Here is a 130,797-nt window from a genome sequence, read left to right as displayed (position 1 = left end):
GATGCAACATGGGGGCTTAAGTGGGTAGGAGAAGAATCAATGAAACAAGATGGGATTGGGAGGGAGACAAACCATAAGTGACTCTTAATCTCACAAAACAAACTGAGGGTTGCTGGGGGGAGGGGGTTTGGGAGAAGGGGGTGGGGTTATGGACATTGGGGAGGGTATGTGCTTTGGTGAGTGCTGTGAAGTGTGTAAACCTGGTGATTCACAGACCTGTACCCCTGGGGATAAAAATATATGTTTATAAAATAAAATAACATAAAATAAAACAAAACAATGTTACCGAAGTGGGTACTTTATCCACCTAATATTGTAATTTATTGTGGAAACTAGAAAATGTTCCCTGGGTCACAAACATGAAAAATATTAAGGATAAAAGTTATAAAACATACTACATTTGGGGGACACCTGGGTGACTCGTTCAGTTAAGCCACTGCCTTCGGCTCAGGTCATGATCCCAGAGTCATGGGATCGAGTCCCACACCGGGCTCCTTGTTCAACGGGGATCCTGCTTCTCTCTCTCTGCCTCGGCCTGCCACTCTGACTGTTTGTGCTCTTTGTCTGAAAAATAAATAAGTAAAACCTTTTTTTAAAAATTATATATATATGTATATGTATACATATATATACACACACATACACATACTACATTTTGGAGGACTTTGTTATTTAAGGAAAACAGAACTTGTTGCAGTGCCATTAATTTTTTTAATTAACTACCACATAACAGCAATATTACCACATTCAAATACCAGTTCTTAAATCATTGGAATTTATTGGCTTATATAAGAAAAAGTAGGAAAGATAAAGCACCATAAATTAGTAATAATTCTGCTTCCTTTTGTTGAAATTATGGCGGCTCTATTTTCACCTTATTAAAATTTGTATACTTCTAAGCATTCCTTAAAAAACTTAAAATATACATTTCTAAAATAATGTAGAAAAATTATTAAGAAGTGTGGTGTTTAGGGAGCCTGGGTTGCTCAGTGGGTTAAGGCTCTCTCTCTGCTTGCTTCTCTGCGTACTTGTGATCTCTCTCTCTGTCAAGTAAATAAATAAAATCTTAAAAAAAAAAAAAGTGTAATGTTTAGGAGCACTGGGGTGGCTCAGTCAGTTAAGCACCTGACTCTCTGTTTTGGCTCAGGTCATGATCTTGGGGTCCTGAGATAGAGCCCTATGTTTGGCTCCACACTCGGTGGGGAGCCTAGGATTCTGTTTCCTCTCCCTCTGCTCCTCCCACTTATGCTCTCTCTCTCAAATACATAGATAAATCTTAAAAAAAAAAAAAAAAGTATGACCTTCAACTTTATATGTCAATGTCAATGTGTCTGGGCTAAGAGATGCCGGATAGTTAATATAACATTTCTGAGATCTCTTGGGTGGCTCAGTTGGTTAAACACCACTTCATGATTTCAGCTTTAGGATCTCATGGGTCGTGAGAAAAAGAGTCCCAAGTACGGCTCCAAGCTCAGTACAAAGTCAGCTTGAACCTCTCCCTCTGCTCCTCTCCCTACTTGCATGCTCTCTCCCTCTCCCAAATAAATAAGTAAAATCTTAAAAAAATATATTTCTGGCATGTCTGTGAGGGTAAACTTGGAAGACACTCAAGATAAATATCAGACAAAGGAAGAAAAATGTGCAAAAGAGGCATTAAAGAATATAACACACTCCCTGAATAAGGTTATACTCACCAAGACCAAGGAAGATCTTAAGCTTGAATAGAGGCAGAAAATAAAGCCAGATTAAATTAGATAAATTAGAGCCACACCTCTGTCAAATATAAAGAATTGAAATCACATAGTTCATGTTCTCTAACCATAATGGGATCAAACTGTAAGGCAATAACAGAGAGAACAGAAAAATCTCTAAGCTTTGAAATTAAACAACACACTTCTAAGTAAACCATGGGTCCAAGAGGAGGTCATCTAAGAAATTTTTTAAAAACATAGAAATGAATGGAAATTAAAATATAAACTATCAAAATTTGTGGAATATTACTAAAGCAGGGTTAAGAGGGGCTATTTTTTGTATTTTTATTCAGATATAATTGACATATGTTTACTCTCTTAACACTCAAATATACAATACAGGTGTGTAAACTATAGTCACCCTGCTGTACATTACATCCCCAAGAATTATTTATTTTAGAACTGGAAGTTTGTCACTTTTAACCACCTTCACCCATTTCACCCATCCCCTACTCCCCATCTCTGACAACCATGAATCTGTTCTCTGTATCTGTGAGTTCAGTTTTATCGTTTTGTTTTGTTTCAGACTCCACATATCAGTAAGATCACAAGGTATTTGTCTTTCTCTGTCTGACTTATTTCACTTAGCTTAATGCCCTCAAGGTTTATCCATGCTGTCACAAATGGCAGGATTTCCTTCTTTTTGCACTGAATATTATTCCAGTGTGTGTGTGTGTGTGTGTGTGTGTGTGTGTGTGTGTGTATCACATTTTCAATCCATTCATCCACCAACAGAGTGAGAGGGACTTCTATAGCATCAAATGCCTACCTTTAAAAGAAAATCTCAGATCAAGAATCTAAGTTTCTATCTCAAGAAACTAGAGGAGGAAAAGGAAAATTAACCCAAGGCAAATGGAATGAAGAAAATAGCTAAGTTTATTATTTTTTTTAAGATTTTATTTATTTAGAGAGGGAGAGAGCGAGCACAGGCAGACAGAATGGCAGACAGAGGCAGAGGGAGAAGCAGGCTCCCTGCTGAGCAAGGAGCCCGATGTGGGACTCGATCCCAGGACGCTGGGATCATGACCTGAGCCGAAGGCAGCGGCTTAACCAACTGAGCCACCCAGGCGTCCCGAAAATAACTAAGTTTAGAGCAGAAATTAATTTAATGGAAAATGAGAAAAACGGGAAAACCAAGGAAATTAAAAGCTGGTTCTTCAAAAACATTCAATAGAATCAATAATTTCTAGCAAAATAGACAAAGATAAAAACTGACAATATACAAGTCACTAGTATCAGGAATGAAATGAAGAATATGTCATTATAAATTCTATTATTACTACAGATAATAAAGAAATACTATATAACAACCTTATGCTCATAAATTTGATAACGTACAAGAAACTGAACAATTCCTCTATAACTCTTTTTAAAATTGAATTTTTAAATTTTTATTTAAATTTTAGTTGGCAAACATACAGTGTTATATTGGTTTCAGGAGTAGAATTCAGTGATTCATCACTTACATACAACACCCAGTGCTCAACAAGACAAGTGCCTTCCTTAATGTCCATCACCCATCCAGCCCAGGAGAGGGGGGAAAAAAAAAGAGAACGAGGGAAGCAAACCATAAGAGACCCCTAATGATAGAAAAAATTTATTTTTTAATTAAAAATCTTTTGAAAAAGAAATCTTCAGGCCCAGATGGTTTCACTGCAAAGTTCTACCAACTTTAAAAAAGAATTAACACTAATGTTTACACAGTCCTTCCCAGAAAATAAAGGAGAGGACACTTCCCTACCCATTGTAAGGACAGTTTTACTCTGAATCAAAGACAGATGAAGATAGTGGAGAAAAGAAGATTACAGATTGGTATCTCTTAAAATTCCTCAACAAAATACTAGCAAATCAAATCCAATAATCTATTTTAAAAGTCATACACCATAACCAAGTAACATTTTTTTCCAGCTATACAAGGTTAGTTCAACATGCAATGATCATTCAGTCTAATTCATCAAATCAACAGGCTAAAGAAAAAAAATCAAATAATTATATTAACCGACGTAGGAAAAAGCACTTGGCAAAGTCAATATCCATTCACTATTAAAAACTTTCAGCAATTTAGGAATAAATAGAGGGGATCAGCCTCAACTAAATAAAGGATATCCAGGGATGCCTGGGTGGCTCAGTTGTTTAAGTGTCTGCGTTTGGCCCAGGTCATTATCCCCGGGTCCTGGGATAGAATCTTGCATCAGACTCCTTGCTCAGCAAGGAGCCTGCTTCTCCCTTTGTCTGCCGCTCCCCCTGCTTGTGCTCTCTCTCACCTTCTCTGACAGAAAAATAAATAAAATCTTTAAAAAATGAAAAATAAAAAAATAAAGGATATCTACAAAAACTGACAACTAACATCATATCAGTGATAAAGACTGAACGCTTGTCCTGTAGGTCAGGAATATGGCAAAGATATCCACACTCACCAATTTTCTTTACCCTATACTTGAAGTTCCAGCCACTGTAATAAGACCAAAATAATAATAATTAATAATAATAACAACAATAATAATAATCCAGATGAGAAAGAAAGAAATAAAACCATCCCTATTTGCAGATGGCATTTATTGTACACATACAAAATCCCAAGGAATCTGCAAAAATATGTAAACTCCTAGAATAATAAGTGAATTCAACAAAGTTTTAAAATACAGTATCAACACACAAAAATCAATCACATTATCCTAACAAAAAACATGTGAAAACCAAAATTAAAGATAAAATACCACTGAGATGCTAGAATAGCAGATTTCAACCCTCAAACCCCCATAAAAACACCAATTTTAACATCCACCCATAGATAAAAATACCTTTGTAGGAGTCCAGGAATCCAGCTGAAAGGTTCCAGTACCCTGCTGGAGCAAAACAAAAAGAGAAAGAATAAAGCCATTAAAGAGGGTAAGAAGAGGGGTGCCTGGGTGGCTCAGTGGGTTAAAGCCTTTGCCTTCAGCTCAGGTCGTGATCCCAGAGTCCTGGAATCGAGTCCCGCATCAGGCTTTCTGCTCTACAGCAAGCCTGCTTCCTCCTCTCTCTCTGCCTGCCTCCCTGCCTACGTGTGATCTCTGTCTGTCAAATAAATAAATAAAATCTTAAAAAAAAAAAAATAAGAGGGTAAGAAGAATAGTTTCACTTTAACTACATCACTCCTTCCCCCAGACAGTACAGCTCAGTGCCAAAAGAGACCCCCTCAGTTCACAATCTCTCCCACAATAAAAGAGAGAGTTGAGGTTAGCACCCAGTTTCCCTAGCCTGGTAGGACACCGCCCAAGACGTCCACTTCTGCCTTGCTCCACCCAGAACATAAGGAGATCAGCTTTGATGAATAGTCTGGGGACAGCTATGAGCAGGGGAAAGGGAAAGGAACTCTTTTAATCACCAATGCAAAAATCTCAGCCAAAATTCCTACTAACCAGCTTGCAGTCTCCACCAATAGCCCATCCATGAATGCTAAAGGACATGTCACCTGTGGACACCCCTACAGTAGCCAGCGTATGCCCCAGCATTTCACGAGTCCCCCCATTGCCAACACCCTGCACTCTTCTGCATCTGGTATGTATGAGCCTCCACAGACAGCACACAGATATAAGCAGTCAACAAGAGTCTCCTGGCATGGAAGAAGGTACACAATACTTCAGGATACCACCCTAAGAAAAGTAAATGGGAGACTCTCAGCAGCCAGCCTGGCTTGGCAGGATCAAAAGAAGACACACAACCCTAAGGATTTTTCCTCAAGAGAAAACAAGAAAAATGGAGCAGACACGTCCTTAGAAAAGTTCTTAGAGAGCTTTAAAATCTCCAGCCAGGCCTACTGGTGAAGATTTTCTCTCCTGGAAGCCAGTCAAAAGCCAGGCAGCAAAAAACTGAGGGAGGTGACTGCTTCTTCAAATATGAAGATAGAAAGTCAAGACTTAGGACAAATTAGATGAAAACACAACATAGCAATCTTTATGGGATGCAGCAAGAAGAGTTCTAAGAGGGAATTTTATAGCAATAAACCCTTACATCAAGAAAAAAATCTCAACCTAAATTTATACCTCAAAGAACTAGAAAAAGAACTAAGTCCAAAGTTAGCAGAAATAATAAAGATTAGAGCAAAAATTAATAAAAAAAGACCAGAAAACCTATAAAAAATCAACAAAACTAAAAGTTTATCTTTTGAAAAGATGAACAAAACTGACAAACCCTTAGGTACATTAAGAAAAAAAAGAGAGAGAAAATGCAATAATAAAGTCATAAATGAAAGATGAACCTACAAAATAAGGAAAAGAAGAGGATCTATTACAACTGATACCACAGAAATACAAAGGGTGATGAATATTATATGAATATTACATGAATATTACAACAAATTGAATAACCTACAAGAAATGGATAAATTCCTAAAAACACTCAACCTACCAAGATTGAATCATGAAGAAATAGAAAATCTGAACAGACCAATGATGATTAAGGAGGTTAAAATAGTAATCAAAAATTTCCTAACCCCTCCTACACTGTTGGTGGGAATGCAAGCTGGTGCAGCCACTCTGGAAAACAGCATGGAGGTTCCTCAAAATGTTGAAAATAGAACTGCCCTATGACCCAGCAATTGCACTATTGGGTATTTACCCTAAAGATACAAATGTAGTGATCCAAAGGGACACATGCACCCGAATGTTTATAGCAGCAATGTCCACAATAGCCAAACTATGGAAAGAACCTAGATGTCCATCGACAGATGAATGGATCAAGAAGATGTGGTATATATACACAATGGAATACTATGCAGCCATCAAAAGAAATGAAATCTTGCCATTTGCGACAACATGGATGGAACTAGAGCGTATCATGCTTAGCGAAATAAGTCAAGCAGAGAAAGACAACTATCATATGATCTCCCTGATATGAGGAAGTGGTGATGCAACATGGAGGCTTAAGTGGGTAGAAGAAGAATAAATGAAACAAGATGGGATTGGGAGGGAGACAAACCATAAGTGACTCTTAATCTCACAAAACAAACTGAGGGTTGCCGGGGGGAGGGGGTTTGGGAGAAGGGAGTGGGATTATGGACTTTGGGGAGGGTATGTGATTTGGTGAGTGCTGTGAAGTGTGTAAACCTGGTGATTCACAGACCTGTACCCCTGGGGATAAAAATATATGTTTATAAAAAAAAAATAAAAAAAATAAAAAAAAAAATTTCCTAACAAAGAAAAGCCCAGGATTGGATAGCTTCATGGGTGAATTCTACCAAACATTTATAGAAGAATACCAATCTTCTCAAACTCTTCCAAAAAACTGAAGAGAATGGAATACTTCCAAACTCATTTATAAGCCTAGCATTATCCTTACACCAAAACCAGATATGGACATTATAAGAAAAAAGTACAGGCCAATATCCCTGATGAAGATAGATACCAAAACTCCTCAACAAAATATTAGCAAACTGAATTCAACAGCACATTAAAAGAATAATACACAATGATGAAGTGGGATCTACTCCTAGGATGCAAGGATGTTTCAACATATGCAAATCAATAAATGTGATATACCACATGAACAGAATGAAAGATAAAAATCATGATCATCTCAATAAATGCAGAAAAACCATTTGACAAAATTCAACATCCATTCATGATTTCTTAAAATGTTTCAATAAATTACACATACAGATAGAATGTATCTCAACATAATAAAAGCCATATATGTTGGGCACAGGTAACATCATGCTCAACAGTGAAAAGCTGAAACAGGAAAAAGACAAGGTGAACACTGTGATCACTTCTAACCAACGTAGTACTAGAAATCCTCATGGGAGCAATCAAGCAGGAAAGATTAAAAGGCATCCAAATCAGAAAGGAAGAAGTAAAATGATCTGTTTGCAGAAGACATGATATTACAGATAAAAATTTTAAACACTCCACCAAAAATATAATATGATAAAAATGATATGATATGATAAAAATAATAAAGGGACTCAGTAAAGTTTCAGGATACAAAATCAACATACAAAAACCAGTTGCATTTGTATGTACTAATAGTGAACTATCCAGAAAAGAAACTAAGGAAAAAATACTATTTTATAGTTGCATCAAAAAGAATTAACTACTTAATAGTAAATTTAACTAAGGAGGTAAAAAAACTATACACTAAAAACCATTAAACACTGATTTTAAAAAATGAAGAAGATAAATAAATGGAAAGATATACCATCTTTATGGATTGAAAGAATTAATATTCTTAAATACCCATACTACCATAAAAAGCCAAAGCAATCCTGAGCAAGAACAATGCTGGAGGTATTCCAATTGTTTCAAATTATATTACAAAGCTATAATAATCAAACAGTATGGTACTGACATAAAAACAGACCCATATACCAATGGAACAGAATAGAGACCCTAGAAATAAGCCCATACGTATACAGTCAAGTAATCTACCACAAGGATGCCAAGAATCCAAATTGAGAAAAGAACTTCAGTGACTGGTATTGGGAAAACTGGATAGCCAGATGCAAAGAATGAACTTGGACTTTTTTATCTTACATATTACACAAAATCAAGTCAATGCAGATTAAAGATTTAAATGTAATACATGAAACCACAAGCTCCTAGAAGAAAATACAGGGAAAAATCTCCTTGATATTGGTCTTAGCAATGATTTTTTTGACATGACACCAAAAACACAGTCAATAAATGCAAAAAAAAAAAAAAACAATAAATTGGATTACATCAAACTTAAAAGCTTCTGTACATCAAAGGAAACAATCAAAACAATGGAAAAGCAATCTATGGAATGGGAGAAAATATTTGCAAACCATATAACTGATGAAAGGTTGATACTCAAAATATATAAGGAACGCGTACAGTCAACAGCAAGAAAAGAATCAGCTTAAATAACAAATGGGCAACGGACCTGAATAGACATGTCTCTAAAAAAGACACACACAGAGAAACCTGGGTGGCTCAGTCAGTTGAGTATCTGCCTTTAGGTCAGGTCATAATCTCTGGATTTTGGAATAGAGCCTCGCATCAGACTCCTTGCTCAGCAGGGCATCTGCTTCTCCAACCTCCCTGCCCCTCCCCTGCACTCCTGATCTCTCTCTCTCTCTCAGATAAATAAATAATAAAATCCTTAAAAAATATTACTTCACACCTGTTAAGATGGACAGCATTTAAAAAACAATAGATAACTAGTATGGCAATAATGTGAAGAGAATCATGGTACACTGTTGGTCAGAATATAAGTTGGTGTAACCATTATGAAAACTGTATGAAGGCTCCCAATAAAATAAAAAATAGAACTACCATGTGATCCAGGAATCCCACTTCTAGATACTTATCCAAACCAGAATCTTGAAGAGATAGCTATACTCCCATATTTGTTACGGTATCATTCACAATAGCCAAGAAATGGATATAACCTAAATGTTCATCCATGGATGAATGGATAAAGAAAATGTAGTATAAATATACAGTAGAATACTATTCAGCCTTATAAAAGGAAGGAAATCCTGCTTTTGCAACAACATGAATGGACATTATACTATGAGAAATAAGCCAGATACAGAAAGACAATCACTGTACACTGTCACTTATATGTGGAATCTTGAGTAGTCAAACTCATAGATTCAGTGTATAAAATGGTGGTTGCAAAGGCTGGGGAGAGGGAAATGGGGAGGTAATGGTCAAAGAGTACAAAGTTTCAGTCATGCTGATAAATAATTTCTATATATTTACCATTCAGCATAGTGCCCATAGCTAATAATTCTGTCCTATGTACCTCAAATTTGCTAAGAGTGTAAATCTTATGTTAAGTATTATTCACACACACACACACACACACACACACACATACACAAAAATAATAATAATAAAAGGGACAAGAGAACACTATGGAAGGAAACTGATATTTCTATAATCTTGATGGTGGTGACGGCTTCATGGGTGTATACTTATACCCAAACTCATCAAGTTGTATACATTAAATATGTACCACTTTTTATATGTCAACCATACCTCAAAAAATCAATTTAAAAAAATACAGGGGCGCCTGGGTGGCTCAGTGGGTTAAGCCTCTGTCTTCGGCTCAGGTCGTGATCCCATGGTCCCGGGATGGAACCCCACGTCGGGCTCTCTGCTCAGCAGGGAGCCTGCTTCCTCCTCTCTCTACCTGCCTCTCTGCCTACTTGTGATCTCTCTCTGTCAAGTACATAAAATATTTTAAATAAATAAATAAAAATTTAAAAATACAATTTACAATCACTCCAAAGAAAATGAAATAGTAAACTTAAAGCATGTATAAGATCTATATGCAGAATATTACAAAATACTTTTAAAAAAAGAAGAAGAATATGTAAATAAATGGAGATACACACTGTGTTCATGGATTGGAAGATACATTAAAGCTGACAATTCTCCCCAGATTGGTCTATAAATTTTAATGAAATTCCTATCAAAATCTTATCCAGGATTTCTTTGTAAACATAAAAAATTATTCTAAATTTACACAGAAAGATACAGAATCTAGAATAGTTAAAACAGTCTTGACAAAAAGGAGAAATAAAGTAGGAAAAATTACTCTAGCTATTATTAAGGTCTACTATAATATAGTAGTAATCAAACAGGGTAGTAACTGGCAGAGGAATAGATACACAGATCAAAAGACCAGAAGAATGAACCCAGAAACAGACCCACACAAATATACCCAACTGTGTTTTCACAAAAGTGAAAAAGCAATTCAGTAGAATAGCCTTTTACCCAAATGATGCTGGAGCAAATATATATCCATATGCAAAAAAAGAAAAAAAAGTAACTCCACCTAAATTTCATACCTTATACAAAATTTAACTCAAAATGAATCATAGTCAAGTAAAAAAAATATTAAAAAAATAACAACTTCTAGGGGAAAACATGGGGGGAAATCTTAGGGATCTAGATCCAGGCAGAGTCCTTAGAGCTGACATCAAAAGCTCAGTCCATAAAGGGGAAAAGCAAGTTGGCCTTTGTCAAAAATTTAAAATTTGCTCTTCAAAAGACCATATGAAAAGAGATGAAAAGACAGGCTACAGACTGGGAGAAAAATATCTGCAAACACATGTTTAACAAAAGACTGGTATCTAGAATATATGAAGAACTCTCAAAACTCAACAGTAAAAATAACAATCCAATTCAAAATTGGCAAAAGACAGGAAGAGACATTTCACTGAAAAGGATATACAGATGGCACACAAGCACAAAAAACGTGTCTAACATCAGTAGCCACGAAGGAAATACAAATTAAGACCGTGATGAGATATTCAATACCCACCTCTTAGAACAGCTAAAAATACAAAATAGTGACAACACCAAATGCTGACAAAAATGAGAAAAACTGAATCACTCGTGTATTGTTGGTAGGAATATAAATGGAACATCCTCTCTGGAAAACAGTCTGGCAGTTTCTTATAGAATTATCCAGTTACCATATGACCCAGCAATTGAACTCTTGGGCATTATCCCAGAAAAATAAAAATTTATGTTTACACAAAAACTCATACATGATTGTTCATAGAAAACCTTATCAGTAATGGCCAAAAACTGGAAACCTCCCAGATGTCCTTCAACAATGACTGGTTCAACAAACATTGGTACATCCATACCATGAAGTATCATTCAGCAAAAAACAGGAATGGACTACTGATTCATACAACAATATCAAGGGAATTATGCTAAGTCAAAAATCAATCCCAAAAGATTATATATTGTAGGATGCCATTTATATAACGTTGTTTAGATGACAAAGCATAGAAATGGAGATGAGGTAATCAGTTGCTAGGAGTTATAGAAGGGGATGTAGGAAGGGGATGTATAGAAGGGAGGAAGTAGGTGTGATTGTAAAAGGGCAAAAAAAGGGATCTTCGTGGTAATGAAACTGTTATGTATCTTGACTGTATTATTGTCAACTTCCTTATTGTGATATTGCATTATAGTTTTGCAATTTGTTGCTACTGAGGGAAACTGAATAAATGTTACACAGGATTTCTCAGTATAGTTTCTTACACCTGCATATGAATGCGTAATTATCTGAAAATAAAAAATGTATTCTGTGTTTGTCTATGTGCATTTACAGCTTTTAAAAGGATACATTAGTGCTATACATATTGACCTGAAAAACATACAATATTTTACTACTAATAATAACATAGCAATAAAAATATTACTATTAATAGTACCTAAAGATAGTACTTGATAGAAGTAAATGTTCCAACAAACATCTGTCAAATGAACAAAAGAAAATTATACAAAATATACATATTTGTATATTATAAAAAATACAATAAATAAAACATACATAAAGTATACTATTTGATCTGAAAATTATAAAAATTAAAAACTAAAAATCTGTTTATTTAATCTGAAAATTATAAAAATTAAAAACTAAAAATCTAAATGTTTATTTAAGTACCTATGCATGGAGAAAACTATAAAAGAATGCAGAATGTTAAAAAAATTATTTAGGAGTAGATCGGGTTGGAAAGAGGATAAGATGAAGAGAGATTATTTAATGTTTTCTTTATACATCTTCATAATTCTGGTTACAGTAAGCACCTGTGAAATTTGAGGATAATAAAGAGACAATTAAGAAAAGGTATTTTTTAAATATTTTTAGATTTTTGGAAAAAGGCAAACCCAATACAATGAAAGTCAAAGCTATGAATGTGTGAGTATGACGGTAGGATGCTTTTAGCCCACTGATATTCAAATGGTAAGTTTGCAAAATGAGACAAATGCACCTCTTATGTGCAAGGAAGTGGTGGCAAAATCCAAAGGTGAGAAGAAAGCTGGGGGTTCAGTGATGACAGACTAAGCACAAGAAGCAATGAGAATGAAGAAGAGAACTCTGTGACAACATATTCACCAGACTCAAGAGACAGTCCATACGCAGACTCCCTAGACTACAAGACAAGTCTATGGCATTTCTCCCTCCACACAGAAAGGGAGAAAGATGGGCTAGGAACACAAACACAAAGTGACATACAGAAAGTGGCACTAGTACTGTTCACACAGAGGAGGCAGATTTGAGTGATGTGAAAACTGAGACAAAACTGACATTTGCAATGAATCCTCAGCCCAGGCCAGTGACACATTGCAGTGTAGCAACTTCTACAGGGTGTTTTACACGCTTTCAGTGCACAAGGGAAGGAAGACAAGAAGGGATGCTGGCCAGGGAGTTAGGGAACATTGAGTGCGTCTTTAGAGAAGCTGGAGGGTCCAGCCTCAGAACTTTGGGGAAAGAACTGTGTGACATAAAATGCACAATGGCAACTATAGAGGAGGGGCAGAAAGAGCATGCACAGAAGCTGTAATGAAGAAAAGAGGGCACTGATTTGGGTGGATGCAACAAGATTCAAGTAAACTTAGAGGTTAGGAGAAAAGTTCTCTTCTTTACCGACAGATTTTAGGCAAAGCAAGGTGGCTGGTCCTTCAACTTGAACTGGTGCATTGGTCTAGGCAAGGAAGGAGGAATGCAGGCTAAGGAGAAATGAAATTACCTATTGTAAAAAGATGGAAGCCAGCCTGATGTAGTTGTATGAAGCCAACATAACCCTGATGCTATACATTCACTAAAGGAATCCATTTTGGACTCACACTGAGCTGGATCCAAATCCAGACTCGTATGATGTTTTGTGATCAGAAGTCAACTATCCACATCTCAGTTAGTTCATTTGTTAAATGGAAATAATGATAGTACCTACCTCTAAGGGACATTATATTGAGTGAGATGATACCTGCAGAGTGCTCAGCCCAGTGCCTGACTCACACTAAGTGTTCAATAAGTCACAGCTTGGGAGACAATACTAAAAGTTGGCAAGGGTGTAGAATAACTAGAAATCTCGTACAAGGTTGTTGGGAGTGCAAAATGGTACAACTACTTTGGAAAATCATTTCTTAGCTTCTTATAAAGTTAAACATAGACTTATCACATGATGAATCAATACCATTCCTAAGGGTTTACCCAAGAGAAATGAAAATATTTCTACACAAAGATTTGTAGGCAAATGTTCACTATATTATATTGTTATTATCATTTTATCATTATCTCAATAACGGTTAAAAATGAAGACAATTGAAATGTCTGTCAAAGGAATAATGGTTAAATAATTATGGAATATTCATAGAACTATTCACCTATAAAAGGAATTCACCTATTCACCTATTCGCCTATAAAAAGAAATGAGCTAATGATAACTGCAACAAAATAGATGACTCCCAGGAACCATATGAAAAGTAGTATATACTATATAATTCCATTTATATAAAAGTAAAATTAAATTATAAGAACAGAAAGTTAGCTGCCTGAGGCTGGGGCTGGGCCCAGGGGTATAGGGAATCAACTGCAAAGAGTAGCAAGGGAACATTTGGGGATGATAAAACTGTTATATTTCTTGATTGGGATGGTGCTTATGTGAGTGTATACATTTGTCTAAACTCATCAAGTTAAACACTTAATATGGGTGCATTTATCCCAATAAATTGGTTTTTAAAACTATAAGAAACAGAATAAATTTTCAAAGATATGCATTATTATAATGGAAAAAATCTTTAAATTTAACTGAATAAAATAAAAGGAGATTTGAATAAATAATAAGATATAATATATTATGAATGAAAATATTCCATATTGGAAGGATATTAATGTTCCTAAATTAATCTATAAGCTAAATTCATTCCCAATTAAGATCCCATAGGATTTTTCATGGAACTCAGGAAGTTATTCTAATAATCAGGTAAAAGAATAAAGACACAAAAAAGGCCAAGATGTTCCTGGAAACACACACACAGAGAAAAACAAGAAAGAGTGACTTGTCTGACAGATATAAAGATAATTATAGTAGTTAATATTGGTGAGGAATTAGCAAATAACATTAATGGATTAAAGACCTAGCCTAGATCAAATCTATTATATATAGGAATTTAGTGTGTAATAATTGTATATCATTGCAGAAAAGTACTGGAAGAACCAAGTTTCCTTTTAAGAAAAACAAAGAAATAAAACTAGATCCTGGTCTCATGTCATACACACAAAAATAAATTTCAGATGGATTAAAAGAACTAAACATTAAAAATCTAAACACCATAAAAGTTATATCTTTACAATCTCAGGGTAGGAAAGAACTTACTAAATAATACACAAAAGTACATGGCCTATATGTGCTTTTTATTAAAATTCAAATTTGGGGTGCCTGGGTGGCTCAGTGGGTTGGGCCTCTGCCTTCAGTTCAGGTCGTGATCTTGGGGTCCTAGGAGCAAGCCTTGCATTGGGCTCTCTGCTTGGCGGGAGCTTGCTGCCCCCCATCACCGCCTGCGGCTCTGCCTACTTGGGATCTCTCTCTCTCTGTCCAATGAATAAATAAAATCTTTTTAAAAAAATGAAATAAAATAATTCAAATTTTCTGTACAGAGAAGTGACAGCATAAACAAAATTAAAAGTTAATTAACAGACTAGAAGGTTATATTTCCAATGTAAAACAAAGGATTAATATCTAGAATATACAGAGAAAATGTACAAAATAATATAGGGGGGAGAGACAACTGAAGAGAAAAATGGGCAAAAGAAATAATCAGACAATTTATAGAAGAAGAAATACAAATGACCAATAAATATATTAAAAATATAAATTAAAATGATGAGATAAGATTTCTAATTAGCCAGATTCACAAAAAGGTAAGAGTCTGATAATATAAAATGTCAAAGATGTTAAAAAACAGGAACTTTCATAAACTGCTAGTGGGAATACAAGTTGGAACAACTATTTTGAAGAACAAATTGATAGAATCTGCTAAAGAGGAAAATATGCGTATCTCATGACCCAGAAATTCCACTTCTAGAAGTACAGTCTAGAGAAATTTTTATACATGTGAAGGAGGAGGCATGTACAAAAATATTAAATAGCAGTGTACATAGCAAAATACCCAGAAACAATAAGTCCACCGGTAAATAAATATTTGGCATAATCACAAGCTAAAAAACTATGTAGAAATGTAAAGGAATGATAAATATCTATATATCTGCATAAACAGAACTCAAAACATAATTTCCTCTATACAGTAGGAAATAATTTATGTAAAGGTCTAAAAGCACCAACTAGCAAAAGCAGTAAAAATTGAATTAGAAAAATACACAAAATTCATGATAATTACTGCCTCTAAGGTAGAATGAAACACTCTAGGAGATAAAAGAGACTTTAATTTTATCTTTAACTTCTATTGCCTTGATTAAAAAGGAACTGAGGGACGCCTGGGTGGCTCAGTGGGTTAAAGCCTCTGCCTTCAGCTCAGGACGTGATCCCAGGGTCCTGGAATCGAGCCCCACATCGAGGAGTCTGCTTCCCTTCTTCCTCTCTCTCTGCCTACCTGTGATCTATGTCAAATAAATAAATAAAATCTTTAAAAAAAGAAAAAGGAACTGAAAGCAAGTGGGTCAAAATGGTAATAATGATCAGTTCTGGATGTCTTGATAACATGTGCATTTGTTATTCTTTGTACTTTTATATATATATTACCCACTTTTCAAATAAAAGTGTAATGAAAAAAGAAAACACAATGAAGTTTCTTAGAAACAAGCACATCTGTTGTGAGACTGCTGCAATATTCTAGGATAAGTTTGTGGGGTATACAGTGGGACATAAGCCAATTAGGATGAAAGGAAACAGATACACAAGCTCTTAAGGAAGTGGGCCTCTGTGGCTGTGTGAACGTCATGATAAGAGAGGCTGTTTCCCCATTCATACTACTGTGTTTGGCATGTAATAAGTTCTTAATAATGTTTGCTGGATTGCATGGATGACATTAGTACTTTCTCGGTTGTAAGAGTTTCAGCCACGCAATATGAGCTTAGAGGAAAGGAGGTAATGGTGGAAAAGATAAAGGCGCTACCTATTACCTCAGAACAGAACTTTAGGGAATTAATTTCTTGAACGATGGCCCCAACAAACACAGTCAGTTCCAAAGTCCCCTTCTAAATGCTAGAGAACCTTTAGAGGGAACTACTCATCTTCTGCAAGGAAAGTCTTTGGAAGAATACCCAGCACTGTTCTCCTTAGCCAATACTGGTCAGAGAGACTTTTAAAATGCCTCTTTCATGCCTCATATTGAAGGCAAAGAATGACTGGACAAATTAAAGCATGGGGTAGGGGTGTTCAGCATCATAACCCAATTTTCCTGTCTTACAGTGTCACCTGGGAGACAAGGACAGGAACTGTGACCTCAGCATACAAGAGAACACTAGAGTCACCACTATCTATAGCCAAAGATAGATTTAATCCAAAGGACTGACCCCACTGCAGAGGAAGGGAAAATGGATAAGGACAGCAGACAATATTACAGGACAATTGATAAAAACTAGATCTGAGCTATTACATACCCCTACCAGAACCTGATTTCTACCAGATCTATTTATAATAGGGAGAACAGTTCCCTTCACAAGTTTACAATCTTAGTGCCAGAATATCCACTATCCTAGATATTGGGGTCCCCAAGTACCCCCAGAGCTTCATGGATTCTTAAAGATATTCTTACAGAAGGACTGGAGGAAGGAAGTGAAGCTAGAAGACCTAGAAAACAGAGTGGTGTGGTGGTTTTATGTCACCCACATCTCCACAGATATGGAGTGCCACCATCTTACCTTGGGCTTATAGAGTCTCTCTATCTCTCCAGAAACTGAGGGAAAGTGAAGCCTACACTATTGTGGTACTAGTGGTCAGAGAGGGGTCTCGTATTCACCAGGGAATTGAGACTTGACCAACTGAGAGTTTGCCTTAAGAGGTTTCTAGAAGAGGATCCAGTGTTGAGTGGCATCACTAGGCCCAAGATTTTCTGATCTGTAATCTATTGTATAAATGGGTAACTTACTGCTACATGTTGTTGCTCACTGGTCAGTCGTAAGCAGAAAATCAGAACAGGCCTATACAAGCTGATATCTGAAAACCCTCTTCTGTAGTAAATGTTGGTGGTAGTTGCATTAATCAAAGAAGTAAGAAATTCAGGGACAATTCCCAGAGCCCTTTTATCCTCTTATACCAGTCAACCGAGAGGCCCAATGAGCCCCTCCTCCTCCTCCCACTCTATCATTAACCCCCTACAGGGCTGGCATCCACCCCTGGGGAGCAGACTCAGGCATACAGCCCCATAAGGTCACAGGTGTAATGTCAGATCCACTCCAATGGCCAACATCTCAGGGAAAGACCAGCCAAGTGACCCCAACTGTAATCAGAAAGCTGCTCTAATGTTGGACTGGGGCCTAAGGGATCAACAAAGGAACTTTTCTAGAGACAAAATCAACGATATCCCCCAATACATCCTGGATTAATAGCTAGTGAACAACACAGAATACAGAAAATTTGTGGGAACTTAACAACTTCAATTGTGTTGGGCTTAAAGGAACTGTGATTTATCTTATGAACAATCTTTTGTACAGTTAGTGCCCAGGACAGGCATATGTCAGCCAAAAGTCCCATTAGTGTTCTCTTGAGTCTGAATGTAATGTCACTCAAGGGCATTATCCCCTTCACAGTTCTCCATCCACTGCCCTCAGCTCCCAAGTGCTCCTTTCCTTCTTCAGCAATCCTAGGACAACCTGAACTTCTCTTACCAGGTACAGATCCTTCTGGCCCAAATACCCTAGAAAACTCCTATTCATGTGCTAAATAAATCTCAGCAGAAATGTTTAAAGCAGTGGCTAAGAGCAAGAATGCTAGGGCCAGATCCACTTAGTATCTAACTGCTATTTACTATCTGACCTTGAACAAGTTTGTGCCTTAGTTCTTTGTCTGTAAAATGGGGGAAATCATGGTACCTACTGAAATGCATGTGGTAAAACAGGACTTAGAGCAATACCTGCATATGTAGCCATTACTACAATTCAGAGAATTCCCTGACACCCCAGGAAGAGGGAAACCTTTCTCTGTGCTCCCTCCATATTGGTACTAACCTGAATTAATGCAATTATTTAAGTAGCTTTCCAATAACTGTTTGCATCACTGTGTCCACTAGACAGTGAGCTCCTTGAGGGCAGCAGGGTCTTGTTTTTGCCATTGTGTCCGCACCATATGGTACAGGGCCAGGTACAACCAAGATTCAATTAGATCGCTATAAAGTTGGTTTTGAAAGACCAAATTTGTTCCAACGACCCACTGGAGTACTGAGTATAATGAGAATTTCATGTTCTCTTATGTACGATTATTCCCTCTGCCAGGAACTAGGTGAGTGCACAAAAGTGCATTCAAAACTGCTGAACACAGCAGCAAAGGATAATCCAACATGCATACACACCTGAAACATCACCACCCTTAGGTTATAAACCACATCATCCATACCTGGTTTACAACATTCCTCCCAACTTCAGATTACAGTAGTCCCCTGCTGTCTCCAAGTTATACATTCCAAGGCCCCAGTGGATGACTGAAACCTCGGATAGTACCAAACCCTAAGTACACAGCCACATCTCAGAGATACTGCCGATTCAGTTCCGGACCACTGCAATAATGCAAATAGAACAATAAAGCAAGTCAAATGAATTTTTGTTTCCCAGTGCATGTCAAGGTTATGTTTATACAAGACTGTAGCCTATTAACTGTGCAATGCCATTATGTCTAAAAAAGACATGTGAGGATTGTAATGTAAAAACTATTGCTGGTGGGGTGCCTGGGTGGCTCAGTCAGTTAAGCGGCTGCCTTTGGCTCAGGTCATGATCCCAGGGTCCTAGGATAGAGCCCTACATCAGGCTCCCTGCTCTGCAGAGAACCTGCTTCTCCCCTCTCCCCCTGCCTGCTGTTCTGCCTACTTGTGCTATCTGTCAAATAAATAAATAAATAAAATATTTAAAATATATATAAACAGTGAATCTTGGAACACTGAAAAAAATTAAATTTAATTTAAAAAAAAAGAAAGAAAGAAAAGTAGCTCAGCATTTCCTCAAAGGAACATAAAGTTTAACATACGACCTAGCAGTTCTACTCCGAAGTAGATACTCACAAGAACTGAAAACGAATGTCCACATAAAACCTTCTACACGAATGTTTAGCAATAGTGTTTATAATGGTCAAAAGAATGAAAACCATCCAAATGTCTATCAAATGATGAATGGATAAATCAAAGGTGGTATACCCATAAAGTGGGAGGGTATCCCATAGTAAAAAGTAATGAAGTACTGAGACATACCACATCATGGATGAACCTGAAAACACTATGCTAAATGAAAGAGACACAAAAGGTTATATATTGTATTATTCCATTTATATGAAGTGTATAAATGTAAATTTATACATAGAGGTAAATTTATAGAGAGAGAAAGTAGCTTAGTATCTTCCAGGGGCTGGGAGAAAGGGAGTGACTGCTGATAAATACAGGGCTTTATTTTGGACAGAGGGAGAGAGGGTTGAAGTAATGGAAATGTTCTAAAATTAGGACATGGTGATGGTTGTTCAACTCTACGGATATGCTAAAAACGCTGATTTGTATACATTGCCCAGGTGAAATTTGTGGTGTGTGAATTACATCTCAATAAATATGTTATAAATAAAAAATACATAAATAAATTCAATTTAATTAAGATAATAAAAATAAATAAATAAAAACTATTGCTAGGGACGCCTGGGTGCCTAAGTCAGTTATGCATCTGACTCTTGATTTGGGCTCAGGTCATGATCTCGGGGTCACAAGATCGAGCCCCCATGTCCAGCTCCGCATCCAGCAGGGAGTCTGCTTGAGATTCTCTCCCTCTCCCCACCAATCCCTCCCCTAGCTCAAGCCATCTCTCTCTAAAATAAATCAATCAATCTTTGAAAATCTGATTGCTAATGCTAACCATCACCTGAGCTTTCAGTGAGTTGTAATCACTGATCACAGAGCAACATAACAAATATAATAAAAATGAGAAGGTTTTAATTATGGCGAGATTTACCGAAATGGGACACAGACACGAGGTGAACAAGTGCTGTTGGGGAAATGGCAGCAATGGGCTTGCTAGAAGCAGGGTTGCCACAAATGTTCAATTTATAAAAAACGCATAATCTGTGAAACAGAGGTATGCCCATACTGTGTCTTCCTATACAGACATGCCTATGATAAAGTGTAATATATTAATTGGGTATAGCAAGAGTCTAACCGTAACTCGTAATAAGAATAATTGTAACAATATGCTGTAATAGAAGTTATGTGAACACGGTCTCTCTCTCAAAATACCTTACCGCATTGTACTCACCCTGCTTCTTGGGACGATAGGAGAGCGTAAAATGCCTACATGAGGACGCAGAGGGGAATGATGCAGCATTGTGATGTAGCATTAGGCTACGATTGACCTTCTGACGATTTGTCAGAAAGAGGATCATCTGCTTCCCCACAGTAGTTGAGGGCAGCGGGCGATTGGAACTGCAGAAGGGAAACTGCAGATAAGAGGGGACAGCCGTGGTCTCCCCTTCTATCGCTTTTCAATTATTCACCAGCTGCCTTTAACACTCCACAAGGAAAACGCCAAGTCTTTTTCAAGGTAACATGTCATATTTATTGGTGTATTTATGCACTATCTGACCAGTTAACGTATAAAACAGTGCCACCATTTTTATTGGGGTGCTATCCTTTTTTTTAAGTGTGTCACTGATGAAGTTTTTGAATGTCCCCTACTGCCACCTTTCCCACAAGCCGCATTTTTTTTACATTATCTTGCATGCTGTGGTGATTTTTAGGGTATGTGTCATTAGAGCAGAATCGTACCCAGTGGACCTGTGGTTGATGGTGAGTAACTTTCTTTCTCATCTCCATAGATACCTAAGGATCCTAAAACTGTTGGAGCCTCTGTTAGTCAGCAAATGCTGTCTGGCCAGCAGTACTGTCACACAATTAAAAGTAATAAGTAGTTACTCATAGACAAATACATGCCCGGCACTGTGATGAGCAGTGGAGATACTGGCTAATGAGAAGCACTGCTAGAGGTTGGGGGAGAGAGAGACAGAGAAAGCGAAGAGAGAGAAGTAATTACAATAGAGGGAACCGATGCTATTCAAGAGTATAGCAAGGTCTTCTCTCCAGACTTCAGGGGGTCTTTGCTGACTCCCTGTTCCTCTTTCCCAGGGATCTCTTCACTCCCATCCGACTCTCCTTGTCCCCCTCTCTGCCTCCTTACTCTGCTTCCTGAGTTACCAAGCTATCACACTGGGCAAGGAGGCGGCACAGGCAAGAGTTAATGTGGCACAGGTGGGGGGTGTATGGGCCCTGAGGGAACCAGGTAGAACAGCCTCATAAAGGGCCCCACAGGCATTCATCAAAGTGAAGAAAAGCTGCCAACACACAGCACTCGGGATCTTTCTTCAGTCAAGTCTTCTGCTGGTGCTTTCCTCATTCATTTATCCATTTAATGTTTATTTCTCTTCTGCTGTGAGCGAGATTCTGGGTAGAATCGGTTCTACTCACCCTACCTCCTCCAACATCAGAGATGTTTCTTCCACGTATGACTGGTACTCTGGGTTGCATACCCTTTCCTCCCCTTATGGCACCCCAGTATTAAGACTTTGGTGGGACTCCTTTCTGGATCATGAAGAAGGAAGGGAGACAGAAGTTCCCTTTTTTTGCTGCCATCTCTCTTTTTCTGTTCCTTCCCAGGCCCAACTTCAACTCTCCACCCGGTGTTCGAAACCCAGCAAGTTTTCTCCTGTCACATCAGGCTTCCAGCTTCACTGCAGGTCCAATCTTCCTCTTCCTGTTTCTCTTTTTCTCTCTACTCATCTTCTCTGAGGGTTGATGCCCGGAATGTTAAAGCTGGACAACACTATAATCACGTGTCCACCTCCAGTGTGGAGCTGAGGAAGCTGAGGCCCAGGAGCTCTGCCTAAGGATACACATTCGAGGACAGTGCAGCCTGGGGCCTGATGCCCAACAGGCTCTGGCTTTCCCCCACCTTACAGAGACTGAGACGGACTCTACTTTGGATCCTGAGAAAGAAGAACTTGCATCTCAGCCCCGGCTCTCAGGTGACCTCCAGCTATAGCAGCCCCTGCAACAGGGAGGCTCTCCTTTCTCAATACCAGTGTCTCCCCATTTCTCCCCCTACAACACTCATGGGCTTTCAGGCATGAAGGATTCTCCCATTCAAGCTGGGGTAGTGACCTTGATTATCCATCCAAAGACCTTAACCTAAGGTTATAACCCTGTGATCCGCAATGCTGCACTATCCCTACACGTACCCCATGGATGGGTCTGTGCCACTGTGACTCCCTCCAAAATCTCCCCATCTCTTCCCTATCAGGAGTCATGCCCCCATGAGCCCTAAAGCCTTGCCCCCCACAGGATGGCAGAAGGTCCACATCCCAACTCCACCTTCCCACGCCCAACCTTCTTCATACTGACTGGCATTCCAGGACTAGGGGGTGCCCAGGCCTGGTTGACACTGGTCTTTGGGCCCATGTATTTGCTGGCCCTGCTGGGCAACGGAACACTGCTGGCATTGGTGCAGATGGATTCCACACTGCAGCAGCCCATGTTTCTACTCCTGGCCACACTGGCAGCTACAGACCTGGGCTTAGCTACATCTATAGCCCCGGGGTTGCTTGCTGTGCTGTGGCTTGGGCCCCGGCCTGTGCCATACGGTGCCTGCCTGGCCCAGATGTTCTTTGTCCACGCATTGACTGCTGTGGAATCTGGTGTGCTGTTGGCCATGGCCTATGATCGTGCTGTGGCAGTAGGGCGTCCACTGCATTATCCTCTCCTAGTCACCAAAACCCGTGTAGGCTATGCAGCACTGGCACTGGCACTGAAAGCTGTGGCTATTGTTGTGCCTTTCCCTCTGCTTGTGGCACGATTTGAGCACTTCCGAGCTAAGACCATTGGCCATGCGTACTGTGCACACATGGCAGTGGTAGAGCTGGTGGTGGGCAACACGCGGGCCAACAATTTGTATGGGCTGGCACTTTCACTGGCCGTGTCAGGTATAGATATCCTGGGCATCACTGCCTCTTACGGGCTCATTGCCCACGCTGTACTGCGGCTGCCTACCCGGGAGGCCCGGGCCAAGGCCTTTGGCACATGTAGTTCCCACATCTGTGTCATTCTGGCCTTCTATGTACCTGGTCTCTTCTCTTACCTCACACATCGCTTTGGTCGTCACACTGTCCCAAAGCCTGTGCACATTCTTCTCTCTAACATCTATTTGCTGCTGCCACCTGCCCTCAACCCACTCATCTATGGGGTCCGCACCAAGCAAATCAGAGACCAGCTCCTGGAAATCTTCACCATCAGAAAAAGCCAGTTGTAAGAGAAAACAGTGGAGTCTTCTGGTGGAGAGGGGATATACAGAAGAGAGTCTAGGGCCTGGAGGTATGAATTATGTCAGCTTTGTCCCACAGTCTACATAGGACGGTGATAACCAGTGAACACATATTTGCCTTGAAGTCTCTACTATGCATAACCACTAGCATATGCAGGCTTTGGCCTATCCATATATCTTGCTTGGGAGGCAGGAGGCAGGGGGCTACATGTTACTATGCAGGAAAATAAGATCAGGAATTACCATGGTTCATAGTACACAAGATTTAACTTAATGAAAACTCTCCTCTCTGCTGTCATCATTTTTACCTAAGTCTCCCCATGTTTCCACACAAAATCTCCTCTACAGAGGCTAGACCTAGGTGTCTGGGAAGAGTGATGCTGCCTCAGGAGGCAAGTGTTTGGGTCCTTGCCTGGGATCACAGCCCTCTCCACTTCTGGATCCAGATTCTATTTTCAGCCTCTCCTTAGGGAAAGTTACAGGTTCATTCCCCACATTCTGAGAATCTGGATAATGTGCCCAGATTTGGGGGGGGGGGGGTCCCAAATTTGGCCAGCATATTGATCTTTACCATTGCCAGTCCAGAGAGTCCTCTTGGTCTCGCGTAATTACTATCCCCCCACTCTCCTGTCAATATCTCAAAACTTCTCTTCCTGGGCCTACATCTTAGGGGTCAGAGATCCAACTGAAAGAAATTTTGATATCCTAGGAAATAAGCACTTCACCTGATTGTCTGAAGTCCAGTTACTGTGGTCTCTTACCAGTTTGCTCTTCTCTGCATCCTCAGTCAAGAACACTGAATTCCTAAATAAAATCTACATTAGCACCCCCATTTGGCCTGGTCAGCATCACTAGATGTACATGGTGTTGGTGCAACATGATTAAATAGGAGTATTTTGTACCACTGTGGCTAGCAGAGAACAGAGGTATTACACAGGAAGTGTCATGGTATTGCCCAACAGGTGACTGACTTTCAGTTAAGATCTGCACTGGAAGGGACACTGCGCAAAAGATCTTTTACACCAGCCAAGAATGAATATAATCGCAGGCAAAAGGCAGGGATTCACCATTTTAAGGTTGGAGAAAGCTACAGGCTGCACAGGCAGACCCAAGCTCTCCGGGAAAACTATCATAACCACAGGTACTGGAGTCAGCCATGAAGACCTAAAGTCAAGTGCAGGGCTAACTGTTCAGCAGATAGCTGCACCAAACATCATGGAATACCACACAGCAGAGGAGGCTGCAGATCTGAAAAAGCAGGTGATATCCTCTCCAGGGCCACGTGATGTCTTACCAGGTCCTCATTAACAAGGAGCTGAAGAGATAGTGCAGAAGTTCTGCATGATTTTCAGAGGTGTTGCCACACTGAGGAGATGTACAGTTGTCCTTGAGTGTGGGCTCACTCATTCTCAAGAATAATCTTTTTCATGAGGTTGATTTATAAAAAACTCCTCAGGCAACAATTTTGTGGATAATTGTGACAAAATCCCAATCCTAATTGGTCATGAGTCTTTAAGATATCCATATTCTCTTAGATATTCCTCTTTAATAAATCTATCCTAACAAAATAATTAGAGATATAAACAAAGATGTATGCAGTAAGATATTTATTACAACATTATTATAAAGAAATGTATATGTGATGTCCTGTGTCACACATACACACACACACATTTTTTGCCTTTCCCCTCTAGTACATGAAAAGGGAAATCCTATGCAGTCAATGTTCATAAGCAATGAATTCTGTCACCTTCCCACCACAGGAAACCTCTTGTCTAAGGCACCTTCATTCCCTGGTTGTGCACAGCTCCCCGAGGCAGCTGAATTCCAAAGTTGTGCATTGCCCACTGCAAGAACCTTCTTTCTTCAAGCCAAATTCCACCCTCTTGGACATTAGTTATTTTGTTTTAGATTGAGATCACACACCTACCATGTGATGTGTTTAGAAGACTACCAGCGCTCCCTTACTCCTCACAACAACCTGAGAGTAATCCTATAATCCCTTATCCACAGTTCCAAAATAAAAAAATCTCTGAAGAAACAATATTTTTTGTTATAACTTTGGTCCAAAACCTAACCTGAAACATCACAATGGTATTTACAGTATTTATTTATCTCACTTGGTGTGAATATTCATACATTTAGGTTCAGAAATATTGATGTGTTCGATTATAGGGCACTGCCCTAAACCTCTCTGGGGTACTCCTTTATATAGGATAAAGGCACTATTTCCCTTCCTAAAATTCTGACATCCAAAACACATCTATCCCTAAAGGTTTCAAATAAGAGATTAGGGCCTTGTACAGTTATCCCTGTAGCCTAAGAGAAGTAAAGAGACTTGTTAGGGCTCTTTATCCCTCTAAAAGTTCTATCAACACTATTCTGTAGTACCCTGGAGGTTCTTGCAGAGAACCCCATGTTCCCTAAATAACAGCCCCTGCCTGTTTTATTCCTCTCATGTTCTTTAGTCCAGTCACCACTCAGATATGTTGCAGATGATCTGTCCACGGAAACCCCAGAATGTGCCACACTGGAGATAACCCAGTGAGCAGGCTATGGCCCAAACAGTCCAGCCCTTGGGCTCATCAACTCCATCCAGAACTCAGTTGTCATCTGTTTTCCTTCAGCAACTTTCAATCCTCAGACTCTATGAGCCAAAGGGAAAGACAGTCTCTTAATGTCAGGGTAGGGCAATGTGGAATGCAGGGAGCTTAAAGAATCATGATCGTCACCAAAAGAGATGATGGTATGGGCTTCCGCCTGAGAAGTTCATCTATATCCAATTTGCCTCTCTTAGCCTCCTCTATGAAAATCTGAAAAAGAGATCCTCTTCACATTTCACAAATAGCCCATCATCCCCGTCCCCACCCCATCCCATCCACCCTCTTCTCATTCTGGAATCCCCTTAGCATATGGATGTACATCATCCCCTGCCCATGTTTATCAGTAACTTTCATATCTGTACCTCTGCATTTCTGCCTCCTTGCACTGTCTGTTTTGCCCCATGTCTGTGTCCCTTGTCCTGGTGTCTGTCTCTCTGCTGTCTACCTCATTTAGGATTCCTTTCTGGAAGGAACAGAAGTGCCAACCATACTATATCAGATGACCTCTCCTGGTGTAGGGCTAGGAGGGCACTAGAGGAAGAAATTTGGGTTTGCCTGCCCTGACAAGAAGCTTGGGGTTTCTGGTTTGGCTATTGCAGCTCTCTTATGCTACCTGCTTCCTTTTCACTAAATGACTTTGCACATCCACCGAGCAGGCGCCCTCCCACCACACACTCAGGAGAACAGAAGGGATACAGTAATTTCTTCCTTTACCAAAAAGAACTACCATTCAAATTCTAGTTTAAAAAAGCTGGAATCAGGCCAACTTGGATTTGAATCCCAGACTGCCATTAACTCACTATATCCCTTGCACTAATCTACTTAACCTCTCTGAGCGTGTTAATTCACTTATAAAATGAGGAAATAATAGTATCTACTTCAAGAAGTTACTAAAAGGATTAACTAGGATAATGGATTCAAAGTGTTTGGCACAGCCCCTAGCACATAGGACTTCAACAAATATCTGATTTCAGTTCCTTTCCTGGAGCAATCCCACAGCCACTGTCAAATCTTTGCTTAAACACCCAGCACCCATACCATTAGCTCTGTCTAGAGAGACTTACCCTCCCCTGAGGCCAGTTACATCATGTAGGACCATTCCTTGTGCCTCATACTCATACCACCTCAGCCAGATCAGACGATGGCCAACTTCATGGGACAGCCCTACATGCTGGGCCAGGATAGGAAAGGATGCTCCCCATACAGAAGTGGGTCTTCCTAGGAACACAGGCGACTCTCCAGAGGACTCAAGAGAAGACTCTTTAGACAGATAAGAGGCAGAATGGAAGCTACTAGAAAGGCTCCACAGAGTGGCTCTTCCCCAAGGATAAACCACTGTTCTCCAGCAAACACCAGGTTGAAATCTCTGAACAGAGACACAAAGGGAAATCACACATAGTTTAGGGCTGCAGCAGGAGAGAGCCAGCTACACGCAGATCAGCCTAGGTCAGGGAATGATACATGAAAAAAAAATTCCTCAAATTTACCTGGGTAATTCTGGCTTCCTAAAAGTCCTCTCCAGTTACTAAGGCAACATTACCCGATTAGATTCTTATCCTCCACACTGCCACCACTCATATGGCACCCTCCTACACACACACCTGGTTTTCATTGCAATTGTAACCCACTCATTAATAATGTGTTTCAAGTTAGGCTGCACATCAGAACTGCCTGAGGAGCTTTTAGAAATCCTGATGCCTAGGCATACTCCAGACCAATTAAATCAGAATCCCTGGAGGTAGGATCCAGGTATCTATAGTTTTAAAAGCTCCCAGGTAATTCCAAAGTATGGCCAATGTTGAGAATTACTGTTTGTTTCTCAGTCTAAGTCCTGTTTTATACTTCTCCCATATCCTTCAGGACCCTTACCTAACCTCACAAAGAAGTCATCAGCAGCTGATAATACAGCACAGCAAATTGCTTCAGGAGGCTGCTGAAGGGGGAAGCCTGATTCTGTTTCCTTAAAGAACTCAGAGCAAGAAATATAAGCATACACACACACATGCACTCACACAAGCACACACGTATACAAATCCACCAAACACACCTGCGTTCTTCTCCCTTAAGGAAGAGAATGGGTAAGTCACTCAAGAGCCTGGACTCGGGCTGTGGGCATAGTGAGGCTAGTAGAGTGACTGTCCTCTCCCTACCCAAGTCCCCATTATCTACAGGACCTCTATGACCTCATGTTGTAGTAGGTCAAAGCCTAAGGCCTGGGGCCTCACCTCCCTGGGCAGCTTGGGGTTCCTGCAGCAGCCACTGCCCTGCCTAACCCCTCTCACACCCCACCATGTTGGTTGGTACCCCCCACCTGCTGACACTGGATGAAGCTGATGCCACCTGGACCCTCATCAAGGATAAAGTAAGAGGGCTAAAAAGAAAGTAAGAAAGTGTGACCTAGATGGGTCTGAGCAATTTATGAGTAGGAAGACAATTCCTTGAAAGGCAATAGGAATCGATGAGAACAAGTGCTAAGTCAGGGCAGGACTTAGGAGATCAGGAAGGCCTCCTGGAGAAAGTGACATTCTAGCTAGGCAAGTAGATATTATTCTCATGTAGAGGGAAAAGGAATGCCTGACTCATAAATGGTGCTTAATAAATACCTAAATGAGTTAATGAGCAGGTGGGTGGGTGGGTATGTGAACAGTGTCCTAATTAAAGGTACAGCATATGCAAAAGCCAAGAGGAAAAAGAAAAATGCATATTTGCAAACTGCAAATAGTCCTTTAGAGCAGAATTCAAATGAGTAGTAGTGAAAATGAGGTCAAAGACGTCCAAGGGCCGATCACGAAGGGCCCTTTAAACTTTCTAAAGGAACTTCAATCTCTTCACAGATACCTCCTACACCTTTAGCTTCTACAGAATGGGAAATTTGGGTTTTGAGCAAAATATGTAGATTTTCAGGAGCAGGCAGAGATCAGCTGTATCTAGCTGCAGGTACTCAACAAATCTCATCAAATCCAGATGGCTACAATTGCTGAATTTGGAGAATTTGGGGATCAGGTTCCAGTTAGATGATCTGGAGGACAGTGAATTTCAAGCACCCATAGAAGGCAGCCCACCAATTTTAAAACAACCATCTTAAAGTAGTGCCTGCCAGACTCAAAGCAGCCTTAATAGCATGGGGTTCCCATCTGAAATGGAGCAGGAGCTCACCACAAAGGTCAGCCTCCAGGGAAGTAGAAATAGGAGAGTCGAGGCCTTCTGAACTATATAGCTTCAGCAATGTAAAAGGTTGGTCTGGACAAGATCAGGCAGTTTATTAGAATGAAAGTAAATATGATCATCAACTAGAGTAAAGCTACACTATCTCTCAGCATCAGAAAATTTCCCTATTCAAATGGAAAATTGTCAGGAAAGGCAAGGTAATGATTCAGGATAAATCACCGGTGGTACGTGGAAAATTCAAGGAGCAGGACACCTCTGAGTGACCTGGTTTCCTCTCTCCAGAACTGCTGAGAGTTTATTGAGTACTTTGTAATACACAGAGATAACCAAAACATGGCTCAAAAGCTCCTCATTCAGCTCAAACCAGCCAAGGTAAATCCAGGAAGAGTCTTCCACCCTCACTTTCCCAAGCTGCCCCTGGGAGATCTAAATTTGCAGTGGTCTATATTCCACAGAACTTTTACCCCAAAACAAAGCTGCAATGGAAACAACAGGTAGTGGTCTCAAATGGTGACTCTACCAAGAATAGTCACCCTAGCATGGAAATTTTATTTTCCCTAACTACTGGGGGCCTGAAGGATAAGAAAGAGGGCCTGATAACCCACCCACCCCAAGGCAAATTCATGTCTATATTCTGGGAAAAAGTCTCCAGGTACATTAGTGAGTCACCTCTTAGCAGACACGTGGACCATAAGAACCAGGTATTTGTCAAAATCCCATTAGAGAGTTATCTCCTGGGGACACTCCTATTTGCCTTATTTGTATAGGAACCTAGGGAACAAAGGAGCAACGAGGGTAGGATTCTGAAGTTATACTTGGTTACTATGCTTTTTTCATCAGGGGACAGAGCATTCTATACAAAATGTCAACCCACCAGTGCTCTGCTGTCACCCCTGGGAAATCCAAAGGGACCTTCTTAGAGCCCTGTTCTTCAGCATGATTCCCCCACCAGAAGGAAAGTATTCCATGTCTCAATGAAGCACAGGAGAGGAAGATGGGAAATTCTTCCATGCACATTAAGAAAGAGCGCCATTTACTTCCTTGGCTAGGTGACAAGAGACAGTAGTCTTCAAGCTACTTCAGCTTGTTTTAAGTGCAGACACAACTCCATCAGTTAACGACCCCCCTCTTATGCTCTGCAGTCACACTTCTAAAACAGCTCTATGTAGCAAAAAAACCAGACTGGGCTTAAGGGATCACTGATGAATTCAACCAGGCCAGCAAGCTGGGCAATGCCAGCAACAGGGAGACAGATGTGTGGGAATTGAGGGCTGAGGAAGAGAAGTAGAACAAACAGGAAAGGGACCCAAAAAGGGAATTTTACATACTCCCTAGCAGAACACAGAGCCAGAAGTCTCAGCCAGCAATATCTTTGATGAGTCGAGATCATTCCTACATACAGTTATTAGAGAGGATTTTACAAGGTTTCCCAGGTAGTCATGAAGTTAAACTTCCCAGAACTGGATTGCCAAACCAAAAAAGGCAAGACAAGAAGAACAAAACCAAGAGGAATTAGAATCCCTAAAAGCATATTGGGGCCTGCATTACAAAGATGAGGCCTCAAATCCCTAAAAGAAGTACTCCCTGTAGCCAGGGCAGAAGATGTTGAAGAATAGTCATTCCAAACCTATCTCTGGGTGCCCATTGTAGTGAATGACATCAACTACCTAACCAATCATCTAAGACTAATCCCACACGACTCCTTTTCCCACACTCCTTAACTAAGTTCTACTAATTCTATAACCTAAAGATCTTCCCCCATTATTTTAGTTCCATTTATTTAGTTGAAATAAGGACACTGTTCACATACCCACCCACCTGAAAGCCTCACCATGTTTTGCCTGCAGTAATACAATACTCTTAACTGATATTTCTCTCTCCTTATTTTGTCTTGCTGTTCAAAATTAACTTTCTAAAGCACCTCTCTGATCCTGTCCCTCTCACCCAGAGCCCTTCAAATGGCTTTCCATTGCCCTCAGGATCAAATTTCTGTTACTTAGCACACTCAAGATCTTTCATAGTCTAGTTCCTGTGTGTCTGTCCCTCTTCAGACCTTATGTTTAAGTAGTGTGAAATACTGTGTTCCTGAATGTGCCCTTCTTAGTTTCTAAGTTCCAGTTTTTTAAATGGCTGTATCCTTTCCCTGGATTGACCATCCTCCTACCTAGCTAATTCCTTCAAAATTCAAGTATTACCACCTAGAAACTAGAAATCCTCTGATCCCTTTCTATCAAAGACAAAAGCTATTAAGTCACTTCTGGTCTCTTCCACACCTGGCTCTTTATTATTTTACTTAGCTGACTACCGTCTACATCTTCGTCTCCTCCATTAGACTCAGCTATGATAAGATGAGGTCGAAGTTTTATGCTTTTATGTATTCCCAGTACCCAGCAGGGTCTGGCAAATAGTACACAGAACTAGACAGAACTAAGAAATAAGGAGGAAGCACGTCGTGGAGATGTAATTGCACAGTGAACAATGGGAGGGTCAATCTAGAGTAGGCTACCAGGTAACTCCTGACCCTAACTCAGTCACTGACCTGTAAACTGGCCATCTGCAGGTCATCGAGGAGCGCTTTGGGCCCAATGTAGTGGCAGTACCTTTCCTGTCGGATGCAGCCTGCTATGACCTACTGGGTGTGCTAGTGAAGCAGTCCCGCCCAGCCCACACCCGCCTGGCTTTACCAGGTCGGCAGGGTAGGCGGGCACTACAACCAGTGGGGCCACTACCAAACCTCCTGGAGCAGGCAGGGTCCGAGGGTGCCTTTGCCCACTGCACTCGGGAATACTCACCAAATGGCCGAGCAGAGATAGCCTATGAAGAAATGCGACTTTTGGAAGGGCACCCCTGCCGGATCCGCCTGCACATGGGTGGACTGCGCAAGAAGGTGGCCTTCCTGCTGCTGCCACCAGGGCAGGTGAGCCTACAGCAAAATCTTCCCTGGCTCCGAAGCACCCACAGCATCTATGTCATCTACCAGGTCTTCTCCTGTTCCTGGCTGCAGCTGGGGCTGTTACCTACAGCCCGTGAGCCCCAGCTGCTCCGGTTACAACGGTCACTGCCTGTTGCCTTCTCCTGCCTCAAGTTTTCACTGCAGCCCAAAGGAGTGCTGGGACCACAGAAGCCTCTGACCAAAGATCCACTGCCCCATGGTGCCAACTGGGTCAGACCCAACCTCGGCATCATGCCACCTCTGGCCCTCACATCAGTCGCTGCCAATACCCCTGAAGCTGCTGATGTGCCCCCACCTGTCCCAGGCCCACCTACACCACCTCCTCAGGAAGGGCCGGAGGGCAGACCCACCAGATTCTCCTACAAGGGCCGAAACCCCTTCCGCAGGGGGCCCCAGATGTTGTCAGGTACTGCAAGGTGTTATGAAGCTGAAAAGGATGGGATTGGGTAAAGGGGGGAGGGCATGGGGAATATAGGAGTGTGTGCCCAGCAATGTGTGGGGAACCCTGAACTCCACACTGGATCCCAGTGACAGGGGATGGAGTGAGGGAGCCAGGGGCAATGAGGTGGAAGCATAGTCCTGGTGAGGGGGTGGGCACAGCATAGAGGGCCAGGGAGGGACCAGGGAGGCAGAAAAACCAGGGCATGAGTCAAGCTGTGACTATCCCCAACCCTGGCAGAGAACTGGCTCTTCAGCCCCCGCAGCCCCCCACCAGGAGTCCAGGGTGGGGGCCCCGGGGACCCCGACCGGCACTCCATGTCCCTGCCCCTGCTGCAGGGTCTGTCCTCAGAGTTCGACAGCGACGAATGAAGCTGAAGCGAGAAACACAGGGGGCAAGGCCCCCAAGATCTGGCATAGGGATACTGGCCCCCAATAAACATCAGCTGCTGCTGCCCAAAACCATCCTGGGCCCATGCTGCTTCTTCCTTCGGGGGTCGGAGGAGAGTCCCTACTTTTTCCCCTAGGCTCCATGACCCCCTCACCCATTAAGGGCAGCATAAGAAGCACCCTGAAACCTTGGCACCAATGTCCTCACAAGAGACAAAGTACCCCTGACCTCCCCATTTATGTACAACCTTCCTGGGGCCACAGCCCAGAAAAAAGGGTGGGAAAGAAGAATGAGCACAGAATAGAGATTTCCCTTTTATACATATTGCAACAAGTTCTCCATAAAACATTCATTGGAAATAAATTAAAAAGTCCTCTTGCCACTGCCTCCAAACATAAAAAGGAGCCTATAACCCGGCCCCAGCCCAGGCCATGTGAGGCCCTGATTGTCCATGGAAGAAAGTTAAGGATTGAGGGGCCCGAAGCCTGAGACAGGAGAGCCAGATCCCTCCTCTGAAGTATCCAACAAGAAAGGCGAGGTGACAGCATGGGCTTGGGAGATGGCAGCCAATTCCTTGAGAAACTCAGGGAAAATGACTGCACAGTAGACCGCATTCTTGACTCGCAGAGCCTCACCTTGGCGCTCAGGGGCCCCACCCCGAGGGGGCAAGACCGGAGTTGAAGCCCCAGGGGAGCCCCCACCTAGGCCAAGTCCTGCGCCGTCTCTCCCAGGCTGAAGAACCAACTGTGCCGCCTGCCGGGCCCTGGTTGGACTGTGTGCATGCCGCAGGAGCAACTCCCCCAAGGACGGCCTCCGGCTCTTCACTGGGAATAAATGGGTATTGGGGATTGTGAAGGTACTGGGGTCAGGCACACTCTCTCAGTCTGAGAGAGATGCCCCCCTCCCTGGGTTCACAAACATCTCAACTATGACTCTAAAACCAAAATGCTGCCTGCCCAGCCTTCTTCCCTCTATCCAGCCTCCCCACCCAGTCAACCATCACCCTCAGTCTTCTCAGTTAGTCAACACTTCAGCTACTTCATTCTCATCCAAGACCTTCTCCATGCCCTCTCACCCTGAGGGACTCTCTTACTCCTCCTCCCTTTCCAACTGTTATTCTACTACCACTAAGCTGTCTCCGCAGTCCTTAACATACCCTTACATTATGCTCCTACACTGGAGCCAACCACTTCCACCTTCCCTCTGCCTGTCTATAACACATGCCCACATCCCCTGCTCCTTCCACACCCACAGGGCCATATATGCAACAATTATTCATGGGCTTTACCACATGTCCCATACCCTACTACCCTTCAAAAATCTGTTCTCCCGTGCCACCACTCCACCTACCACCAGTCCCTCTCTTATATCCACCAAAGCCATCCTTTTACCTCACATCAGCTTAGACAACTTCACATGGCCAAATTTACCTCAGCTTAGACTCAAATGAACCATTTAAAATAGTGACCCCCTCTCTTCTAATTTTCTTCCTCGATTACTGGTTCTGGATCTTTGCACAATATTTAGGGCCTAGACTCTAGGGATCTAGAGTCTATATCATGTTATGGTTCTCATTCTCTATTTCAAACACTGGCTACAGAAATATGCTACACAGATTTACTAAATATGGCATTCAGAACCCTTCACAACCAGGCTCACATGCCCCTTCCAACCCTTTCTCCAAACTTTTTACACCCTCTCCTGCTTTTGTATCCACAACTATCTATTCTTCCTAAAAACTTCAACCCTCTTTTCATGCTTCTGTAGCCCTCTATGCCTTAATTTTACTCTCCCCACTGTTTTCATTAGCCCCTTGGCCTAATCTCATTATCCCCACCCCCTGAGAAACCACCTCTGATTTGCCCCCCACTGACTTCCCATTTCACCACCTTTATCACACTGTATTGTAATAATACTTGTGTTCATTGTCTTCCATCTCATAGAGAAATCTATGAGCTCAAGTGCTTAATCCCTTATTTACCTCCACAGTGAACACAGGACCACAACTATGGAAATAAGACACAGTCACAGTGCTGTACCATGAGGAAATCATGCTAAGGAACATCAACTGTAAAATAACCATTACGGTACTGTATTCCCAACTCCTATCTCTCAAGATCTTCCATCTCACCCTGCTCTCTTGCTTTTAGCACATTATTTTGTCTCCTACTTTGATTAGCAAATAAAGGACTTCAATTCCTGACCTTCCCCTCTACACCTCACAACTCCATGGATACGATCACTTCCTCCTAACTCTAAGATACATATCATTTGCCTTCGGAGGGCAGGGAACCTTTTCCCATCCAAAGTTAATTCTGACCTGGTACACTACATTCACCACCTTTGGGACTTTGCTTTTTCAGTAATGACACTTCTCTATTCACTCTCCAGACTGACTGTCAGCTCTTAGAAAGTAGTGGTCTCTTCTTATAACTCCCTGAGTCTCCTGTACCAAAGACAATGGCCAACACACAGAGCAAGTACACAGACACTTACTAATGGAAGCTCTAATTTAAAGCTGCATGGTCATATTTAACTCTACCTTCTTCCGTGCACCCCACAACCATTCACCAAAGTCTGCCAATACTTCCTTCCCATTTCTACCTTATCCAATTCCTCCTTTCGTTTTCCACTATTCTAATTCAAGCCTTGCTTGGCATAGCTATACTCCATTTGCTCCTGGCTCCAATTCACCTAGCACATGAACTAACATGCTTATCTCTCCGCTCTCATATCTAAGTACACCCAATGGGTTCTCAATGCCTGAAAGATCACAACTTCTACCCAGCCCAACTTCTCATCTGACCACCTACGGCTCTGGCCAAATCTTTCCAGCCTTATTAACAAACAATTTCACCACCTTCTAAATCCCCTGCTCCAACTTAATAGTTCGTGTGGTCCCCTAGACAAAAGAATAAAGCCATCCCACTCCTTGGCCTACGCAAGGACCACATCAAATATCTCTCAAGGACTATGTCAAATACCATGTCCTTTCCCAATACCTCAACCTAGAGACTACTCTGTCCCCTTGCCTATCCTCAACTCCTAGTTTTTGCTGGTGCTGCTGATTTGGCTCTGAGTGGACGTAACTGTATTTTATCCTCTGACTAGAGCCAGACAACAAACATCAAGACTCAATTTTCTGCAACTTCATGGCACAAGACTCCACCCTTAATAAGAGCTCAATTAACCTGGACTAATTAGCTATCTAGGGAAGACAGGGAAAGGGGTGGAGTGGTGGGGTAGTCCTCACCTAAGGGATCAGAGCGGCGGGGGGCAGGTCCTGCTGCAGGGCCTTCAGCCCAGTCCAACTTGCCACGGGCAATGAGGTACTTCTTGGCTTTGGATAGCAGTGCTGGGAAGTCCTCCTGGGAGGCCGCAAAGCTCTCAATTTTATTCTTCACAGAACCCAGCACCTATGAAGCACAACTTCATGACATTTCTGTGTGGCTCTAGACTGAGAGTCCTTCCTAGTCCCACTGCGCCTGTTCCCAGCCCCCCCAGGGCCACTCCAGCTGCGGGCCTGGCCCACCACGGAGCCTGGACGCACCCATGCATGCATGCATCGCACACCTGCAGCAGGGACTTGACACTGGGCTGGAAGACCATGTTGGTGTTGAGCAGGAAAGAGCGGAGCAGGGGCTGGGGGTGACAGGCCAGCTGGGCCACCAGCCCCGTCAGCAGGAAGTTGACATAGACGGAGTTCTGCAGCATGTTCTCGAGTTTGGCAAAGAGCACAGCCATGAAGGGGCCTGGGAGGGGTGGGTACAAGGATACAAGGCCTGAACACAATGCACATCGCACTCATTCCTCCCAAAACCAAGAGACACACCCCCCACCATGCCACTAGGTGAAAATTATTTGTATGTCAGTCTCCGGGTGTATGTGTAAGCACCCTGTGACCACCTACTCTGGAAGAGATGAAATGGCAGACACCAGATGGACCCACAGGAGTCCAGATGCCAGCTTTACACACACTCAAGATGAAGAGCCAGATCATAGGTTCTGGAGTCAGACTGACCTGGTTTTAAATTCCAGCTTTATCTTTTACTAGTTAAGTATTGGATCAACCAAAATTCTCCAAGCATAGTTATCTACTTGGCAAAATAAAATATACCCACCTCATAGGATTATTAAAAGGATCAAAAAGATACTATTAGAAAGCAGTCAGTCAAAGATCAAACAAATTATAAGTATTCAGTAATAACTATAAGCTACATAACATCTCTTGGTTTTTTAAAAAGCTTCATCCATGAGACACAAAAGAACAAGAAGCAAGAAGGTGATTGGGACCAAAAGAAGAATCAGGTTACACACAAAACAGAGGATAACACTACACCTGGGTCAGAAGAAACCAAGAATGAACTGTAGCAAAGACAAAGGTGCCTACACAGGCCAACTTCAAGATAGGAGAGAAATCTCTGGAAGCCAAAGAAGAAATCAGTTCTGTTCAGGAACCAGGAACCAAGAAGGCAGAAGAGAATTTACAGAAAAAAGAGATTAGTTCAGAGCCAGAGAAAATTGATTGAGGGCAGACTCTTTGCTGGATGAGAGGATAACAGAAAGGATGAAAACGATCTACCAGGAGAACTGGTCTCAACTGAGCCAGATCACCAAGCATGAGGCCTCTAGAACCACCACAGTCTATCTGACCAGGGGTCTGTGAGGGAAAGGGATTATACCTAAGAACTGCACTATGAACTAAGGAGAACAACGAAAGCAAAGAGGCAGTGAATTCTGAAAAACATTCTTTACTCCAGATGCACATGAGTAGCCTTAGCTCCATAAACCCTAGTTTAACAGGGTCCCTAAGATACCACATAACTTTGTCCTACTGTTTCTCTTATTTCCTGAGACTCTCTTGCAAGAGAAAATTCAAAAATCTCAGATGAGTTTACAGAGAAGAAAAGGGATACAGCTTCAATTAATGCTTCAAGAATGTGGTAAAACCTGCATACCACCTTCTAGTAGTATTGAGCAAGAAGGAGCAAAGCCTAAACAAATGGAAAGCCATTTTCTATAGTCTGCAAGTGGGAGCGATCAGGACTGTAGAGCAGAAGCCTTGGTGCTGTGCAAGCAGCATATCCCAGGCCAGTAAGGACATGGACTGATCAAGGCACGATAACCTGACTGCGAACACCCAAAAGATGGGCAGATACCTTGGTCAACTTTTATCTGCCATGCACCCAAGAGATGATGATCCTAGTAAAAAAGCTACAATGTGCTGAGTTCTCCCAATGCAGCAGCATCACAGTAAGTGGTTTAAATTCATCAGTGACATGAACAGACACTATTTCAAGGTGTGTCCAGTCCAAAGCACTACGCTGCTTCTCAGAGGTGGTTTTTTGCTCCTTAGAGGAAGGGAAGTAAGGATAAGAACCAGGATTGGCTTTGGTGAGTGCTGTGGGGTGTGTGGACCTGGCGATTCACGGACCTGTATTCCTGGGGATAAAAATATATGTTTATAAAAAATAAAAAATTAAAAAAAAAAAAAAAAAAAGAACCAGGATTGGCAGAGCTGGCTCTCAAACAAAAACCAAAGAGGACTTAACTGGTCAGGTCAGGTCTAGCTCCAGGGTCTTTGGAAAGACCAAAGAACTCAACTGGAGCACTCAGTTCCACACTTTTGTCATTTGTCCTCCAAGACATATTTCACGCTATCTGTTTTAGTCCTTACTACTAACCGTAAGACTTAAAGAAAGTCTTACTGGGTAGTCATAGCAACCAACAAGGCCCAAGAAGAGAGAACAAGAAAATCCTGAAATTGAGTCCTTCTCTGAGGAGACTGGGAGAAGAAAGAAGGCCATGGTAGAGTAAGGGAAGAACACAAGAAGGGCTGATCCTGGGCTACAGAAAAGTTGACAGGAGACCCAACACCCAGACAAATATACAGGTGGGAACAGCATGGCTTACAGGTGCCTCACATAGAGGATAGCAGGTATGCCCTCCATATATATTGTTCAGATATATTGCTGTGATTCACCAGGAAACACCAAACACAGAACACCCTGATCACAATCCCAGGAAAAGGCCAGACTAGGGAAAAGGAGGAACATGCACATAGGACAGACATACAAGGCTCAGACATAAATCAATACTCAAGTCAGCACAAGCATGGAAAATATATAGACAGACACAGAGACATTAAGTACAATATGATATGTGTCTGGAAGGGACCCAAGCAAAATGGAGGAGGAGCTGGGCAAGTACACAGAAATGACATGGCCAAGAAATCTCAGATATTAGCACAAACATGTCAAGTACATGCAAAGTGTACAAAAAGGAGAAGGCCTAGGCTAAGTAGCTTACCAGTGAAGGGCTGGCTTGGCAGCTGGTTGAGAGTCCGCAAAGGGCTGCTGAGGAAGGGGCCAGGGGGCTCAGGGGGACAGGTGAAGCTCTCATAGGCCTCCTCCTCCTCAAGAGGTAGTGGAGGCTCTAGCAGGGGTTCTGAGCCAGCCCCCCCATTGCTCAATGCCACTTCCAGTTCCCGGAGCTCCTGCCCAAAACCCTCTAGTCCTACCATGCCCTCGGAGGTGCTCTCTGGCAGTTCCCCAGCTCCCTCCTCAGGTACCCGACGAACCTTCTTGGCCCCCTCAGGCCATGGTCCTGGCACCCCATTGAGCTGGGGAGCGGGCAGGAGGCCAGGGCCCTCCCCTGAACCCCCAGCAAGCCCCCCACTCCCCAACTCTTCTTCCTCCCCTTCCCCCACAGTGTCCCTGTCCTCCTCAGGCAGTAGGCTGCGTTTCTTAGTCCGGGAGCCAACAGGACTAGGCTCAGGAGGGGGCCGCTCGCCATCATATGGGGCAGACCAGGTACGGCAGGCTCGGACACACCGGTCCACACCACGGCGTGCCTCACGCAGATACTCCAGGTAATTGTCTTCCAGCTCACCAGGCTCCTCCACAGGGCTGGGCCTTCGGCCAGGGCTGGAGGCTGGGGATGCAGCAAGCCCTGGTGAGCGAGGGGCTGGAACTGGGGATTCCGAGCCACCCAGACTCTGCTGTCGCAGGAACAGGGCCAGACGAGATGGTGTGGAGGGCCGGGGCACTGTCACCACAGAAGAGGAGTCAACACTCGGGCTTCCAGGGCCTACAGAGGGAAAAAACATAGGAGGGATCAAAGAGACGGGGCTAAGAGGAAGGATAAGACATCTATGGAGACTGATAGAGAAGACAAGCAACAAAGACATGTGATCTATTCAGACAGCTGATTCTCCACCCTCCTAATTAAGCTTTTCAGCATCCACCACCTTCTCTCACCACCCATAACACCAAAGAAACAATGGAAAATAGAAACAATACAGGATTGGGATGAAGAAGAACAACTTTGCTCAGAAGCTACATTTCTTTGGTGGAGTTAAGAATCCACCCTGCAAGACCCCTCATCATCGACCACCGCAAAGATGGAATGCCACTCATGGCCACCCTTCTCCGCACACCCTAGCCCCACCTTCTTGCTAGGCTTTCCAGAACCCAGGCCATACCCGTGGTGTCCTCCCTTCTCCCTGCCTCTCTGCTAGGCCCACCTCGTGCCCATGAGGCATGCTCTGGACGGGGTGGGCTAGGGGCATGATGCCGACAACAGCGGGGGATTAGGGAGAGAAACTTGTCTGCCGCTCGTCCATATAGGTCCACATCACGTACAGCTGGCTTCTGGCTCAGCATCACATGGTTACATGGGACAAGATACCTGGGAAAGACAGCAGAAAAAGGACACAGGATAGATCAGAAAGGACAGGACCTGGGAGAACATCAGGCCAATGAAACTATACGACTAAGCCAGGAAACACATGAGCAACCCCAATACAACCCATTGCCCAGCAGTGCACAAGGCCTGGAGGGTTCAGGATCAGCCATCCCTCAGCCCTGTCCCCACAGGTACCTGAGAACCAGCTGCAGCAGGACATCCTCACAACTGAGGTTCAGTAGGGTCCTGAAGAGACTCAGAGAGACCATGCAGAGCTGGGGAGTGGGGGAGGAGGGAGGGAGTCACCATAAGAGCTCTCTACCCTCCAAGATGTTTACCAAATGGGAACCCCCCCAAGCCCCAGGCCCAACCAACCACTCCTAGAGTAACAATGTGCACAGGGCCTGGCATATAATAATCATTCAATTATTAAATAAATGCTCATATGATCTTTATAGGCAAGACTTCACTGTTCACAGATAGTAATGAAATGTATGTCAGATTCTGTATTTCTACAGACCACACACATGTCAGCAGATTCTCTGGCTGTGGAATGAGTACCTATGAAGAGAGACCCCAAGAAATACTGGGACTGAGTGAATGACTACCAGGAGCCAACAGCAATATGATAACTGAGTAAATGCCTGTCAGTAGAGACCACAGCCGAGGCCAAGCAGAAGCCAGAGGGAACCTGGAAGAATCCCAGCCGCGAAGTAGGTGGGGCTGTGAACAAGGAATCTGAGTCACCTCTCCAATACTGGTGTATCTCTCAGAAGGTAGAAGAGAAACTCAAGCACAGGTGACAGGAAAAGGAAAAAATAGGTGGGTCCAGAATAGAGGGGACCATTTGTTTTAGAAAATAAGAAGGTGGTTCTCTGGCTAGGTGAAGAGAGGGGAAGAGTATAGATGTGTGTAAGCACTCCCTCGAAATCCTCCTCCAAATCCCCACAGCACTTTCTCTCTACTTCCCTCATGGCAAGTATACCTGGAGCTCCCTGAAGACCAACTACTGGGTCTTGGGCCAGGACACCGCTGCACAGTCTAGGAGCTCATCAGTTACTAAATGACTGTGGGAGCATTAAAAGTCAACTGCAGCAGGAAAGAGATGAGAGAGCAGTTCCCATTTTGGACAGCAAAAACGTTCAGATTTACCCTGACCATTTTAACTAGCAAAGGAAACATTCACACTCGTGGTAGGTAGAAAAACGGAAGATGCCTAGGTCCTAATCTCCAGAATCCGTATTTTTACCTTACATGACAAAAGGTACTTTGTAGATATGATTATGGTTAAGGAATCTGAGATGGGAACAGTAGCCTGGTTTATCCAAGTGGGCCCAATCAAATCACATGAGTCCTTAAAAACGGAGAACCTTTTCCAGCTGGGTCAGAAAGAAGGGAAAGAAATCTGAAGCACGAGAGAAACCTGATTCACCACTGATGGCTTTTGAGGATAGAAGGGGGCCATGAAACAAGGAATTTGGTTGGCCTCAGAATCTGGGAATGGTCCTCTGCTGACAGCTGACAAGAAAACAGGAATCTCAGTCCTAAAACTCCAAGGAAACAAATTTTACTAACAAGTAAACAGCAAGTAAACAGATCTACGCCTAGAGCCTCCAGAAAGGAACACAAGCCCAACAAACATTTTGATTAGCCTGATGAGATCCGTGTCATAGTATGATGTACAGAATCACAAGATAATAAATCCATGTTGTTTTAAGCCACTACGTTTGTGGTAATTTGTTATGACAGTAATAGGAAACTAAAACAGATAGCCAGGTACACAGACTGATAAGCTAGCATGATTCACTTTAAGCCACAAAAGACAAGCTTAAAGAAGTTCAAAGTCAGGGCAACTGATTCACGCCTTAAAAGGCCAAGCAACAGAAAGGAAAGCAATTACACAGTTAACACAGGCAAACTGAAATCAGAAGCATTTGGTTCCTCCAAGAAGCAGGAACCAGGAAGAAATAGCCCAAGAACCTGAAGGCCCTTGAGACCAGAGGACCAAACGCAAGACTAATAGAAACAAATGCTAGAGACGAAAGAAAATGAGAGAGAATCAAAGAAGTGAGGATAATACTAAGATGAAAGGAAGACAGATAGAGCCTAGCACAGGGGGAAAAAAAAAATCAACCTCAAGAAGAAAATTAATGGTCCCAAAACACGAACAGGACATCCCATTAGATTAAAGATTAAGACCATGGTTTAACTTTAGCATAACGAGAAATAAACCTTTTTTGGTATCTTTATAAAATTAAAGTTTTGACTCCTATCCTTTATTGATTTTTACCTTTTACTTAATCCATGCATGTATCATAATTACTTGATTCATATGCTCTGTGTATTATAATTCAAGAGAGCTAAGGCAGAGCCTAGAATATGTTATTGTTGTTGCCATTTTCAAATTCTGAAGTGTTCACCCGGTTCAGAAACACTGGTCTCATCTGAGTCAGTGTGAAATATCTTATCCATACCCTTAATTATTCAGATACCCTTCAGACACCCTTAGTTATTCTATACCCTTCAGTTATTCATAGCTCTTCCGAAACCTCACCTACCACAAGGCTGACTACAGATATCTCAAGGTATCTCAATTATCTTGAACAGTTTTCCATAACCTTTAGTAATCCAAGAACTTCTTTTTCAAACATATGGACCTAGGGAACTTCAGTTATTTATAATAAGAAGGAAACAAAAATGGTTGCGTAGCCAAATAAATGCCATAAAATCCATGACTAAACAAACAGCTTTCTTCCCCTAGAAAGACTTTGGGTCTTTACTACATAGAAACTACTTACTCCTATTTCATATATTGGTTAAAATCCAAACTTCTTACTATGGTCTACAAGGCCATGCATGATCTGAATCTTACCTACCTCTCAACTTTCATCTAATTTCCTTCTCCCTCTTGCTCACATCACCTCCATTCATACTGGTCTTTCACTTCCTCAAATACATTCAGCTCACCCCCATCTCATATCCTTTGCATGTTGCTCCCTCCGCCCAGACTCTCCTTCCACTTGTTCTTCAATAGGCAAACTCCCTCATGACATTTAGGTCTCAGCTCAATGTCACCTCCTCAGCGAGGTTTCTGAACACCCTAATAAGCACCCAGCTCGTGCTTATTTCCTAAGCACGCTGCTTAGTTTTTTTCATAACAATGACCACAATTTTCAGCTATTCTATTAATGGGTTTGTGGGTCTATAAAGGAAGCTCCATGAAGTCAGCAACCATGTCTATCCTGTTTACCATTTATCCTTAGTACGAGAAAACAGCAAGGCATGTAGCGAACATTCAGTATAAATGTTCAGAAAAAAGGAATGTTTAAGTCGGTAGGTGGACCAGAATGGGTGCTCTGACTTATAGCAGTTCAAATGAAGCAAATCCAAAGGGGAGAAAAGCTAAGTATACCAGTAGCAGCAGGATCACCTATCAAAGCAGATACAAAACATGAAGAAGTGATCTCAAGTTACCCACAGCAGGCCACAGAACAACACACAGCTAAAGAGAAGCTCACGCCAAAGCTACAAGTATAGCACAATGGCAAAACCTCTAGTCATGATGAGCAGCCAGTTATCCAGAAAAAGTAACCGTGTTCTAGATTCATGTATCACAAAACCAAGGCAGCAGATTAAAATCTACACCCAATATGGTAAAAAGTTTAATACTGGAAAGTAAATGCCACCTAACTTTGAAGTCATTGCTGGAGACAAAGGCCAAAAAAGGGCAGGCACACCCTCCCAGAACAAAGGTCAGAGAGAGAAGATGGCTCACCCAGGTAAGCCAGGACAGAGGTAGGGGCCATACCCGGGAGTTGCTGCCAATACGGGCAACGAGGGTGTCAAGGATGGTGTGGGTGTCATGCCGGTGTAACAGCAGGAACCGCAGGAAGGTACGGAGCAAAGCAGGCTCTGAGATACTCCGCAGGAAAAGTTCCAGATACGCGGTACTGGCAATCATCTCCTCCACAGAGGTCTGGACAAAGGGAAGGGAAAATTTGGAAATTTAGTGCTTTCCCTGAGTTCTACGGAGGAAGCAGGAACAAACATGGATAAAGAGAGGAGTACCCTGCCCACTGCCTCCCCTATTAGTTCTGGCATTTAGGTCACCACCCCTCAGCCTAATACCCTGATTTGCCTTGCCACCCATAACTCTCACCTTGTGCAAGGCAGGGCCCATGACAGGCACCAGAAACCCATTATGGATATAATCAACTAACTGCTTCTGCACCAAAGGGTGAGCCACCTGTAGGGGTGTAAGAGAGAGAGGGAGGAGGAATGTGAGGTGGCCACTGTATGGAAGGGAATAGAATGGTACAAATAGGCATACCACCCCCAAGATGGCAGAATAGCAGAATTCTAGGGAATATGCCCACTTCCCCCTTATCTCCCCAGAATGACCAAAGACCAGACCTCCTGGGAACCCCAGTCCCACCTGAATGACTGCATTGCAGAATTCTAGGGAACTCATGAACAGCGCAAGGGCTGGCACGCCCAGCCAGTCTTCCCGTCGCAGGCAGTGCCAATCATCCCCCGGAACCTCAATCTTTCGGGGCAGTGAGGAGTACAGGGCACTCAGCCCTGTGGCCAGCACCTGGGGGCCATCCCCAAGGACAGGTTACCAAAAGTTCAGACAATATTGCTCAAACAAGCTCAGCAGGGGAGTAAGTAACCCAGAGTTTTGACAGGAACAGGGGAAAGAGCTATTCCCAAATCAGATATTTAGTTACCAAAAGTGCCAGGACATCACCTGGGAACACATGGGAACACTGGCCCATGAAGAGCCTTAGTACTGGTGCTATCCACCTAAGCCTATGTTTCATTCCCACCCCAACTCCAGGTACTTCTTTCAAACCTAGGGGCTACTACCTAAAGGAGAAGGACCCCATACATAGCCCCTCCACATCTTCTGGATAGCAAGATGCTATCCAACGTCTACAAACCATACCCCACCCCCCATTCCAGGAGGTGCTGACCGGGCAAAAATAAGAGTGATCTGCAATGTAGCGGCCCACAGTGGGACTCCCAGCCGACAGAGCCATCAGCAGGAGTAGAGCATCACGAGCCTGTTGGCCCAGTGTGCCCTCTCGATGGACGAAAGGAACGAGGCGAGAAAAGAGGAGAAGACGGGGGGCAGCTCCAGGCTCAGGAGGTGGCTGTAGGAAGAACTCGAGCAATGAAGGCTCCCGGGCCAGACACACACACAGCTGGCTGAGAAGTAGCACCAGGCCTTCATCCAGTGCTGGGCTACTGGGCACAGGACGGCCACAGGCATCCAGCAAGGTCAGCAGAGCCTCACGAACTGGACCATGTCGCAACAGTGGCTGGCGAGCTTCACTCACTAGCATCTCAAACAGCTTCAGTTGTTCAGCTCGCCGTTCCTCAACCCCATCCCCAAGCTCATCCCACTGAAGCTGCCACGCCAACACACGGGTTAGCAGGTCCTCACGCAGAGCAAACTCTAGCAAGGGCCCAGGGGCCGTAGGGGCTGAGGGGACGGCACGATCTTCTACCAGCAGTGTCAACATCTGGTAAGTGTGGTTGCGCACAGCACTGAGATCATCCGCACCCCCAGGAGCTGCCCGAGGGCCTTGCCGCTCCAGGATACGCACCACCTGAAGAAACAGGAAAGAAGACTGCAGGAATCTTAGATGAAATAATGACTAATGATGGTGAGAGTACACAGTAGGGTGGAAGAACTCAGGCAGCCAGTAAATCAGGCCACTTGGCATAGAATCTCCTACCTGGGACCAGTGATTCTTAAAGACCATGAGGCAGGTCTCAGGATCAGCCACGACAGGAGTCTGCATACTGGCCCCCTGAGGTACACGGTGCCCAGGGCCCCGGGAGGCCAGTCTGCTCAACCAGTTCATCCTCTCCATGAGGCAGGCTGGGCAGGGCCAGTGGCCAGAAGGCCACTCTCCAAGAATCTGCCAGTTGGAGGTTTTCTCCACTTGTGTCTCTAGTCTGCTTCATCCGGTCTGCAGGAGCCAGTAGCTGGCCATGGAGCCAAAGATACACCAGGCTGGAGTAGTGAGTTCAGAGATCAATGCCTAGTCCCGACTGGTAAATCTAATTCAAAGATAGAGAAGGAAGAGATCAACTGGAGTTTGCCTCTCCCCATTCCCCAAAAGAACCCAGAACCACCAATCCACTGAAAATTCCATGCACACACACTCACCATAGCTTCTTAAATGTAATGTGTTTAAAAGAGAACTCATTTCTACCATTAAATCTGTTCCTCCTCCAGCCTTCTCCCTCTCAAGAAATGATAACAACATTCACCTACATGCTCAGACCAAAAACTTGGGCATCATCCTTATTTATTTTCATTAATTCCAATATCCAATTCATCAGCACACCTTATCACCTCTACCCTCAAACGTGTCTACTATTGTAATAATTTCCAATCTGGTCTCCATGCTTCCAGTCTTGCCTCCCGCCCTCCTCCCCTGACAGGTATTTCATTTTATTTTATTTTATTTTATTTTAGTTAGTTAGTAGGCTCCATGCCCAGTGTGGAGCCCAATGTGGGGCTTGAACTCACAATCCTGAGATCAAGACCTGAGGGGAGATCAAGAGTCAATCCTTAACTGACTGAGCTGAGTCACAGAGTATTTGTAAAATCCTAATTTTGTTACATCTCTCCTCTGCTGAATACCTTTCAAAGATTTCCCATCACACTAGCAATAATCCAAATCATTTGATTTACTCGTACAGGTCTTCCTGAATAATCTCTATTCCCTCTGCCTGGAGTATTCTTCCCCTGATCTTCACTTTCTTCCCATCACTCCATTCTTTTTGAATGCCATCTCCTCAGAGAAACCTTACTTAATTATATCTTAAAAGCACATCTTCCCACCTTCACTCTCTAGCTTCCTATTCTTACCTTCTTCTTAACAGGTTTTAGCACCTAAAGCTATTTATTTGCTTATTTATTTGTCTAGCTTTCCCACCAGAATGCAACCTCACTGAGGGCTAGGTTTATCTATTTTATTTACTGCTATATCCCTAGTACCAGAGCATTACCTAGGAATTCAGTAAATATCTGCTGAATGTATGAATGCTTACGTGAATGAATGAATGAACAAATGAATGAATGAACAAACAAACAAATGAACGATCAGTCTTGAGGTGCCTGGGTGGCTCAGTCAGTGAAGCATCTGCCTTTGGCTCTGGTCATGATTGGGGTCCTAAGACTGAGCCCCACATTGGGTTCCCTAATCATCGGGGAGTCTACTTCTCCCTCTCCTTTTACTCCTCTTCCTCTCCCTCTGCACCTTTCTCTCAGTGTGCTCTCTTGCGCTCAAATAAATAAATAAAATCTTTAAAGAAAGAAAGAAAAGAAACCCAGTCTTGGGGTGCCTGACTGGCTCAGTCAGTAGAGCATGGAACTCTTCTGTCCACACTGGGAGATCCACATTGGGAGGTTCACACTGGGTGTAGAGATCACTTTAAAAAAATAAAATCTTAGAAAAAAAAGAAAAGAAGGAAAGAAAAGAAACCAGGTCTTGATCGGACTCCAGACATCTGGGACTACTGAGGAAGAATTTTTTTTTCTACCAATCACTGGCCCTCCCTAGAAGCCCACCCAATAGAAAATAATCCAACAGACCCTTAACTATCTGAATATACACATAAGAGGTGGAAATTCAGAGCAAACCAAAAGAGCAGAACAATTTTCATTCCAGCAAAGAACACAGAGACACATTCCCATATACATATACCCCCATCCTGCCAGATTTTTACAACACTTACTCCTGGGGACATGACATGACACCCTTAGTAAAGAAAGGGGAAAAGTACTAAAACAGCTGTTGTTCTAGACCATAGCTCACAGCTCCTTCTCTATCATACCCCTTAACCCTCAGCAGTATTATCTCTGACAAGTAAAAAAAATTTCAGAGGAAAGGTGTGGTTCAGTTGTCCTTCCTCTTTAAGTTCAACAAAGGCTAAAGGAACCCAGAGACCTGGCACCAGCCCCACGCTTTGCCCTCGAGTTACATTAACATCTTTCCCTTCCACCTAGATACTCTCTCTCACCATTACCAACTCACAACTAAAGGTAGGTAGCAACTAGGCTTAAGGAAACCCACAGAACAGAAGAGACAGTCTTATGATAAAGGGCATGGCCAATACTGAATATCAGGCTGGGCTCACTCACTGATTAACTCAAGTACATCCATATTGATAAAGTACTCTGCTAAGTAATCAATGGAAATATGAAGACAGAAAAAAACATTTGGGTGGGGAGCATAAATAAAAACTCCAATGAATATTATAAACAGAGGTACTTACAAAAGAGTTACAGAGACACGAAAGAAAGCAACTAATTCTGCCTGAGAGATTATAACAGCATTCCAGAAAAGAGGTGATGTCTGACTTAAGTCTTTAGCAATGAGATACTAGCTACAAAGAGAGTAGAGGGAAAGGCTTTCGCATTAAAAACAGTATGTACAAAAATATGGCACTGTGAAAAAACATGACAAATTTGAAAATCAGTTCCAAGTTTGGGGTGGCCTAATCACAGACTACTTAGAGAAGAAAGAAACATTATTGAGTTGGAGGGTAAATATGGGTGAAGAGTATCATTATCATTGAGTATCATGCTAACAAGTTTAGGTTTTGTCTATTGACACCCTGAAAACAAAGGAGGTTTTTAGACAAGAAAATGACAAGATCAAATTTGCTTTTAAAAAAGATGTCAGATAAATTATCATATGATGTCTCTGATATGAGGAATTTGGAGGGGTTGGGAAGGAAAAAATGAAACAAGATGGGATCAGGAGGGAGACAAACCATAAGAGACTCTTAAACTCACAAAACAAACTGAGGGTTGTTGCTGGGGGTTGGGGGGGTTGAGATAGGATGGTTGAGTTATGGACATTGGGGAGGGTATGTGCTGTGGTGAGTGCTGTGAAATGTGTAAGCCTGATGAGTCACAGATCTGTATCCCTGGGGCAAATAATACATTATATGTTAATTTGAAAAAAAAAAAAAGAGAGAGAGATGTCAGATAGCAGTGTAAGGTGGAGCAGAGAAAGGCAGACGATAGACAAAGTAAGGTGGTAAGAGCAAAATTAGAAAAGATAAATCTGAAATTCACCTACATCTTAGCATGTCCCAGGTGATAATGAAATTATTTACACCTGTAATATCTCTGCCAATAATAGCAAGCTATTTCAAAAGGGACCATATCATTCATTCTTCTTTGCAATTATAGTGCCAACACAGTGCCTGGCTTTCAAAAATGCTTGTGGAACTGAATGCTAAATTTAAAATAATTATAGCTAACATATATTAAGCACTTACTACATGCCAGGCTCTACTCTAAGCACTATATGCAGTAGCTCATTCAAACCTCATAAAAACCCTAGATGTACTAGTATCTCCATTTTACACATGAGAAAATAAAAACCTACAAAGGCTAAATATACTGTCAAAGTTAACCAGCTGGTAAGTAGCAAGACTGGGATGCAAATGCAGATAATCTGCATCCACTTAACTTGAAGTAACAAGACCTGACAAATGGATGGAGGATAATAGAAGACTCTACCACGGACAGGAGATTCAGTAAAAGATAATGCCACTAATAGGTGAGAAACGCATAACAAAGGTGTTTTAGAAAAGAGGATGAATAAACTTTGTTGAGCTTTGAGATATGTTAATCTTTGAGACATCTATAGGATATCAGAAAGCAAACAGAAACATAATACTTGAGCTCAAGAGTGAAATCAAGACTATAGAGATATATATCCAGGAATCAACAATTTATAGGTGGTAGATGAAGCTATGGAGATGGATGAAATCTCCAAAGAGAACAGCAGATCTTGAAAGGAGCTGAGAGTGACATCCTGAGGAAAACCAGAAATTAGGAAAGCAAGGAAGTATCTTTGAGGACTGTGAAGGGAGCCAGAAATGGAAGGAAAAAACAAGCAATAATGATAATCTAGAAATCAAGGAAAGGAAGTTTCAAGAAAGTGGAGATCGCCAAAATATACAGTTTACAGACAGACTAAGTAGAATGAATGTTAAAAATGATCAGTTGGTTTTAGCAATCAAGTTTGAGATAAACTTAGGGAAGTAAATAGTTAAAGAATAACTAAGAGCCAAAGAAGTGTAAGATGCAATACAGGAAAGTCAGTGACAAAGGGAAGGATGAAAATAGGGCAACAGCTTAAAGAAGCTAGGAGGGGTGGGAGGTGAGGAGTCAAGAGAAAGAGTTTTTATCCTTTGGTGTTGTTTTATTTTAGGACGGAGAGCCACAAGTATGTCTGTCAAGTGAGGAAAAGTTATGAAGAAAGTAACAGGTTGTGGACAAAAAAGATGGGGATAACTGACAGGCAAATCAGATACAGGACCACTCTGAGAAACTGAGGTATTCCACTTGCTCTGAGAAAGGAGGAAAACAGTAACAAAGGATGGGTGCCAGTTCAGGTAAATCTGAAATCTGAGGGGCACCTGGGTGGCTCAGTGGGTTAAAGCCTCTGCCTTTGGCTCAGGTCATGATCCCAGTTCTTGGGATTGAGCCCTGCATCCGGTTCTCTGCTCAGTGGGGAGCCTGCTTCCTCCTCCTCCTCCTCCTCCTCCTCCTCCTCCTCCTCCTCTCTCTCTCTCTCTCTCTCTGCCTACTTGTGATCTGTCAAATAAATAAATAATAATAAAAAAATCTTTAAGAAAAAAAATCTGAAATCTGAAATGGGGAAGCTGGTATCCATCACCACCCACCAACCACCTAATCCTCCCACATTCACTCGCCCAAGAGAATGGGGGTGGTGAAGAAGAGAATAAGTGAGAGGGGGTAGAGCCACAGAACGGATGCTCAGTCTTTCACACAAGGTTTCCTATAAACCATCAAATAGTCCTATACCCTAGTAGCTACCAGCAGCAGGGACACACTGAAAAAGGTACTTATCTGTCTGCCCAAGTCCTTAAGCATGGGCTGTGGAAAGCAAAGCCAACAGTAGAGAATACTGGTTACTAGCTCTCTCACTGCTAGAAGCCCTGGCAGACTCCATCCCTCTTGTTTGTTTCCTTAAACTCTGCCCATGCCTTTGTAAATATAATCCCTTTATTAGATTCTTCCCAAACTAAATGTGTGCAATCTGCCTTCTGTAAGGACCCTAACTGGTACAAGAGCATTACTGGTTACAGAATCCTTTCTCAATCATATCTCATTTGAGGACTGAAAATAAATAGAGGCCATAACGTCAAGAGTAACACAAAGTAGTAGGTAAAACAGGAGCTCTGGTTTGAATCTCAATCCACCATTTTCCAGCTGTGTGACCTTAAATAAATCACTTCATACGTGGGAGCCTCAGTGTCCTTATCTATAAATTCCTGATGAAGTAAGTATTGTTACTGTTATAAAAATTAAATAAAATAATCTGCATAGCATGCCAGGCATACAAAGCAGTCTCTCCGTAAATGACATTTTCTTTTCTCCCTTCCTTCTTCTGATCTTATCTGGCCAAGATATCCTTACCTCTGAGAAGAGATCTAACCTGCTCTGACACATCCATCCCTACCACTTCACACTCATAATCTAGAGAGCTGAGGAAGGGCAAAGCAACCGGACTCAGCAAAGTAAAATCTTACTTAACACGTCCAAAACTGAACTCCCTTCAGCTCTTAGAACTCAATTTCAAAGATTAATAACCAACTCCTACCTTGACTGCAACTGGGGTGCCCACTTCTGCTTCCCTACTTGACCAACAAAGGGCACTTCTCACAGACCCAAGGAGGATAGCCTCCAGGACCTTTCTTCAACCCCTCATCTTCAACTCTTCTCAAAGACCTCAAAGAGAAGAACCACACTGAAATCAGGGTCTCAGAACACAAAACCTAACACTTAACCTGGGCCCCCTTCACATGCGGCAAAAACAAAAGAAGACCATAGCTTGGTGTTCCTGTCATCTATTTAAGACTCTCTCATTCCCTCTTAACTGAGCAAAGTTCAAAACAAGACAAAGAGAATGGAATCGCCACCTTATTACTGCGCCCTTTCCTCTCACTGCAAAGTCTAGAAAAAAGAGTAGACCTCTCTTCCTAGATGTAACTTCAGGCTCAGCCACAGGGGAAAAGAGGAAAGGAAGAACTGATCTTTCAGACCCACAGACAGCCAAGGTCAGTCACTCACCTTATAGCACAAAATATAGCCTTATAATAAGGCACATTCAGCAAGGGTGTCCACCAACCTCAGAATAGCAGGCACAGGGCAGGAAGTGGCTCAGCCTCCCTTATGAACCTTTGCCCTGGGAGAGGCAAGACAGGGAGGGAGCTGAGAGCAGGGATACACCTACAATATCCACAGCAGACAGGGAGAGACCAAAATGACCTTTCAAGAACAGGTCAGAAAAGGCCTAAGGTTTCTCTTCCTACAATGGCTCTTCCTAGGCAAGATGACTGATTACTCACATAGAAGGCATGAATGAGCCATTACCCTAAATACTGAAAGTAGAAAGATCTGATTAAAACCTCACAGCAGTACAAAAGGCAGGCGCGGTGGGGGGATCACAGGAGCCTACTAAACTAGAGCTCAGCTTACACATATCCTCCCTGCTTGTCCATCCCTCAGCCTACATGTATAAGACAAATGGGCTATCAATGCATGATTCCAACTCACTCCCTCCCCTCTCCCCCAAGAACTTCTGCTTTTGCAGGGAAGCTCGCCTGACTTTAGCACAGCCTTTACATAACTTCTATCACAGTGATTCCCCTTTAGAGCAGTGAATCTCCATGTCACACACAGTTCTTTCTCCACCCTTCTTGGGTGATGATGACAAAGAAGATGTCAAAAAGAAGAGGAGAGAATGAACTATCCTAAAGCACAAGGGAAGTTCACTGGGCAGAGAAGAAGAAGTATTCTTAGCAAGGGAGACAGCTATTACAAAGATCTCAAGGCTCAAAAAAGTAACATGTTTGTTAGGGAACTGTGAACAATTTATTCAAGCTAGAACACAAAGTAAGGAGTGGCAGGCGATGAGGCTGGAGAGGTGAGTTGAGGCCAAATGATGCCATATTAAGGAATTTGGATGTTGTCCTACAGAACACAAAGAGCCAAAAGTTTTTAAGCAGAGAGGAGCTCCATGATTACATTTGTATTTTTAGAAAGATCATTCTAGGGACAGACTAGAAAAGAGCAAGTCTGAAGGCAGGAGACTATTGGGGGGTGGGGGGATCCAGATAAGAGATTAGAAGTAAACTAAAACTTTAACAGTTAAGAAGTAGCCATGGAGATGGAGAGGAAAATACTTTAGAGAGAAATATATGAAGATTTTAGTGAGTGATTAAATGCAGGGGATGAAGAAGCAGAAAGAATGAAAAGGACACTGAAGTCCTTGCCAGAACTGAGACAGGGCATGTGATACAACAGCATGCTCTCAGAGCAAAGACACTGAGTGCTGTTTTGGATATATAAATCTGTAATACCTATGCATATATGGTAGACCACAGAACATGTATGACACAGGGAGAGACTATATCGCCATGATATGTGTTTGTATTTCACACTCTCTCTCTAAACTAAAATTATCTTTTCATGTATCTACCTCTCCCAACCTGACTGAGAATTCCTTGAGACCTCAGAGGACCAAGTCCTGTTTACTTTGCTATCTCATGAAATGTAAGCCTCACAAGGACAGACTACATACTGAAAAAGCATGAGCTGAATGAATAAATGAATTAATACATGAATGAATGAACCACCTCTCCCAGCACTGAGCAGAGTGCCTGGTGCATAGCAGATGCAGAATAAACAGTTACATACAGCACTCCAAACATGTTTCTACCTCTACATCACCACCCTCGTTTAGGTTACTTCTTCTCAGATCTACCACTGGGCTGTATGTCTAAGTCAAAATCCATTTTACTCACTGAACTACTATTTCAACAGAGTTCAATATAGCTTACCAAACCCAGTGCTTTCTCCAGAACACCTGAGAATCTGGACAGTCCCTAAGAACACTCTGACGACTTGACTCATCCTACCACTAACACAATGTGATCCAGGTATTATGTATACCTGTTCCCATGTCATTGCCACAATATCATCCTCAAAGTTCCTTTAATCTCTTTTGGAACCACACTAATTGCAAATCATCAAAAATGCTTTTTGCCAGTATAATGTCCTCTGAATCATCACAACTTTTCCCATACCTAACGTGCCTTTTAGTCAACATGGCTTTCACTCTGCTACAAACCTTCTTCCTCCAAGTCACCCACTCTCAGGAAACCAGATTGGATTCAGCTTTGCCACTTTACCACTATGTGACCTCTGGTTCATAAGTTTGAATCATCTTCTATAACATAAGAATTCCTGCCTGTGCCTACTTCACAAAGTATGTAAACCCATGGAAAAGTGAGATTGAATGAATACTGTTCAAATTTCAGAAATTATCTAGAATTAGGCCTTCTCAACCATAATAACAACCACCACCCATCATCACTCTAAATTTCTCCATTTCAGGAACCAGTAAAAATAATTTCTACAGAATTTTTAAAATAGGCTTGTTACTTATTTTGGCAAATCAGACCATTTCTTTAAAACCCACCATCTACTGTCATTATTTCATCAGTCAGCACTTTAACACTAAAAGAGTAATCTAAGAATGAACTTATCTTTATGAAAAATTCATGTTTCATATGTTCTCTTTCTCGCCCTCCTCCTTGGACAGATGAAATCTTTATCATGGACTGGCACTATCCTTGACCCAGTGTTTAGGAATCACTGCTCTAAACCCTGTTATGATGCGTGTCAGTTATACAGGGTTCGGCCCATCAAGGTAGGTGGTCAAGGGTTCCATCAGCATGAAAATGTATGGCCTCCAGAGAGAAGCAATGAAAACGTGCCATTGGTCAGAACAGTTGGTCCCAAGGCTGAGACTCTAGAACAGAATGGCAACCTGCACTTGGACTGCCCCTAATTAGCAAGAAAACAGTCTGGATAGGAAAGGCTTAAATATCCCTGAGGCTTGGGAAGGTATCTGGGCCCTGTGATCGACAGTCACTAGAGAGGAAAATTTAGTGGTGGGAAAGTGAAGTGTCCACCACTAGACCAGCTGTCTAGAACTTTTAAAATGTTCATGTAGTATGGGTTGGCAGGGAGAAAGGGATCTGTAAAATACTAATAAAGTGAACACAAAAATGTGTCATGGACGGAGGAATGAGTGCAAAGGGATAGGAGTGCAAAGGGGGCAGTAGAATGTTCAGTATCTTGAAAGTGGTGATGGCTTCACAGATGTAAACATATGGCAACACTCATGCACATTTTAAATATGAGCAGTTTATTGTATATAAACTTACCTCAAAAAGGTAGGATTTTTTTTTTAACTGAAAGAAACTGAGACCAAAGCCATTCTGTTTGAGCCTAAATATAGTGTTGTACGTAACAAACCACGTGACTTTCATGAAAGTAGAATTAGCAACTGAAAATGGTTAGTCCAATTTAGATGACAACCATCAGAGCCCCACAGCTAAACAAAGTGAGGAGCCGCACGGGAGTCAGGTTGCCCGGAAGCAGGTGGAGAGATAACAAACATAGGCTGTCGTGGCCAAAAAACCCTCCGTGAGAAAGGCCATCTCCAAGTTTGGAGCCCCAAAGAGGAACTTGAGAAACCGCAGTTTCAGTGATTACTCTGGTTAAAAACTAAGCCTCAAAAATGATTTTCGTTTATCATAGTTATTACTGCCCATGACGCCTTCGTTTTTCTGGTCTCCTAAAGCCAAGTGCACAACACTTTCACCCAAGCTGTCCCACTCGGTCCGAGACTAGGCAGGACACTGGGCAGGACAGTCCATCGAAGTGGGCTCCAGAACCAACCTCAACCTTATCCCAGCTTCACAATCCTCATTCCTTCCCTCATGCCCTAGCTTCAACTCCATCACCCATTTCCCACCAGCCTGCAAGATCTCACCTTTGCCCCTTACTCTCCCCTCCTCGCAAAGGCCGTACCCCCTCACTCTGGTCTCAGGGTTGCCCTCACCCCTGCCCACAGGTGCCTCAGCCCCTCGCTAAACCATGTTCACAAGTCCCTTTCCTTTGGCCCCTCGAAAAGCATCCCTAGCCCTTCTTGACCAGCTCCTCACTTGCCCGTTCACCCTTAGGCTCTTACGCCGCTCCCCTACCTTAGCCACTCACACTCGGCCCCTCACCACATGCCGGCCCCTCACGCTGTCCCCTCTCAACCAGCAGAGTCACCAAATCCGGTGCCGTTATTTCCCAGCCCCTCACACGCCTCTCCGGGCCCCGCGACTCATACTTGCCGTTCACTCACAGAACCCCGACCCTGACCAGGCCCGATCTCCGCAGCCGTGCTAGGTGAGCTCAGGCCGCCGCCATCGCTCCTCAGGCGCACCAGTCGCGCCCCGCCCCGCGCCACACGCAACCCGCGCCCCCGCGCACCCCACGTAGCCGCCCAGCGACGCACCGCTGGGCAGTGGCGTGCCAGCTCATTGGCTGGACCCGGCCAGAGCCGGAGCGTCGTTCTTGTTTCCTGGCAACGACCGAGCGCCGGGGCGGGGTCGCGGGCAGTATTTTGAGCGAGGAGTACCGCCTCTTCTCCGGGTCCCGCCTCTTCGCCCTGTAAACCCCGCCCCTCTCAAGGACTCCAGCGTGTCATAGGGAAAGACTTCTGGGGAGGCGGAGGACCGTAGGGCGGGGGCGGAGCCTGAGGAGGAAAGGTCGAACCAGAGGGCAGAAAGCGGGACCTAAGGAGGAACGCGACTTTAAGAGGCAGGGAAAGGCCAGGAGCGGGGCTTCGGAGAGAGACCCGAGGGCTGGGAGACTAGCGTGGGGGGGGCGGGGCCGATGGTCCCACGCGGTGGTTAGGGTAGGAGAGTGACCTGGACGAGGCGGAGCTAGCACGAAGGGTAGGTCTGAGGGGAGGAGTCAGTAGGTACGAGGGGCCTGTGGAGAAGCTGAGCTTCAGAGAAGAATGAGTGCAAATAGACTAGGTCATTTTGCCCCATCTGCGCGCATGGCTTGGACTGTACCCGGCCGATGACCGCCCCTTCCTAGCTACCCCACCACCTGCTGCCTCGTATTCCTCCTTGGACACGTCTTGTTCAGTCACTCAAGGAACATAGAACAAGCACCTCCACACGGGGCAGGATTCCAGCCAAATCAATTAGAACCCGTATCTGCCCTGCAAGACCTCAGCTCTTAAGCCAGACAATCGCAATATAATGTAATCATTGCCATCGAGGAGGAGCACTTAGCATGGCTGGTGAGATGAACGGAAAGAAGGGCAAAGGGGCTTAGGGAAGTCTTCAGGAGTAAATGATGTCTGAGCAGAGAAACAAGCAAGAGTATAGTAAACTAAGAGAAATGCAAGTTTCAGATCAGGTCTGTGGCTTAGTTCAAAGTATTGTACCACTGTTAATTCCCGATGTTAATCATCGTACTCTGGTTATGTAAGATGATAACAAGGGAACATGGCTAAGAAGTTTCCGGGAGCTTTCTGTACACTTTCCGCAACTTTCTGTAAGCCTGAAATTCATTTAAAATAAAAAGTATTTAAAAAAGAAAAAGAAATTGGGGCACCTGGGTGGCTCAGTCCTTAAGCATCTGTCTTCAGCTCAAGTCGTGATCCCAAAGTTCTGGGATGAAGCCCAGCCTCAGGCTCCCTGCTCAGCCGGAAGCCTGACTCTTCCTCTCCCACTCCCCCTGTTTGTGTTCCCTCTCTTGCTGTCTCTCTCTCTCTCTCTCCCAAATAAATAAATCTTTAAAAAAGAAAAAGAAATGGAAATTTCAGCCTGAAGGATCAGCCCATACCAAGGTAAGGAAGAATGAACAACAGGTGGGGAGGAGCCTTGGGAACTACAATCAGTACAGCACGTCTGGGACCCAGGCAACATGCAGAAGAAACACTGAGCAATGAGGCTGAAGACATGAACAGAGGTCAGGAACTGGAGATTCGTATGCCATGTGAAGGAGTTTAGATTTTATCCTTGGGATAACAGAGAACTATGAAGAATTTTATACATGGTCAAATTAGTAAGGCCCAAACTGAAGTAGTAAAGCTACAGAGAAATGGGCATGTGGACATGAAGGTAGGGCACCAGGACTTGATGACAAGATGCATACGGAAGGAAAATAAAAGTATTAAAAACTGATGCTTAGTTTATATAAGTTCATTCACAGGCAAAATTCAACTATGGTATTGGAAGTCAGGCTGGTGATTACACCTGGAAAAGCAATGACTGGAAGGGGGAAGAGTACGGTTCATGTGAGTGCTGGTTACATGGATGTGTTCACTTTATGAAATTCATCAAGCTGTATACTTAGGAAATGTGTGTATATATATATATATATATATATATATATATATATATATATGTTTGTTTGTTCTGGGTACTATGCTGCATAACACATCAGCCCAAACTTAGTAGTGTAAAAAAATGACCATTTCTTTATGCTCACAGATTCTGGAAATTCAACCAAGACACAGCAGGAATGGTGTATCTCTAGTCCACGATGCCTGGGGCCTCCTATAAGACACCTGAATGCCTGGGGGTGACTTGAGGGTGGTGGCTAGCATCACTTGAGGCTTCTTCACTCTTCTTCATATGTCTGATGCCTGGGCTGGTATAACTCAAAGGCTAAGCTCAGCTGGGACTGTCAAACACAGTACAGGGACATGACTATTCTTTGTGGCTTGGATTTCTCACAATGTGGCCGCTCGGTTCCAAGCAAGAGTATCCTGATGGGGGGCTACCAGACAATGAGCATGCCCAAAAGAACCAGAAGGAAGCTGCATGGCCTTTTCTGATTCAGCCACAAAAGTCTCTCTGCTGTATTCTGTTGGTTGAAACAGTCACAAGGAAGGAGTGTCAAAGAATTTGTGACCATTTTTAAAAACTGCCACAATGTCATACAATAGTAATAATAATAATAATAATAAATACTGATGCTAGATATCTGGGATGAAAGACCAGAAAGAGGGATTACAAGAGAAGAGAAGAAGGGAGATAATGAGCTCAATTATAGACCCAATGGGCTAAAGGTGACTGGGATATCCAGGTAAGGACATCCAGAGAGCAGTTAGTGGGATAGAGAAGTCTACAGCTCAGAGTTCCTGGGAGTCAGTAGATGGGAAAGGAGATCCTGTGGGCGGCCAAGATCAGCTGGAAGGAGAGGAAGGCCTAGGTCAGAGTCTTAAAAAACACCAACACAGAAAGGATGGACAGACGAGTTTATGAAAAGACTAAGAAAAAATAAACAGAAGACCAAGAAATTATGGTGTCATGGAAGCCATGGGAAAAGAGGATTTCAAAAAAATAAAATGTTGAGGACTACAGACATTTCCATGAAACTTTTCCAAAACCCTTATCTGATCATAGCACTTAACTACACAAAACACTTTGCAGGTTCTCCACTGCTTTAAAATAAAACCCAGCTGGGCACCTGGGTGACTCAGTTGGTTAAGCAACTGCTTTCAGCTCAGGTCATGATCCCAGCATCCTGGGATTGAGTCCCGCATCGGGCTCCCTGCTCAGTGGGGAGCCTTCTTCTCCCTCCGCTGCTCCCCCTGCTTATATTCCCCCTGTCAAATAAATAAATAAAATCTTTTAAAAAAAAATAAAGCCCAGCTTTATAAAATGACTGAGAAAGCTGTCCCTGGGCTGTCCTCTGTCCTCCATTCAGCTTCATCTTGCACCCCTAGCCCCTCACATTCTCTACAGAATCCAGTCAATGTCTCCCAGTCACTATGTTTTTTAGTCTCTATGCCTTTGCACACTCTATCTACTTTGCCTCTACTGCTCTTCATTCTCCCATCTCTAGAACTAACTCCTATCCATCCTACAGAGCCCAGGCTCAGTTGGGACCCTTCTTATAATGTATCAGCCCTATATCACCTAACAGAGTACCATCAAACTGATATGTAACTGCCTATCTACCCAACCATTTCCCCTACCAAAATGAGTTTCATGAGGGCAGGAAATGTGTTTCATTCATCTTTTATCCCCAATATTGAGCATAATATTGACTTGGCTCATTGCAGGTCTTCTGATTATGATCTGTTGACAGAGAAAAGATGATAGGAGTGAAAAGGACTTCAGATTGAGGGAGAATTTTCAGGGGTTTGTTTGTTTGTTTTGATATGGGAGAGACTTAAGCATGTTCATAGAAAGGGAAAACTGAAGGAGGTTGGGGATCTAGATAACACATGGAGTAGCTGATGGGATTGAGTACTAGAGGTAACAGGAAAGAATGGGGCAAAACTCCCAGATAATGTCCCCCATCACACTCATCACTCAAGAATGGGTAAGGTTGGGGTGCCTGGGTGACCCAGTCTGTTAAGCAGTCTGACTCTTGATTTCAGCTAAGGTCATGATCTCAGGGTTATGAGATCAAGCCCCATCCAGCTTCATGCTCAGAGAAGAGTATGCTTGGGATTCTCTCTCCTGCCCATGATGGAGCACACGCACACACAACCACACACACACACACACACACACACACACACACACTCCCTCTCCCTCTCTCCCTCTCTTTCGAATAAATTTTTTAAAAAATGAGGTAAAGTGGGCATAAATGTAGATAAGGGTGCAGATAATGAAAACGGAGCTCACTTTTAATGTGACAAGCATTGTTTGTCCCTAGAGACTAATTCAGCACCTGACACAAATGAGCCATTCAGTAAATAGTTGTGAAATGAATAAATGATGAGGCCCAAGCAGAGACCTTGCACAAAGTAAAAGAGAATGTCTATCTGAGCCTACACTGACACCCCCATCTCCTGACTTAAAGGACCCCTAAGTTGTTCAGCTTGGCAGGGTGGGGGAAGAAACAAGGCCCAGCCTTACCTCTGAGGTATGCACCCCCACCTTCTCCGGGGATCTCATTAGAGATGCTTAGTTGGGCAGGTGTAAGCCCAAGCCCTGGGAGACAGGGCGGGGTGCTGGAGCCACACTGCCTCTGCCCCTTCAGTAGGGGCTGGCCCTGGTTGTGTTGCTAAGAGCTTCAGAAGTCAGAGGCAGAGGAGTTGCAGCTGGAGGCCAAGGGCAGCCTCTTCCAGACAGGGAGGCAGGCAGACACTAGCCCCCACCTCCTGAAGCCGCTATAGGCAGAGGCCCTGAATATCCCACATCCAGGCATCACGGAAGCATGAGCCAGGACAGCAAAGTGAAGACAACGGAGTCCAGCCCCTCTGCCCCATCCAAGGCCAGGTGAGAGATCCTGGTCCCCTGTGTCCAATCTGTCCATCTAACTGGATGGAGCCTGATTCTTCTTGATGCCCCCAGTGACAAATTCAACAACGAATGTCTGGTGAAAAAAAATGGAACACTGCTTCTTCTCTTGCTTCCACAGGACATCACTGCCTGTCCTAGACCCATCTGGGGATTACTACTACTGGTGGCTGAACACGATGGTCTTCCCAGTCATGTATAACCTCATCATCATCGTGTGCAGGTTTGGCAAGGGCTTTAAGCAGAGATAAGGGCTCAGGAGTCAGGCAACAGAAAGGGGCAGGGCCTCGGGCAGGGCTGGAAGGAGGGGCAGCACAGAAGAGAGGGTGCAGGGAAGAGTGCTGAGTGCTGAGTGTCTTGGGAAGATTTCCTTACACAGAGGGTGATCTTGAGCCAATCTGTGCTGTCCCCACCACACAGAGCCTGCTTTCCTGACTTGCAACACGGTTATCTGGTGGCCTGGTTGGTGCTGGACTACACAAGTGACCTGCTATACCTACTGGACATCGTGGTGCGCTTCCACACAGGTCCGTGAGCCCAAGGTTGAGCCTTTGTTCAGGTTACCTTCCTAAAGAGGACCTCTGAGTCACAAGGAAGTGAGCCCCTCCCTGAGAGCACATCCACATGCCTCCAGGCTTCACAACATCCCTGTGCCCATCCCAGAAACCCTGGAGCAAGGTTGTGCCCACCCCACCCTGTCCCCATGTCTTTCTCCCTGTCCTACCCTGGCCTGCCCACTCTCACCCTGATTCCTGGAGCAGGCAGGTGCCCTGACTCCGCCCCATACCTGAGCCCATCTCCTGGCTGACCCCAGCCTGCCTCCGCCTCCCAATCCCCAGGATTCCTGGACCAGGGCATCCTGGTGGTGGACAAGGGCAGGATTTCAAGCCGCTACATTCGCACCTGGAGCTTCTTCTTGGACCTGGTTTCCCTGATGCCCACAGATGTGGCCTACGTGCGGCTGGGCCCACACACCCCCATGCTGAGGCTGAACCGCTTTCTGCGTGTGCCCCGCCTCTTTGAGGCCTTTGACCGCACAGAGACCCGCACAGCTTACCCGAACGCCTTTCGCATCACCAAGCTGATGCTCTACATTTTTGTTGTTATCCACTGGAACAGCTGTCTATACTTTGCCCTGTCCCGGTACCTGGGCTTCGGGCGTGACGCCTGGGTATACCCGGACCCTGCGCAGCCTGGCTTTGAGCGTCTGCGGCGCCAGTACCTCTATAGCTTCTATTTCTCCACGCTGATCCTGACCACTGTGGGCGACACGCCGCTGCCTGCTCGGGAGGAGGAGTACCTCTTCATGGTGGGCGACTTCCTGCTGGCTGTTATGGGTTTTGCCACCATCATGGGGAGCATGAGCTCGGTCATCTACAACATGAACACTGCAGATGCTACTTTCTACCCAGACCACGCACTGGTGAAAAAGTACATGAAGCAGCAGCATGTGAACCGCCGGCTGGAGCGGCGGGTTATTGACTGGTGAGTGATGATGTCCCAGACCCGGACACATAGAGGTGCTCTGGATAAAGCTCGAGGGAAGTGTTTGGGTCCTTATTGCCTGGTGGGCCAGGGCACCTGAGTCATGGGGAGAGGGGTCCACTGGATGGGGCTTAGAATAGAATGGCTTCTACTAGTTGCATCTGGCCTTAGGGGGCTGGGTCAGATGAGAGATTGATAGGGAGAGGAACTCATACACATGGAAGGATAACCTGGAATAAAAATGCCATTATCTGGTAGGGCTCAGAAGGCCCTGGAAGGGGTGAAGGGAGAAGAGCAGTATGTCCCAGGAGATGGCCAACAAGATGGCTGACTATGTTATAGTCGTCCCTACCGTGGGGTGAACAAAAGGAGATGTCAGCAAGTCTGGGTGCTAAAGCAGAGGGCCGCTAGATACAGGGCTCAGTGACTGAAGTAGGTATCTGTGGGATGGTACCAGGCATCGCTAAATGGTAGGTGGAGTAAAGCGTCACAGTAGGTAAAGGGCGTCTTATTCATTGTTGACTGGTGGAGGCTTTCAGGCCCTGGGTGAGGCAGAAGCGGTCAAAACATATCTGTGAAGTGATCCTGGAGTGAAGATATTCATCAGCCAATTGTCCAGTATTCCCATGACCCCTGTGAGATCTCAGTGTGACTGGGTCCTTGGCCAAAGCTTAGCTGAATCCTGATGGAAAAAATAGAGGCAGGTGTGTGGGGCGCTGGGGAGGAATGTTGCTGCCCTTGCCCCCAGGTACCAGCACCTGCAGATCAACAAGAAGATGACCAACGAGATAGCCATCTTACAGCACTTGCCTGAGCGGTTGCGGGCGGAAGTGGCCGTGTCCGTACACCTGTCTACTCTGAGCCGGGTGCAGATCTTCCAGAACTGTGAGGCCAGCCTGCTGGAGGAGCTGGTGCTGAAGTTGCAGCCCCAGACCTATTCACCAGGCGAATACGTCTGCCGCAAGGGGGACATTGGCCGGGAGATGTACATCATCCGTGAGGGGCAGTTGGCCGTGGTGGCAGATGATGGCGTCACACAATATGCCGTGCTTGGTGCGGGGCTCTACTTTGGGGAGATCAGCATCATCAACATCAAAGGTGGGCCCCTCAGGTTCCGTTCCGGGACAGGGCTCGGGGAGGCGGTGGGGACAGCAGAACCCTCTACTGAGACTAAATGGTACTTCAGGGCCTACGGATTAAGGAAACCTGGCCTTAACCTGAGTCACTAAAGGGTTCACAAGAGCAGCAGGACACGGAGGGCCCATCCCTTGAGAAGAAGCCGAGCCAAGGTTAGTGTACAAAGTGGATCCTTGGGAAGAGGAAGTAGATCTGCTCTGTCAGTGTCAACCCGAGGCACCAACAGACCAGTGGAAAATGACAGAGATGATAAGAATAGGAATAGCTAGTATCTATTGCACACTCACTACCTGCCACCTTCAAAGTGCTTCACATGTACCAGCTCACTCAATTCTCACCACAGCTCAGGTAGGTACTATTATCTGTACTTTCACAATAAGGAAATTGGGATACAGAGATGTTTGGGAAACTGTCCAAGGTTGTCGAGGTAAGAAGTACACACACTTGGAGTCAGTACAAGGAACTTTCTCACAACCAAATGTAAAGGATGGAAGAAGGAAGGCATTGCCATTCACTCCACCAACTCCAGGCCAGGCCAGGTGCTGTACGCTGGTTCATTGACTTTTTTTTACTGCCTGTGCCTTAGGCGTTGCTGGTATGCCCAATCACAAGTAAAGGCGCTAAGGCCCCAGAGGATGGGAGAACATGGCAAGGGGTGAGCACACGGTCACTGACTGAAGCCACACAGGCTGTCAGCCTGGGGATCTCACTCTCTAGTTATTCCAAAGGCCTCACATCTGTCCTCCAAGGGCCCCTCAAGCTCCATGTCCTGGATGCAGTCAGCTACTGTCCACATGATTTTGGACAAGTCATTTCCATTTTTTAGGCTTCAGTTAAATATGAAATATTCAGTTAAATATTAAATATTAAAAACCCATAGAGTTATTTGTGAGGATCAGATGAGTTGTATAGGTAAGGCATCATGGCAGTGGCTAGTGCATAGCCCGTGTTCACAGAGGGTAGTTCCTATGCCCCTTCTGAGTCCTTCCAGCTCTGAGCTTTGCAGCATCCAGCCTCATCAACCTTGCTCACCATCCCTCACCAATATCTTCCCAAAATGTGACTGACACCATTCAGCTCCCTTGCTTAAAATACCTTAGTACTTTCCCACTGTCCTCAGCACAAGGTCTGAACTCCCTGTCCCGGCTTACCACCCCAGCATGCCGTGCTCTCCCTCCTCTCTCCACTCTCCCCCCACCCTGTACTTCCACCACTCTGGACTGCTTACAGTTTGCCGCAGCACCTAACTGGCTCCTACTCACATCCCTCTGCTAGTACTCCTCCCTCTGCCTAGATGCCCCCCTTCTGACCTCCTGCCCCCGCCCTTCCCCTCTGACCTCCTGCTCAGTTAGGCATCACTTCCTCCAAGCTTTGGAGGCTCTTTTTTGTTAGGGCCTCTTTACCTATCTTCCCACAGCACTGGATGCACAGGTCTACACCGCACTTGCTATACTGTTTTTTAACTATCACATTACATGCCTATCGCCTGTACACTATGAATTCTGGCAAGCAGATCACTGTGACCCACCCAGTCACATTACTACTGAAAGAAAGAATTAATGAAGCTGAAAGAGAGGCTCAAAAGCACAGATGTGGAGGTGGGGGTCCTTTCAGGAGTGAAAAAAACCCTCACACCTCTCCTGACTAACTGTCCTCCCATGTGTCTGCCCGTGGGCCACAGGAAACATGTCTGGGAACCGCCGCACAGCCAACATCAAGAGTCTAGGGTACTCAGACCTGTTTTGCCTGAGCAAGGAGGACCTGCGGGAAGTCCTGAGCGAGTATCCCCAGGCCCAGGTCGTCATGGAGGAAAAGGGCCGTGAGATCCTGCTCAAAATGAACAAGTTGGATGTAAATGCTGAGGCAGCTGAGATTGCCCTCCAGGAAGCCACAGAGTCCCGGCTACGAGGACTTGACCAGCAACTCGATGATCTACAGACCAAGTTTGCTCGCCTCCTGGCCGAGCTGGAGTCCAGCGCACTCAAGATCGCTTACCGCATCGAACGGCTGGAGTGGCAGACGCGAGAGTGGCCAATGCCCGAGGAGCTGGCTGAAGCTGATGATGAGGGCGAGCCTGGGGAGAGAGCTTCTCAGGGTGGAGAGGGCAGGACTGCCCAGGAGGGACCCTGAGAACCAGAGTGACCCATTCCTAGCCCTAGGATTCCTCTAAGAAAATCCAGAGTTGTAGGAAAGCCTGCCTGCAGAAACTCTGCCATCCTGTCTGCTAGGTACAGAAAAGGGAATGAACTGGGGGTGTAGATGCTCACCTAAAGGTATAGGAATATAGCACCCATTCATCCCCCATTCCCTAGCACACGTGCACACACATACACACACACACACAGTTGCATATATACACACTGCACTCAAGGTTGCATTCCATATAAAATACTCTGCAGTTTCCATTTTCAGGACACATGCTTTCTCACAAACATAGGTATGTCTTAAACCCACATAATATGTACACATTCATTCATGCACCTCATAAAGACTCATATACTGAGGCTCACACACCATAGACACACAGATGCCCCCCACAGGTGTGCACACACTTGTGAATGCACAGAAACACACCCAGAGCCCTTCCAAGATATCCTTGAAGTGCCTCCCATATGGCAAGTTCACAAATGTAGCCTGAAAGTTGCACCTCAATAAAATGTTTGCCTCCTCACTAAGCATTTATGGGAGTGACAGGAAAAGGAGAAGCCAGTGGTGGGCCAGGATGAATTCTGTCGGAATGCTGACTCACGGGGTGAGGGGCATGGACTGTGTAGTAGCTGGTAGATTTGATTCAAAGGGACTGGGGAGTAAGATGAGGATCAGTGCTGAGCCAAGGCAAGGCTGGGTTATCAGTTAACATCACACTGCTTTAAGTACGCACATGCTTTCATAGATACATACACTGACCATTATATTTCATTCCAGAGTGTGTCTCCTTACCTGTGTGAACTCTGAGTGACTTGACCTAGCTTAGTGGACCAGAGAAGATCCTTCTCCTCCTTCCTTCTTCCTCTGGCCCAGCCCTAGAGTCTGGGGCTAGCACTACGCCATGTTCCAGACTGATTACAAGGAGAGAAGAGTTCACAGGGCCACTCACCTGGTCCTGCTCTACCCGGTTGGTTGTTACAGCTGACTTTGGTGCTGCCAGAAATCCAGCCCTCCCTCTTTATGGTATTTCAAAATACAGAGTGGCAGCTGATAGAGACAAGGTAGAAGGGAACATCCTGGGTGGGAACAATGGGAGATTCATTTTTGGGGAGTTTTTCAGTAACTTTGGCATACTTGGAGGAAGTTCTGCAGGCTTGGGCAGAGAAAGTGTTTTGGGGGTCTCTGGGGAGGAATCTGTTATCATCTCTGAATCATATTCACCCTGCTCACAACTTTGGCTCCTCCAGGGCCTTGCCAGTCTTTGGTCTAGGCTGTTCCAGGTGGCATTTTTAAATATACCTTGGATTTAATTGATCAATATGACTGAGTGATGATACATAGAAGTCAATGCTATTGAAAGAAGAATTTATTACTTATTGTCCCCAAGAGGAAGGGATACACCCCCATGCAGGGCCATACAGGGAAGCACCAGGGCAGTGAGGAAGGAGTAGGAGTAAGGGGAAAACATGGGCAAAAAAAGCTCTTTTTACGCTAGTGCCGAAAAGGTTTGAGGTGGGGACATCCCCTACTGGGCAGGTAGCAAAGATAAAGGAGCTTGTGATTGGACAGCTTGTAATTTGATTTTCAAGAACCCATGAAAGCAAGACCACAGAGGACTACTCTGGTGATCAGGCTGGCCCGTGAATTCAAGATGCCAAATCATCAATTACTGAATATCAAGAACGATGATTACAGGTAGTGCAAGAGAAGGAAGGGTCGGGCCCTCAGTGCTGTCAGGCAGGATGTGTGGGAGCATCTGCTGGTGTGTAGTCATGGAGACAGTCCCCCAGAACTGTTGGTATCCTCAAAACTGAGGACATATCCTTTGGATACTGTGGATGCAGGGGACATAGATGCACCCAGACATGAAAGACTGGGAAAGGAACTGAGGCTGTGGTTGGGGTACAGGCATTAGGAGGTACTATGAGGATCACTATACATTAATTCATTTAAAAAGATGTGGTTACTTGCAATCTCTTCCTCACAAAATATGAGGGCTGGCATTCAGTCTCTCTTGTTCATCTCCGTCTCCTCAGGGCCAAAACTGTGCCCGACACAGTGTATGTCCTACAATAGATATTTGGCAACCAAAGATATGGGAGTTGAAACAGATAAAGGCCCAATGTTGGAGTAAGATGTGTGTTGATTTCGTAAGACTTCCCTACTATCTCTGCCCTCCAATTGTGTTGACTTAGAATGGGAGGGTGTGTTATACAGGCCATTTTTGTGGTACCTGATGGATTTAGGGAGGTGAGAATAAGCTTTCCATTGACACATTACAATTTGCACACCTGTCCCAAGAGAAGGCTCTCTCAGAACAGGTGGCTCCTGCTACTCCCAGAGAATCCTGGTCTACAACACAAGGCCATCTCCCCTGCCCTGGATGCAGAAACAAAACTCTTCTGGGACCAGAGGTGCATCTAGCTCTGCCTCTGCAGTTCCAGGATGAGGAGGATTCCTCATGGAAATCCTCATGGATTCCTGCATGCCAGAAGACATCTTGAATATCAGCAACTTCATGCCGGGGGCCTCTAGTGCTGGAGTGCTTTCCACCACTGCATGACAGACATTGTTTTGACAATATGGGATCAAAATGGATAGAGTTAGGTCAGGGCAGGCAGAATGGGCAGAGTATAAATAGTAATAGTAGTTACTGTGTATTAAATACTAGGCTAAGTACTTACATATATATGGCAATAAACTTTATTGAATTTATTTTATTGAAATATTCATTTAGGTTTTTTTTCAAAATTTTATTTATTTGACAGAGATCACAAGTAGGCAGAGAGGCAGGCAGGGTGGGGGCTCCCTGCTGAGCAGAGAGCCTGATGTGGGGCTCGATCCCAGGACCCTGGGATCATGACCTGAGCCAGCCAAAAGCAAAGGTTTTAACCCACTGAGCCACCGAGGGTTGTTTAGGTTTTGTCCATTTCATCCCTGCCCCCATCATAAGAAAGTACCTAAATCTTTGTATCTCCTAGACTCACAGCTTTTTTCTTTTTCTTTTTTTTTTTTTTTTAAGTAGGCCCCATGCCCAGCATAGAGCCCAATGCAGAACTTGACTCACAACCCTGAGATCAAGACCTGAGCTCAGATCAGGAGTTTGATGCTTAGCCAACTGAGCCATAGAACTTTTTGAATTACAGAGTTGAAAACAGAAATTTTCAGAAACTCTCTACCCTAACTTTTGTTTATGACAACCAGGGGTTCTAGGTGAATTGTCTGTGAGGGCTTAGAGTTGAGGAAGCAGAAGTTTCTGAACCCGGGGAGAGGAGATTCTCTAAGACTAAGAAAAGGAATGGGATTCTTGAGTATTGTATTAGTCTTCTCTTGCTGCTATAACATGTTTCATATAAACATGAGTTTAACAGCTTAAAACAGAACCCATTTATAATTTCACAATTCTATGAGTCAGAAATTCTGGCCCAGTGGGCCCAACAGGGCCCTCTCTTCAGGGCCTCCAAGGCCAAAATCAAGGTTTTGAGTGAGCTGTCCTCTTTTCTGGAGCCTCTGAGGAAAAACCTGCTTCCAGGACCATTGAGGTTATTAGAAGAATATAACTCCTTTTGGTCATAAAACTGAGGTCCTTCTATCTTCAAGCCAACAAAGTTGCTGTGAAATCTTTCTCATTCTTCAAATCTCTCAGTTCCCCTTCTATAACAAGGCTGAGAAAGATCTCTGCCTTTTAGAGCTCCTGTGGTTAGATTAGGTCCACCTATATAATCCAGGATAATCTCTCTTCTTTAAGGTCAGCTGTTTGTTTGTTTTTTTTTTTTTAAGATTTTTATTTATTTGTTTGACAGAGCAAGAGAGCACAAGCAGGCAGAGCAGCAGAGGGAGAGCGAGAAGCAGGCTCCCCACTGAGCAGGGAGCCCGATGAAGGGTTTCATTCCAGGACCCTGGGATCGTGACCTGAGCCAAAAGCAGACGCTTAACCAACTGAGCCACCCAGGCACCCCAAGGTCAGCTGATTTTTAATCTTATTTACATCCACAAAGTGGGTGGATTTGTTTGTTTGCCACAATCACAGGAATAACACCAGAGTCAAGGTAGTAGGAGCCAAAATTCTATCACAGTGCTTGTGAGGAGGAAAACAGCCTGGACCCCACTTTCATAGGAGGCCCAGGATAGGGACCACTATGAGCCAAGTCTTTGGAAAGGGGGGAATGAGTACCCTGGCTCAAACTGGCACTGGCGTCTCAGAGCAGCGCCACCTAGGGGTAGCACGGGCTTGAGCTGGGTGCATAACCAAGCCTGGTCTCCATATATCCTGCTCAACATAAAACCCACGGAGACTTTTTGCAAGATGCTAACTTGTGGGAAGAAAGAGTGAAAAAAAGCCAGAAAACACAAAAGGAGATTAAATTTTCCGTAATGTGGACAGTTAAAAGCTTCTATGACAATTGTCTGATTTAGGGAACCAAGGGAATGTCCCTTTTTTTTTTTTTTTTTACACACTGTTAGGGAATCATTGATAACTGTTATCTCATACATTACCTCATTATCCTTTATAACAAAGTTGGGAAGCTTCAATTGTTATTATGCTGATTTTTCCAAATCAGAAACTGAAGTCCATAGAGCAACTAAAAATATTAGATATGACTCCTTGAGGAGCTATTTTAATGCCAGGTCCTGGGTTACATTGTCTCAATCAATCCTCACAAGTACATGAGAAAGATGCTACTACTGCCCCATTTTAAAGTGAGGAAACCAAGGCTCTGGGAAACTAGATAATTTGCCCAGTACCACGGGGTCCCAAGTCACATGGAATAAAACCTAGTTCTGCCTTACTGTTTCTTTCAGGGAGATAAGTAAAGGGACCCCTCAGCTGTGGCTGAGGCCAGGCAAGCTCCCACCTCTCTTAAGAACGAGTGTTGCGAGCAGTATCGGGGGTGGCCAGGGAGGAAGAAGCCCTAGTGCAAAGCTCAGGAATCACCAGCAAGCCTGCCCAAAGTGCTGAAATCCTAATCTCAGGGCTGCGGCCAAAGACAAAGGACCACCCAGTGCTCTGGAGCAGAGCGGCCAGAACCAGCTCTCCCATCTGCACCCACGCAGCTGTGGGAGGAGGGCAGAAGCTTTGGAGGGGCTGCTAGATTCCTACAGGGGTGAGTTGTAATTCTCCTACAAGAGCTGTCCTAGGGCCCTGCTGCTGAGAGCCCGGCTGCTTCTAGAGCTTAGTTAGCTCTTCTTCCTCTCACAGGACCTAGGGCCTCACCCATGTCTCTCCTGAGATCACTAACCTCAGGACACCTCAGCCTGGCTAAGATTTGAGATACACACTCCTCCTCAATGTTCCCAGTTAGCTACACCCATCCACCGCCACCACCCTCCACACACACACTACAGAGGCTTCTTCGGCCTCCCTACTTCATCTTTTTCTTTCTGGGAGTTTGGCTGCTTGCCCAAGAGACAGATGGAAATTAAGTATCAAGCTTGGGAGGAAATCAGATTCATAGGGAGAAGGGCCATCCAACCCAAGGAAAGATCCAGGGCAAACACTAGGTGCCAGGAGCAGGAGGCAAGGTGGGTGGATTCTAGCTTGAGGCTGAAGCTAGTGTTTGCCTTAAGGCTCAGATCAGAGAAGGATGGTTAGGCCAGGTTGGAGCTGGTGTCAGAGTCGAGACCCAAGTCAGGGGAAGTATGAGGCTGGCCTAAAAGCACAGCAGATGGAAAAGAGATTGGAGTCAATCCAAGTCAGATTTTAGCTCTGAAATATCACTTACTAGCTGGGGGACTCTCAAGCCTCCTACACAATCTTTCAGGGTTGTTGAAAGAAATGCTTGGAGAATTAAAATGTAAATGAGATAATGACTGTAAACTGCCTGCCAATGCCTGACAAGTAGCAACTGCTTAACAATGAATGGTAGCTATACCCGTTTTTCCTACCCCTCTAGCCGAGGTTGCGCCTTTGAGGCAGTGGGGCACAGGTGGTCTGGCCCTGCCCAGCAACCCTGGGCCTCGGGCCTGTCCTGGCAATGCCGGGTATGGCCAGCAGAGGGCGCAGGGCTCCATTCCCTCCCCTCCTTCTACTGCCCGCCCAGGTATTGTAAAGCTGGGAGAACTAGAATCTTAGGGACAACGAGAAATGGAATCTTAGGGACAGAACCGTGGTCTGGCTTGCAAAAACTCTTGATTTTTTTTAGCAAAGACTAAAATCCATTGGTGATGACGCTGAAAGCTGTTACAGAGGAAGATGTGCCAAATCAGGGCCTGAGGCAGCCCTGGTGGGAGCAGCACTACTGGATAGCCGAGAGCATTCAGGACAGCCTCCCCTGCAGCTTGAAAAAAATCCTTGTGCTCTTGGGCGAACACGCATGGGCCCTCTCTGTGTCTGGCACTGCCTTTCCAGTTTCAGTATCTTGGCCGGTTGTCCTCAACCTTGCTATTCTCCAGCAGGTGCCAAGGGGCCCTGCAAGCTTGTAGCTGGAAGCCCTCTCTCTGGTGACTTTCTGAGTGAGACATCCTGTGACTTTTTTAGCTTTCAAGTGAGACCCTGACCTGGGAGATCCAGGCCCCTCTTGGCCTACCCCTGAGAGCCCATGTCTGAAGCCAAAAGCAGCCATCAGTGAGAGCCAGCCCCTATGTGTGTGCTTGGCTCTCCCCAGCACAAGCCCCAGGCTCTGGAAGGGGGTCTTTCCCTCGCTGCTTTCCTCTGACCAGCATCCCTGCCTGCTCTGGCTCCAGCCTGTCTGTCTTCAGAGCCTGCGCCCTCTTTACTTATTCCAAGAGAAGAGCCTCCAGCGTGGGCAGGGAGTGTGTGGGCAGGAGCTTAGCAAAGAAACAGAGCTGCACATCACAGAAAGGCAGACAAGAGAAGGCCTTGAAAGATGTGGAGAGAAGGCAGCAGTGAGCCCCAGAGGGAGGGGCTGAGCCAGTGGGCGAGTGGGGACCCCAATGACTACACTGTTATTAGCTCTTCTTCTAACACTGGATCTGAGCTGTGCATGTGAGTCAGAGCCAGAGGTGCTGGAGGCAGAGCCCATCCACGACCTTCACACCAGTGTGTGTGTGTGTGTGTGTGTGTGTGTGTGTGTGAGTACTGGGTTTTCCGGGTAAACCACTGATATTTGGCAAAGCTGCAAGACCCCTAGAAGAAGCAGTCCCTCATAAAGCAGGTTATCTGACGGACATTAGGCACTGTATTCTCCCCTCTCTAGTTGTTTCCCCAGAACATTTACTGAAGTGTTGTTTAAACGTTCCCCTCTTATCTCAGTGGTGATAGAGAATATTGAAAGAAGGATCATGTGCCCACACTTGAGCCACTGTGGCAGTAGCTAGGTGATTGAGACTTCCCCCAAGGGAAAGGTAAATTATTCTAGATATAAGAGTCAAGCAAGGTGGGCCAGCACTCCCTTTCACATACACACACACACACACACACACACACACACACACACACCGTGAGAGAGAGAAACCAAAAAACGTGACAACCTTGGCAGGTCAAGGCTAGAATCAAAAAAGCAACTTCCCTCAGAACTGAGCTTGGCCCTCTGCCAGGACATCCTGCCCTTGCTTCCTTGACCTCTTAGGTTTCTGACTTGTTCTGGGACGAGGGTCAAGGTCTCTTTCCTCTGGTCACCCATACTGACTTTGCAGTTCCCTCCTTGCTTTGATCCAAGGTCCCCTGTTTCCTGGTCCTGAGCAATCCCATTGTCCCTAAAGGCCGAGTTAATCCCTGGCATCGATGGAATTTCCCGATTTTGAGAAACAATCTTCCACCTTCTCTTAACACCTCATTTTTACCCTCCTCTGCTCATTGTATTCCCTCATCTCCACTCTACCCCTTCTTTGGGTTTTTTTCCTCTTATAAGCCATCTTCTTGAAACGATCTATAACCACCACCTCCTGGCCCTCATCTCCCCATCGCCCAGATGAATTTAGTTACGGGGACAGTATGAGCAAGGTGCGAGCGCGAGGAACAACATGGGATGCACCATAGTATAAGATGATATGGAAGTACATAGGAGAGGCACCTAACCCAGGAAAGCTTCTCGGAGGAGTTTCCCCCTCTGTAACCCCTTTCCCAACGTCAGCTTCTTTGAACCTTCTCACAACTCCCATGTTAACTAAAACCAGTAGGCCTGCAAGGAGCGTACACCCTCTGCAGAAAGGAGTGGCTCCTTTTCATTCAAAGCTCAGTGCACAGATTTGGGGTCCCCTGCGCTCACCAGTGCTGCTGCTTCACTCTCAGTACACCCCTCCTCCTTGACACTCCTCCATAGGATCTTTGCACTACTCTCTTCCCTTTCTCACTGCTAACAGCTCCACTTAGGAAGCCTACTTATTACTCACTTTAGACTCTGTCACCTACCTCATGGTTGTCTTCTCTGTATCTGGCTGAGATTTCATGGCCCATTATTTTGCCCTTGTCCCTTTGTTTTTCACTTCCACCCAACTGGCAAAACCTCAGCTTTGGATGAGCCGAGTATTCAACAGTCTCTGTGCCTGCATCCAACTCTCTGAGCTCTGCTGGAGAAACTGGTATCACTAGAAATTCATGGTCACCAACTCCTAAGTGGGTCCTTAACACTTTCCTAGTTGTCTTACTACATTTCTCTAGCGTCCACTTCCCCTTTCCCATTTTATACAGTTTTCTTAAACCATCCTACTACACACACACACACACACACACACACACACACACACACACACACCACTCACTGATAACCAGATCTCCAACTTCACAGAGAACATAGAAAAGATAAGACAGCAGCTCCCATGAAATCTATGCACCTCCTATGATGATTGAGATACAAAACAAGTAGCTAGGATAAGAGGAGCAGTTTCTTCTTCATACAGGAGAACCTGGGGTAATAAAACAATGATAAAACTGCCGTCTTATCATTCTGCCATCCCTAGTGAAATGACTGAAGATGGCTTACCTTCACACTCACATTCAACCTGCAGGAAAGGGCAAGGAGGCAGAAACAGTCCAGTCCTCTCCTAAACACTTGTACCCACAGCCACCTTCCAGAACACGGTCATTAAGCCACACTTAGCTGCCAAGGCGTCTAGGAAATAATAGTTGCTAGCTGGTCAGCCGTGACTTATTTTCATCTATAATTATTCTCTTCTAACTTCCTCTTACAATTGAGTATCTACTCCTATCAAAACCTAGAACCTTCCACACGTGCTCTGGATTCCATACCTCCCTGCCTTCTCAGGAATCTTGCATTAGAAATTAATTAACTTCTCTCTCTCTTTCTGTCCCTCTCTCCTTTCTTTCCTCCTCTGTCGCTCCACCCCTTTCTCCTTTCTGTTTTGTTTTTCCTTTCTTTTTTTTTATGACAGCTTTCTCCCCTTGTTTTCTTCCCAGCTCTCTGTCTACTCCTCTTGGTCTCTTTCCCAGGCTGGCCTTTCTCTATCCAGCCTTTTGATATTAAATATCCAGCCTTTAAATATCCAGATTTCTGATCTGGTTCCTTATTTTTTTTTTATTTAACACACTCTCATTAATTGTATGGTTTGCATTACTTCCTATGCAACCTGTATATTCAGCTTCCTACTGGAATTCCTACTTGGATGTCTAATAAGCATCTGAAACTTACCACATCCAAAATGGAACAGATTCGCTGGTGGGAGTTGCTGTCTGATGGTTACTATTTTCTCTATGAAGTGGGAGGCCGGGTTATTTATTGTGAGTGAAGGATGGTATGCGTGAGTGGTGTCGGCTGGGGGAGGGGGTGGTGGAGATGACATGAGAGATTTTACAAGTCCAAAAACATTGGAAAAACCACGGTGTAAAAGAAGAGAAAGGTGATCAGAGAAATTTAGTAAAACTTTGGCTCATTCTTGAAAGCATCATCGTATAAGCACCTGAATTCTGATGTCCAAAATCATTGGCATTGAATTGTAACTTTTTCACCCAGTAGTTTTGTGGCTTTGGGCAAGTCACTTAAACCCTCTCTCTCTGAGCCACAGTTTTTTCAGCTAAAATAGTGACCAGTCATACTGGACTGAAATGTATAGTTCTTGGTGAGGATTAAAAGTAATGTAAAAAAAAAAAAAAAAAAGTAATGTGCTTTGAACAGAGTAGGTGTTCAAACAGTTCCTATCCAAGTACCAGAAACCGTATTCATCTTAATCTCATCCTTCTCCCTCACCCTCCACGTGCAACCTCTAAATTCTGTCTACCTCCTAAATAGCTCCACGACCCATCTTCCCCACTGCCTCCAGGACTTAACTCAAGCCTGAGTTAAGGTCACCTGAGTTATGTCATGGACTCCCAATGCCTCAAGATGCTCCAGCTGCTCTCCACACCAGCTGCCATAGCAGCTACTCCAAATCTTTCTAAATTTTAACCAATTTCCAGCACTTCTACTTCCTTGCGTGGCTTGCAGGGATCGGTATTTGCTACTTCCTGTGACTGAGAGGTGTGTTTGTTTTCATTGCTACTACAACAAATTACCATGAATTTGGAAGCTTAAAACAATATCCGCTTAGTAGGTCTTGGGCATGTGGGCCAGAAGTCTGGTACAGTATGGCTGGGTCCTCTGCTCAGGGTGTCACCAGGCAGAGGTCAAGGTGTCAGCCAGATGAAATTCTGTTCTGGGTTCTCGGGGAGGGAACCCAGAACAGAATTTCATTTCCAAGCTCATTCTTGTCATTAGTAGAATCTAGTTCCATGTGGGCAAAAGACTAAAGTTGCTGTTTTCTGGCTGGCTGTCAGCCAGAAGCTGCTCTCAGCTAGAGCCCACTCTCAGGTACTCACTCATTCTGCACCCTGCTCCTTCCTCAAACCAGCCTCAGGCCCTTGCATTCCTTACCACATGGCCCCCGCCCTCTTCAAGCCAGCAATAGTGTGTCAAACCTTTCTTCAAATATCTCTGATTTCCTTTTCTGCAGCCAAGCAGAGTAAATTCTTGTGACTCCGTTAGGACTCATTGAATAATCTCTCTTGAGGTCAACTGATTAGTAACATTAATTACATAGGCAAAATCCCTTTTGTCATATAACAGGATCGTGAAGGTAGCATCTTATATTTACAGGTTCTACCCACACTCTAGGGAAGGAGACTGTGCAAGACTGAGAATCCTTTGGTGCCATTTCATAATTCTGCCCACTACACAGGAGGGGAAAGCAGGAAAAATGTCCCTGAGAAATGCTGATACCTTGAGCTGAGATGTGAAGGCTGGCAGGAGTTAATTAGATAAGGAAGGAAAGTTTCCAGAGACCATGTGCAAAAGCCATGTAATTGGCAGAATATATCCAACAACAACAACAAAAATGGACTAAAGAAAGGCCAGTGTCTCTACAGGGAAGAGAACAAGAAGCACAGGGACTTGAAAGAAGCTAACCGGTTAGAGAGATCAGTAGGAGCCAGACCACACTGGCTTCAGAAACTCTGTGAAAAGGTTTTCTCTATCCCCAAAGCAAAGGTCTGAAGAGTGGCACAATCAGGTTTGTGTTCTGCACATATCACTCTGACTTTAAGGTGGAGGACGGATGTAAGGGCCATCAGTAAAAGGTGGTGGACCACAAGAAGCGAGGAGAGCAGTGCAAGAAACAGTGGGAAATGTCAGTGCAGATGTAAGCATACCGATTCGAGGAACACTCAGTGGCTAAAATCAACAGGCTTCATGATGGATTGACTATGGGAGGGAGGCAGTTCTGTTCCCCAGGAAGCAGAGTCTGAGACAGAGATTACTGGGGAGGATGTTTACTAAGGAGTTCTCCTGGCGTCTCCTGTGCAAGAGCAAGGATGAAAGAAGGACGGGGTGAAGGCCGAAGCCGGCCAGTGATTCCGTCCCCATTAAGGCCTTGGTCAACCCCGTGAGGAGCTGTGCACATCTTTCAGAGCTGTCCTCTGTCGGAGTGAGGAGGCTAAGCATCTGGGCTGAGCTGGCCACTGGGAGCAGGATACCTCAGGAAGGGAACAGGATCTTGCCTGAGCAGTCATTCCTTGGCTCAGCCGACTCCCCAAAGGGCTGGGGCAGTTGAGGACTGACTTCCCAAAGCTGCTTGGCAGCTGCAGAGTAAATCCTTCATACTTGGATAGGAGTCTGGGCTTTTGTCACCGCCTCTATTCCAGGTGAAGGTGCCTAAAGGAGTAAGGCAGCCAGGCTGATTTCTAAATTTCTGACTTGTGTATCGTCGCAGATGCACATAATCGTTGGCTTACCTGTCACTTTCCCCCAGGAGAGTGGGAGCTACTCAGACCACGGGATGTATCAGACAACTAATACACAGCCCTACAGCTGACACATACTTTGCTGAATAAGTGAATGCCCGTCGACTCCTATTTCCACTCCCCTCTCTCTCCAACATTTCCTTTGCTTCCCTGTCCCCCAACCCTACCGTCATCCAATGTGGGAAAAGTCCAGCAGGTTATCTGAGATGCCACCTGTGCTGGAGCTGAACAAACAGCAAATCAGGCTCTTCTAGCCCAGGGCACTCTGATGGGGAAGGCAGGCAGTGCCAGGTGGAGGGTGTGCGGGGAGACAGGTGACATCCCCACCCACCTCAGGCTTAAATCCTCCTTTAGTGCCCCAGCCCCTATAAACTCAGTTCTTGCAGAAACAGGCTTGCTGAAACAGGTCCTTTCCCAAGGACAAACTGGATAGGGGTCTCTGAATTCCCCATAAACTCAGACCTCATTCACAGTCTATCTGCTCTTTGACTAATGCCCCCACCTCCAGCAGATACTGCTGGGGGCCAGAGAGTGGAATTTTAAGGTCATGTGTTGGAGTTTCCTTGGAATAGAGAAGAATGGATAGCCAGCAGGGCTTGAAATGTAAGTGGAGACAAATCCTGCCCCAGGAACTGAAACCACCACTTCTGTCCACTGCATGCCCTCTTAAGCTTTGCTCCAGCCGCACCCCAGTGATCTGGCCCCCTTCTGGTCCCCTCTGGTGGGAACTTGACGCCCCACACAGGCTGCTCCACCTGCACAAAGAGCAAACAGTGAGCGTCAGTGTGTGGTGTGGGTGGGTGGGCGCTGCCTGGAGACAGGAGAGCCAGCCCCCTCCTTTCCTCTTGTGCCAGTGCTGGGCACACTCTGGAACCAAACCCCACCATCAGCCCAACCCTCCTCCGTTTATTCTAAGCAGTTCTCTCTGCTACCCAGGCTGCCCTCACACCCAAGTCAGACTCTTCCTCCCCGCAGCCCTTTTGCGCGCCAAGACTCCCCAAGGACAAATGCTGCCCGCCACCACCAGCCTCCCCACCCCGCCGTCCTTGCCCGTTCTGGAGGGTTCCTTGGGAGCTTTGGCTGGAAGCCTGGGTATTGGGCCCTGAGGTGGGAGGTGGAGGGTGTGGGGGCAGATGGAGGGGCTATTCCAGCCCCCTGGCGAGGAGATACAGGGAACTCTGTAGCGATAGTGTCGCGGTCACTGGAGCCACTGCGGCATGGTACAGAAACCCGCGGCTGATGCCACTCTGTTGAAAAGGCCACCTCCAGGTCCCCGACCCACCAGGGAAAAACGCTAGATCCCACGGCAGCCGCGCCCCACCCAAACCCTCTCACCCTCCTCCCCCCCAACCCCGCCACCTCCCACCCTACCACCCCTCCATCCACACGTAACCCCCACCGCTGCCCTCGCCAACACACGCACATCGGCGCGTACACACACACAAATACATACACACACAGGCGCGCACACACACTCCCAAGAATTCCTCCGAACCGGGACGGTGGTGAAGGGGAGTGGGCGGGAAGGAGATCTCTAGGAGAAGACCGGAGACAGAGAGGAGGGAGGGGGCGAGCCTGAAGAACAGTCCTGGTGGGTGGGGGGAGTGTGGATGTCCTGAGCGTAGGAGGGGGGCGGAGAGTCACCTGGCGGGACCGAGGCAGACTAGCCTGGGAGGGAGGCGAGCCTAGGTGGGGCGAACGGAGGAGGAGCGGCGGGGCAGGGGCCAAGGGTGGGGGCGGGGACCAGGCGGGGCGGAAGCCTCCGCCCGAACCGCGGCGGGAGCAGGTGGAGCCGCAGCAGGAGCCCTCCCGGCCGAGCGGAGGGAGGCGGTGGCTGGGCCAGGGCCATGGAGCTGCTAAAGCTGAATCGGAGCGCGCAGGGGTCCGGAACCGGGCCGGGGGCTTCCCTGTGCCGCCCGGGGGGGGGGCCCTCCTCAACAGCAGCGGTGCGGGCAACCTCAGCTGCGAGCCCCCTCGCATCCGCGGAGCCGGGACACGAGGTGGGTGCCCCCCTCAACCCCCTCCACCAGCTTCTCCTTGCTGCACCCCACACTGATAGTGGCCCCCATTGCCTCCTCAAACGCCTACACCATCCCTTCATAGTACTCCCTCTCAGTCCCCAAACAGCTCCCCCGACACTTCTGCCCTCTCCCCCCGCCCCCGCCCCCACCCCAAGGCTCAAAAAAACTCCCATCACAGCTTCACACCTCCTGATAAGAGCCCCTTCACGCCCCGGTCTCCGGGCCGCACCCAGAGCTACTGGTCACCCCCAAACACATAACACAGAGACTCCTTCTAGACACAGACGGTCAGGAAGCAAGGACCTCCTCTTCTTGCCTATCCTCCAGGTCTCTCTTCCTTTTAAATCCAGTTCCCAGAGCCACAATAGGGAAGGAAAGAAAGAAAAGAAGGCAAGACTGGGAAAAAAGAAGAGGGCTGGTTGAGAGAAGGAGCACTATGGAAGGCTTACATGGGAAGTTAGAGTTATAATCTCCAGTGTCCCCCACCCCAACCCCCAGCCTTCCCAGAAGAGATCTTCAAACCTGAGTTAGGCTGGACACTGGGGGCTGCTCCCTAGAGCTGCATGTCTCCATTTTACTCCTCCTCAAATCCTCCTGCCTCCCAAGGCTGGAATTCTAATCAAGCCACTGTCCCCTCTCTCTTTTTGTTTTCAAGTCCCTTCCAAGTCCCTTCTCCAACCTGCCTCTCCTGAGGTTTCTTCCTCTTAGAGCCTGACTTCGCCCTTTGTCTCCTATCCCTTGTGCCACCACCTCCCCCCACACCCCCACTGCTTCCACTTACTCAGTCCCCAAAATGACTTTCCCTCCTCCCACAGGCCAACAGCCGCATTTTCTTGATAACCCAGCTCACTATAGATGTTTTCTCTTCCTGCACCTTTTCTTTCCTTAAATGTCTTCTGGATACCTACTGTTGTAGCTGGGCTAAATGCTGGGGACACAGGAATGAAAGAGACCCAGTCCAGACCAGACCCTCATCTGTCCATAGTCAAGTGCAAAGGGGAGACAAACCAGTGGGAAAATAATAGCATGAGAAGTCCCAGGAGAGCGTCTGAATTGTGGGCACCCAAGGAGATGGAATCCAAGAACTTCCTAGACGAGGGAGTCCAGGACCTGGGTCTTGAAGTAGGGAGTTCAGTAGGCAGAAAAGGAAGGAGGGGGGTTCCAAGAGATGGAACAGTGCTGAGCATAAGGAAACTATTCCATGTTCAAGAAAGGAAAATGAGTATTTGAGTAAATACTTGAGTATTTACCCCCACAAAATAATGTATGTTTTCTCAGACTAGTTGTTATACACTCTCACTTAGATTCTTTCATTCAACAAATATTTATTGAACCAGAGTTAGTGCCAGGTACCAAAATGAACAGTTTCTATTTCATGGAGCTCACAGTTTAGTGGGAGAGACAGATAAGCAGGGAATTGCAGCACAAAGTGGGATTGTGCCTTAGGAAGGCTGTGGGAACAAAGAAAAGGAGTCCTAGCCTAGCCTAGCTTAGCCGTGGGAATCAAAGTTGGCCTCCTGAGGAATAACTGAATAAAAATAAAAAAGACGAGGGAGAGCCAGATACATGAAGGGGCCAGAATGGCCAAAAGCATTCTAAGCAGAGGAACAGTATGATGAAGCTCCCAAAGTTTAAATCGGTGGTACTTCCCTTCAGTGTGTCAGTTTCTGAGAGCCTGAAACACACACCATAAGAGAGGAAAAAGCAACACTCAGGATTAAGACCAGCCTAGAGGGTTTGCGAAGAGCTTCACAGACCTGGCTAAGCAGTGTGGATTTTTTTCTAAGATTTTATTTATTTATTTGAGAAAGCAAGCACAAGCTGGGTGGAGGGGCAGAGAGGGAGAAGCAGACTCCCCACTGAGCAGGAAGCCCCATGACTCAGGGGCTCTACCCCAGGACCCTGAAATCATGACCTAAGCCAAACACAGACGCTTAACCCTGAAAGGGATGGAGCCACCGAGGCACCCCAGGAGAGTAGATTTTTATCCTGAGGGCAATGGCAACTGCTGAAAGGCTCAGTAGTACAGCCTGAATAAGTTCTGTAGTAGAGAGGATGGATTGGAGTAGAAGACATGAAAGGTGGGTGTTGGGGAGACAGTTTAGAAGACTATTATACTACTATGGTGAAAGACGATGTGGGCTTAGACTAAGGTATTTGCAGTGGGGATGGAGAGAAGTGGGTGGATTTGAGAGACACTTCTGGAAGTGGAAACAACAGAACATGGTGATTCATTAGAAACGGAGAGGGAGGAAGAGGTCAAGGGATGACATCTCGGTCTCTGACTTGGACAATTGGATGGATGTTGGTGCTATATCATGAGAAAGAGAAGAAAGGGACAGAAACCAGGTTTGAAGGAGAAGATTATAAATTCAATTTGGAATCCACTGAGTTTAAATGCTGGTAATATACCAAGGTGGGATTGGCCAGTGAGCTGTCAAATCTTATGGTCAGGAACTTAGGGGAGAGGTACCAGCTGGAAATATAGACCTGAAAGGTCTTTGCATAGAGGAGGTAATGGAAGGCATGGGAACAGATAAAGTCATACAAAGACTGTGCAGGATGAAAAGAAAAGAGGTCCTAGGACAGGATCCTGAAGAAGACCAATACTTAAAAACCAGTGAAGGAAGGAGAGCCCATGACGAAACCAACAGAGAAACAAGAAGACAAGGAAAAGACTTCAAACAAGATGGGATAAGTGATGTCAAATGCTGCTGCTATAAGTCAAATAAGGACAGAACAGCATCCTTCAGATCCAGTAACAAGGACCTCCTATCAAGGAGGCTTTATGGGTGTTAAAGTCTGGCTACAGTAGGTTGAAGTTTGGGACAGTGGGGTGGGGATTCTGAGAAGTGAACCAGGGTGTGTAGACAAAACTTTCCAAAAGTTTGATAGGGAGAGAGAGGCAAAGAAAAAAATAGGATAGTGCTAGAAATAGCATGGGGTTGAGGAATGGTGTATGGGGTGGGGGAGTTGTCTTTGGGTGTGTGTGTGTGTGTGTGTGTGTGCGCGCGTGCACACACAGTAGAGGCAAGAGTCTTTTTTAAATGCCAAGAGAGAAGAAGACTGAAGGTACAGCTGAGAGCAGGGATAGTCAACAGAGCAGGGGACCCTGAGAAAGTATAACATGAAATGATTGAGAGCACAGGTGCAAGAATTGGCCTTGCTCATCTGGATGTTGTTACCCACAGAGTTAGTTGGCTGTTGCCCAAGCAGTCAGAAGTTACCCACAAAGACCATTAGCCTCTCAGTCAGATATTATGCCCACAGATGCTTGTTAGCCAGGCTTACTCCAGTGTTACCAGTAGAAATGTAGATTTTATTCACATTAGTCTTTTTTTTTTTTTTTTTTTGGGGGGATATTTTTGAGAGAGGGGGGACTTAGGCCCCCGGGGGGGGGGGGGGGGTGGGCGGGGAGAAGCAGACTCCCGGCTGAGCAAGAAGCCCGGTGCAGGACTTGATCCCTGGACCATGGGACCATGACCTGAGCGGAAGGCAGACGTTCAGCTGATTAAGCCACCCAGGCGCCCCACCCACATTCGTCTTACCTGTTACCCACACAGACCTGAGTGCTAATGCTCACTGGGTGCTGCCCACTGAAAAAGAGATGTCACCCACAGTTCCTTGAACATTGCCCACGTTATTTAGATGTCACTCATCCACCAAACACACTTGCTTTCATTTTATCATCCACACATAGATATTGCCCGTGGTCCCCTAAACAACCTTTTCCAGGTACTACTTATAAAAATCACAGGCGTTACTCTCACGCATTCAGATATTATCCACAAAGACCCAAATGCTACCTGTGTTTGCTCAGGCGCTCAGCTACTGTATCGGTCAGATTCGTATCTCAGCTAACATCTTAACGTGTTAACATCTCACATCCATTCGCACTTAATTATTGCCCACACATACTTGGATATTACTTCTGCTTACTCAGCTGCTACCGTCATCACTTGGATACTCCCCCATTCACATTCAGACCTCTGGATGTAATCCATGTTTCCTGAAGTTGTTATCTACAAAACGAGATCTTATCCACAAACGTATCTACAGATACTACTCTCGTTCACTCAAATGTGACAACTGGCCTACACAACCACTGCTACAATCACAGCAGCACCTACACGAACATTGGAACCTATGTTACGACACTTGCTCGGATATTATCTAAACCTACATGTATCCCCCACTCAATCAGGCATTACCTACAGACACCTAGCTGTTACCCTTCTCACACCTTGTCCACAAAAATAGGTATTACTCTCACCCACCCAGGTATTATCTCAAAAACTAAACTGTTACCCAATTTACACTCTGATATTAACTACACATCCTTCCACATTATTTCTGCTCCCTCAGTTAGTACCCCATATGCCCAGCTATTATCTACAATCAGATGCTACCGTGCTCCCACAGACACATAGGTATTACCTTGATGTCTGTGTTCCTAACATACCAGTGGAAGGCAGAATTCGAGGCATCAGCAGCTTCAGTGTCATTTCTTATAAAGTCCTGATTTTTGTTTTACAGCACATTATCTGGATTTTTGTGCTTATACTTCTCTGCCATCATCTGGACAGAACAAATGCAGATTCCCTAGACCCCAGAAGCAGAAATGAGCTGTCACGGTCTTCTGAGTTCTCTGGCTCAGCAGGACAATGCCCACAGGTCATATCTATAATATTAGATAATAGGCATGATATCTGGAAGGTGCCTCTCCCATTCTTCCACCTCTACCTTAAGTTGCCAGTTGTTGAAGCCACTGTGATCACTCCTATTCCACCACACAAATGCACAGGGATGCATAAATACAGACAGAAATACACACACAAGTCTTCCTTCCAATTGCTTTTTTGTGACTTTTGAGAAAACTATTAGACTTTTATTTATTTATGTATGTATGTATTTAAGTAGGTTCCATGCCCAGCATGGAGCCCAACACGGGGCTTGAACTCACCACACTAAGATCAAGACCTTAGCTAAAATCAAGAGTTGGATGCTTAACAGAATGAACCACCCAGGCATCCTACTAATAGACTATTTTTACAGTAGTTTCAAGTTTACAGGAAAACTGAATGGAAAGAACAAGGAGTTCTCTCTCTCTCACACACACACACACAATTTCCCCTATTTTTAATATTTATATTAAGGCAATACATTTGTTATATTTGATAACCTAATATTGATATATTGGCAACTAAATTCCGCAGTGTACATTAGGGGTTCACTCTTTTTGTTATATATTCTATGGGGTTTTTTAAAAATATTTTATTTATATATTTGACAGAGAGAGATCACAAGTAGGCAGAGAGGCGGGGGGGGGGGGGAGGCAGAAGCAGGCTCCCCGCTGAGCAGAGAGCTCAATCCCAGGGCTCAATTCCAGGACCTTGGGATCATGACTTGAGCCAAAGGCAGAGACTTTAACTCACTTTGCTCCCCTATTCTATGGGTTTTAACAAATGTGTAATAACATCTAGCTACCATAGTACCATACAGAATAGTTTCACTGCTCTAAAAATCCTGTGCTCTACCTTTTAGCCCCTCCTTCCCCCTCCTCAGACTCCTAGTTCTAAGATTTCTTTTTCACTTCTCCTAACGGTTCAACAGCAAAGACTTGGAGAGATAGCGGTGGCTGGAAGGTGATAGCTGGGAATGCTCAGCAAAACCGCAAAGTGCTGGGCAATTTTACTGGGACTCTAGTTTTCTGGAGACCCACGCAAATTGGGACCTTCATAAGGGTGGGCATAGTCTCATTTTTCTGCTCCACCAAGTTCAAGGATACACATGGGACACATCAGTTGGATGAATGAATGAGAAAGGTGCTTTCTATACTTTAGAGTGCTGTACCAACTTGAGGTTTGGTTATTGATTCAAGAATTAGGAGCTGAAGGAGTGCCTGGGTGGCTCATTCATTTAAACGCCTGGCTCTTGATGTCAGCTGAGGTCGTGATCTCAGGGTCCTGGGATGAAGTGTGGGCTTTGGGCTCTATGCTCAGCAGGGAGTCTGCTTAAGGATTCTCTCTCTCCCTCTCCTTCTGTCTCGCCCCCTCTTCTTTCTTTCTCTCTCTCTCTCTCTCTCTCAAATAAATAAATTCTAAAAAAAGAAGAAGAAAGAAAGAGAAGAAAGAAAAATAAAGCAAGAACTATTTGAAAAGAGACATCCAGGGAAGGATCTGAGAAAGATGATAGAACTAGAGAGAGTAAGGAAAGGGCTGGGTTGGGGGAAGAAGAGTGGACTGAGAAGAGACACAAAAAGTACAGGATAGACTACCAGCTCTTTTTTGGGTCCAAAGACCTCTCTGACAGAGCTCTCCCTCATAAATGTTCTTTATTTACACACACACACACCCTTCAGATTTGCTACACATAAGCCCTCCTTGCAGAGAGGGTGACATGCATCTCCAGAGAAACAGAGACAGAGACGAGAGGGCATGCTGGAGCTTTAGAGGCACAGAGGTGAAGCATGAATGGAGAAAGAAAGCAGGTGCATTTGTGTGGAAAGTGACAGTTTCATCCAAAATCCATTAGCCAGCATGTGTGAACACCTCCCATATGCAGAAAATATTACTCTAAGTGTCAGGGGTAGGCTGAAGAACAAGATGGGCCCTGCCCCCGTCCTCAAGAAGCTCAGAATCCAGTGAGGGAGATAGAGAGTTAAACATAATACAGTGAGCAATGCCACACTGGAGTACACAGAGGCAGGAAGAGGCACTGAGATTGAGATTTGATTGGGAGGAGGCAGCATTATGAATGACAGAGGGGTGAGGAATTAGTAGGAGGCAGAGCATTTTAGAGATCTGGAGACTCGGCTGCCATTCCAATTCAGCACCTTACTACCTGTGTGATCTGAGCAAGTAATGTCACTGCTGGGTTCTGTTCAGGGATCTCTTGTAAACAGCGTGCACTGGATGCCTGAAACTATTTCTGAGTAAGTTGGTTATTGTTATGAAAACAGTTTAATTCAGAGCCTATGGCAAGAGTCAATGTATGGGGTTGCAGAAAGGGGGGGCTACCCCTCTGGGCCCTTCCTTCCCCACAACCTGAAAGGCTCTGTCTCTCTGCCCTCTCTCCCTTCCAGCTCTAGTCTCCCTCATGCTGAGGCCATGGGTTTGAATGACTGAGTCCAGTTTAATTCAATTAAATTTCATTTGGGCCTCCTTGGCTGTGATGAATCCATCCCCCAATAGACAATGACACAAATGAATGGGGTCAACCCTCTGTCTAGCCCAGCAACACCAGTGTCACCTCTGCGAGCTCCCACAGCACTTTGTATATTCTTCAACATCACTCCTTATCACACAGTGTGGCACTTAAATCTGTCTATATATCCAAGTTTCCCTCTAGATCATGGGCTTGCACATGGCAGGGAATTTGTCCCTAGGGCCTGCATAAAGGGAGTCCTCTGTTCCTGTTTGTTGAGTGAGAATGAATGTTTGGAGATCATTAAAATACAAGGCAGAAAAGAAAAAGCATTCTAATAGATACCTAAGGAACACGAATGGGTTAGAGGAAGGAGAGATTAACTCCAAATGAGGCATCTAGAAAGGCCTTACAGAAGAGGGGGCCATTCATCCCAGTCTTGAAGGGCAAGAGCGAATAGGAATTTACCAGATACAGAAAATGAGTTTGTGATGGGGGCTGGTGAAAGAACATTCCAGGCTGAGAAATCCATGTTAGCGAGGGAGGAAGTCATGAGTGTGCATGAAGCCTTCAAGAAACTGAGTCATCGGGTGGCTTAAGTGGGTGCTTTGCAAGAGGAGATGAGCGGAGGAAGAGGACAGTTCTCAGAGGATCTGGAAGACGTGCCAGAGGAATGCAGACAGTACAGAGCAGGTGAAGGGGTTTGATTTTTGTGTGTGTGTTTTGTTTGTTTGTTTTATTTTTAGACAATAAGGACATGACCTGACCTGTGTTTCAAAAGGTGGTGGGTGGTCAACAGTGCCAAATGCTACAGGGAGATCAAGTAAAATAAACTGAGAAGAGACCTTTGGATTTGGCAGTTAAATCTTCATGATCTTGGGAAGAAGTGTCCAAATGGTCATGGAGGAGACAGATGGGGCACTGGACTGTAATGGACTGAGGGGTGAATGAGGAGATCCAGATAATCCTTTCAAGAAATTGAGCTGTAAGGAGAAGGGAGATTTTGGAGCAAAGCTTGAGAAGCGACAAACTTTCTCAAGGAGGAGTCAAGCCAATTTCACTAAGCCTCAAGGGGTTAGAAGCCTGGAGGATTCAAGTTCGCTACCTACCGCGTGGGAGGAGGTGTTCCTGGGAGGTAGAGGGATCTAGCTGGGTAGCCCAGGTGGGGAATAAGTGGGCTTGGAGGGTCTGGCTGAGAGAGATCCAGACTTCCTACTGCCACTTCTCCCTTTTCCTACCCAGAACTGGAGCTGGCCATTAGGGTCACCCTTTATGCAGTGATCTTTCTGATGAGTGTTGGAGGAAATGTGCTCATCATCGTGGTCTTGGGACTGAGCCGCCGCCTGAGGACTGTCACCAACGCCTTCCTGCTCTCACTGGCAGTCAGCGACCTCCTGCTGGCTGTGGCTTGCATGCCCTTCACCCTCCTGCCCAATCTCATGGGCACGTTCATCTTTGGCACAGTCATCTGTAAGGCGGTTTCCTACCTCATGGGTAGGTGAGACAACCCCCTGCCCCTCCCTTTCCTAAAGTCCTTGCCATACATAATGAGTCTTTCCCTGTGGGGATTGAGAAAATCACACTGGTTGAGTGTGTGATACAAGTTTCCTAAGTGACCCCTTCCTCTTCCCTTGTTTAGGGGTGTCTGTGAGTGTGTCCACACTGAGCCTCGTGGCCATCGCCCTGGAGCGATACAGTGCCATCTGCCGACCACTGCAGGCACGCGTGTGGCAGACGCGTTCCCACGCAGCTCGTGTGATTATAGCCACATGGATGCTCTCTGGACTGCTCATGGTGCCCTACCCAGTGTACACCGCGGTGCAGCCAGCAGGAGCCTCCCGTGTGCTGCAATGCGTGCATCGCTGGCCCAATGCACGTGTCCGCCAAACCTGGTGAGGGTGCTCATTACCTAATCCTGGGAATTCTCTTCTCCATCTCCATCAGCTGCTTACTACCGGTCCCCAGAATCCTCCTCCAATACTCCAATTACCTTTCCGCTCCCACCACCCTGATTCCCATTTGGCGCCGCTCCCCAGTTCTCTAGCCCTTCCCGGCAGCACCCCCAAATCTTACTTCTACCCCAGGGACCTGCTCACCAGCCCTAGAAAGAATCCCTGGCTCTTACTTCATCGCTGATTCCACGTGGACAGATACCTGTGTGATGTGCTTTGTCTCCAGGTCGGTACTGCTGCTCCTGCTTCTGTTCTTCGTCCCGGGTGTGGTTATGGCTGTGGCCTACGGACTCATCTCCCGCGAGCTCTACTTAGGGCTTCGCTTTGATGAAGACAGTGACAATGAGAGCCAGAGCCGAGTCCGAAGCCAAGAAGGGCTGCGGAATGGGACGGGACCCGGTGCGTGAAATCCAGCCACCCAACCCCACCCCCACCCCACCCCCCCTGGCCTTGGGAAGCAGCGGCGGGGCCTAGGTGGGGTGGAGCAGAAAAGAGCCGGAGTAGGCAAAAAGGCTGGAACTAGGGGTCTGGTGGGGGTGGGGGTGGGGCTGGAGGTTGAGAGAACTCAGCCCGAGGCTCTGACCACCATCCTCTGTGCCCAGGTCCCGCCCACCCGACTGGGCGTTGCCGGCCGGGGAATGGGCTGGCTGGCGAGGACGGTGACGGCTGCTACGTGCAGCTTCCGCGCTCCCGGCAGACCCTGGAGCTGTCCGCGCTGACCGCGCCCACTCCTGGGCCAGGATACGGCCCCCGGCCCTACCAGGCCAAGCTGTTGGCTAAGAAGCGCGTGGTGCGGATGCTGCTGGTGATTGTTGTGCTTTTTTTCCTGTGTTGGTTGCCACTGTACAGCGCCAACACGTGGCGTGCCTTCGACAGCTCTGGCGCACACCGCGCACTTTCAGGGGCGCCGATCTCTTTCATCCACTTGCTCAGCTACGCCTCAGCCTGTGTCAACCCCCTGGTCTACTGCTTCATGCACCGTCGCTTTCGCCAGGCCTGCCTTGAGACGTGTGCCCGCTGCTGCCCCAGGCCTCCACGCGCTCGTCCCAGGCCTCTTCCCGATGAGGACCCTCCCACCCCTTCCATTGCTTCCCTGTCCAGACTGAGCTACACCACCATCAGCACACTAGGGCCTGGCTGAGGCGCAGAGGAGGAGTGAAGGCTGAGGCGGGACACCCCCATTCCTACAAGCAGGGACCCATCCAGACACACAAGAGACACACACCCATTGAGACCCAAAAGCATGGACTAATCCCAGTGCTCCTGCACATGCACACACACGCACAGTTGGCTTACCTGACACAAACCAAACTCCCACACGGGAAATTAGGTACACTCTTGATCTGGGACTGAGCCCGGCACACACAAACATGGCACTGACCTTAGACATACACACACACAGCATCCCCAGCAATGGACTATCTGTACTTAGCGGAAACGCACGGAGGCTGGCCTGCCTCTCATATACACACAGTAATGGCACTGATGCTTTAAGGCTCCGGAGCCCGGCACGGTACCAAGTCCTGAGATGCTCCAGGCCACCCTCACTTTGACCTCACAGTGCCCTTCCCCATTTCAGCACTGAAAATACCACCCAGCCTAATCTCACACCTCCTTGCCCCAACAGGCTGTTCTGCACTGAAAAGTCCCTTCATTCCTTTCCAGTTCCATTCTATAGCCCTGCCCCTCTTCCCTCACCCAAACTCTTTGAGAAATAAAAATGACTTGGCTTCCTCCTGAACTTCCTTTCTGGACTTTTTCTGGGGGGCAGATGAGGGGCACAGGGTTTTGTAAAATACTCCCTGTCAGGTCCCTCTTCCTGCTGCTCGCTCCTGTGCATGACCACCTGCCAAGAAGCCCATGGTCTGAGGCTGGAGGGGGATGTGGGGATTTTCTCTGGGTCGTCATCCTGGACTCACCTAAATGCCAGTGTCATACACTGTAGCTGGGCGTAGGGGTTGCGGGAGGATATCCATGATATATGATATATATCCTAGCATATTCTCCTGAAGCTGTGCCACTGCAAAGATACTATATTAATAGATACTTACTCAAATTTAATTGACATGGTATGAGGAAACACGGTATAATAAGCCTCGGTTTATTCGATGTGTATTTGCAACACCAGGGTTCAGAGCACGATGGGTGTACAGAGGTTAAAGAGTGGGACATTTTTTATGCACTCTTCTCTGCGTCGGAATCTGGCTAAGCTTCTGCCTGTGGAAGCACCTTTACTGGCCAGCAACAAAGCAGGGAGTCGGATACTGGATCCAAACAGGAGGAATTCCAGAGCCTGGCCCCCTTTTGATTGTTAAGACTGATCCAGCCCCAGAAAGAAGCAAGAGACAGCAACATCATCCCTCCACACACACACACACAATGACAGGGAAGAACAGATGTCCTCACCAGAGAATATACATGATAATCAGAAATGCAGTATGTTGGGAGGCTTTCTTGACACTTCGTCTTGTAACAGATGGGGAAACTGAGACTCAGAGCAGGAAAGTAAGCTGTTCAAGATCATACAATAAATTAGAACAAGGCAGGAAAAAATCGTACTGAAGTAGACACTGAGCTGGAGATGGGAAAGAAATCATCAGGAGGCAGACTTAAGTTTTGTGAGGCCTGGTGCTAATAAAACTGGGTGTCTTTTTTTTTTTTTTTTTAATGAAAAAGAATAGAAAATGCTAGGACACTGACCAGGGCCTTGGAAGGTGCCTGTGCAATGAGGAGCCCTGAGATTCAAGGCTCACTGACCTCACAGACAATACCACCTCCAACTCCTCCCACTAACTAGGCTGGACAAAGGCTGGGTGGAGTGAAGGACAGGGAGAAAGGAGAGTGGTCTTCTGTTTACCAGTGCTGAGGCTGCTCCCATCCATCAGTTCTACAGGGCCCTGGGCTGTAAGAGGCAGGACGCAGGAAGAAAAGGAGGGAGAAAGCGTTCCAAGCTGTCAACGACAACAGTGCTGGTTAAAAATAGAATCCCAGCTGGTCTGACTTGCTGAAGGCAAGATATTGGGCCTTTCTCTCTCATGCCAACTTTTCCAGAGGGTGGAAATAGGGTTGCTCACAGGCTTTGCCACACTCGCAAGGAGATTGCCTTGATGATGCTGCTCTACTGTCAGCCCCTCCAGCAGGGGCCTGGGCTCCTGATGACCACCAGATGGCAGTGGGAAGCTCCATGGGGTAGGGCTCCAAGTCCAGCCTCAGCCTGGAGTGTGAGCTGAAGTCCTGTGGCCCAGGGCTAGCGTAGAACCTAGCACAAAAGCACGGCCTGAATAACATGATTTCACACATAGTATGGCCCTTTGGTCTACAGAATACTTACACACCCATCACCTCCATCTCCCCACCCCCACCCCAGGCCCTGTCTAGTGACCTGATGTGGAATCTCAGGGACTTCCCTTCCATTTTCTATCTCTTGAAATCTGTCAAACATTTCAGATCAATTTAATATCTATGTCTCTACAAAGTCCTTTTTGGTCATCCTCACAAAGCTTATCTGATCCTATAGTACTTACTGCTTTCTCTCTTCAGTCATTCATTTGTGCTCCTGCCTGGTTTCCGATACTGGGCTGGGAACAGCGTGATGTGGTGGGAAGATGACAGAGCCTGGGCTGGAAGGCAGGGGTGACAGAGGGGAGGATGGGAAATCTAGCACTTCTCGGGGCCATGTGACAGGCATCTTACATACACCAATTCACTTCATCTCCTACAGAATATTTCTCTTAGACAGAAGAGGAGGGTGAAGCTGAGAAAGCTTAGTGGAGTTACATGAGGTCCTGCACTTGGAATGTGGGCAACACTGAGCACGGGTGGTGCCTACCTCCAAAACCTTTGCTCTTCCCAGCCATGCTGTGTTGTCTTTGAAGCCTTAAAGACCTGGGTTCCAATGGGCCTGACCTGCCTTTCAAAAGTTGGGTGATTTTGTGCAAGTTCTCTCAGTGGCTCAGTCTCAGCTATTAACCAGGGATGATTACATTAACTTCTGTGATATGTGACTTACAGTAAGAAATATACAGTCTTCATCCCCTTTCCTGACACAGAGCTTCTAAAACCCATGGAATTTCCTAAGTGATGAGAGCCAAAAAGTGCCTGTTGACAAGTTAATGTGCTAACTTTCCCAAAGGTCCTAGGTCACTTTAAGAATGGGCTGGTTAGGGGCGCCTGGGTGGCTCAGTGGGTTAAAGCCTCTGCCTTCAGCTCAGGTCATGATCCTGGGGTCCTGAGATTGAGCCCCACATCGGACTCTCTGCTTGGCAAGGAGCCTGCTTCCCCTTCTCTCTCTGCCTGCCTCTCTGCCTACTTGTGATGTCTGTCGAATAAGTAAATAAAAACAAAAAAACAAACAAACAAAAAAGAATGGGCTGGTTGCAGTGACATATCTGACATGGGTTAGTCTCCAAAATCTATAAAGAACTTACCAAACTCAACACCCCAAAAATAAATAATCCAGTTAAGAAATAGGCAGAACATAGTATCCAAAATCTATAAAGAACTTATCAAACTCAACACCCAAAGAATGATCCAATCAAAAAATGGGCAGAGGACATGAACAGACATTTCTGCAGAGAAGACATCTAAATGGCCAACAGACACATGAAAAAGATGATGCTCAGCATCACTAGGCATCAAGGAAATACAAATCAAAACCACAATGAGTTACCACCTCACACCGGTCAGAATGGCTAAAATTAAGAAGTCAGGAAACAACAGGTGTTGGCAAGGATGCAGAGAAAAAGGCATGCTCCTACACTGTTAACAGGAATGCAAGCTGGTGCAGCCACTCTGGAAAACAGTATGGAGGTTCCTCAAAAAGTTGAAAATAGAGCTACCCTATGACCCAACAATTGCACTTCTGGGTATTTACCCTAAAGATACAAATATAGTGATCCATGAGGGTACGTGCATGCACCCCAATGTTTATAGCAGCAATGTCCACAATAACCAAACTGTGGAAAGAGCCATAATTTCCATCAACAGACGAATGGATAAAGAAGATATGGTACATATATACAATAGAATATTATGCAGCCATTAAAAAGTTGACAAAATCATTCCATTTGCAATGACATGGATGGAACTAGAGGCTATTATGTTAAGTGAAATACATTAATCAGAGAAAGATAAATATCATAGGATCTCACTGATATGAGGAATTTGAGAAACAAGACAAAGGATCATAGGGGAAGGGAGGGAAAAATGAAACAAGATGAAACCAGAGAGGGAGGCAAACCATAAGAGACTCAATCTCAGGAAACAAACTGAGGATTGCTGGAGGAGAAGGCAGTGGGAGGGATGGGGTGGCTAGGTGATGAACACTGGGGTACGTGCTATGGTGAGTTCTGTGAATTGTATAAGATTGATGAATCACAGACCTGTACCCCTGAAAAAAATAATACATTATATGTTAATCTAAAAAAAATTAAAAAACTAAAAATAAAGGCCAGAACACATAAAGACATTTTTCCAAAGAAGACATACAGATGGCCAACAGACACGTGAAAATAAGTTCAATAGCACTCATCATCAGGGAAATACAAATCAAAACCACAATGAGGTAACACCTCACACCTGTCAGAACGGCTAAAATTAACAAGACAGGAAACAACAGATGTTGGTGAGGATACGGAGAAAGAGAAACCCTCTTATGCTGTTGGTGGGAATGCAAGCTGGCACAGCCACTCTAGAAAACAGTATGGAGGTTCCTCAAAAAATTAAAAACAGAACTACCCTATGATCCAGCAATGCATTACTAGGTATTTATCCAAAGAATACAAAATTCTGATTTGAAGGGGCACCCTGATGTTTATAGCAGTATTATCAACAAAGGTTAAATTATAGAAAAAGCCCAAATGTTCATCAATTGATGAATGGATAAAGAAGTGGTACACACACACACACAATATATATACATATATATGTATATATATACACATACACATACACACATATATACATGTATATATATTTATGTGTATATATACATATGTGTATATATGTGTATGTATATATCTGTAACAGAATATTACTCAGCCACCAAAAAGAATAAAATCTTTATAGAGGGCACGGATTGCATGGAGCACTGGGTGTGGTGAAAAAATAATGAATACTGTTTTTCTGAAAATAAATAAATCAATTTAATAAAAAAAAAAGAATAAAATCTTGCCATTGTAATGATGTAGATAGAACTAGAGGGTATTATGCTAAGTTAAATAAGTCAGTCAGATAAAGACCAACCATATGATTTCATTCATATGTGGAATTTAAGAAACAAAACAGATGAACATAGGGGAAGGAGAAAAAAAGAGAGAGAGAGAGGGAAGCAAACCACAGGAGACTCTTAACTAGAAAACAGAACCAATGGAGGGAGGTGGGTGGGGGATGGGCTAAATGGGTGAGGAGCATGAAGGAGGGCACTTGTGCTGAGCACTGGGTGTATGTAAGTGATGAATATGTAAGTGATGAATCACTAAATTCTACACCTAAAACCAATTTTACCATGTATGTTAACTAACTAGAAGTTAAAACATGGGGGGGTGGGGGAGGAAGATTGGACTGGTTGCCAAAAGAACCAATCAGGTGATTGGGGGTTAGAATTTTCAGTCCTACTCTCTGAGCTTCAAGGAGGGGAGGTAGGCTGGAAATTCAGTTCCAGCACCAGTGGTCAATGGATTAATCAATTATGCCTACATAATGAGGTCTCTGTAAAAATCAAAGGACAAGCTTTGGACAGCTCCCAGGTTGGTGAACACATGGGAGATTGGGGAGGGTGGCATGGAAGACTTGGAGATGATGTAGAAGTTCTGTGCTCTTTGCCCAGACCTTTCCCATGCATCTCTTTCATCTGGCTGTTCCTGAGTTATATTGTTTTATAATAAGCTAGTAATCTAATAAGTAAAATGTCTCGAGTTCTGTGAATGCTCTAGCAAATTAATTGAATCCAAGGAAGGGATTTTGGAACCTCCAATCTATAGCCAGGTAGAAGCACAGGTGACAAGTTGGACTTAAAATTGGCATCTGAAGTAAGAGGACCATTGCATGACTAAGCCCTGAATCTGTGGGATCTGACACTATCTCTAGGTAGATAATGTCAGGATTGAGTTAAGCTGTAAGGACATCCAGCTAGTATCAGAGTATTGCTTATTGGTGTAGGGAAAAGAATACAAGGTAATTAGTGTCAGAATCATAACTCACACCGCCATTTACATAATTACATTTATGCCAGTTACATAAAACAATGCTCAAAGGGCTTATCATTGTAGCAGGCATATAGCATAAGAAGGGATAGACTCAAGATTGCTTTAAGACCAACATGCAGGAGTAGCACCAGGAAATAAGATCCTCTACAGAGGGCATCCCCAACTCAGGGGAGCAGAATGCTGCGTCCAATAGGCTTGGGACCTGCTAAGAGATGGTATTAGAACGTGGTAGACTCAGAATTTGAATCCTGATCTGCTTGACCCCAAAGCCCATGCTCTTTTCACTACACATCCTGACTCTGATCTGCCAGAGAGATCATTCAAGGCTGGGGAATTGGGAGCAATTGGGAGCCACTCTGGACTCTTCTCAGGGTTCAAAGTAGAAAAACAGGTAAGTCTATAATTCTGCAGACCTGGATCCTTCAGCAAGCCCCACTTCTGGAATTACCATCTCTGGAGGAAAGCCCCTGAAGATTCACTTCCCCAAAACAAGAGGGGCAACTGTTCTGAAAATCTTACCCCCCTCAAACGTTCCAAGAAAGCAGGTTTCCTAGCTAAGTCTCAGATATGGGGTCAAACCAGAGAAGAGGAAGCATCACAGCAAACATGAACAAAGGAGGACGTTAGGCCACAAGCTGACCCCTTCCATAGTCAACTCAAGCCAGGGTCTTGGTTAGTCAGGTCTGACTAGTGAGAAGCAAGGGATGTTTTATGGAAAGACTTTGTTCCTCCCAGTTACTTCTGGGAGAGGACAAGTGAGAGGAGAGGAAAGCAAGTAAAAGGTTGAGGAAGAAAGCAGGTCCAGCTGGGGTCAAAACGTTGTTGCTGGATATAATGCCTAAAAGAAGGACCTCCTGGAAATGGTACCTCTTATTATAGATTCTAGCAGTGTTCCTTTAGCTGCGTACTGTTCTCTGAGGCTTATTCCCTATCCGTCAACCTAAGGAGGCCCTTAGTCAGCCAGATTCTTTGTGCATTGTTAGCACCATACACAAAGATCAACACCTTCCGCTTGGTAGGGCCCTGTCTTTTAGAAATAGAATCTAGCCCAGCCATGTAGCCACAATTTGAGGGAAGGACATAGTTTACTAATTAGGCCCACTGGAGGAGTACTTTGTCTTAACCAAACAGTTTTGAACCTAGGCATATAAACACTAAGAGATAAGACCTCGAAGGGCTCTTGAGAAATAGACATTTGAATGATAAGGCTGGCTTGAGTGATAAGGCTGTCCAATTTCCCAGCATGAAACAAGCTCTGAGCAACATAAGAAAGGCAGAAACACAAGATTCCCAGTCAGATACAAAATCCCATCTAGGTTTCAAGAAACAGGACCACAACATCATGTGTGGGCAGGGAGAGGCAGGTGCAAAGACCCCACCTGGACAAGGGTAGAGCCTTCAAGGTGGGACTCAGTTGGTGGACAGGGGGTAAACCCCTTTTCTCGAACCAGAAGCAACTCCCTAGTCTCTCCAAATTTAGCAGAATTGGTCATCCCTGGAGTAATGAGCAACACTCCCCTGGGCTGCCTAGATGTGTGGACCTCAAGTCCAGCCCAGAAAAGGCAAGAGCAGGAGCAATGGGGGGTGGGGTTTGCGGCAGAAAAGTCTGGTTTTAAGCATGGAATGTTTAGTTATGGCGGCTGGAGAGATGGAGAGACCTCCACACATGTCAGGGAGGAGCTGCACCCACCAACTTGGAATGGTGATGCAGACCCAACCAGAACTAGACAACAAAAGTGGGAATCTGGTCAGAGGAGACCAAAAAGCAGCTACACTGTAGGGAGCTAATGCCAGTTTCCTTGTGAAAATTGGTCTCCCTGGAAGGATCTTGTACCCAGTCTACTTCAATGCCCCTTACTAAGTACAGAAAGATTAGTGTTGATTGGTTACTTTCCCTTTCTGAGCCTCAGTTTCCCTCATCTGCCAGTGTCCTTGACCTGGGGGTACTTCATGTCTTGCTATGTAGTTGTGAGGGTCACATGAGATGGAGCAGCTATCTACCCTGGAAAATGTACAAGCCCAGGAGGATTGTTAGAGACCCTGAGGTACTGAGACAACTGTAGCACCCACTTCATCTAACCTAAAGTAAGAATAATACTGAATCGTAACATCATGTGATAAAGTCCGATAAACCTCTGCCTTCCCCGTGATGAGAACTCCAGAGACTGTTAAGTGTCAAACCCTGATTTACCTATAATTTTTATTAGTAATATACGTAACACTAGTTCTACAACATTAAGATAAATAGCAGTCCCCAGTCTGCTGCCCTTGACGCTCTCCATTTTTCCTTCTCCGGAAGGAATCATTCTCAAATCTTTTAGCTACTTTTTTTTTTTTTTAGTATTTAATCGTATTTTTTTTTAAGATTTTATTTATTTATTTGGCAGACAGATCACAAGTAGGCAGAGAGGCAGGCAGAGAGAGAGGAGGAAGCGGGCTCCCTGCTGAGCAGAGAGCCCGATGCGGGGCTCGATCCCAGGACCGAGATCATGACCTGAGCCGAAGGCAGAGGCTTTAACCCGCTGAGCCACCCAGGCGCCCCTTATCCGTATCTTTTAATAAAATGCTAACATTACTTCTCGGTTCTCCTCTTTGGCAGTATTATCTACTGACTATCCACCAGGGAAAATAAGAGTTTAATTCCCATTTCTACTACCAGCCCACCTGACATACATACTCCTATACCCCCCTTTCCACCCAATAAAATCATAACTGTTGTTATCATGATAACTAGCCTCTAGAGTGATCCCCAATGATGCTCACCTCCTTGTGTTCATGTCCCTATGTAGTCCTGTCCCACATAAAGTAGGGTTGACTTGCATAACCAACAAAATATCAAAATGTTTAATAAAGATAGGACATACACCTGCATTTGTGTGACTTGGCCTCACCCCCCTCACCATAATCCCAGCCCTGTTGGGGCCTATCTTTATTTTACATTCTTGATATTTCATTCATCATGGATTTATTTTTGCATTAATTGTTTTCTTAATATTGCATTAAAATATTTCTTATCTTAATCCCTAAATTTTCTGGTGCCTCTTTAAATTTTGCACCCAAAGCAAAAAAAAAGTACCTCACTCAGGTACTTTAGTACCTGAGTCCCAGGTACTAAGTCCTTAGTCCCAGCTATTATAATATATTGTAATAGCTTCTAGAGAAACAATGCATGGAAGGCAAATTTTTAAAAAAATTTTTTTCAGTGTTCCAGAATTCATTTTTTATGCACCAAGCCCAGTGCTCCATGCAATATGTGCCTTCCACAATGACCACCAACCAGGCTCAACCAACCCTCCATCCTCCTCCCCTCCAAAACCCTCAGTTAGCTCCTCAGAGTCCACAGTCTCTCATGGTCCATCTCCTCCTCTGATTTTCCCTAACTCCCTTCTCCTCTCCATGTCCTCATGTCGGAAAGTAAATTCTTGAAAACTAGCTTGTCTATATATGCCTAATTCTACCTCACGCTGGGTTTATAGTCTGGTCGGGATTTTTTTAAAGATTTTATTTATTTATTTATTTATTATCAGAGAGAGCACAAGCAGGGGGAGCAGCAGACAGAGGGAGAAGCAGGCTCCCTGCTGAGCAAGGATCGCGATGTGGGACTCAATCCCAGGACACTGGCATCATGACCTGAGCCAAAGGCAGAAGCGTAACAGACTGAGCCACCTAGGCATAGGTCAGGGTATTTTTACCAAAATTTTGAAAATGGTGTTTTTTTAAAATTATTTTTATTTACATACATATAATTATTACTTTCCCCAGGGACACAGGTCTGTGGGTCATCAGGCTTACACATTTCACAGCACTCACCATAGCACATACCCTCCCCAATGTCTATAACCTAACCACCGGAAGATGGTGTTTTTATGAAGTTCAAAGTCATTTGACTTCTGATCTTTTGCTTTACAATACTGGCTGTCAGTTTTGGAATTTTGTTGACTATACATGTCAGTCCTATTCACAGAAGCACAAGATTTAATTTAATAGTGGAGGACTAATAGTCAATGGTAAGTTATGAGCAGTGGATGGAGCTTGGCAAGCTAGAGCTACACTGTAGAGTGATTTGCTTGGACTGTTGGAGAATCCAGATGCTGGGATCTTTAAGTCTTTCTTTTGCGGCTGATCAGATCTCCTAGAGAAAATTTTTCCTATTTCCTGGATAGAGAATAAAGGCATGGATCCCATCACCTGGGGAGCCAGTAGGAGAAGACCACAGGGTGCAGTGGGGTGGGCGACTAGGCTTTTAGTAAACCTAAGTGTCCCTGTCCTTCAACTGTGCCTGAAGGACCTTCAGTTTTATCTTCTCCAGACAGATCTCCTGCTTCTGTCTGGTAAAAAGAGCAGTACCATCTTCTCAATAGCTTTCAACCAATCTTTTTTTATTTTCCCTCTATTCCATTTCCAGAGATAACTTGAACATCAATTCCTAGGCCTTTTGAGAGTTTTATCATTTCGTTGTGGCACTTCTTTGCTTACCTTCTACAGTTACAGGTTCTATTAAGTTATTAGACACCTGTCTACCTATTTGGAATTTCAGGTTCCAAAATGTCATCTCCTCTTTTTCTTACCATCTCTGAGGATTTATGCCTTTGAAAATCCCTTTAAAGTCAGTTAAAGGATCAGGACAATGCTCAGCATGGTGCCAAAGGACAGCAGAGCACAGGAGATGGGGATGTGTTCTACATCTTGGCCTAGGATAGATGAGGGAATCCTGTTTCCTAGATTGCTCTTTCATTCATATTGCAAATAATGCATTAGGAGAAAAAAAAAATCCATTTACAGCAGTTTTAGTGGGCTTTAAAAGGAGAGTAAAACTGTATGTCTGTGTTCAAAGTGTAATCTTTCCTGAGAGGTACCTAGGCCTCCACTTAGTTTGTCTATGGAATTACCCAGCTTGAATGGGCTGCTTCTGGAGGTGAATTTGGGCCTCGAAAGGAGCAAATACTGCTGGTGCTTATAGAGGTACAATTTCATTATCAGCATATTTAGTGTGTTCCTCAAATAATCACTTTAATTTTAACATTTATGATTTAACAGTCAGGAAAGCAACGACCAAATCTGTTATTTTATCCGGCCCCCACGGATGGGTACTGGGTGTCACCGGTCTGGTCTTCCTCTCCCAGTAAGGCCCTCTCAAGGGCAAGCCCTGAAGGACAGACTGACCCAAGCCAGTTCGGGAGGAACCGCAGAGATACGAGGTGTGCTCAGGGGAAGTGATTCGGTGCCAGGCCCTGCCACACACCTTCGGGTTCCCGTTGGTACCGACCTGCGGGTCACCTGCCCTTGGCCAGCCCTACTGATAAAGCTTTACGCGCGTTTCCCGGCCGCGGCCGCCCCGCCCCCTGGGCCCCCACCCATCCGCGGGCGCCTGAAAGCGTTGAACTTCCAACGTCTGGTGAGAACCCGAACCACGCGCGGGGAAACGGCTGAGGTCAGGGCGGTTGAAACCAGAGGGAGAGAGGCTGATGCACAGAAGGGTCGCTGAAATGGGCGGTTGGGACAGGGAAGCGGTAGAGAGGGGAGGAGGGTGAGCTCCGGGGAGGCTGGAAGCCTTGGGACCCCAGGAGGGGAAGGGAGAGGAACGGGGAGGAAAGGGAGAAGGCAGTTTGAGTGAATGATCCATAGGAAAGGGGGACAGATGGGCAAGCAGAAGAGGAATGGAAGGTTCTCCTTCGGCGGTGAGGGGGGTGGCGGGGGGAGCGGGTGTTAGGGTAAGAAGGGGGGTTTAGGAGAAGAGCCAGCGTGCTCACTTAAGCGCCGGGTGGAGGGGGGGAAGCTCACCAGGGAAAGGAAAAACACACATGTTGCTGTGGAGTCCAGAAGTAGCTGCCTGGGTAAACCTTGATTCTAACATGTTTGGATGACTGGCAGGCCTCTCACTCAGCAGGACTTGGAAGACACTGGTGTAACTGTTGGGTTAGGTTGGGACTGTGAGCTGACAAAATGCAGATAGCTGTGATCATAATCCTACCTCCTAATCACATTATGTCTCATTAACCCTTTCAAATTGCTTTCCCCTGTAATAATCCCCTCCCTGCAACAATCCTGGTAATGTCAAGAGATGGTTTTGCCTTATCCCCTTTTATACAAAGAAGTTCATAGGTGAAATGATTTGCCCAGAGTCTTAGATCAAGTAAAAGACTGAGTACAAACAACAGATTGGTTGAGATTTTAGTGACACCAGAATTGGCCAGTCTAGAATAAAGATAATTATGGCAGGACCTGATTCCATACAAAAGGTCACAGAGGTGATGGCTTGATGAGCCTACAAAATAAAGTCCCCAGACTCAAAAATTATTCGCTCCTCATTGGTAAAGTCCAGGAAGCAGATGCTCTTCACCCTGGGCCTGAAGTCTCTATGTCCCTCTACGGCATCCCGGACACCTCTCTGCGGGCCCTGCCTTGGCTCAGACTAATAGTCAATTTAGAAATTGGGAGCCTCACTCTGGACTGCTCTACTAGAATATGGTAGACTGGGTGGCTTATATAAACAACAGAAATTTATTTCTTACAGTTCTGGAGGCTGGGAAGTCCAAGACCAAGGTGCTAGCAGGTTTAGTAACTGGTGAGAGCCTTCTTCCTCGATGGCCATCTTTTTCTGTAATGTCACATGTTGGAAGGGGCAAGGGAGCTTCCTCCGGCTTCTTTTAAGGGGCACTGTCCTTTTATGAGAGGTCTGCCCAAATTAATCACTCCCAAAGACCCCTATCTCCTAATACCATCACCTTGGGGGTTAGGTTTCAGCTTATGAATTTTGGGAAACACAACATTAAGACCACAGCAGAGTTAGAAAGGACTTGCTTTGCTCAGTGGAATAAAATATGCACAGGCCAAACGGTCACTCCATTGTTTTCAGGAGCGAGGCAGTCCCTTCTAGTGTCTTAGACTGGCTTGCCTGCCCTATTGTTTCATAACGTGCTTAACCTTTCCTCTGATTGGTGTGCAGGATCTCCGTAACTCCGGTGTTCATTTAATCTGTGGATGCTGAACCCAAAAGAGGATTCAGGGACTTTGGGGTGGTGGGTAGGAGTGAGTTACACGAAGGTTTAGAGAAAGAACTTTCCAGGCAGACTGAATAGAGAGGGAAAAGCTCTAGGGCAGAATGACTTTGGTGAGTTCAAGAAACAGAGGCCCCAGGGAGCTGGAACACCATAACCAGCAGAGAAAGTGGCATGAAATGAAGTCAGGGAGTAAAGCAGGGATCCAACTGCGGGTTTAGGGAAGGGAACTGGGGATCTAGGGTATTAAACCTGGGCAAGGGTGGGCTCCTGGAAGAGATAGGAATGTCCCCCTCAAGGCTGCTATTAAATACTGCAGAACAGCAGAGGGGGTGAAACAAGGAAACCCAGGCCAACCTGCCTGAGCCGCCTAAATGAAGGTGATGTAGAGTGAACGGAAGGAAACACAAAGACCAGTAGTTTGCGACACAGTGTCAGTGACCTAAAGAACCATATTAAGAACAACAACTTCTCAAACCTAGAAAATGAAGGGTGAGAAGATGTTTAGGCCAATTCAAACCCAATTCAAAGCAGCAGACTGTCTTAAGTGACTTCTCCCTGGAGAGGACTCTGTGGGACATCCACCCCTGAGGCTGGAGAGCTACCTCCCCACCATACTCCCTATAGAAAAATGGTAACCCTTTTATATTGTTGCTGCAGTGCGTGGAAGTTTATTACACTAGCTCAGGGATTGTCCTCTAAAAATTTATAGGTAGACTCTACAGAGAGAGTTTTAAACTGGCTGTCTGATGGTAGGGATGGTTGCAGGGGAGCTGAAGGGTAAACAAATACTAAAATGTAACACCACCCAGTAGAGTCCAGAGTCCTAATGAGCTTCTATACAGCCCTCGCCTTCACTGTTACACTTGAGAGAAAATGAAGACATAACCAACCCCCTTAAATATTTTTAAATGTTTGTGTTATCCTTCTTCCTGTCGCCACCTTATACCAAGACACCATCATCTCATCTGGATTTCTAAAATAACTACTTTATCTTTCTGCTTCCACACTTGCATCCTTACAGACTGTTCCTCAAACGGCAGTCTGAATGGATCTTCTAAACACTAAATCAGGACTTCTTTTTCCCAGTAATGGTGGGTTAGATTATTTGGATCAACCCTCTGGCTGAAAACAACACGAGAGAGAAAAGCTGGACAAAATATAAGACACATTTTCTTAAGATCAATGGAGAGATGACAAAACAATAAGGAATTATCATGCCCAAAAGTGCAGGGAAGACTTTACAGCCCTAAGAAGGCATAGGAGCTGCTTTTGCCCTGAAGGCACGTGCACATTCTCCAATTTAAAATGTTTTGACTGCATTGTGATTCCTGGTGTACAAAAATTCAAAGCAGGGAGCCTAACAATAGACTGTAGTGAACAGGCTCTAAGACTTTCTTCCACGACACCCCCAAGTGTAGGGGAAGAGACTTTCGACTTTAATCTTTACAAGAGAATATGGCAAAGTGAAGCAATGTCATTTCCATGATTGTTATGAAAGTCTCAGTCTTTTTAGTAGACACATGGCAGAGAACTTAGGGCAGCTTCTAGCAAAGAAACTAAAGCCACAGATTTCAAAAACAAAAACCTGTGAATCCCAGCAAATACAAAGGGAATCAATGAGTGTCATCACAATTGAACGAGGAAACCAAAGAAAAAGACGCTAGAAAAAGGACAGATTATGTTCAAAAAAGGTGCCTTGAACATGGGATCCAGTGAGTAGTTGTTAAATGAGTACACAATCACACATAATTTGGGAGCTTTTATGCTTACTAGTTGTGTGATTTTATGTCATTTGACCTCTTTGAAACTCAGTCTCCTAACCAGCAAAACATAGATAAAACCTACTTTATAAGGACAACTGTGAGGATTGCATTTCTGGTATAATTAGGTACTCCTGTTCTGCTCAAACTCTCTCCCAGATTGGGTTTCCGGTCTAATCTATGCAAATTTACTCTCTAATCTAGGTTTTCAGTCCAGGCTCCTTTCCCAGTTCCAAACATCCATCTTGAAGCACTTCTATATCTAAAACATATTTCCTTTCTTCCTTTTTTTTTTTATTTATTTATTTTCAGCATAACAGTATTCATTGTTTTTTCACCACACCCAGTGCTCCATGCAATCTGAGCCCTCTCCAATACCCACCATCTGGTTCCCCCAACCTCCCACCCCCCACCCCTTCAAAACCCTCAGATTGTTTTTCAGAGTCCATAGTCTCATACTCTCTCATGGTGAACCATGAGAGACTATGGACTAGAGGCTTCAGAAAAACAAGTCCTATTGTGACAACATCTGTTCAGCTACACAGGAGGGGCGGGGGGGGGGGGGGAAGGCAAGTGAACAAACATTTAGCTTAGGGTGCACCTGATAATTCTCTGACCTAAATAATACTCAGTAACATTTTCCCAAATTCTGTCATGACAAGAACAACCTGAGGCAGTTGTCTGTAATACAATTTTTGGTTCTCTTGCCCCTGAACAACATAACTCTTTAGGTTTAGGGTAGAATCCAGAATCTGATTTTTTTTAACAAGCACCCAGGTGACTCTCACCCTCAGATAGTAGTGGGAATATAGTGAGGAGGTGGGGGTTTAAAAATTGGCCAAGCTACTGATTAATCTGAGTGAACAAATACTTCCTGCTGTAGGAAAGGAGAGAAGAAAGCACAAACAAGAGGCTGGGCCTACGAAGGTATGGATATAATTGGCTCATGTCTGGACAGGCTCACTAAGTTTTGGAAGACCTAGGTGCGCATAAAATGTTGTAAAGCAAACAGACTATGCTACCATGGGACGGGCAGTAATGGACAACATAGGAGTTCTGATTGTAGGGACCTGGGAAAGCTTTGTGAAGAAAGTAGAAGTGCACTGTGAACTAGACTACTGCATATATATATATATATATATATATATATATATATATATATATGAAATAGAATTTCAGGAAAGAAAAATAGTTTTCAGTAAAGGAATAGGCATAAAATGCCCAAGCTGGTTCCAGTAAAGGCAAGAGACCTTGACCTATTCCTTCCAGATGTACATGGGAAATGCCTGGATGGGGAGGCAGAAAAGGGCCAGGTGGGAAATGAACAGATAGTTTGAAAACCCAGTGCAGAAGGTCTGCGAGATTAAGGATGAGAGAGTGGGTGAGAAGAGGGAGCAGAAACCTGAAAAATCTACAACGAGACTAGGAGCCTCTGAGACAGAGAAAGCCCAAGATTAGTTCCTACCTCAGGACCTCTGATCGTCACACCTTCAGAGACCACTTTCTGACCCATAACTGACTGGCAAATCCTGAAACTTTAGCCCCCAAATACCAAAACTTTCACTAATCTATCCCAGTAGTGGGTAGAGACCCTGTGATCCCCTCCTGAGACTTTAAACATACCCCTATCTACTCCACTCCCTACCCACCTGCCCCGCATCTTTGCTTTGTTGAAAGTTCTTGGAATACTTGATTTCACCAGCAATTTCCTCTGCCCAAAATGTTTTCCCTCACTTCATTTGACTTACTCATGTGTCAGGTGTCTGTTTAGTCACTTCTTCTTTTTTTTTTTTTTTAAGATTTTATTTATTTATTTGACAGAGAGATAGAGTACAAGCAAGCAGAGAAGCAGGCAGAGAGAGAGGAGGGGAAGCAGGCTCCCTGATGCGCAGAGAGCCTGATGTGGGGCTCGATCCCAGGATCCTGGGATCATGACCTGAGCCGAAGGCAGAGGCTTTAACCCACTGAGCCACCCAGGTGCCCCTGTTTTGTCACCCTTCGAATTTTTCTTCATAGTTCACACAAATATTGAAGATGACATTGTTATTTGTGTTTAAGGCTCTCTTCCTTCACACAGTAAGCTCTGTGCACCCCGCCCCACCCTGTTTCCCTCAGCACTCTCTCCTGAGTTGCTACCCTAGGTCAATCTCCCACCTTTAATATTTGTTTTAAAGAGAGGGGGGAAAGGATTGTGGCCTTTTCCAAGATCCTCTGCATTCTCAAGACCCTAATATCTTTCCTGCTTCCTTCTCCAGAGCTTAGTGCCTGGGTTCAGATCCTGATGTCAGTATTCAGCTGGGGTACACTGCACAAGTGGTCTACACTGCTTAAATCTCAGTTTCCTTTTCCTGTAAATTTTAAATGACGATGGTTTCTACCTCATAGGGTCATAAGGCGCATACAAGCTTCCATGTAAAATATCTAAAAGGGCACCTGGAAAATAGTGGTTGATAAAGGTTAGCTGCTATCATTATTGTTGATAATAACTAATTGCCTCTAACATTCAAGCTATCAGGCTTTTTTCCACAAGAAAGTTCTCGTTTTGTTAATATGCTTAAAGAGATTTTATAAATCAAGAAAATGCAATAGAAAAGTGGGTTCTAAGCACAAAAATTCACAAGAAGCTGTTTAAAATCTTTTTTAAAAATATATTCATAGGAGGAGAGAAAGGGGCACAGTCTGAGTCTCAGGTATCCCCACATCTTAAAAGTTCTTCCCTCTAGTGTTGGGGAAGAAGGAAAAGCAAACAGGCAAGTGCCTCCTTCTTTGGGGGAGGAGGGAGTTGTGGCTGGGGGAGGTGAGGCTGGGCCCCCTTCTCTGTGGGAGGTTTCTGCTTCTCTGGCCTATAGTCTGCCCTGCTGCCCTCCGTGAATACTATCCCTTACAGAGCACACAGTGGTTTTTTGGAGGTCACAAATTTCTCTCTCTCTCCCTCTCTTATTATGCCCCGTATAAGCCCCCTCACCAGAAATTTATTTCTGGTTCTTGACAGTGATGCCTCATGCAGGCAATCCATGAATTCTCGTGTGGCTCTTGCCATTGTTTCTTCCACTCCTTGAAGTACTTTCTCTGTCCTAGGACACTGCTGTCGCTGCTGCTAGGGTTTCGCTACCTGGGAGCCATGAAAATTTCCTTCAACTGTAGGGGGGGGACACCCTACTCCCCACTCCATGCTACGCAGTTCAAGATAAGTAAGGTGGTACTGTTCCCACGCAGGGATTCAGCAATGGGGTCCTCCAAGGAGATTTAGCTGCGGAAGAATCTAAAGGGCCTCCCCTCCCCCTCAAAGGGGTCTCAGAGCATGCCCAGGGGTAAGTGTTGGGCTAGGATCCTCTATTCCACTGTCATTCCATTTTTCCTCTTCTCTATCTCTTCAATTTATTCCCTTCTCAAGGTGTCAGCATCCCCTGGAAAGTTGTTAGAAATGAAGACTCTCAGGTTCATCCCCAGACCTTTTAAGTCAGAACCTGCATTTTTAACAAAATCCCCAATTACTCTACACACTAAAGTTTGAGAAATACCGATACATAGGACACAATTTTTGAATTCTCCCTCTCTAGTTACTCAGATCCAAGTTCATCTTTATCCAGAGGAGCTTCATTTCCCCCTTCCTGCGTATGCTGACTATTATTGCACAGGCATTCCTTGGTTGCTGAACTGGTCAGCACATAGAGTCTGCCACAGTCATTCTACAGGTATTCCACATAAACAGCCCCACATCTGTTCTTTAGAGATAACCTAACAATTAAAAACATCACCCAGCCCAGTACGACAGGTTATCATACACAGGTAAATGATAGATCCTGAAGGAATATTGAGATCATCAGCACCTATAACTCCCTAATACCTTCTTCTTAATATATGTTTTAACATACTTCAACATATTATGGAGGGGAAAATGATTGTAATACACCTATTTTGTTAGTAAATAGGTGTACTTAGAAATAAACAGCACAGCTTACACTGAAATTGTACATGCACATGATCCCTGAAGCTAATTCCCTCCTCAGCCCATAAATTGTATCAGAGATTGGTTTGAGGACATTACTGCTCTCAGGAGGGTGGTTGAAAAGGCTAGCTGGTGTCCACCTGCCACTCCAAGGTGCAGTGTTTCTAGAATTCACCCAAAGATTCTTTGGCATGCTTCCTAGGATACAAGTCTCACAAAATACAAAGAACTGCCTCGTGAATTAGTTCTTACAATCTGTTGCATCCTCTGGTTTGAATTCTCTATAGTTCTGACTAACTGAATGAGCCAGCATTATTGTTGTTTTTCCTCCTCTGATAAACCTAGCTCTAGAACTTTCTGTCTGAGGAATCTCATAGAATATTCAAAACAAGAAGACTCCATAAAAGATATGAAATCATGCTATTATTTTCCTGCCTGCCTCCTGTGTCCTATGTGGTTCACCAGTTTCTTACAGCCTACACGTCTTTTTCTGGTTTGGATATACTGGGGATGGAAACCATTTTGAAGTCCTGTGGGACTGTTTTATTAGGGCGATAGTGGTTGGCTTACTAGAGGTTGGGAAAGAGGCTGTCTTCTTTGGAGCAAACTGGTATAGCCATTATGTTAAGAAGGATAGCCTTGATAGGATGTGATCATAAAGCAGCTTCATTTTCTTCCCTGCTCCCTCTGTTCAGAGGCTGGTTTCTCAGGAGGGTCCCTGTAGTTTTTCTAGACATACTTAGAAAAAAAGTCCTCCAGTCAATTTTAGTCATAAAGCAGTCTCATTTCAGTAGAAAACGCCCAGCCCCATGTAATAGTTAATACTCTGAATTTCATTTAAGGCAAATATTTCTCCTTTCTCCACTTCCCCACTCCTGGTTGATTCAGGCTGGAAGCCCGACAGGAGGGCAAGGGAGGTGGGGGCCAGAGGAGCAGGATGGCACAGCTGGCTTCTTTGCTTTCCCACCTAATGCTTCTCCTGCTCCTCCCTCTCCCTCTAGGGTAGGAGTCTTGCAGGGCTTGGGATGGAGGCAGAAGGAGGAAGGAGAGGGAGGAGGAAGGGCCTTCCCTTAGGGGAACTGAAGCACTTGGAGGAGGTGGTGTCCCAGGACCTTGGTGGATGTTCACTATGGACTCCTCCTCTTAGGTGGCACTTAGCTAGGGGTGGGGGAGCTTAGGGATGGCTCCACTAAAACAGCACATCCTGGGCAGGCCACTTGCTCCACTGGCTTCTGCATTTGATTCCAGACCCCTGTTGCCTAGCAGCCTCTGGCTGGAAGCCCACTTGTGCAGGCACTCCTTCACAACAAACCTTCCGCTCGTTTTCTCCCTTCCCCCATGTGACCCACAGGCACATGCTCTTTTCTGTTCTGCATTTAGTGGTGTACATGGTGGTCCTCATACCCCGACTCCAGCCGTGGGCTTCTGCTTTTAATTTTCTCTGGCATGTGTCCAATACCAGTCGCTTTGGGCCTCTCAATTCTAAGGGGCAGGGTTTCCCAACTAACCTCTGAAAGCCCCTTCTGAAACTTGAGCCTAAGAGGAGCTCAACCTCCCCAAGGGGAAGAGACAGGAGGGGAAAGGCCAGGGTGCTTCAACTATTTCTCCCAAAGTCTCTCTTCAAATTCCTCAAACCTCAGACCTTGGGGTGTTGAGGAACGGTATTAATCTCAAGGTCCCAAGATTATCTTGAGCTAGCTCCTTAGCAGGCCCTTGTGGGTGGTCTCGCAACCCACCTAGAAGTAAGAGGAACTGTCACTGTTTCCTCCTTTTCCTCTGGGCCTCAGCTGCATCCAACCAAGGCCATGCTTACTAGAAAGCTCCATGCTGCGCCCATGGGCTTTCATTTTACAGCCTCTGGAGAAGGAAGCATCTCTTTTTTGAGCATTATTTTAAACATGAATGGCAGGTTGCCTTTTTTGTCCTGTTCTTATTAACAGTTTATTACAGTATATTTTTGTGAATATTCCTTTTTTTTTTAAAGTCATTTAGAAATGAGATTGGACAATTTCATCATGACTCTGAATTGGGCTTCAGAGAAGTAAGGGAATCCTTCTGTTTAGGTTGAAACGTGGGAGAAAAGTTTATTTTTCCCCCCATATAGGCGGCCAGGCTGGGGATAATGTGGATGCTAGGTGGGAGGGCCTGGCCTAATTGGATTAAAGCTGCAGGGTATGCTCTCTGGGCTTGGTGGGGGGGAGGCTGGTAAACATATTCCTGGAGCCATGAAGCAGGCCACGGGGGTGGCTGAAATATAGGCAGGTCCAGTAGGACCATATTTTTCTGTCACAAGGAGTGGCATCAGAATCTCAACCTTAACGATGACCTTACACAGGAAAAAATTTGAGCTTCAATAATACTATGTATGGTCTATAATACACCCTTCCCATTATCTGATTGTGATTCTACTGGAGCTATTTTACAGCTCAGAGTTGGGAGGTAACAGCAGTGCAAAACACCTGACTCTAACACCACTCCTCACTACCCCACCCCCACACACAACAAATCAATTTAGGCTCCATAATGCATGTGCATTTCAGTATACCTAATCCATAAATGTGTCTGTTCTTTGGATTCCCCTTTAAACTGGTTATAATACCTCATCGGCTTCCTCAATGAGTTAAATCTTTAATATGTATTTATATGTGCAGGAGAGTCACACTTTTTTCTTATTTTGAAAATGACCTTTTTACAGTTTTGGAGTTCTTTCCCAAAGACTTACCCAGTGGATTCATTTGACAGAGGCAGGTAAATTTTGCCACCAGAAAAGTGTACCCCCTATGGACTGCTTAAGCCTGGGCACAGCTCTTTGCAGCTCCTGCAGGGGAATCCAAAGTGACAAGGCATCTTTGCTATTCTTCTAATTTTACTTTTCCTCTCTGCTAATTTAATGTTTTGGTTTTGGTTCATTTATAGCCAGTACTCATTAGTCACAGCAATGATGGAGAATTTGGTTTTATGGTCTGACCATTTGGTGATCTTTAGGAATGGATTGATAGATTATAGAGATCTCCTCTCTGTTGGGTGAGAAACAACAGAGAATCTAGATTGTTAGTCCTTTTTGTTTGTCTGTTTTGCATTCTGTCCCCATTGGGAAGGCAACTTTCATAGGTAGAATATGGGATTTCTGGACTTATTCTTGACTGAAATTTCAGTATTGAAGCTATAAGCTCTTTTTATCTCTCTGCATGTCTATTTGCCTGTAGTTTAGAAAGGCTTTCATATCTTCATTGTGTGACTAGATAATATTTTCCTACTACCAGAGGCTATTAATATATTTGATTATAAAGAATTCTTTTCTGATTGACTGATAGGGATAAATAAGTGCTCATATAAAGCAAATATTCCTAAAGTTCCCAAAAAGCAATGAAATTGAAATTCTAATACTTTAAATGAGCTATATTTTTAAAAAATATTCTTGTTGAAATTTCTTATAAGAAAATATTCTTATAGAAACTCAATATTTTTAGTATTCAAGTACATAAATTTCAATACATCTTCAGAAAATATGACTAGTTTAATATTTGGGGTTTAATAATAACAGCTATATTTTCTCTGAGTTACTAGTGTTAAGTATAATTCCTAATAATATTCTACTTGGATATTCTTTTTTTTTTTTTACAGATTTTTACTGATCAAAATAAGTTAGCATTACTCATTATGTTTAAGATAAAACATTAAACATGGAAAAAAAGTGGGAATTGTGCTTACTAAATTAAAAACTTCTTCTTTCAATGGTAATTTTATTTTAAACTATGTCAGCTTAAAAGATAATTTCCAAGAGCTTTAGGTAACTTAAAACTTTTGTATATGTGTATATTGGAAAAAGCGGGGTGGAATGGGGGTCTTAACTATCACACTTACCAATTAGAAACTGAAATTGAGAATGTTTATGGTTCTTATTTATTGAATCACTTGAAGATAGCAACAATGAATGCACTGCAAATTAATAATATCTTAAGAATACTGGACAACTAGTTCTGACATTGCAGATGCCCTGAGATGTGTCTTAAAATAACATCTGAGTTCATTTCAGTATATACAATGAAGGACAAAACTTGGAATGATTTGTCATTTGAATGTACACAGTTCAGTAGCATTAAGTATACTCCTGTTGTGGTGCTACCATCTCTACCGTCCAGCCCCAGAGAGTTTGATCCTCCCAAGCTGAAACTCTGTACCCACCAAACGGTAACTCTCCAGTTCTCCCAGCCCCTAAGACCCTAGCAGCCACCATTCCACTTTCTGTCTGGAAATACATTTTATTTGCCTTGGTTTATAAATAAGCCTGAGTCTGAAAAACTATGAAACGTGTTAAGGTCTTTGCAAAGTTTGCTCAGTTTTGATGGTCTCGTTTCCTTGGCTTACTGTTAATGCTTTCTCCTGTAATATGAAGTTCCTTCTTCTGTGTAAACTTTCAAGATTACAAAATATCATTTTGCCAGAATAATTTTCTGTGCTTTATGTTAACTTTATTATGTTCTTATTTTTCAAAAGCAAACAATGTTTCTTATGAAAGAACTAAGGTTCTTTGCACTCATGCCTATTTTTAGAGGTTTTCTTGTCACTTTAAAATTGAGCCAACCATTGTTTAAGTACTCATGATACTATCTTAACCATTCAAATCTCTTGACGACTTTTGGGTTTTGCCTCCCTAAAATCCAAAGATTTGTTCTTTTACCCTATAAAAGAGAAGTGTTAAAACAAATTAGGTTTCATTTATTATGTTACTATAGGTGAGTTTCATGGAAAGAGTCATTCAAATCAGAAAAGATACTCAGCCTTCCCTAGGTTAAATTTATATAGGTAAAATATTATTAGTGTGAATATTTTAGAGCCTAAATGTTTTATGGGAAGTCCCTGAAGATTTTTCAGTGTTTCTATCAGTGTCCTGATGTGCTTTGCCTCTTGTTAGCAACAAGAATGTGATGTAACCAATCATAATTTCAGTTATTTTAAATGTTTACTTGGTTGGAACCTTACTTCTTTCACTTGGACCATACATCTTCTAGAACACTGGTTTTCATCTGGGGATAAACATCAGACTTATTTGTAGGGTTTTATTAAAATACTGATGTTTAAGACCTACTCTGAATCTCTATTTGATATTGTTGATATACTTTTGGTATATTCTTAATGTATTGCATATATGTTATGCCTTGGGAATTTTGTATATCGCAAGAATATTTCTTCTGTAAAAAGGGTGCTCACCCATTATTACAAATCAGATATCATATTCACTATCTTCTTTGAAAATGGGAAAAGAGTTGATTATTATATGTACAGACACATTGACTAAAGCTTTATTTGTTTTTTGAATCACCCTTGTTTTGCATGACACAGAAATAATCAAAATTCTTTGTTAGTTGCATCAGTCTTGTTATGAACACTCTTTAGTAATTGCCACAGTCATTTTGAGTCTCTGGCATCTACAGACAGTGTTGGTATTACTTGGATGGTTCCCCAAAGGCTCTGCAATCAACTGCGGGCCAGAGTTCACATCTTCAACAAAGAAGCATGATCTCAGAGCCCATGGGAAAGTACTCCACCAGGTAATTTAATCTTAATAGGCTTGGGTACAGGCTTCTGACGTCACTTCCTAAACAACTTTAAGACTGTACAGTGGGCTAAGTCAAGATTTCCAGGACTTTTTTTAATCAAGAAGCCAGTGGGTTCATGATACTGCCAACCTAGGATCCAACAAACAAGCTCGATGACACAGGACTGAATGCACTGATGAAAGATGACTATAGCTATTTGTTTGGAATGTTGCTGATGTTATTTTAATGTTCTATTTTCTAGGTATTAAAAGGAAGCCCTTTCTTGTTCTTATTAAGGTATCTATAACCCATAACAATTTAGTGGATTCTGATTATGTGAACTGAAATGGAGTATTCTTTTTTTTTTAAAGATTTTATTCACTTATTTGATAGACAGAGATCACAATTAAGCAGAGAGGCAGGCAGAGAGAGAGGAAGGGAAGCAGACTCTCCGCTCAGCAGAGAGCACAATGCGGGGCTTGATCCCAGGACCTGAGCCGAAGGCAGAGGCTTTAACCCACTGAGCCACCCAGGTGCCTCTGAAATGGAATATTCTTAAGTGATATTCTCCCTGACTCCCCATCCCCAATTCAGAAATTTTTATTACATATTTTTACTTCTAAATAGTAATAGAATTATTTGCATAGGTTCAATAAGAATTTATCTTTTTACTAGATATAATTGGAAAAATTGGTGTGCAACCAAGACCTTGTCTGGAATGTCATACTTGAGAATGATGTTTATTTAATTGGGTACTACAGGCCACTATTTTTTTTTTTCCCAAAAGACTATTTTAAAACAATGCTGGCTTAACATTGAACAACAATGCTGGTTGAACAACTGTTCAACCCGAATTATGGGTATGAACTAGCCATTTATACTTCAACCTTTGTGAAATGTCTCTCCCTACAAAATATTTTTCTTAAGAATATTGTCAACAGGTTACTCATTTCTTGTACCTCAGATACAACATTCAAGATATTTTCCATCTCTTGATTCTTTTGGATTTCCCCAACTTTCCTCCATGCATCTTACATAGGAAGCAAAAAAGAACTGTTACCAAAAATACTTTTTTACATTTCAATTAGTCTGTTATTTATGAAGATTAGCTGTTCAAAGCAGTACTATTACTTCCATCTCCTTTCTTAATATCCTTCATTATAGACACAAAGCCAATTTCTAAATAAAAAGTCTTCCCCATCTCTGCAAATTACCTCCCAGAGTGGACAAGCTGGATCAAGTAGAGTAGTGATTTGTGATACAGTATGAAGATCTAGACTCTCAAGTGTATGCCTGGCTTAAGGCCATCATAATACCTGATAATGAAGAAACAGTTTAAAGAGACTGTCCTCAAAGAATACTTTAGATGTTCAATATCTTGCTGTAATCTGCACAGAAAAAGGCCAACTAGCATGGCTTATTCATGAAACTTCCCAATACAGTGAAGGCAACTGTCTCTTCCAAATTGAGAAAGGGCCCTGCCTCAATGAAGGGCATCCCTTGGACATAACCAACATCAGGTCTGTAACATAAATATACTAATATATTACATAAAACATCATGATTTGGACCATCTTTGTGAAAGAGGTAGAGATGGAAATGCATAGGATATGTCTAGCTTAATTCCAGATGGACATTTGGATCATCAACAGATATACCTTCTATATCATGTTTACAGAGAATGTGTTTCACCGAAGCCTTTCCACTGTTCCTTTCTTCTGGAGAAAAATATTTCATAAAGTTCAGGGGCAATATCTGGATCGCTTCCTACAACTAGACTCTGAGTTTTTAACCATGTAGAGTAGGGGGCAATTCTCATACCCAAACTCCCGAACTTTTCTGTTACTATGCATTTCTTCCCAACTGGTACAGTATTTCACTGATCCAAACTACCTCTGGATTTATAATATATTTTTCTCTGTTTAAATTGTACTTTTTTCTTTTTTCCTAGTGTACTACTTTAATTTCTCAATTCTGATACTCAACCCAATCATCTAATGTTTTTGTCAGTGAGGTAAACCTTCCTCTACAGATTTGACAAGAAGATTTTTCCAGGAGTATGCAAAAATTTCCTAAACAGGACACAAAAGCAATCCTCAATCACATAATGGCCCATACTCAAGAATCAGAATGGTGGTAGAAAGTGGCTCAAATACAAAATTCTCATATCCTAATGACTGAAGTGGCAGTTTACAGGTCCTCCTGCTGAATGTTTTTTGGAAGTTTTCTAAAGATTCTCTTTGGGAGGGACTTTACCACATAATTTCCACAAGGAGCACTACGGACAACTGATCTGAGCTGCTTTTGTCCTTTTTGGAAAAAGTTTCAACCAGGGGAAGATGGAGGGGCGCTCTGTCTGGGGACCCTCATCAGACCCTGGGGGGCCAACTTTTCACTGCTCCAATTCTATGTTTTTATGGTGTCCATAGCCACCAGGCAGCAGCTCTATGGAGGACAGGCTACCTACACCATCTGCCACCCCATTGCCAAGCCTGTCCAGGAGGACATGGCTACACGGACAAAGGACGAGAGGCCCCCTGCTGACCTGAGGAAGTTGACGCGTACTCCTGACCAGTCACTTTTATGGAACTAAGGTTGACTTCATGGAAACTGGTTTACAAGTTCCAGACTTAGAGCTTGGTAAGGAAAGTCACTTTCATGGCAGGCAAAGAGCCTGCAGATTCTTTGAGGACTTTAAGAGAAAGGAAGTCACCGAGAATGGATGGATACTGCAGATGTAATCTGATGGATAAATTTCTTGGACTTGGCCTCCTAGCCTCAGGATAGCAAGTGTTGGAGGCTTTTAGAAGTCTAACCTGAGATTCCTTATGGAAACCTCCAGCACAACAAAATGTAAAAAGGCCTTTTGGTTAACATTCTTACTGCACCTATGTAAATAATCAGGCCAAGATTAATGAGGCCAGACTCACTCTGTGATCAAGAATCTTTGAGATTCTTTTTGATCAGAAGTGGGGAAACCATAGGAAAAAATCTGAGCTTAGATGGATAATTATGTGTTGTCATTCCAAAGTACATCTGGGTTGTTTGATTCGGAATCTGTAAACTATAGGTAACGAACAGCAATGCTAAAGAATTCTTGTCCATAGACATGAAAACAAATTCTGTTCAGGAAAGAACTATAAAATTTTGGCTCTGTTTGCACCTTACAATATTTCTTACCTATACCTATGTCTGTTCTTGGGATTCTCCTTTGACCTGGTTATAACACATCACCAGTTTCTTCATGAATGAGTTGAATAAAATTTACATGTTTTTTTTCCTTAACATCTGTATGAGAGTCATGATTTTACCTGCTTTTAAAAATTAACTTTTAATGTGTACTTGAAACTAAATCAACATTTAATTGTTGATCACATGTGCCTGAGTCTTTGCTTCAACCACAAAGGGCCTAGAGACTTTCAGGGAAGTGTCAAGAGACTTTTGAGGCAACCCAGTTTGGTGACCTTGCAAGTAACCTAGCACAGTAACTTTCTAAGAAGCTTTATGGTGGCAGTCCTATTCAGAAGCCACTTGCTGTTTTTTCTGTACTACTAATTCAGGTGGTCTGAGACTTCTTCGCAGTTATTGTCCTGGCCATTCAGCTCTTCTTCAAGGGTTGCTCACACTGAAGAGTATACTTCAGGGGGAAAATACAAATTAAAAATCCTCATATTCTAACTCTCAAAGACAAGAGCAAGATAGTACTGAAGCATCTGCCACATGGGGATTTTTAAGCTTGTTTAAATCAAAATCATGTGAAACTTCATTCTTGTGAGTTGCCAGGGTGGCTCAGTTAAGTGTCTGCCTTTGGCTTGAGTCATGATCCCAGAGTCTCAGGATTGAGCCCCACATCAAGCTCCCTGCTCAGCAGGGAGTCCACTTCTCCCTCTGGCCCTCACCCCATTCATGCTCTCTCTCTCTCTCTCTCAAAATCTTTTAAAAAAATAACTTCATTCTCGTGTCCAGATGGCAGGAGTATAGTCCTATTTTCCTCAGAGATAACTGACGTATTCTTTACTACTATTTGATGACAGAGTTTCTGGTACCACTTCCCTTCACACTTTGTTAGACGCTGGCCAAAACTCCCTTGACCTAGGGCGCAGCAAAACTCAGCAGGGCCCTAGGAAACCCTCACCCATTTAGTTATCTCTTGATCATAAGGACAAAGGTCATATTTTCCATTTTACTTTTTTTTTTAAGAGAGAGTGGGAAGGAGCAGAGGGAGATAGAATCCCAAGTATCTCCACACTTAGCACAGAGACCCATGCAAGGTTCAATCTCACAACCCTAGGATCATGACCTGAGCCAAAATCAAAAAGAGTCAGACATTTAACTGAGCCAACCACACAAGCCTGGTATATCAAAAGAGAAATATTTTCCTTCAGCAAGTGAGGACAATCTTTAAGAGCCATAAGTAACATATAGTAAGGATTTTTGTTGTCACAGGGATGGTTTTATAAATAATTCTAGTAGGTCCAAGTTACTATACTACAGGGCTTGACAGCAGAGTCCTAGAATCTTACACCCTTCATGCTTCCCTGAGTAGATGAGATGGGCATAGCTTATAAAGCATTGGTATAAGACTGATTCTCGGGCAATGCCTGACAGGGGAGGAATTTTTAAGCCAACTAAAAGGATATTTTGTAGGGGTTCTTTGTGGTGTTATGTTTCCAGAAAAAAAAAAATGACAGAACAGAGGTATATCTATTGAGCCAACATGGTTATAGTTAGTCATGGTAATTGTTTATAAGAACTATTGAGAATTCACATTTATGATATGGTTTCTCTTTCCCTGGCAAGACACGTTTTGAACAATGTTTACAGAATCCTTTAGGATACTGGAATTCTGAATATTCTGGACATGGAAAGCATTGTTCAATTATACTCTTGTCATAGGCTCTGTCCATTACACACCCACTACTCATATGTTCACAACCCATAGATCAGTTCTTCATATAATTTTCCATAGCCATTTTCTAATTTGGACATTAGGTAAACTGCATTGTACTCTCTGAACGATGACTGCCAGAAGTGAACACTTCCAAGTACAGTTTTATAAAAGAAACTTTGAAACACTGAGATACTAGAAGGCCCAATAAATGACCTCTCTTTTCCCTGCCTGACTTCTAAGCAGTAAGGCAAATGGAGGTGAGAAACCACTTTCACTAACGAAGCTTGGTTGGAAGTCCATGGCTTATGTGTGGCAAAAGCAGACTTCCCCATCCCAAACTCTGGAATTAGATTTACCTAGTTACAGTCCATCCCGAAAATCATGGGGTTGGGATGTGGGTGGGAGATGAGCTAGATGGGTAATGGGTATTAAAGAGGTCACTCGTGATGAGCACTGAGTGTTGTATGAATTACTAAATCTTACTCCAGAAACCAATATTGCACTGTTAACTAAAATCAACAACAAAGCCCATGGAGTCATTTACAATCAGCAGGGCTCCTAGTGTCTACCAACAGGCAGGCTAGGAAAAAATTCCGTCTTGTGAATACCAGAGGCATGGGAAAGACATCTTCCCTGCACAACAATGTCCTTTCTCAATTTTCTGGAAATTTATTTTTCTACCATGAAACAACTTTGTCTCAAATTAGATGATCCAGAAACAAAGGACTCAGTCATGATAGGTTGTATGCCAAACTGTTAATGACATTCTTGCAATATAACTACTCATTTTTTCCCCCACTTATTTTGACTCACCTATTAGAGAAGGCTTGTACAAAACACAGATGATTAAGGGGGGTTCTGCCCTGTGCTATAATTAAAGTCTTCCAAATTGTCAAAATTGTGCCAGCATGCCCTTAGCCTTGATGATGGACTTGCCAACTGCTGACCTGTGGCATTGTAACTATCCACCTTTACATGCTCCCAAGGTAGACTCACTTCTGGTAATACCCTAATACTTAAGAACATATTAGGAGGACCCCAGAGAGTCCAACTCTCTACTGTTAAGAATGCATGTTTTGGTAATGACAATGGTCACATAGGTCCTGAAGATCCAGGAGGCACATACGGTGGTGAAATCAGTGTGTGAAGGTGCAGGAGGTCTGTTCAGGTATTCTTTGCATTCTAACAAAAGCAATTATCACATCATCTATGAATCGACATAAGTCATTAGCCATCTTTAAACGTGGATGCACACATTTCAGGGGTGGCTCAGGACAGCCTATATTAATTTCTATTTTGCGAATGTGTTTATTAGTGTAATAGAACGTTTTTATAATTTGTAAATATACAGATACTGAGGTCCGATGTCCAAAATTTTTCTTTTTTTTTTTTTTTAATTTATGCATTTGACAGAGACCCAAGTAGGCAGAGAGGCAGGCAGAAAGAGAGGAGGAAACAGGCTCCCTGCTGAGTAGAGAGCTCGACGCAGGGCTTGATCCCAGAACCCCGGGATCATGATGCAAGCCAAAGGCAGAGGCTTTAACCCACTGAGCCACCCAGGCACCCCCCCCCAACATTTTTCTTAATAGGATGCACAATCAAGATTAGAAAATAGGGGCGCCTGGGTGGCTCAGTGGGTTAAGCCTTTGCCTTCGGCTCAGGTCATGATCTCAGGGTCCTGGGATCAAGCCCCGCATCGGGCTCTCTGCTCAGCAGAGAGCCTGCTTCACCCTCTCTTTCTCTGCCTGCCTCTCTGCCTACTTGTGATCTCTGTCAAATAAAATCTTTAAAAAAGAGAAGATTAGAAAATAGTTGGATATATCATCAAAACATGAAAACATCTTGCTAATGGGTTTCCCAGGCATCCTCACCCAATTGGTATTGGGAATGGCTGGCCATTATGTTCATTTATCCCATAATTCATTCAGAAAATGCATGCCAACCTGCTTCAGATTATATTCCTGAAAATTTGTTCTCTGAAAGGATTTTTTTCTGCTTTTTATTTCTAATACTCAGAAAAGTGCTTGATACATAGTAGGTACTCAATATTTGTTGAATGACTCTCATAGTGGTTTAATTCAATATCTTATTTTAAGCAATCATTGCTCACAAGATATCCCTGCACAGTTTAGCCCTTCATGGGTTGCTGATGAAAATATTCACCTAGAGTTATATGGAAGTTTCTTTAAAATGCTAGCATATATAATGGAATATTACTAAGCCACCAAAAAGAATGAACTCTTGCCATTTGCAATAACATGGATGGAACTAGAGGGTATTGTGCTAAGCAGAATAAGTCCAAGAAAGACATATGATTTCACTCATATGTGGAATTTAAGAAACAAAGCATGAACATAGGGGAAGGGAAAGAAAAACAAGACAAAAACAGGGAGACAAACCTTAAAGACTCTTAACTGTAGGAAACTAAGGGTTGCTGGAGGAGAGGTGGGTAGGAGAATGGGGTAACTGGGTGATGGGCATTAAGGAGGGCACTTGATGGCATGAGCACTGGGTGTTTTTTGCAACTGATGAGTCACTAAATGTTACCTCTGAAACTAATAATACACTATGTGTTAATTAAATTGAATTTAAATTTGTTTTTTTTAAAGATTTTACTTATTTGACAGAGAGAGAGCACAAGCAGAGGGAGTGGCAGGCAGAGGTAGAAGCAGACACTCCACTGAGCAGGAAGCCCAATGCAGGACTTGATCCCAGGACCCTGGGACCATGACCTGAACCGAAGGCAGCTGTTCAACCGACTGAGCCATCCAGGCATCCGAATTTAAATTTAAAAAGTTTAAAAAATGCTAGACCTCATAAATCTTGTTAGTCCCATACACTTTTACCAGAGCTGTATTCGGTTCTGACTATCCTGATTTGCCTGAAACTAAAGAGTTTCCTGGGTCAAGAATTTTAGTGTTAAAATAAGCACACTTTTGGGCAGACCAGGATAGATCAGTCACTCCAGTTCCAGTGGACACAAAGCCTCTGTAAGGACTGCTACTTTTTCCATACAATGGACAAGACAGAAGCAGGATCGTGTGAATATCAGTTTTCTATGCATCCTAGAAAGCAGGTCAAGGCAAAATAGCCCCAGAGTGGGAGTATACTTACACTTTCTTCAATCCAAAATAATATTGCTTAAAATCAACACCATCAACCAATTTTCATGACCTGCTATCATCTTATTCACAGGGATACAGACTTGTGAAGACATGACTGTTTATTCTCTCCCCAAACTGTGAAACAAAGCATAGATAAAGGACATGTTTACAACAACCCTCCAACAAAAGAGCATCCCAAGGGTTTCTGAGGCAATGGGCAAACAGCATACCCCAAAAGAACCGAAGCAGACATTGTCCCTTCTTGGTTTTTTTTTTGGTAACAGGTGACACCCAAATGACACCTCAGGTATACTAGAAACCTGAGGCTGTCCACATGGCAGACCTAACCAGAGGTCCATTGTGATGTTGCTCCAAGGTGATTTGTTTCACGAGGTTGTGGTTTCCTATGGCCATAAGGGGCTGGGAGAGAACAACCACCACTGATTTCAAAGGCAACCTGGTTCCTGCGATGGTGGCAAAGCCATCCAGGAAGTAGTGCCTAACAAGACCCTTGGCAGGCATGGCATGTTCAATAATTCCTCAACTGTGGGCCAAAAAAGCATAGTCTTTCGTGGAAGAGGAGTGGCAATGAGGGGGATGATAGAAGAGCTATTTTTCTGCTTTAAAAGCTTATATAGATCCATATATATATACATACCTCTATAAGGGTAGAGCAATATGACACAAAGGGGTATCTTATGTTTATTCTCATTAGCGCAGGGCACTCTTATTGAGAGCTGGCTCAGGATGCACCTAATATTGACCCCAGCTGTGAACCAAGGCCTTGGCTTCTGCCACCTTCAGGGAAATTAAAGGGTCATATGCTCCAACAGCTTCCCACCCTGGATCACATGGTAGCCACCCCTAACCTCCTACTCTGAACACAGGAGGCATTTGGTGTTCACCACCTGACCAGAAAAATGGTTTTATTTGTCCTTTGCTCACCCCATTCTTCCTAACAGTCCCCGCTAAGTCTGAGAACACATCTGTAGCAAGCCCTGAGTTACTCTAACATGTCTGCAATCTGTGCTGGATAAGTTCCTACATGTGGCTCAATTGCCATCCCCACCATAAGAACAATGATTTCTTTGACCCTCTCCAATCCACTGGAGCTGAATGTAATGTTCATGACCTACTGACATGTGGGTTTGGTTTTAGCTGTACCCCTCTTGGCCATCTCCTGGGAAGTTAAACAGAAAAAAATCGTAGAAATATTCAGTAGATCCAATATGATCCATAAGCCTTTTCCAGTGCTTAATGCTTCCCAGAAATATATCTACCTCCAGAAATCACTCTGGAGCCCAGGTACCAGCAAGCTTCCCTGAAGCTCTTCAGTACTCTCCCATCAGCGAAGCCCTCTCTGTTCCCTCCTCTGGGTCTTGGTTGAGCTGGACAATCCAACAAACCATGCACTATGATGGTAAAGTGGCTGCTTTGACACGACTATGGTTGAGAGATATATGTGAGAGGCAAAAATCTCAAGTGAGCATGAGGCTCTGTCTTAAAATGCACCTTGTTACAGGGTGCTTGGGTGCCTCAGTCGGTTAAACATCCAACTCTTGATTTCAGCCCAAGTCAAGATCTTGGGGGTCATGAAACTGAGCCCCACCTCGAGCTCCACCCTCAGCAGGGAGTCTGCTTGAGATTCTCTCTCTCTCTCCTTCTGCCCCTCCCCCCATATATAAGTCTTAAAAAAAAATCCTTGTTACATTCAGACACACCGCTGATAAGCTTGTTCACATACACTGGCCTTAATGCTCTTTTCCACATCATTAAGCCCTTTTTAACTTCCTGCTGTAATGGTGACATTTATCTGCACTAGATTCACATTATGTCTCTTTCTTTTTACTACGTAATCACAAATCACAATAATAAAACATTTCAAAATACCTCTTAAATACCTCTGAAAATGCATACATATATACATACTCTTGTCCTTTATTTTCCTAAAAAAAAAAAAAAATCACTTCTTGCAAATACTCTGACGTACTCTTGCTTGCTTTTATTTCACTTTGCCAATGGTTCTGATATTGTTTATTCATTGGTGCCTTTTGGTTGAGACATCCCAGAACCCTGTAGCATTATAACAAAGACTCAAATAGATGTCTTGATAAGGGGTACTAGCATTTCTGAAAAGAAAAGGAACAAAGTTCCCCAAATTCCTGTGAAAACACTTGCACATGCACCTGAATTTTGTTGTTGTTGTTGTTGCTGTTGTTGTTGTTAATGCAATATCATTGATGTGGCAAAAGTTTACCCTAAATTAACTTTGCATCTTTTTCCATCATGCACCATAGGCAGAGGAATAGAAAATAGAGTCTTCACAACTGAAAGAGCTGGTTCTGTATCATTGGATGCCAGACTGAGTAAGGGATTCATTATGACAGATAGTAAAGATTGTTTGGCTAATGCTTCAACACAATCTCCTATATTGAATGCTATGGAGAAAGAACCATAAAATAAATGAATAAATAAATAAAGCTCTTTTTCTACGAAAGAGTCTACCTAAATTACGACTTATCTCATAATGTTTTTGTGAATTCTAGGCAATGTCTTCTCACTGACTCAAGAATAAGTCAAACTTAAAACTCCCACATCTCACCATCACCCACCAGGGAAATACTTTTCATCCAACTTTTTAAAAAGATTTTATTTATATATTGGAGGGGGTCAGTGGAAGAGGGAGAAGGAGAGAGAATCCCAAGCAGACTCCCTGCTGAGCAGGGAGCCCAACATAGGGCTTAGTGTCACAACCCTGAGATCACAACTGGAGCCAAAACCAAGAGTCAGAAACTTAACCAACTGAGCCATTCAGGTGCCCCTCACCCAACTTTTAATAATACATATCCAAGTGAGGAACAGTTTAGGTAAGGCTCACTCATATAAGGGATTGATCAATTGTGAGGTTTATTGATCTCAGCACTACTGACACTTTGGACAGGCTAATTCCTTCTTGTAGGGGATTGTCCTGTGCATTGAAAGATGTTTAGCAGCATCCCTGACCTCTCTACTTGCTAGATGCCAGTTGTGACACTCAAAAGCGTCTCTGCACTTTGCCACAGGTCCCCTGGCTCAAAATCACATTTAGTTGAGAACCACAGGTCTAGAGAAAGGACTGTGATTGACATAGCTTAGATGTAATGCTTAGTCCTAGGGCATTCAGCTATGACCTGGGGACAGAGGATCAGTAAATTAGAACATAACTCTAGCTGGATCTATGTGGTTGCCCCTTTAAGGGGTGCTGGAAAATGCAATCACTCAGCACCTACCACATTGCAGAGAGTCTCTCTAGGGTTTGGCTTTTGTAGCTTTGCTCTTTGCAGATGGTGTTAGGCTCTTTAATTTATCATTATACTTATGTTTTACTTTTATCTATAGGTATTGAGATTTCTTGTCTTGTTTTGGAAGCTTTTCTTCTGTCTTCAGGTATTTCTATTAGAGTTTTAGTATTCTGCCATCTTCAAATAAGCTTTAAGTTGACTTTTTTTTTTAATCTAGATCAGAGCTCCATTTTTCCTATTCAACTCCCTCTCATCAGTATAACTTGAAAAGTACTAGGCAAACATATGGGTCTTACTGTGTCTGTCCTCCAAGAACAAAAAAAAAAAGTGGGGGTAGGGGAGAGAGGAGGGTCATAACTAAATATCCTATACTTACTTGCTTATATACCTTGGAAGTCTAGGACTATATTAATGGCTAAAAGCAAAGGCTTAGAAGAACAACCCCCCACACACTATGTTAATGTTTAGTATACTTAATGGTCTGAATAATATGCTTGCAAGTCAAAGAGCCATGAGTCTATTTGAGGTACTCTGTTAAGTCCTACAACTCAATGACCTGGAGAAAAGGTCAAGATCCCAGCCCTTCCCTTGAGAGAAAGGTTGCACTGAGTTTTTCTTAGGACAGGAAAATCCTATAACAAAGGACATTCCTTCTGAAATAAGGATATTTGTGGGGCACCTGGGTGGTGTCTGACTTTGGCTCAGGTCATGATCTTGTGGTCTTGGGCTTGAGCCTTGCATCCCACTCAGCGGGGAGTCTGCTTGTCCTTCTCCCCATACCCCTCCCCCCACTTGTGTCTATGAGTGCACGCGTGCTCTCAAATAAATGAAGTCTTTATAAAGTGACAGAGTGAGCGTCCAGGAGCATGGTGAGACCACCCCCAACCATGGCTAGAGCAAGGACAGAGAGGCTCAACTCTATGGGACAACACTGGAGCACTGGCAATGGCAGAGTAGAAGACAGCATGAGGAAAAGAGATTCCTAGCAACAGAGCAAAGATCTTCTAGGAAAGTAAGCAGAGCTTCCTTCATGGTGGTGAGTTTATAAGAGCAGTCAGTCCAGAACTACACACAGTTAAGAACTTAGGTGTATCGAAGTGGAGGGGCAGCATCTACTTCCTAAGTACCAATGCCCAATAGAGATGGAGGTGCTAACACATACCAGCAAGCAGGCAATTATGGAAAAGGGATGACAACTTCAATATTTTGGATGGACTGCACATTAATGTACTGCCACCACTGATTGGAGATATGAGAGGAAACTGGTGCTCAGGAAGTAGGTTTTTGTTTGTTTGTTTGTTTGTTTAGAAAGCAAGCATTGGCCCATTTCTTTTACTTAAGGCATGATTTTAGAAGGAGCTTCTTGGAATTGAGGTAAGAGAATATGGATGCTGGGTTAATAATTATATACCAAGAGCCTACTACTGTATGAGACAAGCACTGTTATGACTTTAAAATACATGTAGCATTATGAAGGACTGAAAGATAAATTCAATATATCCTTGCCCTCAAAATGTTTACGCTATAATGGGGGAATGAAACAATTATACAAACAGAATATAAAAAGTATCATACAAGAATGCAACTTTGGCTAAGAGAAAGAGATCACAAATTTTTGAGAAAAATTAAGAATAGTGTTTTGTTTTGTTTTGTTTTTTAATTTTTTATTTTTTATAAACATATATTTTTATCCCCAGGGGTACAGGTCTGTGAATCACCAGGTTTACACACTTCACAGCACTCACCAAATCACATACCCTCCCCAATGTCCATAATCCCACCCCCTTCTCCCAAACCCCCTCCCCCCAGCAACCCTCAGTTTGTTTTGTGAGATTAAGAGTCACTTATGGTTTGTCTCCCTCCCAATCCCATCTTGTTTCATTTATTCTTATATCACACAGATTTGAGTAGGGGCATTTAAGAGATGATTTCAAGAGCCCATGTGAAAAAACAGTAAGATTCTAAATGAGGATAATGGCAATGTAATAGAAATAAGGGACTTGATTTCTGAAATTCTGCATACCTAGTTCCTTCAAGATTTGTTGACTAACTGTATATAGGAGATGACTGCAGAGGAGACAAAAAGTTTGAGCATTGGGAATTGGGACAGTGGAGCATATTAAAGTTTTTTAAAGATTTATTTATTTGAGTGGCACCTGGGTGGCTCAGTGGGTTAAGCCTCAGCCTTCAGCTCAGGTCATGATCTCAGGGTCCTGGGATTGAGCCCCACATCAGGTTCTTTGCTGAGCAGGGACCCTGCTTCCCCCCGCCCCACTCTGCCTGCCTCTCTGCCTACTTGTGATCTCTCTCTGTCAAGTAAATAAATAAAATGTTTTTTTTAAAGCATTTATTTATTTGAGAGAGAGTGGGAGAAAGAGTTAGGGGGTGGGGGCAGAGGAGAGGAAGAGAATCTCCAGCAGAATCTGTGCTGAGCTTGGAGCCCTAGGCAGGGCTGTACATGGTGCTCCCTCCTGGGCTTCACTTGGGGCTCAGACCCTGATTCTGACCTGAACAGAAACCAAGTCCTGATGCCCAACCAACTACACCACCCAGGTGCCCCAAGCATATTAAAGATTTTAAGTTTACCTAAGCATTTATCCATTCCAACCAGATAGCACCAAATCGGAAGTGGTTAGGAGCACTCCATGACAGGAGCCAGGGCAATGACTTATATAGACAGAGTCTAGAAGCAAGAAAACGAAATTATTGATTGGTTATTGCTTAAAGCCTAGCTGTCTGTCTGTAACTAGTTGTCCGTAGGTTTCAACTTTAAAACCTTGAGGAATTAATCAGCTTAGAGTTTGGTTTGCTTAGGTGGGCCACCCCAGTATTAGAGCTACCTCAGTCTAGTGGTCTCCTTATTTACTTATTTTTTTAAAGATGTTAATAAGTTCCTTATATGAGAGAGAGAGGGAGTGAGCACAAGCACGAGGAGCAGCTGAGGCAAAGGCGGAAGCAGGCTCCTCACCGAGAAGGGAGCCTGATGTGGTGCTCAATCCCAGGACCCCAAAATCGTGCCCTGACCTGAAGGCAGATGCCTAACTGACTGTTAGGCCCCACCCAGGGGCCCCTAAGAGCCGCCTTCTCTAACAGAAATAAGGGAGAAAAAAGGAAATGGAATGGATGATGACAAGCTTACTTTTTGAGATGCTGCTTTAAATGCTGATCATATAGGGTGTGGCCATCTTTTCTTGGTGTTCCCCAGAGATGACTCTAGTCTTCCCATGCTGTCTGTTGAGTTACATTCCCAGTCCATAGATACTCTGTGCACCATAAGTATTTATGTCTTGAAAGCCCTGCTTAGGATCCATGCCATCAACACCCACGTCCCCCCTGTCGCCTCTTTATTTAGCTTTCGCTCCCTGTGAGTAACTCAGATGCCTACAGGTTTATTTTCTTCTTCGTGCTGACAAGATGGAGATGAGCCTGCTCAGCCCGACCGCGGGAGTAGAGTGTTCCATGACTGAAGCTCTGTCGGGAGAGGAACGGCCGCCTGCAGAGATTCTGGCTCTAACCACAGACCATCTAGCCTCTGCATGTTTTTGGTTTCTCAGCACAATCTGAAAGTGCCTGATTGGGATGCTGGAAAAAGAAATGCACAG

At 44.2% G+C, this 130,797-nt stretch overlaps 5 protein-coding genes and 1 long non-coding RNA gene across 11 annotated transcripts; 4 read left to right on the top strand and 2 right to left on the bottom strand.

The window, feature by feature from the left end:
* Positions 1 to 241: 241 nt before the first annotated feature.
* On the bottom strand, positions 242 to 4,776 carry LOC132011163 (uncharacterized). The gene is made up of 4 exons (XR_009402339.1): positions 4,553 to 4,776; positions 4,169 to 4,203; positions 1,695 to 1,716; positions 242 to 564 (listed from the first exon to the last, which is right to left on the bottom strand). It is a non-coding gene; the product is annotated as an uncharacterized LOC132011163 (long non-coding RNA).
* Positions 4,777 to 23,036: 18,260 nt separating this feature from the next.
* LOC132011159 (olfactory receptor 52W1) lies at positions 23,037 to 24,002 on the top strand. Its single transcript, XM_059389384.1, has one exon. The coding sequence runs from the start codon at positions 23,040 to 23,042 to the stop codon at positions 24,000 to 24,002; it is 963 nt and encodes a 320-aa protein (XP_059245367.1). The 5' UTR covers positions 23,037 to 23,039.
* Positions 24,003 to 25,611: 1,609 nt separating this feature from the next.
* Positions 25,612 to 33,778, top strand: C1H11orf42 (chromosome 1 C11orf42 homolog). Its single transcript, XM_059409450.1, has 3 exons — positions 25,612 to 28,979; positions 32,346 to 33,144; positions 33,418 to 33,778. The coding sequence occupies exons 1-3, from the start codon at positions 28,908 to 28,910 to the stop codon at positions 33,546 to 33,548; spliced, it is 1,002 nt and encodes a 333-aa protein (XP_059265433.1). The 5' UTR covers positions 25,612 to 28,907; the 3' UTR covers positions 33,549 to 33,778.
* A 90-nt stretch (positions 33,779 to 33,868) lies between these two features.
* On the bottom strand, positions 33,869 to 57,636 carry FHIP1B (FHF complex subunit HOOK interacting protein 1B). Of its 6 annotated transcripts, none has more exons than XM_059409399.1 (12): positions 57,513 to 57,636; positions 46,998 to 47,325; positions 46,230 to 46,889; positions 45,689 to 45,847; positions 45,413 to 45,499; positions 45,062 to 45,229; positions 41,449 to 41,528; positions 41,051 to 41,256; positions 39,877 to 40,656; positions 37,141 to 37,319; positions 36,821 to 36,983; positions 33,869 to 34,391 (listed from the first exon to the last, which is right to left on the bottom strand). In XM_059409399.1, the coding sequence occupies exons 2-12, from the start codon at positions 47,133 to 47,135 to the stop codon at positions 34,030 to 34,032; spliced, it is 2,982 nt and encodes a 993-aa protein (XP_059265382.1). In that variant the 5' UTR covers positions 47,136 to 47,325; positions 57,513 to 57,636; the 3' UTR covers positions 33,869 to 34,029. The 6 variants fall into 6 exon arrangements, with proteins under 6 accessions (XP_059265382.1, XP_059265402.1, XP_059265394.1 ...); XM_059409419.1 differs by having other exon boundaries at positions 41,093 to 41,256; XM_059409411.1 differs by having other exon boundaries at positions 46,230 to 46,868.
* A 4,726-nt stretch (positions 57,637 to 62,362) lies between these two features.
* CNGA4 (cyclic nucleotide gated channel subunit alpha 4) lies at positions 62,363 to 67,197 on the top strand. The gene is made up of 6 exons (XM_059389371.1): positions 62,363 to 62,424; positions 62,567 to 62,668; positions 62,866 to 62,972; positions 63,285 to 63,930; positions 64,679 to 65,028; positions 66,749 to 67,197. The coding sequence occupies exons 1-6, from the start codon at positions 62,363 to 62,365 to the stop codon at positions 67,195 to 67,197; spliced, it is 1,716 nt and encodes a 571-aa protein (XP_059245354.1).
* A 13,901-nt stretch (positions 67,198 to 81,098) lies between these two features.
* On the top strand, positions 81,099 to 92,205 carry CCKBR (cholecystokinin B receptor). Its single transcript, XM_059409391.1, is given in 6 exon segments — positions 81,099 to 81,264; positions 81,267 to 81,345; positions 89,755 to 90,006; positions 90,152 to 90,404; positions 90,691 to 90,863; positions 91,067 to 92,205. Coding segments are annotated over 6 exon segments (1,368 nt in total). The 5' UTR covers positions 81,099 to 81,192; the 3' UTR covers positions 91,606 to 92,205.
* The last annotated feature ends 38,592 nt before the right edge of the window (positions 92,206 to 130,797 follow it).

This window comes from Mustela nigripes, chromosome 1 (genome assembly GCF_022355385.1).
Source record: "Mustela nigripes isolate SB6536 chromosome 1, MUSNIG.SB6536, whole genome shotgun sequence".
NCBI classification, from domain to species: domain Eukaryota; kingdom Metazoa; phylum Chordata; class Mammalia; order Carnivora; family Mustelidae; genus Mustela; species Mustela nigripes.
The sequence above is the reverse complement of the archived record's forward strand: the minus strand, read 5'-3'. Positions and strand labels throughout refer to the sequence as shown.

Excerpts from the sequence above, each read along its gene's own strand:
- LOC132011159 (XM_059389384.1), top strand. The coding sequence starts at position 23,040 with ATGGCAGAAGGTCCACATCCCAACTCCACCTTCCCACGCCCAACCTTC.
- C1H11orf42 (XM_059409450.1), top strand. The coding sequence starts at position 28,908 with ATGTTGGTTGGTACCCCCCACCTGCTGACACTGGATGAAGCTGATGCC. Across the intron at positions 28,980-32,345 it reads GGACCCTCATCAAGGATAAA|GTCATCGAGGAGCGCTTTGG; the intron begins GTAAGAGGGCTA and ends GGCCATCTGCAG. Across the intron at positions 33,145-33,417 it reads GGGGCCCCAGATGTTGTCAG|AGAACTGGCTCTTCAGCCCC; the intron begins GTACTGCAAGGT and ends CAACCCTGGCAG.
- FHIP1B (XM_059409399.1), bottom strand. The coding sequence starts at position 47,135 with ATGGAGAGGATGAACTGGTTGAGCAGACTGGCCTCCCGGGGCCCTGGG. Across the intron at positions 45,500-45,688 it reads TCTGCAATGCAGTCATTCAG|GTGGCTCACCCTTTGGTGCA; the intron begins GTGGGACTGGGG and ends ACACCCCTACAG. Across the intron at positions 34,392-36,820 it reads CCGCCGCTCTGATCCCTTAG|TGAAGAGCCGGAGGCCGTCC; the intron begins GTGAGGACTACC and ends ATTTATTCCCAG.
- CNGA4 (XM_059389371.1), top strand. The coding sequence starts at position 62,363 with ATGAGCCAGGACAGCAAAGTGAAGACAACGGAGTCCAGCCCCTCTGCC. Across the intron at positions 62,669-62,865 it reads CTCATCATCATCGTGTGCAG|AGCCTGCTTTCCTGACTTGC; the intron begins GTTTGGCAAGGG and ends CCCACCACACAG. Across the intron at positions 62,973-63,284 it reads CGTGGTGCGCTTCCACACAG|GATTCCTGGACCAGGGCATC; the intron begins GTCCGTGAGCCC and ends CCCAATCCCCAG.